This window comes from Heloderma suspectum, chromosome 6 (assembly GCF_057233095.1).
Source record: "Heloderma suspectum isolate Gila_16-S chromosome 6, 16-S_ref, whole genome shotgun sequence".
Taxonomy (NCBI): domain Eukaryota; kingdom Metazoa; phylum Chordata; class Lepidosauria; order Squamata; family Helodermatidae; genus Heloderma; species Heloderma suspectum.
In genome coordinates this window covers 91,469,530-91,613,708 of record NC_139463.1, presented here as the reverse complement: position 1 = coordinate 91,613,708, position 144,179 = coordinate 91,469,530, and the positions used below count along the sequence as shown (strand labels likewise).

Here is a 144,179-nt window from a genome sequence, read left to right as displayed (position 1 = left end):
AAAAAATAAAAAATAATAATATCTAAATCTGGATGTAACCCAATATTTTTAAAGTCCTTAAAGCTGTGGAATGAGTTTCCAAACTACTTGCAGTCATACCTTACCTGGTTAAAAACGTTGTGCCATGTGATGGCATCATCATTAATGGTGAATGATTTTGCCTGTGGTTCCAGCCTTCCAACCTTCACTCTTTGAAAGGACTGGTTTGGGAAAGTGACCCAGTTTATAATATCAAATCCAGCTATCAATTCCCTGTTCAAGTCAAAAGAAATCTCATCCCCAGCACTGTTGTTAAATGATAAGCGCTTTAGAAAGTGATGGAGCTAGAAGCACAAAGAAATGAGCACCCTTCAAGAAAACATGAAGGGATAACCTATTCAACTATGTTATACTGAGGTAGGACATCCATTAAATTAACCTAGTCCCAACTATGCCTCTTGGCAACAGTTGTCCAGTTTCTTCTTTCATTTAATTGGGGTTTTTTTTGGGGGGAGGAGACTGTGACAGAAGGAAAGGAGCAAAATGTTTTTAGGGCACTGGACTTACAACCTTGATGTAGGTGTTCTTACCTTTATTCTATCTTCTGTTCTTTAAAATGGAAGGAGCTATTTAGGACCAAGTTACACACTGATGCAAAGTAATGCAGGGCTCTTGATCTGGACTTGGACACGTGTGTGTGTGTGTGTGTGTGTGTGTGTAGGTATTGAGGGGATCTATTATTTTTTGCCATCTACTGTGGTCCCAGTCCATATTCACTTCTCCATAGCTGTAATTACTATAGCCAAAAAGTGACCCTGTTGTTTTAGTGAACCAGTTTCTGGCAATGAAAATTACAGGTGTGAGAGCCCTAACATGAACTGGAGCTGTAGCATGCTCATGCACATGCGCCCACATGCATGTGTGTGTGTGGGGGAAGAGTTGAAGACCCCCTACCCTCATGCTAGGATTCCAATCTAGACTCGGCCTCACACACTCACTTTAGAATAAGAAGGAAACATGTAGTTACAAAAGTAATATATAACTTGGGTCCCTTGGAACATGGGAGACTGAGGAGGAGAAGACTAGAGACCAAGAGACATGAAGGACACCTGTCATCAATTTTAAGCTTTCTTTTGTCAGACATTTCTTTTGAATGCAGCATACTAAAGACCTTGGGTAATGTAAAGAAAGATGCAGCACAGATGTGTATTCTCACATTTGGGAACATGCCAATTGCTTGTTGGAAACAATCACTCATTTGGCCCATTCCAGAAATACCACCCCAAATCAGGGCTTCAAGCACTGAAGCTTATTGAGACTGAATTTTACTCCATCTCTGATTAGGGTATTTATAACAATCCCATCATGTCTGGCAGAACTGGTACTGACTGCTGCTGTTCAGGATTCAAAAAATTTTACATCTCAGGACCAAAACAGACATTATTATTAATGTGTTTCTAGTAGCTATACCTTCTTGTCATTTGTACTATAGAGCTGGTGCATGGGGCAAGAGCCAGATCTGATGTGCCTCCTACCCACCACGCTATCATCTTGATCTTGATTGGGGTTGCTGCATCTACTCTAGAGTAAAAATGGGGGAAAGACCTATCTACTTGACACATACAGTATTTAAAATAATGTCTGTTTTGGCCCTCAAACATGTCATTTTACCCAGTGTCTCTTTCCTCATTCTTTAGTCAAAGAAAGGATCTAGAGGGATACACAGGGAATGGTGGATCCTCTTACTACCCCAATAAGTATGTTGATCTCCTATATTTCCCTGCCAAGGCCATTACCTGCCATGGCTGCTGATCCTGAAGGTTCACCATTCCTCTCTGTTTGGGGCTGTTTGACTGCATGGCATGTAAAGCATGGGCCACAGAATAGACACCATTGTAGACGTTGTAGCTGTGGCCAATCATGGTCATTTCAAAATAAGCCCCAGGAAGGCTCCCAAGCTTCTCCTCCCCAGTACAGGTTCTCTCAGCCGTTGTGCCCATCAGTTGATTTGGAATGTAACAGTCAAATGTCTGTTCCCAGAAGACCCTGATAAAGCCATCTTCTTTTATCCCCAGATAGTTTCTGGTCTGAAGAAAATGTTGGAATCCTAACACTTCTTTGGAGTGAGTGGTGAAGGCAAGAGCACCATGCATAGGTTGTATATCCCAATCCTTTTGATAATGGAATGATATGAGCTCCAGCTGTACTGTCAGGATCCACACTTTCCCTTCAGGCTTCATTATGTCCACTCCAATTTCTAGTAGATTCAGCAAGAATCTGAAGTATATTATGTCTTTTTCATAGACAATCACTGCATTGGCATTGCTCTGCATTGAAACTTTATGAATTCCCAACAACCAACCCATCGCTTCAGAAAGCTCATCGAAGTAAATTTCCTGAATTCTTTCTATGAAGGCAAAACAGATGCGACTCTGGGAAAACAGTGCACTCATTGACTTCACAAAGCTATCTCCGTTCTCATCATTTTTGGCAATGACCCCAACCCATGTCCATTTGAAGTGCAATAGTAGGTGGAGAATCCCTGCATATTCATAGGCTTCTTTTGGCATCATTTGGTAGATGGAAGAAGTTTCAGTTTTATAATTCATTAGTGGAACAGAACCATATGTAAACTACAGAGAGAGGAAATGGAGGCTTGGAGTGAAGGGAGGGAAACAAGTAAATATTGTCAAAATGAAATATGTATACCTTTGCTTTGGCTAATATTATGGGAGGTACAAATAGGGAAGTTGCAGGAGTCTGAGGGAGGGCTGGACTCCGCTTGCCCAGCCGTCGTGCTGACCAGATCTGCTGACTGAGCTGGTACAGTGTCCACGAGTGCCCAGCTGCTGGCTATTCCCTCAGTGAGCCACGACTTTGGTGGCAAAAAATGGTGGCTCGGGCTGTTCTGTAAATGTAATGTTACATATATGGCGAACGCAAAGGGGCGATTTGTGCAACATTAAAGTCACAATGGTCCATGTTGCTGTAATGCTTATTGTCGCCATTCATGCAACGTTGAAACCCCAGCTGCCATTTTCCCTTGCTTAGGGAATGGGCACTTTGTGTGCTCCCACAAAGTGTGCAGCAGCCCGCAGAGTGCAAGGAGCCACAAGTGTGCAGTGGACAGGTGGTGGTGCAGAAGGAAATGAGTCCATCCTTTGCTGGGAGGGAGGAGGATCAATTAACCACTAAATATTGTGGTTAAATCCAGGATAATCTATCTATCGTTGCCCTTATTTTCGCCGTAGTCTACGTAAACATTTACGTAGACTACAGCCACCAAATAAGGAACGGGAATGGCGGCTCCCTATGGGGGCTGCCATTCGTGTACGCGCTTTTTTTTTTTTTTAAGTCACCCGTGATAGGCTACGTGACGATTCACGTAGCCTATCACGGCTGACTTTGCAGATCTAGCCGTGATAGGCTACGTGAATCATCATGTAGCCTATCAGGGGAAGTTTTTTTTTTTTTTTTACTTTCGCGTTCGCGGCCGGGCGAGGCGAGGCGCCTCCTCCCCGGCCTGAATTTCGGCCGGGCGAGGCGGGAAGCCTCCCCCCCCAGCCTGAACTTCACAGGGGGAGCAGCGAAGCGCTCCCCCCCACCGCGAACGGCCTTCGACGACAGGTAAGTGACTTTCGTCCACCCCTAGTTTCAGTCTCCAATGAAGTTGAGGAGGATGGAATTCCTGGGGTCAGCAATGGTACTTGTCTAACTTTTCCATTCTCTGATTTGTGCAGGAAAAGGGCTAAGCATCATGACTGCTGATGGAGCAGTAGTATTTTCTCACTAGTTTAGTGTTTAACATACTCCAGAGAGGAACAGGGACAAGCCATTTTTTATTACTTAGCTTAGATTTCATTGATTATTTTCCATGTATGCTTCCAGATAGGTAACTGGCTAAGGCTACAATCCTATGCCAACTTCTTGGGGCAACTCTCATTTGAATGTTTGGGATTTATTCCTGAGAAGACATCCATAGGAGTCAGGGGTACAGCTAAGCAGTTTTAGACTCTAGAACAAATGGTCTTATGGGGTCCACTGATGGATGGCCATGGTATTTCTACATTTGTGAAGCAGACAAGTAACATCGCCCCCATTCCATATTTTACAATGTCTTTTATAGTTCTCATATATTAGTACAACAACGACAATAAAATGGCGGTCCTATTGAAAAAATACTCTGAGCATGGGCATTTTGCATTTTGAACTCACTTAAATCATAGCACCAGCATGGCTACCAGAATGAAATGCTTCTGCCGTCCTGATGCCCTCATCACCTGCCATTCTCCACATGGCCACTTCGGAGGTTCCTAGGCAGCAGTGTCCTGGACTTTGTCCCCAAGATCGAGCCATAGCTGCACCACTATTGCAATGTAAATCTGTGTTATCTGTGCTAATCTACTTGACCAAAAATGGGAATGCAATTTATTTCCCTATATACCTCTTTTAAGACATATAGGGATGTACGAAATTGGCCTTACCTGGCTCCGCCGGGTTCTTCTGGGGGGGAGGCACTCTGTCCCTCCCCCAGGATCCTGGCCGGCCAGCTCCTCTCCGCGGGGATTCCGCGGAGCCGCCGGCCAGCTCCGCCAGCAGCCAGACATCCAGGCACTGGCTAGCAGGGACGCAAATGGCGGCGTCCGTAGCCGCCGCCGTTTGCATCCCTGTATTCAGCCATGATAGGCTACGTAAATCTTTATGTAGCCTATCACGTCTGACTTTAAAAAACAACAACAACGTGCGTACGCAAATGGCGGTGGCTACGGCCGCCGCCATTTGCGTTCCTTATTTTGGCCCATCTTAGTCACGTAAATATTTACGTAGTCTAAGACAGCAAAAATAAGGAACACAAATGGCGGCGGCCGTAGCCACCGCCATTTGCGTACGTGCGTTTTTGTTTTTTTAAGTCAGACATGACAGACTACGTAAAGATTTACGTAGCCTATCACTTTTTTTTTACGCTGGAAATGGCGGCGGCGGCCACCGGTCGGAAGACCGGCGGCCGCCACCGTGCTGCCGCACCGGCACCGCAGCGGCGCGGCACCGGCGCCGCGCCGCTGCCACATGGCCGCCGCACCGCCGCACCGCCGCCGCTGCACCGCTGCCGGGAGCCGCTGCCGCCAGGGACATTCGACCAAGGTAAGTCCCATCCCGGGGGGGCGGGGGGGCGGACCATTTCTCCACCAATTTCGGGGGGCCGAATGCGTTGGCATTCGGCCTCCCAGAGATTTGTGGAGAATTTCTCCAAGCCAAAATAAGGAACGCAAATGGCGGCGGCCGTGGCCGCCGCCATTTGCGTACGCGTGTTGTTGTTGTTTTTTAAGTCAGACGTGATAGGCTACGTCAACATTTACGTAGCCTATCATGGCTGACTGCAGGGACGCAAACGGCGGTGGCTATGGCCGCCGCCATTTGCATCCCTGCTAGCCAGTGGCCGGATGTCTGGCTGCTGGCGGAGCTGGCAGCTCCGCAGAATCCCTGCGGAGCGGAGCCAGCCGGCCAGGATTTTGGGGGGGAGAAGCAGAGCACCTCCCCCCCCGGCAAGGATTTTGGGAGGAGGGACGGAACGCCTCCACCCCACCATCAACATAATCCGTGAACAGGTAAGTGACTTTCATACATCCCTACAGTTAAGTGCCTGTTAGTTACCTTACGTGGACAAAAGTCAGGATGGTCAAGGACTCTAACTAACGAATCTGTTTAAAAAATAAATAACAGGGGGGCTACTGTGCAGCATTGTTCATTTAAGAAGGCCTTCTTGTCTTTCCTGCTATTCTCTGGAACTCTGCATTCAGTTGGATATATCTTCCCCTTTCTCCCTTGCTTTTCGCTTCCCTTCTTTCCTCAGCTACTTGGAAAGCCTCATCTGATAGCCACTTTGCTTTCTTTGCATTTCTTTTTCTTTGGGATGGATTGAGTTGCTTCCTCCTGAACAATGTTACGGACCTCCATCCATAGTTCCTCAGGCACTCTGTCTATCAGGTCTCATCCCTTAAATCTATTCCTCACCTCCACTGTATATTCATAAGGGATATGATTTAGGTCATACCTGAATGGTTTTCCCTACGTTCTTCAATTTAAGCTGAAATTTTTCAATAAGACTCTCATGATCTGATCCACAGTCAGCTCCAGGTCTTGTTTTTACTGACTGTATAGAGCTTCTCCATCTTTGGCTGCAGAGTACATAATCAATCTGATTTCGATATTGACCAACTGGTGATGTCCATGTGTAGAGTCGCCTATTGTGCTGTTGGAAAAGAGTGTTTGCTATGATCAGCGTGTTCTCTTGGCAAAACTCTATTAGCCTTTGTGCTGCTTCATTTTGTACACCAAGGCCATGCTTGCCTGTTATCCTGGTTATTTCTTGACTTCCTACTTTGGCATTCCAATCCCCTATGATGAAGTAGACATCATTTTTTGGTGTTAGTTCTAGAAGGTGTTGTAGGTCTTCATAGAACCGATCAACCTCCGCTTCTTTGGCCTCAGTGGTTGGGGCATAGACTTGAATTACTGTGATGTTGAATGGTTTGTCTTGGATTCGTACTGAGATCATTCTGTCGTTTTTGCGATTGTACCCCAGTACTGCTTTTCCCACCCTTCGATTAACTATGAGTGCTACTCCATTTCTTCTAAGGGATTCTTGCCCACAGTAGTAGATATAATGGTCACCTGAATTAAATTTGTCCTTGCTTGTCCATTTTAGTTTGCTGATTCCCAAGATGTCGATGTTCAGTCTTGCCATCTCATGTTTGACCACCTCCAGCTTACCTTGATTCATTGATCTGACATTCCAGGAACCTAAACAATATTGTTCTTTACAGCATCCGATTTTCTTTTCACCACCAGACACATCCACAGCTGAGTGTCTTTTCGTCTTTGGCCCAGCCGCTTCACTCTTTCTGGTGCTACTTGGAAATTCCCTCTGCTCTTCCCCAGTAGTATATTGGACACCTTCTGACCTGAGGATCTCATCTTCTGGTGTCATATGTTTTAGCCTTGTGATACGTTCCATGGGGTTTTCTTGGCAAGAATACTGGAGTGGGTTGCCATTTCCTTCTCCAGTGGACCAGATTTTGTCAGAACTCTCTGCCATGACCTGTCCATCTTGGGTGGCCCTGCACAGTATAGCTTATGGCTTCACTGAGTTATGCAAGCCCCTTCGCCACAACAAGGCAGTGATCCATGAAGGGACTATAGTACTGTGCCCCCCCCAAAAGTAACTTTGTTTATGCCTCATTTGCACATCTGCATATTAGTCTCAAAATGCCCTTCTCTGTATCAGTTGCACAAAATCACATCTCTTGGGAAAGGAGAAGTAAGTTTAAATCACTGAACACAACTCATGTTCACTCACACACATCCTACCTGTGGAACTTTGTAGGTGCCCAAGATGTTTGCCATGTGGAGGGAGGTTGCAGAGTAAAGAGCCCCAATGACAGCCATCAGTTTGTCCTGGATGCCACACTTATAGTTTGGGATAAATCTGCTGTGTGTTGATAGAAGTTCCATTGTGATATGGTAGGTCCACTGTCCAGAACTGTAGCTATCATAAATGTGGAAGCCCAAGGTGATGTTGGGCAAGATATGATGGTTTTCATTGATCTCTTTCACAGCATATACCAAAGCTAATGCATGCTGGTAGTTCTTAGCAAGTACACTGCAATGAGATGTGTCTGTTACATCAAAGTAAGACTTTGCTCTTAGTAAAACTGTTTCTAGAGAGTAGTGCTCCATCAAGACCATCTGTTACAGAGTTGTGCACAAAAGGGTTCTATTTCAGAAGATGGCACTCACCACGCTATCTTAGTTAATGTATGTAGAAAAATATGTACCAAAAACACGTATGTCTGCTTATGGACACAAATTATTAAGGGTGGTTAAAAGAAGAAAAAGCTCCTTTTGGGGCTATTGCGAATTGCTCCAAGGACCTCACCAAACTGGGAGAATGGGCAACCAATTGGGAAAAGTGGCTCAACATAAGCAAGTGTAAAGAGACAAATATCTCTACAGTTGTGCCCCAAATCCCAACTTCACATATCAGCTGATGGGAACAGAGCTAGGGGTGACTGACCAAGAAAGAGATCTTGGGGTTGTGGTGGACAGCTTGATGATGATTTTCATCTAGTGTGCACCTGCTGTGAATAAGGCAAATTCTATGTTTGACATAATTAGGAAAGGAATCTAAAATAAAGCTGCCAGTATTGTACTGCCTTATGGAAATCTATGATGCAGCCACATGTTGAATATAATCTGAAGTTCAGGTCAGAACTTCAGAAAGGTGAAAATAACATGATCAAGTGGCTGCAGCAAGTTCCCTTTGATGACAGGTTACATTTGGCCAGTTCTCATCATCACCATGCGTTAAACAAGCCACTGTGCTTTCTATAAGCTGCAGTGTGTTCCAGGAACCATTTGCCTAAACACCCACCTGGGTGTGATCTGTCATCTCATTGAGCCCAGATGGCTTGGCTTTTTTTTGAAGGAGAAACTATCCTCAAATATCCCATGTACTGTTATTGGGTTAACAACAACAAATATAACCTTGTCTTGGACTGTTTAGCTTAGAGAAAAGGCCAGTAAATGGAGACAGATAGAGGTGTACAAGTTATGCATGGTATGGAGGATGTAGACATTTTTCTCCCTCTTCCATAATACTAGAACCCAGGCTCATGGCATGAACGTCAGGTGGGAGATTCAGAACTGATAATGAGAAGTACTTCTCCAGACAGCACATAGTTAAACTATGGAATTCTCTGCCACAAGATGTGGTTATGGCCACTAATTTGGATGGCTTTAAAGGGGAATTTGACAGATTCATGGAGGATAAGGCTCTCAATGGCTACTAGTCCTGATGGCTACATGCTACCTCCAGTATGTCATGTCCAGGTCAATTGGTGGAGGAGAGAACAATGACAATGGCAAAACAAATAAATTTAGGGCAAAGCTGATGGTTTAGGTGCTATCTGACACACACATACACACACACACACACAATCTGGGAGTACATCCCATTGAACTCAGTGGGGTTTACCTTGGAATAGACATGGTCAGGAGTGTGCTGTTGAGCTTTAACACTTCATGTCTCTATAGTGCACAACAGTCAATAATATAAGTTTTCCTTCCAAGTAAAACACATTTTTTGTCATATTGTTCTCTCGGTTATTATACATAAGGTTTCTTTGAACATTGCAGCTCTTACAGCAAAATCAAAGAATACTAATTCATTTTTTTTAAGACAGTAAATCCTAATATTTATCACTCTGGTCCCAGCAAAATCTCCATCCGTCATGCTTGAAAAATTAGGTACTGCTGGTTACATTCTTTTGTGGTCATGGATGACAACAGAAGCAGTTGCTTCTGCCCTTTTCAGAAGCACAGTAAAGAAAAGGAATAAGGATGAATATGTGTGCACTCATTTAAACTCTTCCTGGAAAAAAATCAGTTCATGTGCTGCTGTAGCTAAAGTTAATCTATAGGCCTGGCCAATGTAGACAGATATTCATTATGGAAAGGGGAAAAATTCTTACAGACTGTCTCCAATCAGGTGTTCACGAGGGTGTTGTTCAAAGTCATACAGTTCCTCTGGCATTAAGATCTGAGAAGTAATCCCGCCAATGATGAAATCACCGGGTTGAAAATACCTGTGAAGAATAGTGAGAGGATCACCAGCGCGACATTTCATTGTATGAAATATGTGTGCCGTACAAACCTGCAGCATCTGCAGCAAACTCAGTAATATCACCATCCTAAATGCAAATCTTCTTTTGATGTCTCCCTTCTTAATGTTTCCCTACTACTCTTAGAACTTCAAATACTACACCAGACTAGCGATCCATTCTACACATATTCTTCTCCTCAGCCTGGAATATAAACCCAAAATGATCAGAAACCAGGGTGATGGAACCTTGCCTCTCACTAGTCCCTGTACCCAGGTAGGAACAGTCAGGTGAATAGATTCAACATCTTTTCTTCACTCTTAGTTTACCTGAAAATGTCCTACAATTTTCCTGCAGTGCAGTGACAGGGTCCTCAAGAAGGAATATGACTAATCATAGTCATTGTTATAATTACAGATTGGCAGGAAAAAAAGGTACCTGCTCAAAGTATGTGTTCTCTGTGAAATGTTGAAGAAAACTTATTTGTCACCTGGAAGACTTTAATGGAATAGTCATTAATAAAACAGGAAGAGACATGTAGGGTTACATTCACACATAGCAAGAAAGTAACAACAGCAAATTGGAGGAAGGCAACTTTATTCAGAGATTTTAAAACAGACAAACAAACAAAAACCTGGGGCCCATCTAAACGGAAACACTTTGTGAAGTGATTTGGGCAAAATCCGCATTTTCACAGAATCAAATTAGCTCTTCCAATGGTACACACAGTGCCGTATTCCTCCGCTTTTGTGGTGTATAGGGGAACTGAAGCCACAGTAGTTGTGGTGGGATGGGGTGGGGTGGGTGAGTCCCACCACAAGTAGAAATAAACATCAGCAACTGCATAGGTGTGAGGCAGCCAATGAGCGGAGGCTTGCTCCCCTTCCCTCGCATGTTCAAGCAAGGGCAGTGGATGACTTGCTTATGAGGAGATGTTCAGGCAAACCCACATCCCCCACATAGACACACATATATGAGGTCGGTCAACAAGCAGGTAACCACCACTGCCCCAAGACTGAGCAGAATGAGCAGGAGTGCAAGAGGTGCTGAGAGCAGAGAGTGCAGAGCCAGCTAGGAGAGAGAGCAACTAGCACATTGACTTTGATGTATATTAACTACCCAATTAAAACCCCCACCCCCAACAAACACAGGCTCAGTGAAGTGCTTCTGGGTACATGTTAAGGAAAATCATCCACCCTGGCAATCACCCTTTCTTAGCTGTACAGTGTCAGGGTGGACACTGAGCCCATAGAATCCCAGAGTAGTTCTGATTCTGAGGAAGAGCAGTCGCTCCTGGGAGGGGAGCGCGCTCCTCTTTCCCAGGGCCAACAGCTGACGGAGATTCCTCCCACCAACATTCCTAGCTTAGATAGCAGTCCAGGGAGTAACAGAGAGTGGATAGCAAACTTGGTGGATGCGCGACGCTGACACAGAGAGCGGCACCAGATGGAGGGCGTGGAAAGGAGGCGGAGTGCCGGGTTGGTGCGCAAACAACGGCTGCGCCCAGAGGATCCAAGGGAAAAGGGGAGGGACTCTCCCTAGTCCTTAAGTTCAGGGGTCTGCCAGTAATTCCCTTTCAAATGGGGACCAACTGTTCCAACTTAGGGCATAGGTTCGGTGCTGCTCAGATCTAGTTGCAAACGGTATAGTTGTTAAGTTGTAAAAGAAGAATAAAGCTTTGAAAGGAATCCCTTCGTCTGTGTCTGGACTTGGCTACTGGATTAGACTGAGAGAGGCCTCCAAGGAGCCCTTGACATACAGCTTCAAATCAACAGGCATCCAGCGTTTCTCAGCTGTGCTCCTTCATAGCTGCAGAGTTTTAAAGCAGCAGGGCTGGCAAAGTGGAACTGAAGGCAAGGAGTTACTTCTGGGTAGACATATTCACTCCTCTGCTGTCCTCATGCCCCTGCCTTGAGGGCAAGAACTCTGGGCTACAGAGAGCAGTGTGCACCTGACACTATCAATTTAGAAGTGGAGTAGAACCAGAGTAAAAGCCCCATGTAGATGTGGCCCTGCTAGCTGAAGACCAGACTTAAGGCTATCTCAGGTTGGCTCATGCTCCACAAAGCCAGGAACCACAAAGGGTAGACTTTCCAATCATAGATATATTCATATATTCAGCCTCATTATGGGCTGCAGAGAGAGACTGGGTGAGGGGATCAGGGCGGTGGTGAACGCCTCCCTTGGGGAGGGAGTGATGCTAACAGCCCTCCAAGGAGGCAGTGATAAGACCGCTCTTAAAGAAGCCCTCCTTGGATCCTCAAGTTCTGAACAACTTTCGCTCAGTCTCAGATCTGCCATTTTTGGGCAAGGTGATTGAGTGGGTGGTGGCGGTGCAGTTAAAGGCACACTTGGAAGAAACTGATTATCTAGATCCATTTCAGTTGGGCTTCAGGCTTGGGCATGGGACAGAAACGGCCTTGGTAGATGATATGAGGAGGGCTCTGGATAGGGGTGAATGCTCCTTCCTTGTTCTCATCGACCTCTCAGCAGCTTTTGATACCGTTGACCACGGTATCCTCCTGGACCGCCTGGAGTGGTTGGGCATTGGAGATACCGTATTGCGGTGGTTACAGTCCTTCCTCTTCGGCAGGTACCAGAGGGTAGCACAGGGACAGGAGGTTTTGGACCCGTGGCCACTTATTTGTGGGGTGCCATAGGGTTACATCCTCTCCCTGATGCTATTTAACATCTATGTGAAGCCGCTGGGGGCTATCATCAGGAGGTTTGGGGTGCAGTGTCATCAATATGCGGATGACACGCAGCTCTACCTCTCATTCAAATCTTCACCAAGGTTGGCCGTAGAACCCCTGTCCAAATGTCTGGAGATGGTGAGTGGCTGGATGGGGAGGAATAAGCTGAAGCTGAACCCTGACAAGACCGAGGTACTTTTGGTGGGAGACAACAGGAGGCTGGGGGATGCTGACCTGGTGTTGAATGGGGTACGGCTACCCTTGAAAGACCAGCTCCACAGCCTGGGGGTCATTTTGGACTCCCAGCTGTCCATGGAGGCTCAGGTGTCAGCTGTAAGCTGGACAGCACTCTATCAACTCCATCTGATACGGCGGCTACGCCCCTTCCTTCCTGACCATCTGCTTCCATTGGTAGTACATGCCCTGGTCTCCTCTCGTTTAGACTACTGTAATGTGCTCTACGTGGGGTTACCCTTGAAGACAGTTCTGAAACTGCAGCTGGTACAGAATGCAGTGGATCGCCTGATTGAAGGCACCTTGCGGCGAGATCACATCACTCCAGTGCTGAAGGAGTTGCACTGGTTACCAGTTGTTTTCCGGGCCAAATTCAAGGTGTTGGTTTTGACCTTTAAAACCCTATATGGTTCCGGCCCAGCCTATCTTAAGGAGCACCTCCAGCAGCACCAGACAGGCCGCTTAAGAAGATCAGCCACGGATGGCCTTCTCTCTGTCCCATCAGCCAGGACAGCTAGACTGGTGGGGACGAGGGAGAGGGCCTTTTCTGTGGTGGCCCCCAATTTGTGGAACTCCCTCCCTATTGAACTCCGTCATGCCTCCTCTTTAATGAGCTTCCGTCGTGCATTAAAAACGTGGTTGTTCAGGCAGGCATTTGGGGTGGATTAGGGTATTTTAGAAAATGATTTTATTGTAGAATTTTATTGTTTTAAACTGTTTTATTGTATGTTGTACATGGGTGACCAGCCAGATGGGCGATTAATAAATTTAATTATATATATATATATATATATATATATATATATATATATATATATCCCCTTTATGGATCACTGCCTTGTTGTGGTGAAGGGGCTTGCGTAACTCAGTGAAGCCATAAGCTATGCCGTGCAGGGCCACCCAAGATGGACAGGTCATGGCAGAGAGTTCTGACAAAATGTGGTCCACTGGAGAAGGAAATGGCAACCCACTCCTGTATTCTTGCCAGGAAAACCACATGGAACGTATCACAAGGCTAAAAGAGATGATGCCAGAAGATGAGCCCCTCAGGTCGGAAGGTGTCCAATATACTACTGTGGAAAAGCACAGGGTATTTCCAAGTAGCACCAGAAAGAGTGAAGCGGCTGGGCCAAAGCCAAAGGACACTCAGCTGTGGATATGTCTGGTGGTGAAAAGAAAATCTGATGCTGTAAAGAATAATATTGTTTAGGAACCTGGAATGTCAGATCAATGAATCAAGGTAAGCTGGAGGTGGTCAAACATGAGATGGCAAGACTGAACATCGACATCTTGGGAATCAGCGAACTAAACTGGACAAGCATGGGCAAATTTAATTCAGGTGACCATCATATCTACTACTGTGGGCAAGAATCCCTTAGAAGAAATGGAGTAGCACTCATAGTCAACAAAAGGGTGGGAAAGGCAGTACTGGGGTACAATCTTAAAAACGACAGAATGATCTCAGTACGAATCCAAGACAAACCATTCAACATCACAGTAATTCAAGTCTATGCCCCAACCACTGAGGCTGAAGAAGCTAAGGTTGATTGGTTCCGTGAAGACCTACAACACCTTCTAAAACTAACACCCCAAAAATATTTCCTCTTCATCATAGGGGATTGGAATGCTAAAGTAGGAAGTCAAGAAATCACCGGGATAAGAGGCAGGCATGGCCTTGGTGTACAAAATGAAGCAGGACAAAGGCTAATAGAGTTTTGCCAAGAGAACACACTGATCATAGCAAACACTCTTTTCCAACAGCACAAGAGGCGACTCTAGACATGGACATCACCAGATGGTCAATATCGAAATCAGATTGATTATGTACTTTGCAGCCAAAGATGGAGAAGCTCCATACAGTCAGTAAAAACTAGGGGTGCACGAAAGCCACTTACCTGGTCTCGCAGCTTTTCGCTGTGGGGGGGGAGGCGCTTCGCTGCTCTCCCCCCGAAGTTCAGGCCGGGGGGGAGGCTTCCCACCTCGCCCGGCCGAAATTCAGGCTGGGGAGGAGGCGCCTCGCGTCGCCCGGCCGCAAAATAAAAAGTTTAAAAAAAAAACGCTCCCGTGATAGGCTACGTGACGATTAACGTAGCCTATCATGGCTAGATCTGCAAAGTCAGCCGTGATAGGCTACGTAAATCGTCACGTAGCCAATCACGGGTGACTTAAAAAAAAAAAAAAAAGCACATACGCAAATGACGGCCCCCATAGGGAGCCGCCATTCGCGTTCCTTATTTGGTCGCTGTAGTGTACGTAAAGATTTATGTAGACTACGGCGAAAATAAGGGCAACGCTATTTACGTAGACTACAGGGACCAAATAAAGAACGCAAATGGCAGCGCCCTATGGGGGCCGCCATTTGCGTACGCTCTTTTTTTTTTTTTTCAAAGTCACCCGTAATAGGCTACATAACGATTTACGTAGCCTATCATGGCTGACTTTGGAAATCTAGCCATGATAGGCTACATAAATCGTTACGTAGCCTATCACGGGGGTGTGTTTTTTTTTACTTTTTTTTTCGCGGTCGGGTAGACGGGGCACTTCTACCCAGCCTGAATTTCGCCGGTGAGGGATGGGGCACCTCCCCCCCAGCCTGAATTTCGGCCGGGCGAGGCGGGGCGCCTCCCCCCCTCGCATGAACTTCGGGGTGAGAACCGTAGCGCCTCCCCCCCACCGCGAAGCAAGCTTCGAGGACAGGTAAGGGACTTTTGTCCATCCCTATGATGCAATGAATATGGACTTGAGCATGCTCCGGGAGAGAGTGCAGGATAGGAAGGCCTGGCGTGCTATGGTCCATGGGGTCATGAAGAATCGGACACGACTGAATGACTGAACAACAACAACAACAACAACAACAACAACAATATTTATATATATATATATATATATATATATATACAGAGAGAGAGAGAGAGAGAGAGAGTATGTATGTATGTATGTATGTGTGTATATATGTATGTATGTATGGCAAAAGCAACAACAAGAATGAAGGAAAAAAGAAGGGGGTTAATCATATCATAAAAAATATCAATAGAAATCATTAACATTTCCCTCAGTGTAGGGAAGAAGAAAAGAACAGAAAGAGAGGCAAAAAAGGATTTAACACTTCCATTTCAAACATATATCCTATATAAGCTGTACGGATGGACGAAAGTCCCTTACCTGGTCCCTCAGGGTTTTTTTTGGGGGGGAGGCGCTCCGTTTCTCACCCTGAAATTCTTGACAGGTGGGGAGGAGCCCTGCCCCCCCGCCAGAATTCTGGCCGGGGGGAAGCGCCCCATCCCTCCCCACCAAAATTCTGGCCAGGGGGGAGCGCCCCGCCTCTCTGGCCGCGAAAGAAAAAAGTAAAGAAAAAACAAAAACGTGATAGGCTATGTAAAGATTTACGTAGCCTATCATGGCTAGATTTTCAAAGTCAGCCATGATAGGCTACGTAAACATTTACGTAGCCTATCATGGCTGACTTTGAAAAATAAAAAGTGCGTACGCAAATGGTGGCGCCCATGGGCGCCGCCATTTGCATTCCTTATTTGGTCACGGGTTGTCTACCTAAAGATTTATGTAGACTACGGCAAAAATAAGGGCAACGCTATTTGCATTGCCCTTATTTTCGCCATACTCTATGTAAATCTTTACGTAGAGTACCCGTGCCCAAATAAGGAACCCAAATGGCAGCGCCCATGGGCGCCGCCATTTGTGTACGCACTTTTTTTTTTTCAAAGTCAGCCATGATAGGCTATGTAAAGTTTTATGTAGCTTATCACGGCTGACTTTGAAAATCTAGTCGTGATAGGCTACGCAATTCTTTACGTAGCCTATCACTTTTTTTTTTTTTTTACTTTACTTGGAAATGGTGACGGCGGCAGCTGGTCGGAAGACCGTCCACCACCGCCGCCAGGACCCGCCGCTGCGAGGGACATTGCACGAGGTAAGTCCCATCCTGGGGGGGGGGCGGGGGGGTGTCGGAAAATTTCCCCACCAATTTCAGGGGGCCAAATGCGTTGGCATTTGGCCTCCCGGAGATTCGTGGAGAAATTCTCCGACATCCCTAAAGCAGTCATATATCTTAACAGGCATCCATACAACTTTGATGATTGTATGAGATACACTCGAATGTAGCAAGAGCAGTGAGTAATAGATGATGGCTGGTTTTCCTTCCAAGCTTGAATTGTCTTTGCGAGCAGAAAGTTCTCTCAGTCTCCACATTTGCTGCCCATCTCTTAATCCCCAGATCCATCTTTTCTTTCCCAGATCACATGCACATAATATAAAAGTTTGCTTACATTTGCTATCATCACAGCTTTTCCAGGAACAATTTTTTTTGACCAATAACTTCCAACCAAAAAGAAGCCACTACAGGATATGCCCACATCATATGCCTCAGTGAGCCATTGTCCTCATCACATAACCACCATCTAGCACAGCTAGCCAGCTTCTTCTCAACAAGCCTCGAATCTATACAAAACATATTTTTCTTGAATCAGGCTGAGTTTTAAGTCTACAGAAATAATACATATGGAAGCTAAGACAACCTTCCGAACATTTACTTTACTACATCCCAGCAAACTTGTATAAATAGCTATTGTAGGCTTAGCTTTCTGTAAAGAACCAGTTAATTCCTGCAACAGTTGATTCCTACATTCCTATTGCCAATGTATATTGGTAGATGGCAAATGATATCTAAACTGCAATACTGAAAAGGGTAGAAACTCATCATCTGATTCTATTAACTGATTGCTTAATTTAAGTACTTGGGGTAAAATTAACATACTTAAGATTAATGGCTTGCCATGGGGAATTTATGTATTACATAGTAGTAACTTATAATTTATTATGGTCAATTGACCAGCAAAATAGATTTACAACATTATACAAAATCCATAGAAAATAACAATTATGAAACTGAGGAAGAGCACATAGCACAAGTTATATGTAATAAAACCTCAAATTAAGGCCTGGCATATTTTAATCGCTGCTGCACAGTGTTACGAGGTACCCCAAAATTTTGCTGATCTGGGAAAATGTGGCCTGTATCTGGATGGGGACTAAAGTTTTTTGGTCTTGGAGAAGGGCAGAAAAACAGGTCCCATAAGATGTTAAGGCCTTGCACGACTCACGAGGAAATGCAGACTTCTGACATAAACTTTCTGGCCAGCCACTGTGCTTTTATCGCCTTAATTTCTCAGTTAACACTTGCAAATTTCAGATTTTGCCTCAGGACAACAACTACAGAAGCCCCCACCATGAAAATATTTTATGCTGATTTCTAACCTTCCTGTTTAAGACAAATAGAAAGAAAAAAACAGAATTCAATGCCTTTTAAAGCTGTACGAAACCCAATATGGTGTAAGCAAGCATGCCTACATGACTCTTTTGTCACCTTTGCTTAAGACCATGACCAAATTCCCCCAGGCTATCTTGCTCACCTGGACCTGTGAAAGCCAGAAATATGCACCCATCAACTCCCATCCTTTCCTCATATCAGGAAAGAAAGAGAGCCCCATTGTCTTCTTTCTAACCTTAATGTATGACACCTAAAAATCCATTTTACAACATCCTTGAGTAATCTTGGCAGAAAGACTTGTTTTGTTTTATTTTGATTATTACATCCTGAGAGAAAAAGGATAAAAACAGCAACCCAAATTCATAGAACAAGCAGTGAGGAAAAGAAGGAAAGAGGACTCCTTCCATCCTTTCTGCTCAGAAGAGCAACCCCCCTTTTCTCCCCTTCTTTCTCCCCTTCTTTCCCAGAAAAGGAACTCAACAGAGCTTCCCATCACTTCACAAGCCAGATAAGGAGAGGTAACTCCTTGCATCATCTTTTCTTCCCCTTCTCTTTTTCCTTCCCTTTTCCTAATATTCCACTCAATACCAAACTCCAAAATTCCTAGGCTTTGGCTGTTTCTTCATCCACTTTCTCCCCAAACCCTGCAATTCCTCTAAAACTCTCAGTCCCACCAAACAGTCTGTCACTCCCCCATTCAAACAATCCCAAGCTGAAAGTTCCTCCCCCCTTTCTCCCCCTTTCCACACATACACACACACACACACACACACACACGAGTTCCTATGCATCCTAGTGTACTTCACTATTGACTTTAAATGCTTGTCTTTAACCTTCTGGGTGTTCATGTATGATTCTAATTCCCCAAATAGTTCTAATTCCCCTGAAGTGTGATTTGAATTCATTTTAAATTCCTCTTTAAAATAAAGAATTGCTTTCAAAGATCTTGTTGTGGTCTCTGACTCTGTTAACTTTTTTTTGAGGGGGGGTATCAGGTTTTCCTAAGCACCCAGAGTTCAATGCCAAAAGATCCCTCAGGTATGTGTTTGGTTTACATGTATGTGATATGCATGTCTATGTAAATTACAGCATACTTCGTAACAACAGAATTTGGTAACATTAAGAGTGAAATGTGCTTTTACATCAGAAAGAAGCAAATAAACATGAAAAGTGTCTGGATGTCCTGGTGATTTAACTAAAAATGGTTCAATAAAACTTCTACATGCATCCCGATAAAAAGAATAATATAGGAGAACATGGGACACTGTTTCGATCTCCCCTGATCCACATGGGCAGTTACGTTCATGATAAGGGACTTTTCTATATCTGCCCTCAAGGACGGCTGAGGGAAGTGAGTTACCTCGGGCGAATGTGAAGGCTCTACAATATCTTTGAACTGAGAGTGTAACAAGATATTTTGCCAGATTAGAAGGCCAGAGCATTCTCATAAAGGCCGGGATTGGGGATTGATCCTAAATCCTGCTGATGGTCTATGTTGGTGAGACGTTGTCTAAGTAGCCCCCTGGCTGCCTCGTATCCCATCAGGATGAGGTTGTCAGGGGAAAAGCTGTAGAACTGTAGCTTTTGATATCGTTTATTGGACCATGAGGATTGAAAACCATCAGTATTGCCCCAGCTGTAGGCTTCAAACTCTTAATTTAGAGGTGCCAAGATAGTGATAAATCAGACTCAAAGATTTACTTAGAAGGAGTACTTTATTGGGTAACTTACAGCACACAGGTGTACTCAATGGTTGGATCAGACAGCTTCTCTGAACCACGAGCCATTGGGTCAAATGAGTTTTATGTAATACATGTTAGCCATGAGGCAGCATAGCAGCAGCACCTGCCCCTAGCATTTGTTCTCAGCATAAACTAACAGCACTTGGTTTTCAAGCATAGCCATCTACAGCTTTAAGGTAAACAAACTCTGCTTCTCAGGCACATCACTGAGGAGAAGACATTCTCCTCATTAGCAAGGAATGTTCTGAGAAGGCTGTTATTGGCCTTTTGACTCATCTGCACATGTTCAGAGGCTTGCTAGCATGGGAATTGAACCAATAATGAACTTAAGCATTATGAAACTCTAGGCACCTCTAATTCTATAAATGCCTTGGCTATGCTCCTTGGGCCAATACACTATCATAAAGAATTAGTTGGGCTACGCCAACTGGGGGAAAAATAAGCTTCAGACAGATGTTAAAAATTGTGAGCCAGGCCCTGGTTTCAACCTTTTCAAGTCCAGCCTCCGGAATGTAGAATTGTACTGGAAAGGCACCATGGCACTTGAAGGATGGCCCTCAAAAATTTGGATTGAGCTACTTCAAGGGTAGAAAAAATAGAGTCTGGTCCAGAGGTTGGCTTATCACTCTGGCCTTAAAAAGCTTTAATGCCGCTGGAATGTAGTGGCCACCTCTGGTGAGAAAAAACTTTAATTTAGCACAAACACTCCTGTGGGCTGATGGGCTGACAAAGTCCACATGTGTCTTCCATCCTCCATTGCCTTGGAAGACAACTCCTAGATATTTAAAGAACTCAACCTGCTCTATTTTGTGATTGTTGACAGACCACTTGTATAGCTTTGGTCTTTTGGCAGACATCATTACTTTTGTTTATTGATAATTGATATGATGTTCATCATAGCAGTGTTGGGCCAAAGCCCGTAATGCTCTCTTCAGGCCAAGAGGTGACTGTGAGAGAATGACTGTGTCATCTGCATATAATAACACAGTTAAGTAGGGATGTCAGAGAATTCCACCACGGATCTCGGGGAGGCCGAATGTCAGTGCATTCTGCCCCCTGAAATCGGTGGTGGAACGGCCTGCCCCCCCCCCCGGGACAAGACTTACCTGGGGCGGATCTTCCAGGCGGTGGCGGCGGCTCTGGCGGCGGCTCCGGTGGCACCTCCGGCGGCGGTTCGGCTGTGGCGGCTGCAGCGGCTGGTCTTCCGATTGGCTGCCGCTGCTGCCATTTCCAGTTAAAAAAAAAGAAAAAAGACGTGATAGGCTACATAAAGGTTTACATAGCCTATCATGGCTAGGTTAAAAAAAAAAAAGCGTGATAGGCTATGTAAATCTGTACGTAGCGTATCACTTTTTCTTTTCTTTTTTTAACTGGAAATGGCGGCGGCGGCAGCCGGTCGGAAGACCGGCCGCCACAGCCGCCGCCGCCAGGAAGATCCGCCCAAGGGAAGTCTCATCCCGGGTGGGGGGGGTGGGGGGGCAGGCCATTCTGCCACCGATTTCAGGCAGCCGAATGCACTGGCATTTGGCCTCCCCGAGATCCGTGGTGGAATTTTTGTACATCCCTACATATATATATATATATATATATATATATATGAAATTGAATGTGACATCTTTCTTTGCCCTCTATTTCCCTTTTTTATACATCAAAGGAGATGTTAACCATTAACCAGTATGTATTGATATTTTGTATGGATATAGTCTCCCTAAACCTTTTAGCTCTAAACTATTAAATTTTTGATTGAAACTGGTGACTATATACACACCCCAACACACATACAAACTCATACATATGCACAAATACATACAAGATCTAATCCCGTAATATCCAAAATCCAAGCTAAATACAAAAATGGAGGGCATTTAGTTGCTTCACAACCTGTCTCTCAGCATCTCACTTTTTGACAGATGGTTGCTTTTGAACAGGTCTTCTGCAGCCCTGCTGAACACTTTTAGATTTGTATGTAAGAATTCCTACATACAGTTCTGGGCCCAGTTGTCTTCAACATTTTTATTAATGACTTGGATGAGGAGGTGCAGGGAATGCTGATCAAATTTGCAGATGACACATCATTGGGTGGGATAGCTAATACCCTGGAAGACAGAAACAGAATTCAAAGTGATTTTGATAGCTGCAGTGCTGGGCAGAAAACAACGGACTGACACTGAATAGGGATAAATGCCAGGTTCTGCACCTAGGAAAAAGAAACCAAATGCACAGTTACAAGATGGGTGATACTTGGCTCAACAAGACTACAAGCGAGAATGATCTTGGCATTGTTGTAGATCACAAGCTAAATATGAGCCAACAATGTGATGCAGCTGCAAAAAAGGCAAATCCTATCTATGGCTGCATTAATAGAAGTATAGCTTCCAAATCCTGTGAAATACTAGTTCCCTTCTACTCAGCACTGGTTAGGCCTCATCTTGAGTACTATGTCCAGTTCTGGGCACCACACTTGAAGAAGGATGCAAACTGGGCATGTTTAGCCTCGAGAAGAGAAGACTGAGGGGAGATATGGCCATGATCTCTTCTCAATCATTCCAGAATGCAGGACACGGAAGAATGGGCTCAAGTGACAGGAAGCCAGATTCTGGCTGAACATCAGGAGAAACTTCCTGACTGTTAGAGCAGTATGACAATGGAACCAATTCCCTAAGGAGGTAGTGGGCTCTCCCACACTGGAGGCATCCAAGATGAAGCTGGATAACCATCTGTCAGGGCTGCTCTGACTTGGATTCTTGCATTGAGCAGGGTGTTGGACTCAATGGTCTTATACGCCCCTCCCAACCCTACTATTCTGTGATTCTATGAATTCCTCATCTGCAATATTTTGTATTCTACATGCAAGTTATGTAAGCTATCAAAATAATGGATAATAGTATATAAATGGCTCCAACCCCCTGAGCCACTGTTTTACATCTGGTTGGTGGACTTTGGGAAATGAGGGGGGGGGAAATAAACTATATCCCAGATGCCTGAAGTCTGACCACTCCAACTATATGGTATTGTTCTGAGAATATATCTATAGTAAATTATAAGAATAGGTCTGGGGTACACTGATATTGTCATTGATGGCCCTGTCCTGATCCAGGATGGCTCCTCTTCAGATGTGGCCACCAAACACCCAGAACCAGGAGAATCGGGGAGGCAGACTGAGCTTTCCACTTCAGCACAGAGCAGGAACTTCCCTGTATGCAAGGAGAGACTTTACCGGGCTGCCTCCACAGGATACTGTGGAAGGAACATCTGGCAGATTCTCGTTCACCTAGAGATGTACGAAAGTCACTTACCTTTTCGCGGATTCTGTTCGTGGTGGTGGGGGGAGGCGCTCTGTCCTTCCCACCAGAATGCTCAATGGGGGGGGAAGGCGATCCGGTCCTCTCCCCTGGAATCCTCGATGGGGGGAGGGGAAGGTGATCCGGTCCTCTCCCCAGGAATCCTCAATGGCTGGCACTGCTCTGCGGTGGCTCCTTAGAGCAGCCAGCCAGGGCTGTCCACAGCTGGATTTCCGGCCATGGAATGGCTGGTGCAGATGCAAATGGTCGCCACCATAGTGGCCGCCATTTGCGTCCAGCCAGGCAGCTGTGATAGGCTATGTAAGTCTTTACATAGCCTATCACGACTGGGGAAAAAAATACCCAGCGTAAGCAAATGGCGGCGGCTATTGGGGCCGCCATTTGCATTCCGTATTTTTCTCCGATTTATCTTACATAAATATTTACATATCATAAAATGGCAAAAAAAGGGGAACGCAAATAGCATAGTGGACGCTATTTGCATTCCTTTATTTTTCGCCATTCTAGCCTACGTAAATATTTATGTAAGATAAATCGGTTAAAAATACGGAATGCAAATGGCGGCCGCCGTAGCCACTGCCATTTGCATACGCTGGGTTGTTGTTTCCCCCCCCCAGCCATGATAGGCTACATAAAGACTTACATAGCCTATCACGGCTGCAAGGACAGCAATGGCGGCAGCAGCAGCCCGGCCGTGGCCGGCCAGGAGACCAGCCACCACCAGAGCCACCACTGCCACCACCACAACTGCCGCCAAATCCTCTGCTGAATCTGCTGCATCCACCCCAGGTAAGTGCCGTCCCAGGGGGATTCTGCAGGGGGGGAGGTGAGGGCAGGAGGCCATTCCCCAACGGATTCTGGGGGGGGGTGGATTCTTTAGAATCCATGGCAGAATTCTCTGCCATCACTTTAGAATCCATGGTGGAATTCTCTGCCATCCCTATGTTTACCTATACCAGAACACTCCCACAGAGTCAGAGGGGGAGGCCAAATGATATAAGCTACCAATTGAGATCTAGCAGATGCAAAAACAGCATGCATCTCTCATCACACAAATTCTTGAACTGACACTGCTCTACTTGTTGACTGATTTTTTTTTTAAAAAAAGTCAGGTTTTTTTTCATCCTATATATGAAGAAATTTGGAAATCTTGTTAATTTATGATCAAGAAGTAAAACCGAATGAATTCTAATTTATCTCACAAGTTTCTTTTTCACAGATGAAGGAAAAATCCATCATCCCCCACCACACATGGAATTCCAAGCTGCAAAAGTGAGACTACGATAAAATGTGATGAAAGGAAACTATGAAACCTTAAAATCAATCACAATTTCTTTTCTATTTTGGTCCAATTGGTAGACCAAGGACACATTTTTTAAAGGCTGTGGGTGACTCATACAACAGCCAGAATTTCACTGGTGTCTTCACTGTTTCACCCTTACTATTTCCCTATTGTTCAGCTCAGGCCTCAACAGAATAATGTAACATTTGGGAGAAAAGATGCAACCAAGCAACCCAGCACTGGATGATAAGATGGAGAAGATCTCCACAGCTACCATGTATTTCCCCTTGGTGCTCAAGTAAGTGGGAACAAAAGATAGCCAAACACTGCAAAACACCAACATGCTGAAAGTGATAAACTTGGCCTCATTGAAACTGTTGGGTAACTTCCTGGCAAGAAAAGCCACAGTGAAGCTGATAATTGCCAGGAAACCCATATAACCCAAGACACAGTAAAACATAGTCACGGAGCCCTCATTACATTCCAGTACAATTTCTTCAGTCAATGAGTGCATGTCAACATCAGGGAATGGGGGAGAGGTTGCCAACCACACAGCACAAATGCCTGCTTGGATAAGGGAGCAGCCAAGGACTATGGAGATGGCCAGTCTTTTCCCCACCCATTTCCTCATCCTGCTTCCTGGCTTGGTGGCCATGAAAGCCAGAACCACAGTGATGGTTTTGGCCAACACGGAAGATACGGCCACAGAGAAGATGATGCCAAAAGCAGTTTGTCGGAGGACACAAGTCCCTTTCTCAGGATGGTTGATAAATAGCAATGCAGAAAGGAAGCAGAGCAGGAGGGAGATGAGGAGAGTGTAAGTGAGGTTCCGGTTATTGGCTTTGACTATAGGAGTGTTGTGGTGCTTCATAAAGATTCCCAACACTAGAGCTGTGATCAAAGAAAGGGAAAGACCACTGAAGACTAGACTGAGCCCCAAAGGTTCTTCATAAGCTAAATATGTTATAATCTTCGGAATGCAGATGTCATGGTCCTTGTTTGGATACTGATCATCTGGACAGGTAATACAGTCATCCATGTCTGAAAAAGAAAAGGTTAGTCTTAGTTTACTCAAACTTCCTTTGATGGACCAGCCTTCTCACACAAATTAAAGAAGAGTGTTTAAAAAGAGAGAATAGCAGAAACTTTATATGGGAAAGAGGCAGAGACACAGAGACACAGAGACACAGAGCGAGATGATTGCTTGTTCCTTGTTTTCTTCTTTAGCTTTGAATCAAAGCTGAGTGAAGTCTATTTTACAGCCCCTTCCCATTGTCCATAGAGATGTATTGGCTGGGATTAGGGATGGACCAAATTGATCAGTGTTGCTTTCTCCTGAGTTTATTTATATATTTATTTATTATTAACTCCAGTTCTTTTTCTCCTTCATATAATTTTAGCCATTTGGGGCAATTTCCTATGAAAACTGAACTTAAATAAAGTTGTCGCCCATCTCTACCTAGGATATGAGCTGTAGGATGCAATCCTTTACAATCCTAGAATTTAATGAGAGTGACACATGGAATGTAATGGGATCTGCTGCTGAGGAGAAATACATAGGATTCACTATAAATCTTGCCAGCATTTGAATTCAACTTCGTTTCTTTTCATAGGATCTTCTTAATCTGCACCACAAAGTACTTTCAAAATGATTAAATTTACAGGTCTGTGGATTATAATGAGTTCTGTGGAGTATATGAGGAGGAGGAGAAAGTGGTGGTGGTGGAGGAGGACTATGATGATGATGATGTTGTTGATGATGATGATGATCAACCAGCACCACCAGCACCTTTGTTTTTGGCATTAAAGGCCTGCTTATTGAGACCTCCTTTTTATGGTGAACATACTTTTTGCGTTGGATCCATGCTTTGTCTTCCATAGATTGAAGGGCTCCATTGACAGAAGGTGCTCCCAACAATTTTCAGGTTCCCCACTGCCACCACATCTCAGCTCATTCAATAGGGCCGCCCACCCTCTGTGCTGGATTTTGAGGTTCTGGAGGAGTTGCTTTCCCCTACACCTCGATGAATTTCATTTTATTCATTGCCATCTTTCCTTTTCTTTCTGCTAAAGGGTTGTTATTCTTCTGATCATTATAGTACATGATATGAAAGGGCACCAGAGTATTTTTTAGTAGAGGTGATTTTTAAAAGGTTCTGCTTTCTATACGCCTCAAAATTGTACTGCCTATAAAAATGATACCCTTGAGCCATTAAGTGGAAACTTGATATCCCTAACCTACTTGATGGGTTCTCCAATGGTGCAATATTTTAAATTCATCTGATATAAATTGCCAGACATACCACAAGTTAAATACTCCCGAAAATAGACACCTTTGCCTCTTTTATTCCACACTGTGGCTTGTCATATCATACATTGCTTTCAATTTTTGGTGAAAATTACTGCTGAGCATTGCATTGGTTGGTGAATTTCTGACCAGTGTTCGCATGTGCGTGGTCCCCCCCCCCCCGCCCCAATGAAAGCCTACAGCAGCAACTGCTGGCAAAGTTATGTTGGGCATGCTCAGTTTCACTCTGATGCAGCAAATCATCCAAGGTTTTCAGATGAATTACAGAGGGCTACTTTGTGCAATGGCTCTTCCTTTAGTTATGGAATGTGACCTCACAAGGTGAGACTACGTGTTGCTGCACAGACTGGGAACCTAACATAAGGGACTGGGAGACTTAAGCTTTGCATCCCTGTGCTGAAGTCAATCTGTATCAAGCTCATAATCCCTCCAGTTTACACTGTCAAGCAGAAATCCAGGTGTCATGTAAATTGTAGGCACAGGGTAAAGGGTTAAAGCCCCCTCCGCCTTCCCCATCCCTACCAAGCACTGCAGGGTCCTGATCAATACTGGATCCCATGAGCTTATCTTTGAGTTAAAAACAAAAACAAAACAAGACACGAACAAAAACTAGCTATATCTTTTAAGTAACATACACTTTGACCCTCAGAGCATCTGGAAGCAGTGGGGATGGAATGCACAGTAGGGTAGCGATGGCAGAGAATTCTGCCACGGATCTCCCCCGAACTCCGTGGCAGAACAGCCTGCCACTCCCCCGCCACCCTGCGGATCTCCCCCGGGATGAGACTTACCTGGGGCGGATCTTCCGGGTGGTGGTGGCTGTGGCGGAGGCTGCGGCGGCGGCAGCTGCAGCAGCCGGTCTTCTGACCGGCTGCCACCGCCACCATTTCCAGTGTTAAAAAAAAAGGACGTGATAGGCTACGTAAACATTTACATAGCCTATCATGGCTAGGTTAAAAAAAAACAACGACATGATAGGCTCCGTAAATCTTTACGAAGCCTATCACGTCTGACTTTTAAAAAACAACAACGTGCATATGCATATGGTGGCGGCTACGGCCGCCGACATTTGCGTTCGTTATTTTGGCCCATCTTAGTCTACGTAAATATTTATGTAGACTAAGATGGGCCAAAATAAGGAACGCAAATGGCGGCAGCCGTAGCCGCTGCCATTTGCGTATGCGCTTTTTTGTTTTAAAGTCAGACGTGATAGGCTACGTGAAGTTTTACGTAGCCTATCACGGCTGACTACAGGGAGACAAACAGCAGCGGCTATGGCTGGCGCCATTTGCATCCCTGCTAGCCAGCGGCCGGATGTCCGGCTGCTGGTGGAGCCAGCCGGCGGCTCCACGGAATCCCCGTGGAGCGGAGCCAGCCGGCGAGGATTCCAGGGGGAGGGACGGAGCACATCCCCCCTCCAGCAGAACCCGGTGGAGCCAGGTAAGGCCAATTTTGTACATCCCTACAGTAGGGAAAGCAGAAGTCTAAGGGCCTCACCTCACCTTTCTGAAAGCAGAACTGTAGCACAAGGAGCCTGATCTTTGCTCTAACTTTCTGGGTGGTGAGCAAAGGACATGCCAGGATCCTGTCTCACACTCGGGGTGTATATTCACATGTTACACTGAATGTGTGGTCTCACTGTATGCACACTCGTCTAGCAGTATTCAGTGATTCTCATCATGTGTAAGGATGAGACAAAAAGAAAGCAGGGATGAGCTCGCTAGCTCCCCCTCCCTCACCATTGTCCTCGAATTCTGCAGGTGGAGGGTCACTCTCTGCAGAGCACAGGCTCTTCTATCTGTGGACTTTTCCCCAAGACTTTAGAATCCTGTTCCTTAAAATGAAATCATGATTACCATTAGCTAAATAATTACAATCCTATTTATCATATAGGTAAAGTTGAAAGAAGACAGATACATATGGATTGGGAGTAGGGTAGGATTTCCAACAGTGTGATGATGCTTTGCTTTTTCAACAACCAGGGAAATTCAGTAATCAAAAACCCTATCAGTTTGAGACCAAGGTTAAGGCTATTTCATTTTGGCTGTAACTCCTCAAAGCCAGGAAACTGGAAGCTAATGCTGATACCTAACATGTGCCCTGTGATCAGTGATGATGACGAGTGATGTCACAAGTTGTGCTTGTGTAACCCACTGGTATATTTTTCTTTAAGACTTCGGAGGGAATAGTCTGCACATTCTCAGTAAAAGAGTGAGTTAGGGAGTAGCCACCATTTTAGGCAATTAACAAAACTGCAGCATAGAAGAAGTTTGTTTTCTCCTTCCTCTAGAGACCCTGAGGAAAAGTGTTACAAAACTGGCACCCAAACAACGGGGACTTGAAGGCTTTACAGAGGCAAATATTTTTAATGTTTTAGTCATCGTATGAAATATGCCTGTATGAAATATGGCTTGGATCCTCTTAAAACTGTGTTTGTTCATGGAATTTATCCTGTTGAAATTACAGGAGAAATCAGAAGAGCCATTAGGGCCTATGGTTAAATAACTGATCTGCAGAGGGTGAGGGGGGTGGGACAATAAGATATAATTCTGTGTGAGTTTGAGGATTTTCCTTCTGTTATAAGTATAGGGGAAGAATGTGTTCTGCAAAAGCTGCAGCAGAAATGGGAGGTCATACCGGTTCATGATTATCCTGTACAGCAAATAATAGTTTGGAGTCTGGGATTAGAAGCCCAAAGCAGGCATGAGGATTTTGCAAATATTGATGGAGTTCAATTCATTTTACTGAATAGAACTAGGGATGTATGAAAGTCACTAACCTTTTTGCAGCTTTGATCCATGGTGGGGGGAGGCGTTCCATCCCTTCCCCTGGAATCCTCCCTGGCCGGCTCCGCTCCGCGGCGGCTCCACAGAGCCGCCGGCCAGGGCCATCTGCAACTGGAGTTCTGGCCATGGCCGGCTGCTGCAGCCGCAAATGGCAGCCACCGTAGCGGCTGCCATTTGCATCCTGCCAGGCTGCTGTGATAGGCTACGTAAGTATTTACGTAGCCTATCACGGCAAAAAGCAGGGGCTCAAATGGCGGCCGCTACGCCATTTGCGCCGCTGCTCCTTCTGTGATAGGCTACGTAAGTATTTACGTAGCCTATCACGGTAAAGGCAGCTATGCAAATACTTACGTAGCTTATCATGGCAGCCTGGCAGGATGCAAATGGTGGCTGCTACGGCGGCTGCCATTTGTGGCCGCAGCAGCCGGCCAAGAGACCAGCTGCTGCCGCCACCACCACCGGAGCCACTGCCGCTGGAACATCTGCCCCAGGTAAGCTTCATCCTGGGGGGATTCTACGGGGTGGTGAGGGGTGGGAGGCCATTCCGCCATGGGTTTTGGGAGCCGAATGCCAGTGCATTCGGCCTCACTGAAATCTGTGGTGGAATTCTCTAACAACCTACCTAGAACTCCAGCAGTGAAAAACCCTGAAAATAAGAGACAAGAGTATGCAGACAGTGGCTAGCACTCCTTTTTGCAGGCAGAGGCCTAGTGGAAACCTCCACTCCTTCTGCAGGACTCTCCTTAGAGATGCAACACCATTTAGTGGAACAGGTACTTAAAGTAGCTAGTGGAACTGAATCTGCAAAAGAGATGAAGGTTAAATTAAAATGCTTTTGGGGCAATCTACCTAAACCTACTGGGGAAGTTGATTTTTCCACCTGGCAAGTACAGGTTAGAGAATTGCTGGAAGATGATGCAGTATCAGCAGGGCTAAAAGGAGAAAGATGAAAGAAAATTTGTTACCCCCAGCATTGCACATAGCAATGTATTCTGCTTATTTCTGAATAAGATCTTATCAGAAGTGTGGGCAGGTGCTTGTAGTAACCTTTTATGGAGTCAAAGAGCACGCCAAAAGACAGAAGATGAAACTAAGGTGATCCTGCAAGGAAGAAAATCAGTGAACCTGCCCCCAGGAAAAGTGACAACTGTGTCAGGAATGTTACACACAGCGTCTGTGGAAAAGGAAGGTTCCATATTGCTGGAAGACCCAGGGGTTATACCTGGACCAGGTGGACTTGCCATTTTTACTCAGTTTGCAAAGATTCCAGTATGAGAATAGGAGTATGGATCAAACTTTTGACTGAAAGGAATATAGTCTTGAAGGGTTGCACTGTTATTGCTAAAGGACAAGCAGTAGAGTGGGTAAAATCTGTTTCCATTCCAACATCCATGATAGAAGAGAGAAAAGGTGTCTATAAACTACGCCTTGATTTTGAAGGTTCTCCCTTAACTATGGCTGAAAGAGAAGTTATAGCAGAGACCATTAATAAAGAAGCACCCAACACCTTTACTATGCATGATATTGATTTTGAAAGAGTCTCAGGAGTGACACACAAAACTGAGCTCACAAGTGATATGCCTTTTATAGAACAAACCAGAAGGGTATCACCTTAGGATTCTGAAGATCTGTGTCAACATTTGAGAGAATTAGTAGCATTGGTTGTGATCAAGGAAACCTGCAGTCCTTACACCTCACCAGAGGTGTTGGAGTGTAAGAAAACTGGAGTGCTTAGAATGGTGATAGATGACAGAAATCTTAACAGCATGTCTCAAAAAGATGCTTATCCGTTGCCTTGAATTGAAGAAACATTTGCATTATTGGCAGGAGCAAAGTGGTTCCCCATATTGGACTTCAAAAGTGGATATTATCAGATACCAGTCAAGCCAAGTGATTGCCTGAAAATGGCCTTCACCACACCATTTGGAAATTGGCAGTTCAAGAAGGGATGGCGGAGAATTTCTCCCCTAATCTTCGGGAGGCCAAATGCCAACGCATTCAGCCCCCTGAAATTGGTGGGGAAATTCTCTGCCGGCCCCCCGCCCCGCCCCGATATGGGACTTACCATGGCCGAATGTCCCTCTTGGCGGCGGGTCCCGGCGGCGGTTCGGCGGTGGTTCGGCGGGGGCGGGGGCGGTGGCCGGTCTCCCAACCGGCTGCCGCCGCCACCATTGCAAAAAAAAAAAGTGCGGTAAAAAAACAACAACCCCGTGATAGGCTACGTAACTATTTATGTAGCCTATCATGGCTAGATTTCCAAAGTCAGCCGTGATAGGCTACGTGACGATTTACATAGCCTATCTAGGGGTGGACGAAAGTCACTTACCTTTTCTCGCAGCTTGTTCGCGGTGGGGGGGAGCTCTTCGCTGCTCCCCCCGCGAAGTTCAGGCCAGGGGGAGAGGCTTCCTGCCTCGCCTGGCCGAAATTCAGGCCGGGGAGGAGGCTTCCCACCTCGCCCGGCCGCGAACACGAAAGTAAAAAAAAAAAAAAAAAACGTCCCCTGATAGGCTACGTGACGATTCACATAGCCTATCACGGCTAGATCTGGAAAGTCAGCCATGATAGGCTACATAAATCGTCACATAGCCTATCACGGGTAACTTTAAAAAAAAAAAAAAGCGCGTACGCGAATGGCGGCCCCCATAGGGAGCCGCCATTCGCGTTCCTTATTTAGTTGCTGTAGTCTACGTAAATGTTTACGTAGACTACGGCGACCAAATAAGGAAGGGGAATGGCGGCTCCCTATGGGGGCCGCCATTATCCGTACACACTTTTTTTTTTTTTTTTAAAGTCACCCGTGATAGGCTACGTGACGATTCACGTAGCCTATCACGGCTGACTTTGCAAATCTTGCCGTGATAGGCTACGTGAATCGTCACGTAGCCTATCAGGGGACGTGTGTGTTTTTTTTTTCTTTCATTGCAATGGCGGGGGTGGCAGCCGGTCGAAAGACCGGCTGCCGCTCCCGCCCTGCTCGAACACCGGACGAACCGCCCGCCGGACCCGCCGCCGGGAGGGACATTCAGGGAAGGTAAGTCCCATCCCGGGGGGGTGCGGGGGGCGGGGGGGGTGCGGAGGATTTCTCCCCGAAACTTGTTCGGGGGGCCGAACACGTTGGCGCTCGGCCCCCCGAAGTTTCGGGGAGAAATTCTCCGCCATCCCTAAGCCTATCACGGCTGACTTTGGAAATCTAGCCATGATAGGCTATGTAAATCGTTACGTAGCCTATCACGGGTGTGTGTGTGTGTTTTTACTTTTTTTTTTTCGCGGCCGGGTAGACGGGGCGCTTCTACCCGGCCTGAATTTCGCCGGCGAGGGATGGGGCACCTCCCCCCCAGCCTAAATTTCAGGCGGGCGAGGCAGGGCGCCTCCCCCCCCTCACCTGAACTTCGGGGGGGAGAACCGAAGCGCCTCCCCCCCACCGCAAAGCAAGCTTCGAGGACAGTTAAGGGACTTTCGCCCATCCCTAAGTTCAAGCAGATGCCACAAGTACTAACAAGTGTCCCAGCTACTTTCCAGAGAATGACAGAATGTGTCATGCATGGCATGCATCTAAATGAGATAGAAGAATTTTTAGATGATCTGATTATTTTCTCAGCCACTCATGAAGAACATGAGGAGTGTCTCTTGAAAGTTCTGAAACGACTACAAGAATATGGATTGAAGTTGGCCCCTCAGAGTGTAAACTGTTTCAAACTTCTGTAAAATGTTTGGGACATGTGATTTCTCAAGATGGAATTCACCCAGATAAAGAGAGAACCAATGCTATTACAACATGCCAACTACTATAAAAAGAATTACGCAGATTTTTAGATTTGCTGGATATTACTGGAGATTCGTACATAGACATTCTGTTATTGCAAAATCTCTGAATTCCCTTCTTGCTGGGAGTGGAAAAGGGAAAAAATGGGATGGAAGACAAACCCTTGCTGGTACAGGAGATGAAAATTGTCAAAATGCTTTTGGGTCTTAAAAATTGAAACTCACCATCGCACCAGTTCTTGGATTTGCTGATTGGAAACTTCCATATATTCTTCATACTGGTGCAAGTTTCACACTTTCACTGGACTAGGAGCTGTACCAGGTACAGAATGGAAAACCTCAGGTCATTGCTTATGTTAGCAGAAGACTGAGTTCTAGTTAACACAATTATCCAGTTCATAAATTAGAATTTCTTGCCTTAAAGTGGGCCGTTTGTGATAAATTTCATGGTTTTTTTATATGGTGCAGAATTTAGAGTGATGACAGACAACAATCTGATGACATATGTGCTGAAGACTGCAAGACTGGATGCAGCTGGTCACAGGGAGGTGGCAGCTTTGTCACTGTACAACTTTGATATTGTCTATACATCTGGAACAGCAAATGTAGATGCAGAGGCACTATCAAGAAGGCCACATTAAGTTATACTAGATAACAAGGAAAATTTGAAACAACAAAGTCATGTTGTTAGAATGCTTTCTCAAGCTCAGCCTAACCCTGAAGGGTGGAGTATTTGGAACAATGAGGTATGTAAGGCAATTATGCAAACTCATGACAGTAGGCACTGAAGCAGATAATTCTGGGGTGGAAGTACTAACCTACAAGCCCAGGGTTTGTAGAGACACTGCTGTGTGATGAAAACATTATACCAACATCATTTGAGAATCCAAATCTTTGGCCTGAAAGACCAGATCCCTCCAATGTTTGCCTTTAGATACAGAGACATGGCAGATATATTGTTTGTGTGATTCATTTCTTAGAAACTGGATGTAAGCCTATTCTAGAAGAAGAAAAAGGAGAAGAATATGAGACAAGTCTGTACTGAAATGAGTGGCTCGAACTGTTCCTTGCTCAGGGAGTCCTGTGCAGGAAGGTACTGTGGAGAGAAAAGGCAATTGAACAGATGGCAATCCCTTATACTCATCACTCTAGAGCACTAGAAGGAATTCATGACGAAATGGGCCATATGGGATTTGAAAGAACTATAGATATGGCTCAAGACCGATTCTATTAGCCTAGGATGACTAGAAAGGTAGAGAAGAAGTGTCAGACTTGTGAGCGCAGATTAAAAGGAAGGCTAAAATAGAAAAGCAGCTCTGCTGGTAAATATTCAGACTTTTCTCCACTAGAGTTAGTTTGTATTGACTTTTGAACTTTAGAGCCAGACTCTGCAGGAGTAAGAAATGTGCTAGTGTTAACTGATCATTTTACCAAATATGCACAAGCTTATCCAACTTAAGATCAGACAGCCAAAACAGCTGCTAATGTGTTGTGGGACAACTTTATCAGTCACTACGGGTTTCCTAGAAGGATACATAGTGGTCAAGGTGCCACTTTTGAATCTGAGTTGATTAAAGAATTGAGACAAATCACTGGAGTGAAGTCACGCAAAACACCCTATCACCCCAGAGGAAATTTGGTGGAACAGTTCAATCGTATCCTATCAAACATGTTGGGAACTCCAGAAGATCAGAAGAAAATTAACTGGAGAAAATATGTGAAGCCTCTGGTGCATGCTTATAATTGTAGTAGACATGACACAACTGGAGAGTCCCCATATTATTTGATGTTTGGTAGATAACCCTTATTGCCTATTGATTTGTGTTTTGGAGTTAAAGAAAAAGGACCTGGTGTGGTAACATAAACAGTATGTAAAAGATTTAAGACAAGGGCTGTGGTATGACTATGATCTTGCTACTAAAGAAGCTGCAAAACATCAAATGGCTAATAAACAAAAATGGGATGCCAAAGTGATTACAACAGTTTTGGAGCCTGGGGACCAAGTATTAATGTGCAACCTTAGTCTTAGAAGGATACAAAAGCTTGCTGATCAATTGGAACCAGTGGTGCATATAATATTGGAACAATTAGGAGGAGATCTACCTGTTTATAAATTACTAGGGATGTACGACACTCACTTACCTTTTAGTGAAATCTTTCATGGTGGGTGGGGATGGGGGGAGGTGATCTGGTCCTCCCCCCAGGAATCCTTGATGGCCAGCTCTGTTCCACAGCCAGGCTGTGGAGCAGAAGGCCAGGGCCGTCCGCAGCTGGAATTCCGGCCGCGGATGGGCTGCTGCGGATGCAAATGGCGGCCGCCGTAGTGACCACCATTTGCGTCCAGCCAGGCAGCTGTGATAGGCTACGTAAGAATTTACGTAGCCTATCATGGCTAACGCCCCCCAAAAAACCCAGCGTACACAAATGGCAGTGGCTATGGCGGCTGCCATTTGCGTTCCCTATCTTTCACCAATTTATCTTGCATAAATATTTACGTAAAACGGCAAAAAAAAGGGAACGCAAATAGGATAGTGGGCGCTACTTACATCCCTTTATTTTTCGCCGTTCAAGGCTACGTAAATATTTACATAGGCTAGAACAGCGAAAAATAAAGGGACGCAAATAGTGCCCACTGTGCTATTTGCGTTCCCCTTTTTTTTGCCGTTTTATCTTACGTAAATATTTACGTAAGATAAATCGGTGAAAAATAGGGAACACAAATGGTGGCTGCTGTAGCCGCTGCCATTTGCGTACGCTGGGGTTTTTTGGAGGGGGGTAGCTGTGATAGGCTACGTAAATTCTTACATAGCCTGTCATGGCTGCAAGGACAGCAATGACGGTGGCGGCAGCCCGGCAGTGGCTGGCCAGGAGACAAGCCACCAGAGCCGCCGCTGCTGGAGCTGCCGCCAGAACCACCGCATCCACCTCAGGTAAGTGCTGTCCCGGGGGGAATCCATGGAGGGGCAGGGGGGCAAGCCGTTCTGCCATGGATTTCAGGGGGATGAATGCCAGTGCATTCGGCCTCACTGAAATTCATGGTGGAATTCTCCGCCACCCCTATAAATTACAAGCAGAAACTGGAGAGGATCCTATAAGAACACTTCACAGAGATATGTTGAGGACCTGCAGTTTTATTACTGCTCCTAAGTCTTCAGAAATCATACCCAAGGACTCAAGTCCAGTTAGCAGCAGAACCAGCAGAGGGAAGCTGATGAAGTAGTGATTCAAGAAAAGGATGAAGAAGAATCACAGACTGGACCTATATTTCACTTACAACTAAACCCCTTGGCAGGAGAGTTTGAACCTAGGAGATATTTGCTTTCTCCAGAAAGCCAATTGCAGAATGAATCAGATGATTTATCAAAGCTCACCAATGGAAGAAACTTCAGCTATGTCCGAGACACCTACAGAAGTGTCTTTAGAACCTCATAGGAAGTTCTAAATGGGAGTGGCCACCATTTTAGGGAGTTACCAAAATTGCAGTGTAGAAGACGCTTGCTTTCTCCTCACTTTAGAGACCCGGAAGAAAAGTGTTACACTTGTTCAGGTCCTCTGGGCACCATCCAAATCGCTGTCTCAGCTTGCACACGCCCGGACCCGCATTCAAGCTCCCAGACCCATGCTCGAGCTCCCTCCTGCTCACTGAGCCGTCCACACTCACCCATCAGGGAGCACCATGAGCACCACTTTTCTAAAGAAAATGAAGATCATGAAAATGCGCACATCTAGTCTTACACAAAATGGTGCCATGAATGGCCAATACACGCAAGATGACACATATCAATGGCCCATTTAGGGCTATAATCCTGCACGTCTCGGCCATTCACAGTGCCTTTTTGCTAGGGATGTACGAAAGTCACTTACCTTTTAGCAAAATTGATTCAAGGTGGGGGGGAGGCACTCCGTCCCTCCCCCTGAAATTCTGGCCGGGGGGGGAGGCGCTCTGTCCCTCCCCCCCGAAATTCTGGCCGGCCGGCTCCACTCCGCAGGGATTCTGCGGAGCCGCCGGCCGGCTCCGTCAGCAGCCGGACATCCGGCCGCTGGCTAGCAGGGACGCAAATGGCAGTGGCCGTAGGCGCTGCCGTTTGCGTCCCTGAAGTCAGCTGTGATAGGCTACGTAAATGTTTACGTAGCCTATCACGGCTGATTTAAAAGAAAACAAACGCGCGTACGCAAATGGGCGCCTACGCTATTTGCGTTCCCCTTATTTTCGCCGTCTTAGTCTACATAAATGTTTATGTAGACTAAGATGTGCCAAAATAAGGAATGCAAATGGCGGCGTCCATGGGCGCCACCATTTGCGTACGCGCGTTGTTGTTTTTTTTTTAAATCAGCCGTGATAGGCTCCGTAAAGATTTACGTAGCCTATCCCGGTGTTTTTTAAAAATCTAGCCGTGATAGGCTACGTAAATCTTTATGTAGCCTATCACTTTTTTTGTTTCTTTTTGTTTTTAACTGGAAATGGCGGTGGTGGCAGCCGGTCGGAAGACCGGCCACCACCGCAGCCGCCGCACCACCGCCGCACCGCCGCCAGAGCCGCCGCTGCCAGGAAGATCCGCCCAAGGTAAGTCCTGTCCTTAGACCATTCCACCACCAATTTCAGGGGGCCAAATGCACTTGCATTCGGCCTCCCCGAGATTCATGGCGAAATTCTCTGTCATCCCTACTTTTTGCATAAAACTAGATGTGTGCATGTTTGCGATTACCATTTTCTTTTGCAAAATGGCATTCACGATGTTTGCAGATGAATCCAGGGCAGTTGTGTGTGGCTCAGCAAGCAGGGGGGGGACTCGAGTGGGGGCAGGGGCTTGGCGACCATGGCTCAGAGGTGCAGGCAAGGGGAAGCCGCTGGACTCCAGACACATTCAGGCATCAGTTCCATCTCTTGCCCCAAAGATGCACCATGTTGTCCTGGTCCTGTATTGCCTCATGAAGCATATAGCACTACTGCGAGTAGTAGGAACACTATATGCTCTCTCTCACTTTTTAAACCATTATAAAAGCTACTGATGTAAGTAAAAACTGACATCGATAAACTCAAAGGAGAATTACTCTAGAAAACATAAGACTCACATGCTAGAGCCTTCAGTAGCTCTCTGTGACATCTTTAATGAGTTTTTCATGGATAAAATCTCTCGGATACGAGCCAGCTTGGACACTGTCGTGGGGACAGAAATCAACAGTGGGGTGCCCAGAAACTCTACTCGCATGATTAAACTGGATCATTTTCCACTTGTGACTCCTGATGATGTGGGCAAGCTGCTTGGTTTGGTCAAAAAGACAACTTGCCCTCTCGATCCCTACACATCCTGGCTTGTAGTCAAGCAATTTTTGTTGAATGTTATTAATGCCTCCCTAAGGGAAGGTAATTTTCCATCATGTCTAAAAGAAGCAAATGTTAGACCCCTTCTGAAGAAGCCTTCCCTTGACCCCCTAGGCTTCAATAATTATAGGCCTGTAAGTAATCTATTGTTCTGGGGCAAGGTAATCGAGAAGGCAGTGTCTATTCAACTCCAAGCAGTCTTGGATGGGCAGGATATGGAGTTGATACTGCCATGGTCATCTTGGTGGATCATCTTCACCTGGGGATTGATAGGAGCAGTGCATCCCTGTTGATTCTTTTGGATCTGTCAGCAGCTTTCGATACCATCGACCATGGTAACCTTTTGGATCACCTGAGGGAGTTGGGGGTTGGGGGCACTGCTCTGCAGTGCTTCCACTCCTTTCTCTCAGGATGGTTCCAGATGGTGTAACTCGGGGATAGCTGTTCCTCAAAAAAGGTACTACTATGTGTAGTCCCTCAGGGCTCCATTCTATCCCTGATGCTGTTCAATATCTATATGAAACCACTGGGAGAGATCATCAGGAAGTTTGGGGCTGAGTGTTGTCAGTATGCTGATGACACTAGGGTTGGCGGAGAATTTCTCCCCGAAACTTCAGGGGGCCGAGCGCCAACATGTTCGGCCCCCTGAAGAAGTTTCGGGGAGAAATTCTCCACCACCCCCCCGCACCCCCCCCCGGGATGGGACTTACCTTTCCCGAATGTCCGTCCCGGTGGCGGGTCCCAGCGGCGGTTCGTCGGGTCTTCATCAGGGGCGGGGGAGGCAGCCGATCTTTCGACCGGCTGCCACCGCCGCCATTCCAATGAAACTAAAAAAAAAAAAAAGCCCCTGTGATAGGCTACGTGATGATTAACATAGCCTATCATGGCTAGATTTGCAAAGTCAGCCATGATAGGCTATGTAAATTGTCACGTAGCCTATCACAGGTGACTTAAAAAAAAAAAAAGCGCGTACGCAAATGGTGGCCCCCATAGGGAGCCGCCATTCGCGTTCCTTATTTGGTCGCTGTAGTCTACGTAAATCTTTACACAGACTACGGCGAAAATAAGGGCAAAGCTATTTGCATTGCCCTTATTTTCGCCGTAGTCTACGTAATCTTTACGTAGACTACAGTGACCAAATAAGGAACGTGAATGGCAGCTCCCTATGGGGGCCGCCATTAGCCGTACATGCTTTTTTTTGTTTTTTTAAGTCACCCGTGATAGGCTACGTGACGATTTACGTAGCCTATCACGGCTGACTTTGCAAATCTAGCCGTGGTAGGCTACATTGATCGTCCCGTATCCTATCATGGGGGCATTTTTTAAAAAAACTTTTTATTTCGCGGCCGGGCGAGGCGAGGCGCCTCCTCCCCGGCCTGAATTTCGGCCGGGTGAGGTGGGAAGCCTCCCCCCCCAGCCTGAATTTCGGCTGGGCGAGGCAGGAAGCCTCCCCCCCCGGGCCTGAACTTTGGGGGGAGAGCAGCGAAGCGCCTCCCCCCCACCACGAAAAGCTGCGAGACCAGGTAAGTGACTTTCGTGCACCCCTAGATGACACCCAAATCTATTTCTCTGTAACATCTTTATCCAAGGAAGGTAGGACTCCTCTGAATGACTGCCTGAAGTCGGTAATGGGCTGGATGAGGGAGAACAAGCTAAAATTGAATCCAGACAAGACAGAGGTGCCCATCATGAAGGGTCCTAATTCAGGTATTGAGGTATGTCAACCAGTTCTGGATGGGGTTGCACTCCCCTTGAAGGAGCAAGTTTATAGCTTTGGTGTGCTTCTTGACCCAACCCTGCTCCTGGCATACCAGGTGGAGGCAACGGTGAAAAGCGCCTGTTATCAGCTTCAGCTGATACGTCAGCTACGCCCATTCCTGGAACATATGGACCTGCTAACGGTGCACACACTGGTAACCTCTAGGCTTGATTTCTGCAATGCGCTGTACTTGGGGCTGCTGTTATATTTAGTTCAGAAACTTCAACTGGTACAAAATATGGCAGCCAGATTGGTCTCTGGGACATCCCATGGAGACCATATTACACAGGTTTTAAAATCTTTACATTTGTTTCTGAGCAAAATATAAAGTTCTGGTTCTTGCCTTTAAAGCGCTACATGGTCTAGGTCCAAGGTGCCTTAGGGAGCACCTTCTCCCCTATGTCCCAGTCTGCCACCTAAGGTCTTCTGAGGGCTCTCTGCTGTGCCTGCCTAATGTGAGGCTTGCAGCCACAGGCAAGAGGACCATCTCCTTTGCTGCCCCTCAGTTGTGGAATGACCTGCCAGTTGAAATGTGCCTGCTGACCTCCTTGAAGGTTTTTAAGTAGGCATTAATGACACTGTTATTCCGACAAGCCTTCCTTTTTTAGAATTTCTGTTCCTTTTGCTGACTTCTATATATTATTTTTAAGCAGTGCTATTTTAAGCTGTGCTTTATTGTTGGGTTTTTAAAACAAATTGTTTTCAGTTCAAAGTTGTTTTTAGTTATATGTTGTTTGTCTGTATGTTTTCTGTAAATGGTTTTTAACTGTTGTATATTGTACTTTAATGTTTTATCTTTTGTAAGCCAAAAGAGCTTTGGCTATGGGGTGGTATAGAAATAACGATGATGATGATGACGATGATGCTTTATAAGGCAATACAAGACCAGGGCAATCTTTGCTGATGCCAGATTTAGGCCTGAAAGACTAAGAAGTGTAGATGCATGGAGGGTAAGTTATAAGCAATCAGATATCTCTGCAGGCAGATATATAATAAATCTTCTCCCCCTAAGAAGGTCCATATTCAGCGCCAAAATGTGTAGGGCACTTTCTCCAAATTAAACCACATATTCACTTTCTATGATGTTTATATAGTTTGTTTTGCAACTTAAATGCACACTTCAAGGAATGTTAGTATTTCTCCATCTTGATGTGCAAACTAGAAAGAACTTTCATTCTGTTGTTTGTCTGTTTTTTAAAGGGCAGGAAAACCTGACTCCTGCACTCATCTTCTGCAATCTGATTCATCCCATGTCTACATGAAACGATAGTGTAAGTTCCTTAGGATCATAAGGTAACTCTGTGGATCTCTCACCCATTTGGCTTGAAATCTTCCCTTCTGGACATCGGCTACAATCATAACAGCAAAATGGCTCCCCCTCCTTCATTTTCTTGCTATAACCAGGGTGGCAGTTGTCATTACATGTGGAAAAAGGCAATGTCTGTGCCATGAAAAGGAGAAAAAATAAAGAGTATTACCAAACACATTTGCGGCCTTGGTAGGTTGTTGATGGTTTTGCAGTTAAATAAATGGGATGTTGTCACAGAATATTGTGTCCTCAAGATTCTGTAGAAAACATGCCATGCAAATGACTAAATATGCTTTCCTATGCAAGGTATGTGACATCACTGCAGTGTTTGGCTTATGAAAATAAAGAATTATCTGAACTGATGTGGTTGTTACATGCTCCATTTATGTTCCATGCCCACTCCATGCATGCATCTTTCCTTATTGGGTGAAAGGGAAGGAGGGGATAAAGAGATTAGATGCAAATAGTTGGTATAAAATATGGGCCACATTTTTTGAAATTGATCAGATCTGCAAAGGGCAACCTAAGCAGGCAACTTCTCTAAGCCGGAGTAGCCTGGCATTGTATCAGGAGAGACATTCCATGCCTGTAGAGTGGTGTCTTTTGCTCACCACCCCTGCGGATTGCCCAATGTATGGGAGACCTTTCCCTGTCACCCCCTTCTGCCAACCTATTTCTCTGTATCTAAGTTCACCATCATGAGGCTTTTATTGTGCACTCATGGTGGGTCACTCACAGAAGTTTGTGGGTCCTTTTCATGATGTCATCAACCTCCAGGGCACATGCAGAAGTATTTCCTGGTTATTCCATCTTAAGAAGATCTGGAGATAATGAGGTATTAAAAAGCTTGGATTGTTGTGCTATTAAAAAAGCCACTTGATGGTGCTGTTTCATTGAGTTCTTTGAAACCTAGACATTTAAAAACTTTCCCTCTCAGCAATCATGTGGTCGCCATCTGTGAGCCCAGTGTAAATGCGGAAAAGCTCCACAATGGTAGGCCTGTGGGTTTTTTTCTATAATGTAGAGATGCCCTAAATCTTGATCCAGGCCAATATTTTTAAAGTTCTTAAAGCTGTGGAATGAGTTCTCATTCACTCTTTTCAGCAGCAATGTGGTTCAGCATTCACTCTGGATTGCAACACTTTCCAAGCTACGTGCTGTCATAACCTACCTGGTTAAAAATGTTGTGCCATGTGATGGCATCGTCATTAATGGTGAATGATTTTGCCTGTGGAGCCACCCTTCCAACTTTCACTCTTTGAAACGACTGATTTGGGAAAGTGACCCAGTTTGTAATATCAAATCCAGCTATCAATTCCCTGTTCAAGTCAAAAGAAATCTCATCCCCAGCACTGTTGTTAAATGATAAGCACTTTAAAAAGTGATGGAGCTAGAAGCACAAAGAAATGAGCACCATTCAAGAAAACATGAAGGGATAACCTATTCAACTATGTTATAACGAGGAGGGACATTGATTTAATTGGCCCAGGCCCATCTACATCTCCTGGCAACAGTTCTCCAGGTTCTTCTTTCATATCCCCACAGAGTAGCTCTCTTAATGGGTTTCTTGGGCGGTGGGGTGACTCTAGGTCAAAGCCCTGAAATGTGACAGAATGAAAGGAGCAAAATGTTTTTAGGGGACTGGACTTACAATTTTGATGTGTGTATTCTTACCTTTATTCAATTTTCATTTTACTTCTTTAAAATGTAAGGAGCCATTGCAATAGATTATCCAAGCCAGTATTTTGTATTCCTCCCAGCAGCAGCTTCTACTCTAAAACATGTTGGCAAAGAGCAACTATTCTCTTAGAACAAAATTCATGAATTTATTGTGTAGTCAACTCTGGTCATTCACGGAGAGACTTTGCCCATGATTCAAAATATAACTGATATCAGGACCAAGTTACACATTGATGAAAGGTAGTGCAAGGCTCTTGATCTGGATTTGGACCTTTGTGTGTGGAATGGGTATTGAGGAGCTCTATTATTTTTTGCCAGGTATCGTGGCCCCAGTCCATATTTAGGGATGTCAGAGAAATCTGCTGCAGATTCAAATGAGGCCGGATTCCAAAGAATCAGGGATCTGCAGTGGATCGGGACCACTTACTTCTGCTCCAGGAGGACTGGAAGCAGAATGGCACTAGGCTGCTTCTTGCCAGCCAGAGCCATGCACCTCCTCCCTGCCTATCGCCATGTCCCATAGACTTAGACACAAATAGAGCCATGAATCTTGCATCTAAGTTTATGGGCACATCCTGCCGATCGCCATTTTGTTTTTTTTTTAAGACATGGCGATCAGCAGGGAGGAGGCAAAGGGATCTGGCAGGCAGGAGGGAAGGTAAGTGGCCCCAAAGCCAGTTCCACCCCCCTGGAATCCTCACAGAACAGAGCCACTCCGGACGATCCTGTGGGGAGGAACGGATCACCTCCCCACCCATGGATTCCCCACTGGAATGGACGGTGGGGAATCCATACACCCCTATCCGTATTTGCTTCTCGATACCTGTCATTACTATAGCCAAAAAGTGCTTTGTTGTTTTAGTGAACCCCTTTTGGCAATGAAAATTATAGGTGTGAGAACCCTAGCCTGTACTGAAGCCGTAGTGTGTGTGTGTGTGTGCACGCGTGCAGGGGAAAGAGTTAAAGCCCCCTTACCTTCATGCTACACTTCCAATCTGGATTGGTTCCCATGCACTTACTTTAGAATAAGAAAGAAATATCTAGTTGTGTCTCAAAAGCAACACATAGTTTGGTTCCCTTGGAACATGGGTGACTGAGGACTAGAAGAAGAGGCATGAAGGACACCCATCGGCCATTCTAAGCTTTCTCTTGTCTGATCAGACATTTCCTGCTGATGCAGCATACCAACGACTTTGGGTTACATAAAGAAAGATGCAGCACAGATGTGTAGTCTTACATGTTGGAATGTGCCAGTTACTTGTTGGAAACTATCACTCATTTGGCCCATTCCAGAAATGGCCACCAAAATCAGTGCTTCAAACACTGAAGCTGGTTCAGGCTGAACTTTACTCCATCTCTGACTAGGGTATTTCAGATATGTTCACCATGTTGGGCAGTAACGGTACTGATTGCTGCTGCTTCGGTTTCAAAAAATGTTACAGTTCAGGACCAAGACAGACATTACTTTAAAATAGTAGCTATGCCTTCTTGTCATTTTTACTGTAGAGTGGGAGCATGGGGCACGATCCAGATTTTAAATGCCCCCAGCTCACCACACTAGGGTCCTGATCTTGACTGGAGACCCCACACTTACTGTAGAGTAAAAAAAAAAAAAAACGGGGGGGGGGAGGAGAGACATAACTCCTAGACATATATTTAAAGTAATGACTGTTTTGGCCCTCAAAAATGACATTTTTTGGAAGTTGAATTACAATGGATTTAACTAGCCCAGCCCGGTCTACTCCACCTGGCAACAGTACTCATAAGAACAACATCAGAACATAAAAAGAGCCATACTGGATCAGACCAAGGGTCCATCTCATCCAGCTTTCTACTCAAACAGTGACCAACCAGCTCCACACAGGAAACCCACAAGCAAGTTCCCCATGTTCTTCTTTATTTTAATTAGTTCCCCAGCAAATGGGGATTGGGTTATATTTCAGGCTTCTCTATCTACTCTAGAGTAAAAATAGGGGGAAAGACTCAGCTGCTAGACATATATAATGTATATTTTGGATTCAAAGATGACATTTTATCCAGGATCTCTTTCCTTATTCCTTAGTAAAGAAAGGATCTAGAAGGATATACAGGAAATGGTAGATCCTGTTACTACCCCAATAAATATGCTGATCTTGCATATTTGCCTGCTGAGGCCATTACCTGCCATGGCTGCTGATCCTGAAGGTTCACCATTCCTCTCTGTTTGGGTCTGCTTGACTGCATGGCATGTAAAGCATGGGCCACAGCATGGACAGCATTGTAGATGTTGTAGCTGTAGCCAGTCATGCTCATTTCAAAAAAAGCCCCAGGAAGGCTCCCAAGCTTCTCCTCCCCAGTACAGGTTCTCTCAGCCGTTGTGCCCATCAGTTGATTTGGAATGTCACAGTCGAATGTCTGTTCCCAGAAGGCCCTGATGAAACCATCTTCTTTGGTCCCCAGATGGTTTCTGGTCTGAAGAAAATGTTGGAATCCTGACACTTCTTTTGAGTGACTGGTGAAGGCCAGAGCACCATGCATGGTTTGTATATCCCAATCCTTTTGATAATGGAATGATATGAGCTCCAGCTGTACTGTCAGGATCCATACTTTCCCTTCAGGCTTCATTATATCCAATCCCATTTCTGGTAGATAAAGCAACCATCTGAAATTTGATATATCTTCTTCATAGACAATCACTGCATTGGCATTGCTTTGCATCGAAACATTATGAATTTCTTTCAGCGAAACCCACACTTGATCAAGCTCATTGATGTAAATTTCCTGAATTCTTTCTATGAAGGCAAAACAGATGTGACTCTGGAGGAACATTGCACTTACAGACTTCACAAAGTTATCTCCATTCTCATCATTTTTGGCAATGACCCCAACCCAGGTCCATCCGAAGTGCAATAGTAGGTGGAGAATCCCTGTATGTTCAAAGGCTTCATTTGGGATCATTTGGTAGATGGAAGAACTTTCAGTTTTATCATTCATTAGTGGAACACAGCCATATGTAAACTATGGAGAGAGGAAATGGGTGGCTTGGAGTGAAAGGAGGGAATGAGAAGTAAATATTTTCAAAATGAAATATTTATACTTTTGATCCTCCTGATCTTTAGGGCAGTGAAAACTTTCTGTTCACCACTCCAAAATTTCAAGTCGTTACAGCCAGGATTTTTTTTAAAAAAAATTGTATGTATCAATGATTCAAACAAACAAACAAACAAACAAAATAAGACTCGCTGTTTGAAAAGACTGGAGTTAGGGATGTATGAAACACTTACCTGGTTTCATCCAGGGACATCCGCGGTGGGAGGGAGGTGCTCTGTCCCTTACAGAGCCTATCACAGCTAACGTAGGGATGCCATATGCATCCCTGCAGAGGCTGTGATAGGCTACGTAAATATTTACATAGCCTATCATGGCGAAAAAGGGAACGCAAATGGCAGCCGCCATAGTCACCGCCATTTGCGTTCCTGTTTTTTTGCCGTGATAGGCTACGTAAATATTTACGTAGCCTATCACGGTGAAAGACAGGGGCGCAAATGGCGTAGCGGCTGCCGCTTGTGCCCCTGTGTTTTGCAGTGATAGGCTACATAAATATTTACATAGCCTATCACGGCAAAAAAATAGGAACGCAAATGGCGGTGACTATGGCGGCTGCCATTTGCGTTCCCTTTTTCTCCATGATAGGCTATGTAAATATTTACGTAGCCTGTCACAGCCTCTGCAGGGATGCATATGGCATCCCTACATTAGCTGTGATAGGCTCTGTAAGTATTCACATAGCCTATCACGGCAATAATGACGAAGTGAATGGCGGCCGCAGATGCGGCCGCCATTCGCAAAGCAGCGCAAACAGCACCAGGTAAGTGGTTCGTTTAACGCACCTTTCATGGGGTGGTGGGGCGGGGGGCTTCATTCCGCCACGGATTTCAGGGGGCTGAATGCACTGGCATTCAGCCTCACTGAGATCCATGGTGGAATTCTCCAACATCCCTAACTGGAGTTAAGGGTATCTCATGTTGGCTCAAGCTCAACAAATACAGGAAATTTGAAGTTAATGTTGCTGTCTTAAGGGATGTGTCCTGTGATCAGTGATGATGCTATGCAATGTCACAAAACAGGCTTCCTTACAACTCCCTACCCATGCACCCACACTTTCCCTATGTCTTTCAGTCTTAACTACAGTTTGGGAAGATGGAGTTCTTGGGACCAGCAGTAGGGACGGCAGACTGTCCTCCAGAGCTGTAATCACCATTTTGTGAAAAAAAATTGGCAATTGTGAATATGCACACATCAAGCTTTACGCAAAATCATGCCATGAATCACCCATCATGTGTATCTGGGTGATTCACGGCACAGCTAGATGTGCGTATATTTGCGATCCTCATGTTTTTTGGCAAAATGGCAGTCACAGTGCTGGAGAACAGGTCCCAGGTGAGTTTGGGTGGCTCAGCAAGCAACTGGGAGCTCAAACATGTGTCCGGCGGTGTACAATCAGGGTCTGGGTCTGGACTGGGACCTGGATAACCTGGATGGGGGGTGCCTGTCCATCCCTACCTGGAGTTGTTGGGGATCAAACCTGAGACTTTGTGCATGCGAAGCATGTGCTCTGTCACAATGAGCCATGGGCCCTCCTAAATTTGGTCCTCCAGTTCCGCAACAGTTTCATTCTCCCATGAAAGAGGTTTCCATTTTTCTGCTTTATTCTCAGAGTGCTTAATAAGATCATTTGAATTTATTTTGGCTGTGTTTTTTAGCTTACCTTACTACTGAGTGTTGGCTGGGGGTGCGGGTTTTTGGTTGGGATGTTTTTTGTTTGTTTGTTTTCTGAGCTGTCCATCACCTTGTCACGAAGCCCGAATAATGAGGTGAAGTGGGCTTATTCGGAGCAAAATCTTTGTGATACGAGGTGGGTCAGAGCAGTACCAAGGTGCCCTGGGGTGAAGTGCCCCCCCCCCGAAGCACCTCCTCCATCTCGTATATTCGGAGCTCTACTTAATGCTTGAGCAGCCCAGACAGGCTGTCTCCAAAATGTTATCAACTTCTGAAAGCTCACATGGAGGGGAAGGAGGAGGAGGAAGGAGGGAAGATGGAGGAGGAAGGGGGAAGGTGAGGAGATGTGGGGAGGCAGGGGGAGGTGGGGAGGCAAGTGCAGGAGGAGGAGGGGGTGTGCTTTAGCAAATAGGAACTCTTGGCCAGAACTGATGCCAGGAGTCTCCAATCAGAGAGAGTGGTGGAGGAAGGGGATATATATACTTCGGGAACAGATTGCATTTGGTTATTGCACTAACTATGTCTTCGGGAGAAGGCTGGTGTATGGATAGACGATCGTGTGCATGTGCATGCACACGTGCATTCTTTGGAGTTGTTCCTTCTATTTCTTTGTCTTTGATTGTCATTAAGCTTTCCCCAGTATTTAAATTAAAAGGAAACAGCTTGGTTTCCAAGTACCAGCAGTGGGATACTTCCCTTGCTCCTTGCTCATCCATCCCCTTTGGGACTGTGTCTTTGCAACACCCTTTCCAGCTGCCTTCTCCTATTTCTTTCTACCTCCGACTCATTTCTTATTTGATTAGATATATTCATCTCTGCTTTCCATATTTTTTCAAATAAACATAGTTTTTCCTTGTGTGTTGCTGCTACACTCCCCCACCCCAACCATTCTTGTGTTTGTTTATGTCTCTTGGACTCCAGAAAAGGCTATGTTTGTTGTTTAAGGTCGACCCTCACTTCTGCTTTCTTCACTCCATTTCCTTGTTGGTTTTGTCTGTCAACTCTGTCTCTTTTAGATTTTTAAAAACCCAGTCTTATTTTGATTTTTAAAAGCAAACATTGACTTCTGGGCATGTCCCCCCCCTTTAAGTCATATTCAAGCATTTAGTGTGTTTTTTTTATGCTTTCTGAATTCTTACGGAAAGGCATATTATAGCAGCCTATGTGTGTAGTGCTTGGTTCAACTGCCCCCCATGCTGAAGTTAACTGTCTGTGTCTTCTCTGTGTTGATCCTCCCCAAACAGAAATTAAAGAAGGTTTTTTTAAAAAAAATATTGTTCACTTTCTCTTGGCTTTTATCTTATTGCCTGAGCTGTCATCCTGTACTTCTTGAAGTTACCCTGCCTTCCATAAAAGAATATGACATATAAAACAATACATTAAAGACACCCATCATTTGATTAGGTAGTTCTGCTTTTCTTTAGCTCTTGTGTGTCTGTGTCCGTGTGTGTGTGTGTGTGTGTGTGTGTGCTTTAAGAATGTGTGCGCACATCCTAGGTTGTTGTTCCACCAACACTATACATCCAAATTTCAAGACTGTGTTGAAATAGAATGAGACACATAGTATTTATATTAATTACCTTCTTATTCCAATCACACTCCACTGTGTGGCAAAGAAATCCAGTGCAATATGAGGCATCTTTGGGGTGTTGGCAGAGGTGGGCTAGGTGCTGCTGTCAGTAGCAGCACCATTAGGCAAGTTGTCTGTCCAGATAGTGCGTCCTGATGCAGTAGGGCAGCAGAGCGCGGAGGCCAGTTGCAGTGCTCAGAGGTCACTGTTCAAGGAGATGGGCATGGGCAGGTACAATAGTCACACTCTTGCCCAAGGCAGAGCAGCATCTCCTTCTCTCATGGAAGATGGGAGCCTGCTGATGGACATTAGCTCAGAGGTGTCTGATGTCCTCAGCGTGGTGGAGGGCGAAGAGGAGGAGATCTTCCAGGGTGTGTTGGAAGCATTTTCTCCTTGCCCAAAACATCAGGGCAGCATCGTGTGGGACCACTTTGAGTTGGGAGCCGATCCCAGAACTACTGTGTGCTGCCCCTGCAAGGCATCTCTGAGCAGGGGAAACAGCCAGGGCACTGCAGCACCAGCGGCCTGCTCCTGCACTTCAGGGGGCAGCACCAATCAGTCTTGCTCAGGGAAGACGCCCACACGTCCCAGTGAGCCGGCAGCAGGGGCAAGCATAAGGCTGGTAGGGCTGCCGGAACTCCTGCAAGCTCTCTGTCTCTCACTCTCAAGAGACTTAGGCAGGCCACCATGGAGGAGATGGGGTGGGGGAAGAATGGGTCCACCAGGAGGAGGTTTCCAGCATGCAAGAATCAGTGGCCGTTCTGGGTAGGCAGTGACCGCTTTCAAAACTCAGTGGCTCTTCTGGACGCTGGCCATGTTAATTCAAGATACATTCAAAATACTCATTTAGTATGTGTTAGAAATAAACCAAAGCAGATTAAAACAAAAACAAAAACCTTCTTCCAGCCTGCCTGGAGGTAATGTGTGTATTCAGCCATAGAGAGGCTGAGCCAGTGGTTCTTCTGAATGAGGGTTGTTTTGCATGTCAAAGAAACCTGCAGCAGAGATTAGGGATAGTGACCTCTGCTTCAACACACTTTCCTTTCTGAGTTTGGTCTGAGTTTCTGGAGATATCAAATTCAACCTGAGTCTAGCACACAAGCCAGTGGGCCAACTGCCTGGTCTTTAGGGGGTACAATGCCCTCAAGGGGGGCTGGGAGATGCCAAGTCATCATGTGCATGTGTGGAAACAGGGAGAAGTTACAGCCCTTTGCTTTGAGAGTTTCTGTAGAAAACATTAGAGTTTAACTCCACGTGGCACAAACACACTGGGCCAAAGTGTCTGAAATGTTGCAGGTGGCCTTCTCTCCAGGGGTGGGGGGTGGAGAGGTCCCCAGATGTCATGCCTGTATCATGAAAACTAAAAAACGTTATGACCGTTTGTGTTTTCCCATGCAAGTCAATGGGAAAACACCAAAAACAGGAGATCCAGAGATCCGAATCTCACTTCGGATTCAGATCCAAGTCAAAGCAGAGGTGGTCCAAATTGATCCGAGGAGGATAGGGGTCACTTCAGAGGATCCAAAGTGGCATGTGAAGCAGATTGGGGGGTCTGTGCACAGCCCTGTTTTTTTTGTTTTCCTGTTATATGTCTCAGAATCGCTCTGCAGCTCCCTTCTGCCCTGTAACTAGAGTAAGTGAAGAAATCATGCACCTAACCCAAGGACATTTTAATACGATGTTCAATCTCCTTGGATTCTTTTTTCCCCCAAAGCAATTTCTTTTCCATCAAATTAAACGAAAACTGTAAAACAATGTAGATGAAATCTGTGGCAAAGCACAAGATTAAGGGGAGTATCCAATGTTAATCCTTCATAGAGTAGACCAATTGAAATGAATGGGACTTCAGTTATTCATGATTAACTCAAGTCTCATTTATTTCAATGGGTCTACTTTATGTAGGACTAACTTTGCATAATATCACAATTCACTCCTCGTAAATAGCCCCTGGTAAAAGAAGAGTTGTTGACTTAGCTCTTTTCCAACCCAAAATGAGTAATCATGGAGGCAATCTCATGCATTCTAACTTCAGCATAACACCCACTGAACCTACTACATTGATTGATGGATGGATGGATTATTGGGAGTATTTACATGCCACTTTTCTGCACAGCAGGGCCCTTAAAGCAATGTCTAATACAATACAATGAAAAACAAACAAACATAAAAAACAACAAGCCAGAATATTCTTTAAAACCCTGAGCTCTACTTGAACTACTCTCCAAAATGAAAACAAACAAAAACTTGGGATAAATAAAGAGGGGTTATACATGAAAATAGAATAACTATATATGAATGCAGGAGACACCCATAACCTGCAAAATAGACATGTTCATGGAAATTAGGCCTGTCAACTAGGCATTAGCTGCTTAAACTTTGTTTATCCAGTGAGCTATTGCATCAGGGTATGCATATAAGCCTGAACTGTCTAGCTTTCAGCGATTTGCCCTTTTCTGATTTATAAGAGGATAACTAAGCATCAAAACTCTCCTATGGGCAACTGACTGCTTCTCACTAGTCTAAAGTCTGAGAAGTCATTCATGTAGTTTTAGCTATTTGACAGCATTCTGGGGAAGGAGACACATCATACCTGACTGTTTTACTAGTAATTCGCATACTACTAATTTCTGCGTTTGTAACTACGCTAGGCCTATTTTAACTATTCAAATGTAATTTGCACTAACATGGAATGCAATTGCCCTAAACATATTGAAAAAGAAATATGTTTGAGCCACTCATACGCATCATACTTTTTGTCATAAACCTCTGCTAAATTCTCTAGAGAAGTAACTTTGCTTATGCCTCATGTGCATGTCTGCATATTTATCTCAAAAATGCCCTTTTCTGTGTCAATAGCAGAAAGTCACACCTGTCAGGAAAGAAACAGTAAGTCCAAATCACTTAGCACTGCCCATGCTCACACCCACACATCCTACCTGTGGAACTTTGTAGGTGCCCAAGATGTTTGCCATGTGGAGGGAGGTTGCAGAGTAAAGAGACCCAATGACAGCCATCAGTTTGTTCTGGATGCCACACTTATAGTTTGGGATAAATCTGCTGTGTGTTGAGAGAAGTTCCATTGTGCTATGGTAGGTCCAGTGTGCAACAGAATAGCTTTCATAAATGTGGAAGCCCAAGGTGGCGTTGGGTAAGATCTGGTGGTTTTCATTGATCTCTTTCACAGCATATACCAAAGCTAAGGCATGCTGGTAGTTCTTAGCCATTACACTACAATGAGATTTGTATGTTATATTAGAGTAAAACTTTGCTCTTAGCAAAACCATCTCTACAGAGCTGTGCTCCACCAGGAGCATCTGTTACAGAGTTGTGATCCACCCAAAGCTTCTGGTTCAGAAGGTGCCACTCACCACACTATCTTAGTTAATGTGTTTAGAAATGTATGTACCAAAATAAATACATCTGCTTATGGAAACCAACTTATTAAGGGTATTTAAAACAAAAATATCCTAATGAATCTGTTGTGAATAGCTCCAAAAAGATCAGGCAACCAATTGGCAAAAGTGATTCAATGTAAGGAAGTATAAAGTGACGCACAACGATGCAAAAAAATCTCAACCTGACCTATAAGCTGATAGGATCAGAGCTAGCAGTGGCTGACCAAGAAAGAGATCTTGGGGTCATGGTGGGCAGCTTAATGGAAATGTTGATCCAGTGTGTGGCTGCTATGAAAAAAGGCAAATTCCATGTTTGGCAGAATTAGGAATGTAATGTAAAATAAAACAGCCAATATCATACTGCCTTTATACATATTATGATACAACCACACATTGAATACAATGTACAGCCCTGGTCACCGCATCTAAAAAGGGGATTGCCAAATTAGAAAAACAAACTGCAAAAAGGAGCAACCGAAATGATCAGGTGCTGCAGCAACTCCCCTATGATGAAAGGTTAGCTCGCATGATCACTGTGGTTCAGACAAGACTCTGTGGTGTCTTTAAGCCAGGAAGCATTTGCCTATTTACCCACCCAGGGGTGGCTTGTCATGTCATTGATCATAAGAACATAAAAAGAGCCATACTGGATCAGAACAAGGGTCCATCTAGTCCAGCATTCTGTTCACACAGTGACCAACCAACTGTTGATTGGGAACCCACAAGCAGGATATGAGTGCATCAGCACACTGCCGCCCATGTTCCCCAGCAACTGGTGCACATGAGCATACTGCCTCTGATACCAGGGGTAGTACATAGCCATCAGGATTAGTAGCCATTGATAGACATATCCTCCATGAATTTATCTAAGCCCCTTTTAAAGCCACTCATATTGGTGGCCATCACTACATTTTGTGGTAGCAAATTCCATAGTATAACTATGCGCTGTGTGAAGAAGTACTTCCTTTTATCTGTCCTGAATCTCTCACCAATCAGCTTCATGGGATGACCCTGGGTTCTAGTATGATGAGGGAGGGAGAAAAATGTTTCCTTATCCACATTCCCCACACCATGCATACTTTTGTACACCTCTATCGTGTCTCCTGTTACTCACCTTTTTCCAGCTAAACAATCCCAGCTGTTGTAACTTTCCTTCATAGGGGAGTTGCTCCAACCCCTTGATCATTTTAGTTACCCTCCTCTGCACCTGGGTGGCTTGGCTTAATGGAGGGGGAAAGAACCCTCAAATCACCCATGGGCTGTTACTGGGTTAACCCACAGTGATGGTGTGAATAGGATTTGGGGACTGTTTGGCTTAGAGAAAAGACCAGTAAATGGAAACATGATAGAGGTGTTCAAATTATGCATGGTATGGAGCATGTAAATATGGAGATGCTTTTCTTCCACTCATAATAGTAGAACATCGGGTCATCCCATTAAGACGATTGGTGGAAGATTCAGGACAGATAAAAATAAGTATTTCTTCACACAGCACATAGTTAGAGTATTGAATTCACCACCACAAGGTATGGTTATGGCCACCAATTTGGATGGCTTTAAGAGGGGATTTATGGAGGATAAGGAGGATATGGAGGATAAGGCTATCAATGGCTACTGGTCCTGATGGCTATATGCTACCTCCAGTATCATAGATGGTATATATAGGTATACCAGTTGCTAGGAGGAGAAGTTGGAAGGAGTTGTTGCACTACTTTCCTCCTTGTGCTTTTCTCAAAGGGAAGTGGTTGGCCACTGTATGAACAGAATGATGGACAAGATGAACCTTTGGTCTGATCCAGCATAGCTTTGTTTATATTTTTATGTGGTGTTTGGTGTGGTGTTAATTCATATGACAGAATGTTAAGGGCACACACATCTCTACTGATTTTGTTTATGTTACTTTTGCTGTATTATTTTATTGTGGTTTAAAATCAAATTTGTAACAGGACTTTCCTTCTGACAATGAGCAGTAGCTTTTGATGGCCAAATTGTAAGGTATGCAAACGTTCTTAATATATCAAAAAGGGAACTATAATGAGGATATTACAATATAGAAATGTATTTCTGTGTAAGATCAATTTCAAGATCAGTTGCATCAATAACATTTCATTAATCTCTTGCTTCATTCCTAGGGAAAAAAACATACATCTGGCATGTCGAGGGCAACTGGTGACGGAGAGAACAGTGGCAATGACAAAATATTCTAAATTTAGGGTTAAATTGAAGGTTTAGCTGCTGACACAAACTGGGAGTATGTCCCATTGAAATCAGGTGGTTTTACTGCCAAATAGACATGGTTAGGATTGTGCTGTTAACTTTAAAAAATGCACCTCTCTATAGTGCATAATAGTGAATAATAGAAAGCTTTTCCTCAGTAAAATGAAATGTTGTAATAATGTTTCTTCCTTTATTATAGAAAAGGTTTCTTTGAATGTTAAATTCTTACAACCAAATCGAACAGGACTAATTCTTCTTTTTTTTAGAAAGCAGATCCTAATTTTTATCACTCTGATCCCAACAAAATCATATAGAAGTATTCATCCTTCATATTTGCAAAAGTGTATTGTTGGTTATATTCACAGGTGAGGAGAGAAACAGTTGCCTCTGCTCCTTGTCAGACGTACAGTAAAGAAAAAGAGTAAGGGTGAATAAGTGTGGCCTCCTGTACACTCTACAGGGAGAAATCAGTTCACCTGCTGCTATAGCTCAGCTTAATCAGTAGCCCTATCTGGACAGATATTCATTATTGAAAGGGGAAAAAAAAATTCTTACATAGTGTCTCCAAGAAGTTGCTCATGAGGGTGTTGACTGAAGACATTAATGTCATCTGGCATTAAGATCTGAGAAGTAATACTACCAATGATGTAATCACCAGGCTGCAAATACCTGTGAAGAACAGTGAGAGGATCACCAGTGCGGCATTTTGCAGTATGAGATATGTGTGCCACACGAACCAGCAGCATTTGCAGCAAAATAAGTAATATCACCATCCTAAATGCAAATCTGCCCTCAGTGTGACCCCACTATCCTTAGAGGCAAAAATGGTACTGAGTCTGGCCATCCATTCTACAGAGATTCTGCTCTTAAGCCTGGAACACAAATCCCAAAGTATCAGAAATCAGGGTGATGCAACCTTGCCTCTTCCTAATCCTTGTCCCCAGGTAGGAACAGTAGAGGGAATAGATTCAGCCTACTCTCTTCATTCTTAATTTTGCTGTAGGCCGCAGGGCAATGAAAGGGTCCTCAAGAAGGAATAGGACTAATCATAGTCATTGTCATAATTATAGGGTGGCAGGGAAGAATGTGCCTGCTCAAAACAGGAGTGCCTGTTTACTCTGTGAAATGTTGAAGAAAGTATATCTGTCGTTTTGAAGACTTTAGTGAAGACTACTCATTAATGAAGGAAGCTTTATTCATTGATTAAACAACAACAACGACAACTGCAAGTTAAAGACCAGACTTAAGCTTTCTCAGGTTGGCTCATGCTCCACAAAACCAGGAACCGCAAAGGGAAGACTTTCCAATCCTCTAAAAAAGAATTTTTACTTGCAACCCATGAAAAACAACAACAAAAGCAAAACAAACCAGCTAACCAACAAACACAAACTGGAGGGGCGAGCGTGGGATCAATTTTATATTGACAGAAATAGCACATGTGGTAGTTAAGGCAACTTTCCTTTGAATAGACTGTATAGACCATTCTAGGGATGGCAGAGAAATCCACCACAGACTCCAATGAGGCCGGATTCTAAAAAGTCCATGGTGGAACGGACTATCCCCCTGCCACCCCCCGAAATCCCCCTGGGACAGATCCTACCTGGCAGCGGCTGCTCTGGGTAGTCATCTTTGTTCCGCAGCCATCTGCTGCCGGGCTGCGGAACAAAATAATACAAAATATAAATATTTATGTAGCCAATCATGGCCAAGGGCAGGGACACAAATGGCATCCCCTACGCCAGACGCCATTTGCAGCCGCAGCCCAGTAGTGGACGGAAGACTGACTGCGTGTGGGCCTGGCCGGCGGCTCCACGGACTCATTGCGGAGCGGAGCCGGCCAGGGAGGATTCCGGTGGGAGGGAAGGATCACCTTCCCCCCACAGCGGATGCCCCAAATGGATGGGTGAGTGTGTTTCCTAGACCATTCAAAATGACATTATGAACATCAACTTTCCTTCATGCCAAAAGGATTGTATAAATAGCTATTGTAAGCTTAGCTGGCTGTAAAGAACCAATTAATTCCTTCAGCAGTGTACAAAGTACAGAAGCACTCATATGATGGCTCATATATACATTCCCAGAAATGTTGAAGCTGATATCCGTCTTGCACATTTCTCCCTCATAGGACACACAATTACATTTGCTGTGGTATTTCAGATAACGTGGAATAAAAAGCAGGAAATAACACTACAATAGCAGTATTAAGGTTGTCAGAGAATTCCGCCATGGATTCCAGTGAGGCCAGATACTTTAGGGATGTATGAAAGGTACTTACCTTTCGCGGATTATGTTTATGGTTGGGGGGGAGGCGTTCCGTCCCTCCCCCTGGAATCCTCGCCGGGGGGGAGGCACTCCATTCCTCCCCCCCCCCGGAATCCTGGCTGGCTGGCTGTGCTCCACAGGGATTCTGCAGAGCCGCCGGCCGGCTCCGCCAGCAGCCGGACATCTGGCCGCTGGCTAGCAGGGACGCAAATGGCGCCGGCCGTAACTGCCGCCGTTTGCATCCCTGCAGTCAGCCGTGATAGGCTACGTAAATGTTTACGTAAATGTTTACGTAGCCTATCACGGCTGACTAAAACAAAAAAACACGTGCGTATGCAAATGGCGGCGGCCATGGCCACTGCCATTTTCGTTCCTTATTTTGGCACGTCTTAGTCTATGTAAACATTTACGTAGACTAAGACGGCGAAAATAAGGGGAACGCAAATAGCGTAGTGTCTATGTTTACGTAGACTAAGACGTGCCAAAATAAGGAATGCAAATGGTGGCGGCCATGGCCGCCGCCATTTGCGTACGCGCATTGTTGTTTTGTTTTTTTAAAGTCAGCCGTGATAGGCTACGTAAAGATCTACGTAGCCTATCACTTTTTTAAAAAAAACCTAGCCCTGATAGGCTACGTAAACCGCTGAACCGCTGCCGCAGCTGCCACCGCAGCCACTGCTGCCAGGAAGATCCACCCAAGGTAAGTCTCATCCCAGGGGGGTGGGGGGGCAGGCTGTTCCACCACCAATTTCAGGGGACTGAATGCGCTGTCATTCGGCCTCCCCGAGATCCGTGGCGGTATTTTCATACATCCCTAGGATTCTTTAGAATCTGCCTCCTTGGAATCCATGGCAGAATGGCCTCCCACCCCCCGCCACCCTGCAGAATCCCCCGGGACAGAACTTAACTGGGGCGGATGCGGCAGCTGCTCCGGCTGGTCTCCCAGCCAGCTGCGGCCGGGCTGCTGTGGCCGCCATTTGCGTTCTTGCAGCTGTGATAGGCTATGTAAGTATTTACGTAGCCTATCAAGGCATAGAGAAGGGACACAAATGGTGGCCACTATGCCATTTGCGCCCCTGCTCTTTGCCGTGATAGGCTACGTAAGTATTTACATAGCCTATCACGGTAAAGGCAGCCACACCAATGGCATAGAGGCTGCCATTTGCGTCCCTGCTCTTTGCTGTGATAGGCTATGTAAATATTTACATAGCCTATCACGGCTGCTTGCAAGGACACAAATGGTGGCCGCTATGATGGCTGCCATTTGCGGCTGCAGCAGCCCAGCTGTGGCCTGAAGTCTGGCTGTGGCTGGCCCCGGCTGGTGGCTCCATGGAGGCGCCACAGAGCGGAGCTGGCTGGGGAGGATTTTGGGGGGAGGGACGAAGCGCCTCGCCCCCACCGCGGATGCCCCAGTGCGGAGCCAGGTGCGTATTTCATACATCCCTACCCAGTATATAGAATGTGTGATGTGCCCCAACAGTTATCAGTGCTCTTCAATACCACTATAGAGCAGTAGTGCAGATCTAGCCATACTTAAGATGAATGTCTTGCCATGGGGAATTTATGAATTACATAATATTCCTTTATATGTTCCCCAAATACATTTTCAAAAATTGTATGCAGCATTTCAGAAGGTTATTGGTTGGGTGGTGGTCTCCTCCATGTTTCTCACTGAAGATGATGCAATTGTCAGTTAAGGAGAGAGGATTCAATCTTCCAGATTTTAGTCTATATCATATTGCCTATTGTTGAATTGGCACTAATGACTGGAAAACAACCCTTTCTTTTAACACTCCTCCTTGGGCTCAGATTAGGGATAGTTGTCATTGGGAAATCCTGTTTACTTTTGGCTGTACAGATCCCCACGATGCCCCCGACCTGGTGCATATTTGCCAGGTCAGTTCTCAAAACTCGGGAACATTTCCACTTAAAAATAATAATAAAAATAATAATTACGTGAGTGTGATTAATACAAAATTGTGGGTCTAACTATTTACGGAATTCACCATTTGCTGTAAATAGAGCAATTTGTGTAGAATTGTGGCCTTAAATGGTTCAATTTAACCGTTCATGCTCACAATTTCGCCCAATTTGCACTATGTACAGCTGCAATTATGCACAAGTTGCAATTTCCAAGAATAGTTATACCTGAAATTTTGCGCAAATCATGGCTTGCACATATTCTGACTGTACCATCAGCCCCTGCCCGGACCCAATGACATTGCTAACCAGAATTCTTGGTGTTTTGTTTACAGTTTTCATGAAAAGAGGAAATGGGATATTAGAGTGTAAGATGACAATGAACTTGAACGTGTAATTGTGACTTAAAGGGACCTCTCCCGTACCATGATGAAGTACATAGTTTACATAGTTGTATATGAAACAGAGTATACTAACTGGAGGCATAACCAGGCTGCAGAATAAAATATATCCTTGGGAGGCTGGAAGGGAGGGGCTTGTTTATTAGCTAGGCCTGAAGCCCGACTGTAAGGGAGTCTACCCATCATGGTTAGGGATGGACAGACTCACCTGCACCAAGTTTTTCCAGGAATTCACTGAGCCACCACCTTCCTCTAGCTGTGCCACATGAACCCCTGGACAGCTTGGTAGGTACCTGGCAAGCACCACAGGGCTGCCCATCCTTAGTGAGCTGCCATTGTGGCAAAAAAAAAAAAAAAAATTGGCAGCCCAGAGTTTTACAGAAAAGTAATATTGTGTAAATGCTAACTTTACAGCTCCCACTATGTAATATTACTTTTCTGTAAAACCCTGAGCCACCATTTTCCACAAAATGGTGGCTGCCTGAGTCCCCATAGTCACCCAGGAACACCTCATTCTCTTCTGCTTGCAAGGAGAGAACGAATGGTTGGCTGGTGGCGACGGGACTCCTGCCCATGCCACCTGTCAACCCCTTGTGGTCTCCTTCTTTGCAAGAAGACTGCAAGGGATGGACAGGTGTCAGAGGCAGGAGTCACCTGCCAACCACTCATTCTCTCCTTGCAAGCAGGAGAGAATGACAGGTTGGAGGGTGGAGACAGGTACTGTGGCAGCCACCGTTTCATGGAAAATGGCCGCTCAGGGTTTTACAGAAAAGTAATGTTATGTAAATGGCAGCCATAAAGGCACCATGTACGCACCATTACTTTTGTGTAAAACCCTGAGCTGCCATTTCCTGCAAAATGGCAGCTTGCTAAGGGGACAGGCAGCTGCTGAATGCTCATGGTCTGCATGAGATTCCAGTCTCTTAAAGTGGCAGCAGCTGCGCGAGTGGGGTCCAGGGGTCTGAGTGCAGGAAGGGGGGAGACCACTGGATTCCACCCTCCTCTTGGACTCCCGTGACATCTCTAATCATGGTACAGTAAAATCTGACTTTATGTCTGGGCAGCAAGTGAGATAGATTGGTCAGGCAGGCCAAGTAGCCTTGGTTGCAAAGTTTGATGCAAGGAAAGAAGGAACAAGGAAGGCATTCAGGAGAGATTCTGTGGCAGAACAGGCAACTTCTTCTGGTCAAGGAAGAACTCCAGGCCTGCCAGGAGTTCAAGGAGTGAGTGAGTGAGTGAGTAAACACCACCTCAGATTTCCAGGCAACGTGCCACTGGAGAGTACTTTTCTGTTGCCATTACCAAAGGGCAAAGCATAGGAACAGTGTGAGTCCAGGTCTGAAGGGAGGAATCCTTGCTGAGTGAGTAGTGGAGAAGACCAGCCACAGGCCACAACCTGAAGACCTGTGAGAATGAGCCCCAGGAAGCAGAAAGAAGCTCTGGCAGAAGGGGTATGGAATTTGGAGGAGGTACTTGGGAGAAGCACCTCCCCCCTTATTCCCTTATATCCCCATGTATGCAAAAATGAAGCACATCTATCAATCTGCTTGATCCCAGGGCAAGAAGGAGCTGCAGGCAAGAATTCTCAAATATAGTCCATACATATAAGAATTCTTGCATATGGCCCCCGGCTTTGTACATATGTGTTGGTCCTTGTAGGAGCAGCACAGGACCCCCAATATCACACATGTACCAGGTCCCATAAACCCTCTGGGTGGTGCTTCAAAGGTGACCACTGGGGGGGGGGGCACCAAAGGCATTGTCCCTGCCGATTGCCATGCCTTTTCTTTAAAAAAAAAAAAGTGATGGGCAGGATGTGACCATAGACTTAGACACAAATAGAACTGTGAATCTTGCATATAAGCCTATGGACACATAGACTTAGATGCAAGATTCATGACTTATTTGCATTTAAGTCTATGGGCACATCCAGCTGATCATCTTTTTTTTTTAAAAAAAGAAAAGGCATGGCAATCGGCAGGGACAAGGAGGAGGCGAACGGCTCTGGCTGGCAGGGGGGAAGGTAAGCAGCCCCCAAGCTGGTTCCCCCCTCCCTGGAATCCTTGTGGAGCAGAGCCACTCTGGAGGATTCTGGGGGGGGGAGGAACAGATTGCCTCCATCCCCCCACAGATTCGCCCCCGGAACAGACGGTGGGGAACACATACACCCCTACCCCCATGCTATTTAATATCTACATGAAATGGCTGGAAGAGTTTGTCTGGAGTTTTGGAGTTTGGTGCCACCAATATGCTGATGATACCCAGCTCTACTACTCCTTTCCAAGAGATTCCAAGGAAGCTTTTTCTGTCCTGAACCAGTGTTTGACATAACAGACTGGATGAGGGAGAACAAATTGAAACTTAATCCAGACAAGACAGAGGTGCTTCTGGTCAGTCAAAAGGCAGATCAGGGAATAGGATTCTGCCTGTGTTGGATGGAGTTACACTCCCCCTGAAGACTCAGGTTCGCAGTTTGGGGGTGCTCCTGGATTCAGCCCTAAGCCTGGTTTCTCAGGTTTCAACACTGACCAGGAGTGCTTTTGCACAGTTAAAACTAGTGCACCAACTGTGCCTATTCCTGGAGATGTCTGATCTGGCTACGGTGATGCATGCCTTAGTTACATCCCATTTGGATTACTGCAACACGCTCTACATGGGGCTACTTATGAAAAGTGTTCAGAAACTGCTGTTGGTTCAAAGACCTGCTGCCAGACTGTTGACTGGGGCTGGTTACAGGGAGCATACAACTCCCTTGTTAAAATGGCTTCACTGGCTTCCAGTCTGTTTCCAGGCACAATTCAAGTGCTGGCTATGACCTATAAAGCCTTATATGGCTCCAGTCCAGATTATCTGAAAGACCATGTCCTCCCTTATGAACCTGCCCATGTTCTGAGATCTTCTGGGGAGGCCCTTCTCTCAGTCCCACCACTGTTACTGGCATGTTTGGTGGGAACCAGGGAGAGGGCCTTCTCAGTGGCTGCCCCTTCCCAGGGAGGCTAGAATAGCTACCTCCTTGATGTGTTTCTGGAGGCCGGCTAAAACATTCTTGTTCCAGCAGACCTTTGGGACATAGTTGGAACACGGGGGGTAAGCTGCTAAAATGCTGTTTTAAAATACTGTTTTAATGTTTTAATATAATTTCAATTGTATGGTGGTTTAATTTATATTTTAACTTGTGTATATTTTCATATGTTTTAATTGTATATGTTTTAATTTTTGTAAGCCACCTTGTGTCCCAGTACTGATAAAAAGGCAGGGTATAATTGACAGTAGCAGTAGTAGTAGTAGTAGTAGTAGTAGTAATATCAAGTTCTTTCTTTCCTTCATGTGATCTTACCAGTTTGGGGCAAATCCCTATGAAAAGTGAACTTAAATGAATTTGTCACCCATCCCTAGCTAAGATATGAGCTGTAGGCTGCAATCCTGTACAACCCTAGAATTTAATGGGTGTGACACATTAAATTCAATGTGATTTACTGAGAATAGAAATGTATACGATTCACTAAAAGTGTTGCAAGCCTTTGAATTCAGCTTTGTTTCTTTTCATAGTAACTTCTTAAGGTGTATCACAAAGTGTGATCACAAGAGCAGTGATCAAATAAAAGGAAAGACCAAAGAAGATTGAAATGTGCCCCAAACGTTCTTCACAGGATAAGTATGTTATTATCTTCGGAATGCAGAAGTCATTGTCCTTGTTTGGGGACTTGTCGTTTGCAGTCATCCATGTCTAAGAAGGAAATGCTTAGACTTATTTTTCTCAAACTTCACATGATGAACCAGTCTTCTCACAAATATAAAAGAATATTGCGTGAAAAGAAAGATTATCATAAACTTTATTCATGGTACAGTGAATGTGTGTTCACACTCTATGTGCTCTCATTAAGATGTCTGTGAGAATCTAGCAATATTCAGTGATTCTCATCATCTGTAAACTCCACTCAGGATGAAAGGAAGCAGGGATGAGCTTGCTGGCACCCCCTCCCCCCCATTCGCCTTGATTTCTACGTGTGGAGGGTGACTCTCTGCAGAAGACCATCTTCACTATCTGTGGAACTTCTCCCCGAGATGTTAGAATCCTGATTCTTGAAATAAAATCGCAATTACCATTAGTTAAATATTTATAATCCCATTATCATACAAATAAACTTGAACTAAAACAGATTCATACACACTGTCTGGAGGGTAGGATAGCCAACACTGCAATGATACATTTCTTTTACAAAAACCAGGGAAATTCAATGATCAAAAAGCCTACTGGTTTAAGATAGGTTAAGCCTATCTCATGTTGGGTGAAACTCCACAAAGCCAGGAAATTGGAAGCTAAGGCTAATAATACCAAACTATGGTGCCCCATGATCAGCGATGATGTTGTGCAATGTCACAAGTTGTGCTGCTTGCTTGCAATGAACCTACACTTTGGTCAACAAAGATGCCCCATTTTTTTCCTGCTCCTGCATTGCCCCATGAAGCATCTAGTCTTGATTCTCAAAGAGGGCATACTTTTATTGCGCCCTGCCAGCTACAGGTATAAGCAACATAGTGATGTGGACCAACTCACAGGAGGATTCTCTAGGAAAATAGTAAAGCTCACATGCCTCATGAGGCAATGGAACATGAGGGCAACATGGAATGTTTTTACTGGTCCCAGACATTCCATCTGGATTTAGGCCTGAAAGCCTATGGGTAAGTGTAGGTGCATGGAGAGTAACTTGTAAGCAATCAAATATCTCTGCAGGCATTTATATATTAAATCTGACCCCAAAGGAGGACCAGATTCAGGACTAAAATGTGTAGGGTTTTTTCTTGGAATAAACCCACATCTGTATTTATATATAGCAGTTATATAGTTGTTTCACGCACATTTTCTCCGTGATACTTAAATGCACATTTTTAGGAACATCAGTATTTGTCTTTCTTGTTGAGCAAAACAGAAATATATCTCATTTTTTTTTAAAGGGCAGGAATACCTGGTCCCTGCACTTGTCCCCTGCTGTCTGACTCATCTCATGTCTACATGGATCTATCCTGTAAGTTCCTTAGGATCATATGATAACTCTGTGGATCTCTCACCCATTTGGCTTGAAATCTTCCCTTCTGGACATCGGCTGCAAGTATAACAGCAAAATGGCTCCCCCTCCTTCATTTTCTTGCTATAACCAGGATAGCAGTTTATATTACATGCTGAAACAGGCAATGTCTGTGCCATGAAAAGGAGACAAAAATAAAGAATATTATGTTTGGTATGTCATTTGTGGTTCCACAGTTAAAGAAAAAAGATATTGCTACAAACAAATAGTGTCCTCAAGATTCTGGAGAAAACATGCTATGCGAAGGACTGACGGTGCTTTCCTGTGTATCACTGCAGGGTTTTGCTTCACTGCAGGGTTTTGCTTATGTAATAAAGAACTGAGACAATGATGTTCCATTCTATGCATTACGACCTGAACCTGTGTGCCCCGTTTCTGTTCTATGACCACTCCATGCATGCATCTTTCTCTAATATAAACAAATTTAAGATCGCCTAAATTTCTGCTTCTGTCACATTGTTCAGAATGAATATGATTTTTGTCTCTTCTTTGGATCCTTTCCAGTGGTTAATTTCAACACAAATGAACCCAGGATCTTAGCAAAGATTTTAACAGTGCAAATGAAACTTCCCAAATTATCTTTTCTCTAAACCTAAACTATATCTTTGGTTGTTCGGGAGCTTGCAATTAACTTTCTAAAATGTTATTCCATTTCATTGCTCTGATTGCCCCTAAATTACCTAGGAAATGCAATCAAGTCCCAATAATAATCCCCTTCATGGATCACTGCCTTGTTGTGGCGAAGGGGCTTGCGTAACTCAGTGAAGCCATAAGCTATGCCGTGCAGGGCCACCCAAGACGGACAGGTCATGGCAGAGAGTTCTGACAAAATGTGGTCCACTGGAGAAGGAAATGGCAACCCACTCCAGTATTCTTGCCAAGAAAACCCCATGGAACGTATCACAAGGCTAAAAGATATGACGCCGGAAGATGAGCCCCTCAGGTCGGAAGGTGTCCAATATGCTACTGGGGAAGAGCAGAGGGTATTTCCAAGTAGCGCCAGAAAGAGTGAAGCGGCTGGGCCAAACCCGAAAGGACACTCAGCTGTGGATGTGTCTGGCGGTGAAAAGAAAATCTGATGCTGTAAAGTACAATATTGTTTAGGAACCTGGAATGTCAGATCAATGAATCAAGGTAAGCTGGAGGTGGTCAAACATGAGATGGCAAGATTGAACATCGACATCTTGGGAATCAGCGAACTAAAATGGACAGGCATGGGTGAATTTAATTCAGGTGACCATCATATCTACTATTGTGGGCAAGAATCCCTTAGAAGAAATGGAGTAGCACTCATAGTCAACAAAAGGGTGGGAAAAGCAGTACTGGGGTAGAATCTTAAAAATGATAGAATGATCTCAGTACGAATCCAAGGCAAACCATTCAACATCACAGTAATTCAAGTCTATGCCCCAACCACTGAGGCCGAAGAAGCTGCGGTTGATCGGTTCTATGAAGACCTACAACACCTTCTAGAACTAACACCAAAAAAAGATGTCCTCTTTATCATAGGGGATTGGAATGCTAAAGTAGGAAGTCAAGAAATCACCGGGATAACAGGCAGGCATGGCCTTGGTGTACAAAATGAAGCAGGACAAAAGCTAATAGAGTTTTGCCAAGAGAACATGCTGATCATAGCAAACACTCTTTTCCAACAGCACAAGAGGCGACTCTACACATGGACGTCACCAGATGGTCAATATCGAAATCAGATTGATTATGTCCTTTGCAGCCAAAGATGGAGAAGCTCCATACAGTCAGTAAAAACAAGACCTGGAGCTGACTGTGGCTCAGATCATGAGCTGCTTCTTGCAAAATTTCGGCTTAAATTGAAGAACGTCGGGAAAACCACTAAACCGTTCAGGTATGACCTAAATCATATCCCTGATGAATATACAGTGGAGGTGAGGAATAGATTTCAGGGATTAGACCTGATAGACAGAGTGCCTGAGGAACTATGGACAGAGGTCCGTAACATTGTTCAGGAGGCAGCAACGAAATCCGTCCCAAAGAAAAAGAAATGCAAGAAAGCCAAGTGGCTGTCTGATGAGGCTTTACAAGTAGCTCACGAAAGAAGGGAAGCGAAAAGCAAGGGAGAAAGGGGAAGATATACCCAACTGAATGCAGAGTTCCAGAGAATAGCAAGGAGAGACAAGAAGGCCTTCTTAAATGAACAATGCAAAGAAATCGAGGAAAACAACAGAATGGGAAAGACTAGAGATCTCTTCAAGAAAATTGGAGATCTCAAGGGAACGTTTTGTGCAAAGACGGGCATGATAAAGGACAAAGAAGGCAGGGACCTAACAGAAGCAGATGAGATTCAGAAGAGGTGGCAAGAATACACAGAAGAACTATACAGGAAAGATCTGAATGTCCCTGATAGCCATGATAGTGCGGTCCCTGAACTTGAGCCGGACATCCTAGAGCGTGAAGTCAAGTGGGCCTTAGGAAGCATTAGTAACAACAAAGCTAGCGGAGATGACAATATTCCTGCCGAGCTATTTAAAATCCTAAAAGATGATGCTGTTAAAGTGCTGAATTCAATGTGCCAACAAATCTGGAACACTCAACAGTGGCCACAAGACTGGAAAAGGTCAGTTTACACTCCAATTCCAAAGAAGGGCAACGCCAAAGAGTGTTCAAACTACCGCACAATTGCGCTCATTTCACATGCCAGCAAGGTGATGCTCAAAATCCTACAAGCTAGGCTTCAGCAGTATGCGAACCGAGAACTACCGGAAGTACAAGCGGGGTTTAGAAGAGGCAGAGGAACTAGAGATCAAATCGCCAACATTCACTACATCATGGAGAAAGCAAGAGAATTCCAGAAAAACGTCTATTTCTGCTTCATTGACTACGCTAAAGCCTTTGATTGTGTGGATCACAACAAACTGTGTCAAATTCTTAAAGTGATGGGAGTACCAGACCACCTTACCTGTCTCCTGAGAAACCTGTACAAGGGTCAAGAAGCAACAGTAAGAACCAGAGATGGAACAACCGATTGGTTCAAAATTGGGAAAGGAGTACGACAAGGCTGCATATTGTCACCCTGCTTATTTAACTTATATGCAGAGTACATCATGAGAAATGCCGGGTTGGATGAATCAGAGGTCGGAATTAAGATTGCCGGGAGAATTATCAACAACCTCCGATATGCAGACGATACCACCCTAATGGCAGAAAGCGAAGAGGATCTCAAGAGCCTCTTGTTGAGGGTGAAAGAGGAGAGTGCAAAAGCTGGTTTGAAACTCAACATTAAAAAACTAAGATCATGTCATCTGGCCCTATCACTTCCTGGCATATAGAAGGGGAAGAAATGGAAGCAGTGACAGATTTTACTTTCTTGGGCTCCAAGATCACCGCAGACGGTGACTGTAGCCATGAAATTAAAAGACGCTTGCTCCTTGGGAGGAAAGCTATGGCCAACCTAGACAGCATAGTAAGAAGCAGAGACATCACCTTGCCGACAAAGGTCCATCTAATCAAAGCTATGGTTTTCCCAGTAGAAATGTATGGCTGTGAGAGCTGGACTATAAGGAAGGCTGAGCGCCGAAGAATTGATGCTTTCGAACTGTGGTGCTGGAGAAGACTCTTACGAGTCCCCTGGACTGGAAGGAGGTCAAATCAGTCCATCCTAAAGGAAATCAACCCTGAGTGCTCATTGGAAGGACAGATAATGAAGCTGAAGCTCCAATATTTTGGCCACCTAATGCGAAGAGAAAACTCCCTGGAAAAGACCCTGATGCTGGGAAAGACTGAAGGCAAAAGGAGAAGGGGACGGCAGAGGATGAGATGGCTAGATAGCATCACCGATGCAATGAATATGAACTTGAGCACGCTCCGGGAGAGAACGCAGGACAGGAAGGCCTGGCATGCTATGGTCCATGGGGTCACGAAGAGTTGGACACGACTGAATGACTGAACAACAACAACAACCCAATAATAATAATAGCAATAAGAATAATTTTAAAAATCCACACATAGTCAATGGTTTGGGTCCATTGTTCTACCAGGACTGGAGGAAATGGCTCCCTCCTCTCCATGACTGTTCCCCTAGCCCTGTACAGATGCTTCACTGAATGTTGGTGGACCATACTGAATGGCGTTGGCTCTGGTATAGTTAGGGATGTGCGAAAGTCACTTACCTTTTCGAAGGGGTGATTCATGTTGGGGCAGAGGCGCTCCGCACCTCCCCCTGAAATCCTAACCTGGCTGGCTCCGCTCCATGGCAAATCCTCAGAGCTGCCAGCTGGGTGCATTTTCTGGCATGTGGGGCCTGCAGACACAAATGGCGGCTACGGCGGCCAGCATTTACGTTCCTGTTTTTTTTAGGGTTGGCGGAGAATTTCTCCCCGAAACTTCGGGGGGCCGAGTGCCAACGTGTTCGGCCCCCCGAAGAAGTTTTGGGGAGAAATTCTCCACACACACCCCGCACCCCCCCCAGGACGTGACTTACCTTTCCCGAATGTCCCTCCTGGTGGCGGGTCCCGGCAGCGGTTCGTCAGGTCTTCGTCAGGGGCAGGGGCGGCAGCTGATCTTTCGACCGGCTGCCGCCGCCGCCATTCCAATAAAAGTAAAAAACAAAACAAAACGCCCCCGTGATAGGCTACGTGACGATTAATGTAGCCTATCACGGCTAGATCTGCAAAGTCAGCCGTGATAGGCTACATAAATCATCACGTAGCCTATCACGGGTGACTTTAAAAAAAAAAAAGCGTGTACGGCTAATGGCGGCCCCCATAGGGAGCCGCCATTCATGTTCCTTATTTGGTCACTGTAGTCTACGTAAAGATTACGTACACTATGGTGAAAATAAGGGCAATGCTATTTGCGTTGCCCTTATTTTCGCCGTAGTCTACGTAATCACCCATGATAGGCTACGTGACGATTTACGTAGCCTATCACGGCTGACTTTGCAGATCTAGCCATGATAGGCTACGTTAATCGTCATGTAGCCTATCATGGGGGCGTTGTTTTTTTTTTAAAAAACTTTTTAGTTCGCGGCCGGGCGATGCAAGGCGCCTCCTCCCCGGCCTGAATTTCGGCCGGGCAAGGCAGGAAGGCTCCCCCCCTGGCCTGAACTTCAGGGGGAGAGCAGTGAAGTGCCTCCCCCCCACCGCAAAAAGCTGCAAGACCGGGTAAGTGACTTTTGTGCACCCCTAGTTTTTTTGCCGTGATAGGCTATGTAAATATTTATGTAGCCTATCACTGCAAAAAAAGAGGGGCGCACATGGTGGGAGCTATGGCAGCCACCATTTGCCTTCCCTTTTGTGCCGTGATAGGCTACATAAGTATTTACATAGCCTATCACGGCAAAAATGGGGAAGTGAATGGTGGCCGCAGATGCGGCCGCCATTCGCATAGCAGCACAAATGGCACCAGGTAAGTGCTCCATTTCACGTGCTTTTCATGTGATGGTGGAGCGGGGGGGCTTTTTTCTGCCATGGATTTCAGCGGCTGAATGCACTGGCATTTGGCCTCACTGAGATCCATGGCAGAATCCTCTGACATCCCTAGGTATAGTGGGGTTGGGGGAAGGCAGCAGCCTTCCCCAACAAAATTGGGCAGGGGATTGGCTTTTGTGAAGTGCCTCTACCTGATGTTGGAGAATCCCCCTTCCTCCCACAGAACTCCTACCCCGTACAGCCCTATCCCTTACACATCTGTGTTAGAGAGGTGGGCTGTAGAGTAGGGATGTCAGGGAAATCTGCAACAGAGCCAAATGAGGTCAGATTCTCCTAAAGATGACTGGTGGATTCTGCAGATTTATGGACCACATTTTCATGTTTCCCGAATTTTGCACAAAATTGGCCAGAGAAATACTTCATTTAAACAACAACAACAACAACAACAGCCCAAAATGTGTATTCCCCCTATATGCTAAAATATGAAACTGCACATCTTGGGGGAATTTGTGCATTTCTGCATGTGCATATTTGCACAGTTTGTGCACTTGTACATCTTGAGGGAATTTGTGCATTTTCACATGTGCAAATTTGTGCAATTTGTGCATTTGCCCAAATGCAAATTTGTGCAAATTCAGAAACAGAAGAATCTGATACTGTAGATGGGTGGACGATGGAGTGAAAGGCACCTGACAATCTGTGAAAGACAGACATAATGGATTTTACACAATCCGTACATCCGAGCATAGGGGTGGCTAAATCTGCTTCTGCCAAACAATTTGTATGTCTTTAAATTTGGATCCAAATGAGTGTTTTTAAAGGTCTTAAAGGTGTAGAATGAATTTTCTTCCACTGTTTTCAGCAGGAATGTGGCTTGGTATTCATCTCTGGATTGGAAAACTTTCCACACTACCTGCACTGACAGCCTACCTGGTTAAAACTGTTGTGCCATGTGACAGCATCCTCATTAATGGTGAATGATTTCGCCTGTGGATCCACCCTTCCAACTTTCACTCTTTGAAAGGACTGGTTTGGGAAAGTGACCCAGTTTATAATATCAAATCCAGCTATCAATTCCCTGTTCAAGTCAAAAGAAATCCCATCCCCAGCACTGTTGTTAAATGAGAAGTGTTTTAGAAAGAGATGGAGCTAGAAACATTAAAAAAAAACACATTGTTCAAGAAAATGTGGAGAGATAACATATGCAACTATATTTTACAGATGAGATGGGGAAAGTTGAATTAACATTGATGTAACTTGTTGAGTCCAGTCTACTGGCAACAGTACTCATAAGAACATCATAAGAACTTAACAAGAGCCATACTGGATCAGACCAAGGGTCCATCTCATCCAGCATTGTCTTCACACAGTGGCCAACCAGCTGCACACAGGAGACCTACAGGCGTGTTCTCCATTTTCTTCTTCCATTTAATTGGTTTCTTTCCCACCAAAAGGGGATTGGGTTATTTCAGGCCGCTGCACTTACTCTAGAGTAAAGAGGGGAGAAAGATGTAGCTGCTAGACACATATTCAAAGTAACGTCAGTTTTGGCCCAGTACTGTTTTATCCAGTATCTCTTTCCCCATTCTTAGAGGATCTCAAAGAATATACAGGAAATGGTGTATCTTGTTACTACACCGGTAAATATGCTGATCTCACCAATTTGCCTGCTGAGGCCATTACCTGCCATGGCTGTTGATCCTGAAGGTTTACCATTCCTCTTTGTTTTGGTCTGTTCAACTTCATGGCATGTAAAGTATGGGCTACGGCATAGACAGCATTGTAGATGCTGTAGCTGTGGCCAGTCATGCTCATTTCAAAGAAAGCCCCAGGAAGGCTCCCAAGCTTCTCCTCCCCTGTGCAGGTTCTCTCAGCCATTGTGCCCATCAGTTGATTTGGAACTTCACAGTTGAACATCTGTTCCCAGAAGGCCCTGATAAAACCATCTTCCTTGGTCCCCAGATGGTTTCTGGTCTGAAGAAAAAATCGGAATCTTAAAACCTCCTTTGAGTGACTGGTAAAGGCCAGAGCACCATGCATGGTTTGTATATCCCAATTTCTTTGGTAACTGAATGATATGAGCTCCAGCTGTACCGTCAAAATCCACACTTTCCCTTCAGGCTTCATTACATCCAGATCCATTTCTGGTAGATACAGCAAGAATCTGAAAATTATTATGTCTTTTTCATAGACAATCACTGCATTGGTATTGCTCTGCATTGAAACATTATAAATTCCCATCAACCAAGCTATCGCATCAGAAAGTTCATTGACATAAATTTGCTTGATTCTTTCTATGAAGGAAAAACAGATGCGACCCAGGGGAAACATTGCACTTATTGACCTCATAAAGTTATCTCCATTCTCATCATTTTTGGCAATGACCCCAACCCAGGTCCATCTGAAGTGCAATAGTAGGCACAGAATCCCTGTATGTTCATAGGCTTCATTTGGGATCATTTGATAGAAGAAACAAGTTTCCGTTTTATCATTCAGCAGTGGAACAGAGCCATATGTAAACTATGGAGAGAAGAAATGGAGGCTTGGAGTGAAGGGAGGGAAAGAGTAGTAAATCTTTTCAAAATGAAACATGTATACTTTTTCTCCCCCTAATATTTAAAATTCTGTGTCTAGCTAAAAATGCAGGGCAGCTGGAGCATGGAGGAGAGGACCCCTCCATGCTCCAGCTGACCTGCATAGGATAGTCCCCAGCCCCCGAGTTTGGAGGTGGTGAATGCATTCATAGGATTGCGCCAAAAGCATCAAAACTCTCCCGTGGGCAACTGATTGCTTCTCCTCAGTCTTAGTTTGAAAAGTCACTCATACAGGTTTATCTATTTGACTCTGTTCTGGGGAATGAGACACATTGTACCTGACTGGTTTTACTACTCATTCTCATAGTACTATGTCTCTGCCTATGTAAATGGCTAGGTCCTTGTTAACTATATGAATGTAATTTGCAATAACACTGAATGGAAGTACCCTAAACAGACTGAAAAGGAAAGCTGTGTCCCCAACTCACATATCAAACCTCTTGTGTTAAACCACTGCTTAATTCTTTAAAAAGGTGACTTTGGTTATGCCCCATATGCATGCGTGCTTATTTGTCTCAAAAATGCCCTTCTCTGTATTGATAACACAAAGTCACAGCTGGTGGGAAAGGAGAAGTAAGTGCAAATAACTGAACACAATCAAAGCTCGCACCCGCATATCCTACCTGTGGAACTTTGTAGGTGCCCAAGATGTTTGCTATGTGGAGGGAGGTTGCAGAATAAAGAGCCCCAATGACAGACATCAGTTTGTCATGAATGCCACACTTATAGTTTGGAATAAATCTCTTCTGTGTTGAGAGAAGTTCCATTATGATGTGGTAGCTCCAGTGTCCAAGAGAATAGCTTTCATAAATGTGGAAGCCCAAGGTGATGTTGGGTAAGATCTGGTGGTTTTCATTGATCTTTTTCACAGCATATACCAGAGCTAAGGCATGCTGGTAGTTCTTAGCAATAACACTACAATGAGATTTGTTATTTGTATGTTATATCAGAGAAAAACTTTGTTCTTATTAAAGTATTGCTACAGAGTTGTGCTCCACCAAGAGCACCTGTTTTAGAGTTGTGCTCCACAAAAAGGTTATGTTTCAGGAGATGATACTCACCACACTATCTTAGTTAATTTATTTAGAAAAAGTGTGTACCAAAACACTTATGACAGCTTATGGACACTTATTATTCAGGGTGGTTAGGAGAAGAAGAAGAAGAAGAAGAAGAAGAAGAAGAAGAAGAAGAAGAAGAAGAAGAAGAAGAACCACCATCACCTTCTGGGGGTATTGTGAATAGCTCCAAAGGGATCTGTCTAAACTGGAAGAATGGGCCAACAAGTGGCAAAAGTGGTTCAATGTAAGCAAGTGTAAAGAACCAAAAATCCCAACTTCACATATCAGCTGATGGGATCAGAGCTAGGGGTGACTGACCAAGAAAGAGATCTTGGGGTTGTGGTGGACAGTTTGATGACAACGTTCCTCCAGCATGTACCTGCTGTGAATAAGGCAAAGTCCATGTTCAGCAGGAAAGGAATGTCAAATAAGACTGCCAATATCGTACCACCTTGTAAAAATCTATGATGAAGCCACATGTTGAATAGAGTGTACAGTTCTTGTCACTGCACCTTAAAAAAAAGATATTGCCAAATGATAGACAGTGCAGAAAGGAGAAACTGAAATGATTGTGTGGCTGCAGTAAATTCCCTATGATGAAAGGTTACATTTGACTGGTCTCATGATCACTGTGTGTTAACAAGGCACTGCGGTTACTTTAAGCTGTGGTGTGTGTCAGGAACTATTTGCCTAATTACCCATCTGGATGCAGTTTGTCATCTCATTGAACCCAGGTGTCATGGCTTGCTGGAAGGAGAAACAACCCTCAAATAACCAATGGGCTGTTGTTAGGTTAACCCATGGTGATTGTGCGAACAGGACTGTGTCTGGGACTGTTTAGCTAAGAGAAGAAGTTGAGTAAGAGGAGACATGATAGAGGTCTTCAAATTATGCATGGTATGGGAAATGCAGATATTTTTCTCCATTTCTCATAGTACCCAGGCTCATGGCATGAACTTGATGTGGAAAATTCAGAACTGATAAAAAGAAGTACTTCTCCATACAGCACATAGTTAAACTATGGAATTCACTGCCACAGGATGTGGTTATGGCCACCAATATGGATGGTCTTAAAAGGGGATTAGACACATTCATGGAGGATAAGGCTATCAATGGCTACTAGTCCTGATGGCTATATGCTACCTCCAGTATCATAGCTGCTATATATAGGTATACCAGTTGCTGGGTAGCACAAGTTGGAGGATATTTTTGCACTACTGTACTACTTGTGCTTTTCTCACAAGCTGCTGTTTTGCCACTGTATGAACAGAAAGATCAACCAAATGCACCCGGGAATCTAGCATGGCATTGATTATGTTCTTATGTGGGGGCTTGGTGTGTGTTTGGGTGATATTAAGGATGCACAGATCTCTACCAGTTTAGATTACATCAGTTTTGCTGTATTATTTCATCATGGTTTAAAAGCCAATGTCTAACAGGCTTTTCCTTCTGACAATGAGCACTAGCTTTTGATGATGAAATCGTAAGGCACAGAAACTTCCTTAATATCTCCAATAGGAAAATATGGTTGAGACTGTTATAATACAGACATGTATTTCAGCTTAAGATCAATTTCCGTATCAGTTTCACCAATAACAATTCAGTAATTGCAATTCAGTAATCTGTTGCTAGATTCCTCGGAAAAGGCTTGTGCATCTGGCAAGGCCAGGGCGATTCGTGGAACAATGGCAAAATGTACCACATTTAGGGCTAAGTTGAGGGCTTAGCTGCTATCTGACACACATGCACACACATGACCTGGGAGTATGTCCCATTGAACTCAATGGGGTTTACCTCTGAGTAGACCTGGTTAGGAGTGTGCTGTTAAGGTTTAAAAATGCACCTCCCTGTAGTGCATAATAGTGAATAATAGAATTTTTTTCCTTCCAGTAAAATGAAATGTTGTATTACTCTTCTCTCTTTATTATACATAAATTTTCTTTGAAAATTGCAGCTCTCACAGCAAAATCCAAGACTATTTCTCCCCCGCCCTTTTTTTTTTAGACAGTAGATCCTAATATTTATCACTCTGGTCCCAGCAAAATCATGCACCAGTATCCATCCTTCATGCTTGAAAAATTAGGTACTGTTGGTTACATTCCTTTGGGGTCACAGATGACAACAGAAGCAGTTGCTTCAGCCCTTTTCAGAAGCAAAGTAAGGAAAAGAAATACGGATGAATAAGTGTGAGCTCATATAAACTCTTTTGGAAAATCAGTTCATGTGCTGCTGTAGCTAATCTATAGGCCAGGCCAATATAGGCAGATATTTATTATGGAAAGGGGAAAAATTCTTACAAACTGTCTTCATTCACTTGTTCATGAAGGTGTTGTTCAAAGTCATACAGGTTCTCCGGCATTAAGATCTGAGAAGTAACACCACCAACGGATGAAATCACCAGGCTGCAAATACCTGTGAAGAATAGCGAGAGGATCACCAGTGCGGCATTTTGCAGTATGAGATATGTGTGCCATACAAACCAGCAGCATCTGCAGCAAAATCAGTAATGTCACCATCCTAAATGCAAATCTGCCCTCAGCATGACCTCATTATGCTTAGTGGCAAGAATGGTACTGAGTCTGGCTACCCATTCTACAGAGATTCTTTTCTTCAGCCTGGGACCCAAATACTAAAGTATCAGAAATCAGGGTGATGCAACCTTGCCTCTCCCTAGTCCTTGTCCCCAGGTAGGAACAGTAGAGGGAATAGATTCAGCCTACTCTCTTCGTTCTTAATTTTGCTGCAGGCCACAGGGCAAGGAAAGGGTCCTCAAGAAAGAATAGGACTAATCACAGTCATTGTTATAATTATAGGGTGGCAGGGAAAAAGGTGCCTGCTCAAAGTATGTTTTCTCCTTGAAATGTTGAAGAAAACATATTTGTCATCTTGGAGACTTTAGTGGAATACTCATTAATGAGATAGGAAGAGACATGTGGGCTTACAGTAACCAATAGCAAGAAAGTGGCATCAGCAAATTGGAGGAAGTTACCTTTTGTTTAGTGATTATTATTTTTTTAACTGGTTGTTGAAGACCAAACTTAAGGCTATCTCAGGTTGGCTCATGCTCCACAAAGCCAGAAACAACAAATGGTAGACTTTCCAATCATTCATCTGTCTGTCTGTCTATCTATCTATCTATCTATCTATCTATCTATCTATCTATCTATCTATCTATCCCTCAACAGAACTACAGCAAAAACAACAACAGCAAGAAGAAGAAGAAGAAGAAGAAGAAGAAGAAGAAGAAGAAGAAGAAGAAGAAAGTAAGAAAAAGGGGGAATCACATCATAAATCATATGTTTATATTATCTATTGTTAAATTGTTGATAATACTTGGTCCAATTATTTGTTTCTATACTTTAATATAGTTTTGTCAGCAGTGTAAAAAAAGAAAAGAAAAAAATATATCAATTCACAGAAATCATTAACATCTCCCTTGGTATAGGAAAAGAAGAAAACAACACAAAGAGGGGCAAAAAAGGATTTAACATTTCAATTTCAAATGTATATATCCAATATAGGCAGTCATATATCTAAACAGGCATCCATTCAATTGGTTGCATGAGATTCACTCAAATGTAGCAACAGCAGTGATACCTTCAGTCCATGGAATGATAGATGATGGGTGTTCTGTTCTTCCAAGCTTGACGTGTAAAAGTCTCTTTGCAGATGGAAAGGCTCTCAGTCTCCACATTTGCTGTCCATGTCTTAATCCCAAGATCACATGGATGTAATTTAAAAGTGTGCTTATATTTTCTATCATCACAGCTGGTTCAGGAAAAAAAATTATACAAGCAATGACTTCCAAACCAAAAGGAGCGATTACAGGATATGCCCACATCATATCCCTCAATGAGGCCTTGTCCTCATTACGTAACCACCATCTAGCAGAGCTAGCCAGCTTCTTCTCAACAAGCCTCTGTGGTTTCCACTATATGCAATAAAGTTGTTGTTGTTGTTGTTGTTGAATCAGTCTGAGTTTTAGGTCTACAGAAAGAGTACATACGGAAGCTAAGGCAACCTTCAATCGATTTGACTATACAGAATACTCCAGTTCTTCATTCCATTCCGATCTAACCTTCTGAACATCGACTTTACTACATTCCAACAGACTTTTATAAATAGCTATTATAAGCTTAGCTTTCTGTAGAGAAGCCTGTAAAGAACCAGTTAATTTCTCCAACAGTGTAGGAAGTGCTGAAGCACTCATTGCAGTTGGCCTACATAGAGACTCCCATGAATGCTGTAGTTGAATATGCCCAATTTTGTGGGATCAGTTTCAGTTGTTGCAGCTTGATGACATAGACAAGGTTCTTGCGGCAATGCTACCAACCACGTGCCTTCTCGATCCTTGCCCCTCCTGGCTAATAAAAGCTAGCCAAGGGGGGTATGACTGGGTGGGTCCAGGGTGTGGTTAATGCTTCCCTGCAGGATGGGGTGGTCCCTGATGTCCTTAAGGAGGCAATAGTGCGACCACTCCTGAAGAAGCCCACTCTGGACCCAGTGGTATTAGACAACTACTGCCCAGTTGCAAATACCCCTTTCTTAATTGAGATTCTGGAGAGGGCTGTGGCAGAACAACTGCAGGCACTCTTGCAGGGTACTGATTATCTAGACCCATTCCAATCTGGGTTTCATCCTGGTTATGGGACTGAATCAGCCATGGTTGCCCTGATGGTCACCTTTATCAAGAGTGGGACAGTGGCAGTGGGACCCTGTTAATTCTGCTCAATCTCTCATCATCTTTTGATACCATAGGCCATGGTACCTTCCTGGATCAACTCCGTGGGATGGGTATCAGAGGCACAGTGATTCCGGTCCTACCTGCGGGGCCAATTTCAGACAGTAACTTTGGATGACCATTCCTCAACTCCTTGGCAATTGAGCAATGGGGTTTGGCAGGGTACCATCTTGTCCCCAGTGTTATTTAACATCTATATGAAGCCTCTGGGAGCAGCCATTATTAGGGGATTTGGAGCCAAGTGCTATCAGTATGCTGAAGACACATAGTTCTATCTCCCTGTGACAACTGAATCAGGTGAGGCTGTGCAGGTCCTGGACCAGTGCCTGAACTCAGTAATGGGTAGTGATGGCGCAGGTGCCTGATTCTGTCCAGGAATCTAGTGGAACCACCCCTGCCTGCACCCCTGACCCCGCTTTCCGAGACCATGCCCCTGCTTGCCCCCTGCCCACACTTGGCAAATGGCCTGCACTCCCCCCAGTGGCCTCATCAAACTTCATGGTCACAATCTTTTGAGAAATAAAATGGCTATCATTAAAATGCACATATTTTCGTATGTGCAAAAATGCACATTTTTGTGAATGCACATATATGCATATGTGCTCATTGCCTGTTCTGGATGGGGCTCCACTCCCTCTGAAAGATCAGGTCCAGGGGACTCCTAGATTCATCACTGTCACTGGTAGCCCAAGTGGCCCTGACAGCTTGTAGTGCTTTTTACTAGGTTTGACTGGTTTGTCAACTATGGCCCCTCCTTGACAGGGATAGCTTGGCCACAGTGATACAGGCACTAGTAACCTCAAGACTGGATTACTGCATTGCATTCTATGTGGGGCTGCCCTTAAGGCTGCTCTGGAAGGTGGACCTAGTGCAGAATGCAGCAGCTCAGCTGTTGTCGGGAGCTGCCCCTTTTCAGCATGTAACTCATTTCCTGAGGGAACTACACGGGCTGCCTATTTGCTCCTGGGCCAGGTTTAAGATTTTAGTACTAGTGTACAAAGCTCTAAACAACTTGAGAACAGGACAACTGAGAGAGCACCTTCTCCTTTAGTAACCTGCCTGGTCACTGAGGTCATTGGAGGACATGTTCCTCATGGTTCCACATGGACCTATGGCCCGATTGGAGTCCACTAGGAGAAGAGCTTTCAGTGTGGTGGCCCCCTTTCTCTGAAATTCCCTGCCCCTGGAGGTCAGGCAGGCACCAGCACTGTGCTGTTTCAGGTGCCTCATGAAAACAGCACTGTTCCAGGAAGCATTCTTTAATTGACCAATCACAGTTTCTATTAGTATTCTGTTTTATAGCTTAATTTTAATCTGCTGCTTTTATCTTTTTATCATGTTACTATTTTATTGTAAGGATTGTCTTGGGCCCTGCGATTTACATTGGGGTACAATATGGGAGCAGGGGAGCTAATGTGCCATGGGAGAAGTAGGGGAGTAAGATCCACTATATTAGAATAGGGGTGCAAGAAAGCCACTTACCTGGTCTTGCAGCTTGCTTTGCGGTGGGGGGGAGGCGCTTCGCTGCTCCCCCCGAAGTTCAGGCCGGGGGGGGCCTGGCCGAAACTCAGGCCAGGGGGAAGGCTTCCCGCCTCGCCCGGCCAAAATTCAGGCCGGGGAGGAGGCGCCTCGCCTTGCCCGGCCGCGAAATAAAAAGAAAAAAAAACGCCCCTGTGATAGGCTACGTGACGATTAACGTAGCCTATCATGGCTAGATCTGCAAAGTCAGCCATGATAGGCTACATTAATCATCATGTAGCCTATCACAGGTGACTTAACAAAAAAAAAGCGCATACGCAAATCGCGGCCCCCATAGGGAGCCGCCATTCGTGTTCCTTATTTGGTCACTGTAGTCTACGTAAATCTTTACGTAGACTATGGCGAAAATAAGGGCAACGCAAATAGCATTGCCCTTATTTTCACCGTAGTCTATGTAAATCTTTACATAGACTACAGCGACCAAATAAGGAACGTGAATGGCGGCTCCCTATGGGGGCTGCCATTAGCCGTATGCGCTTTTTAATTTTTTTTTTAAAGTCACCCGTGATAGGCTACGTGACGATTTACGTAGCCTATCATGGCTGACTTTGCAAATCTAGCCGTGATAGGCTACGTTAATCGTCACGTAGCCTATTATGGGGGTGTTTTGTTTTTTTTTACTTTTATTGGAATGGCGGCGGCGGCAGCCGGTCGAAAGACCAGCTGCCGCCTCTGCCCCTGTCGAAGTCCTGACGAACCGCCGCCAGGACCCGCCGCCGGGAGGGACATTCGGGAAAGGTAAGTCCCGTCCCGGGGGGGTGCGGGGGGCAGATAATTTCTCCCCGAAACTACTTCAGGGGCCGAACACGTTGGCACTCGGCCCCCCGAAGTTTCGGGGAGAAATTCTCCCCCATCCCTATAAATTAGAAGCTTGCTAGATGCTGATGCTGAGAAGAGATGTTTTTATAACCTTCTAACCTTATCAACTGTGTCTTCCTTATAAGTCAACTGGGTAAAAAGTAAGGGGTCATAGATAAGAACACATTGTGGTTTGGAATTCCCCTGTCTGGAAATAAAGGGAAGAAAAATGGAGCTGTTGACCACATAAAATGAGAACTTAGACCCATTTTGTAGGAAACCTGCTACACTGTGGTCTATGTTACAGGTCATGGTTGAAGCCAGGGTTTGGAGTATGAGAGAGTCCCTTCATGGCAAAGTTATGCTTTGTGAGTATATCTTATATTTGCTTTTTTGCTGCGTGGAAGGTTTGTGTGCTTGTTAAAACTTTATCCTTTATCTTACTTTAGTAAATTCTTTTAGCTTATGTCATTGTTTTAGTCCTTATTTATAGAATTTAAGTAAATCTGGGTGAATACAAACACACTAGTCTTAGTCCCCAAAGGAACCTTGCCTACCAAATCAGGGCCAAACTGAAGCTGTTTAAAGTGGCCACCATTTGCATCCGTAGCAGCCCGTCCATGGCTGGAACTCCGGCTGCGGACTGCCCTGGCCGGCAGCTCTGCTCTGCAGAGCCGCCGCGGAGCGGAGCCGGCCAGGCAGGATTCCGGAGGGGAGGACCGGATCACCTCCCCCCCATCGGGGATTCCGGGGGGAGGAACGGAGCACCTCCCTCCCACCGCGAATCACATCCGCAAAAAGTTAAGTGACTTTCGTACATCCCTAGTTCAACGGGTGATTCTTGACACTGAGGGGTGTTTTGATCCTGGTTGGGAAGTATATGGAGAAATTAATTGCTATGATCAATGTATATCGGGTTAATATTGATTCTACTGTTATGTTTCATGATTGTTTTGCTAAACTGGTTGATACTGCATATGATTATTTGATTGTTGGTGGGGATTTTAATGAGATCTTAGATCCTTTGCTAGATAGGAGTACACCTCCCCCTAAGACCCAATCTGCTGTGAGACTGGCACTCTAGGCTTACCTGATGGAATACAGTTTAACTGCTCCTTACATCCTGAGAATTTTACATCCTGCTGGCAGAGAGTATACTTTTATTTAGGGATGGCGGAGAATTTCTCCACGAATCTCTGGGAGGCTGAATGCCAATGCATTTGGCCCCCCAAAATTGGTGGGGACATTCTCCACCGGCCCCCCGCCCCCCCCCGGGATGGGACTTACCGTGGCCGAATGTCCCTCTTGGCAGCGGGTCCTGGCGGCGTTTTGGCAGCATTTCGGAGGGGCTGGGGGCGGCGGCTGGTCTCCCGACCGGCTGCCGCCAGCACCATTGCAAAAAAAAAAAAGTAAAGTAAAAAAAAACAACCCCACACCCATGATAGGCTACGTAACGATTTACGTAGCCTATCACGGCTAGATTTCCAAAGTCAGCCATGATAGGCTATGTAAATCATCACGTAGCCTATCACGGGTGACTTTGAAAAAAAAAAGCGCGTACGCAAATGGCGGTGCCCATAGGGTGCCGCCATTTGTGTTCCTTAGTTTGGCACATCTAGTCTACGTAAAGAGTTACGTAGACTACAGTGAAAATAAGGGTAACGCAAATAGCGTTCCCTTATTTTCGCCGTAGTCTACGTAATTCTTTACGTAGACTAGACGTGCCAAAATAAGGAACGCAAATGGCGGCACCCCATGGGCGCCGCCATTTGCGTACGCACTTTTTTTTTTCAAAGTCACCTGTGATAGGCTACGTGACGATTTACGTAGCCTATCACAGCTGACTTTGGAAATTTAGCCGTGATAGTCTACGTAAATCGTTACGTAGCCTATCACGGGTGTGTGTGGTTTTTTTGTACTTTACTTTTTTTTTTCACGGCCGGGGAGACGGGGCGCTCCTCCCCGGCCTGAAATTCAGCGGCGAGGAATGGGGCGCCTCCCCCCCGGCCTGAATTTCGGCTGGGCGAGGCGGGGCGCCTCCCCCCCTCACCTGAACTTCGGGGGGAGAAGCGCCTCCCCCCCACCGCGAAGCAAGCTGCGGGACCAGGTGAGTCCCTTTTGTCCATCCCTACTTTTATTTCACCAGTTCACCATAATTGCTTTAGATCAGATTATTTTTTTTGGTCCTTACATATTTGGTATGTCAAATAAAAGACTGCAAGGCTGACACATTGGTAGTCTCAGATCAAGTTTCACATATGTTTAGTACTGCAATTTTCTGACACCTCCTAGGTTCCCTGGTCTTTGGTGCCTTAACGTTTCTCTTTTTAATTATGAGAATTTTAAAACTCAGATGTCAGCTGAACTGACAGAGTATTTTAATACTAATGTGGTGTGTTGGGTTTGTGCACCACTGAGTGGGAGGCCAGTAAAGCTCTTATAAGGAGCCGATTTATTGTTTATGCTTCTTAACAAGTTAAAAAAACAAACAAAACCTAAACAGATGTTTTTAAATAAGAAGTTGAAAGTTGAAATCTCATATAACTCAGTTTGCCATTTTCTGTATTGCTGCAAATACTGCAGCAAGAGCTGCAAAATGGTAAGCATGAGTTGAATAATATTCTTTCACAACAGGCGGAATTTGCTCTGACTTGTTTATCACAGGTATAGTGGGAAAATGTTGAACGTTCTTGTAAGAACCTTGCACACAGTCTTAAACAGCATCAACATCAACTGTCATTTCAGCTATTAAAGAAGACAGTGACAAAGTATAGACTTCTCCTCTAGATATACACCCACAATTTTTAAGGTTTTATTCTGATATTTACAGCACTGGTAGCAAGATATCAGAGCAAGATATGGAAGCTTTTTTCTCCCTTCTCAATCTCATATTGATCTTCCATGCTTCGATTCTTCACAATGACAGCTTCTTTTGGCTCCTTTGCATTTGGAGGAAATTATGAATGCAATTATGAATATGGAGACTGGGAAATCACCCCATCCTGAGGGATTCCCAACTGAGTGGCATAAAACATTATCCAGCCCATTCTTTATCTCCAAAGCTGTACTATCTCTATCACCATATTTTTGAGATGGGCTCCCTTTCTTCACCATTAAATGATGCTTATATTACCATGATTCTTATCCTGGCAAGGATCGTGCCTATTGTGCTATCAACGTATAGCATTAATAAATGTAGATATCAAAATATTAACAGCAATTTTGACCGATAGACTGCAAGCAGTTATTGCCACATTGTTAGAACAGACCAGGTGAGACTTTTTAAAAATAGACAGGGAGGAGATAATCTTAGATTCATTGTCCATCTAATCACTTTAAACTAGGGATGTCAGAGAATTCTGCCACGGATTCCAGTGAGGCTGGATTCTTTAGAATCCGGGCCCCCATAATCTGTGGTGGAATGGCCTCCTGCCCCCCCCACAGAATCCCCCCGGGACGGAACTTACCTGGGGTGGATGGGGCAGCGGCAGAGGCTCTGGTGGCAGCGGCTCTGGCTGGTCTCCCGGCTGGCCAAGGCCAGGCTGCTGTGGCCGCCATTTGCATTCTTGCAGCCATGACAGGCTACGTAAGTATTTATCATACATAGTATTTATCATACGTAGACTATCACGGCAAAGAGCAGGGATGCAAATGGCAGCCGCTACCCCTTTTGTGCCCCTGCTCTTTGCCGTCATGGGCTATGCAAGTATTTACGTAGCCTATCATGGTAAAGGCAGCCACGCAAATGGAGTAGCGGCCGCCATTTGCGTGGCTGCCTTTACTGTGATAGGCTACGTAAATATTTACGTAACCTATCACGGCAAAGAGCATAGCGGCCGCCATTTGCACCCCTGCTCTTTGCCGTGATAGGCTATGTAAATACTTACATAGCCTATCACAGCTGCTTGCAAGGACACAAATGGTGGCCGCTACGACAGAGCCGCCGCAGAGCGGAGCTGGCAGGGGAGGATTCTGGGGGGAGGGACGGAGCGCCTCCCCCCCACCGCAGATGCCCTGGCACGAAGCCAGGTAAGGGATTCATACATCCCTACTTTAAACTCTGAAAGAACTGACCAGGTGGCCATAATTTCCTTGGATTCAGAGAAGGCCTTTGACAAAATTCATTGGAAATTTATTCTTACCACATTGGCTAATTTCAGTTTTCCTATAGAATTCTTGAAATGGATTAAAATTTATGCTCAACTCCAAGAGTGAGAGTAATGACTAACGGTTTATTTTCAGCTATTAGTTCACTTGGGTGGGGCACCAGGCAAGGTTGTCCACTTTCCTCATTGATATTCGACTTTTGCTGGCATGTGCTATTTAGGGATGTCAGAGAATTCCGCGATGGATCTGGGTGAGGCCAAATGCCAGTGCATTCGGCCCCCCAAAATCTGTTGCAGAATGAAGCCTCCGCCCCCCAACCCATGAAAGGTGCGCGAAATGGAGCACTTACCTGCTGCCATCCATGCTGACTTGCAAATGGTGGCCATTTGCTTCCTCATCATAGCCATGATAGGCTACGTAAATACTTACATAGCCTATCACAGCTAACGCAGGGATGCCTTTTGCGTCCCTGCAGAGGCCGTGATAGGCTACGTAAGTATTTACGTAGCCTATCACGGCAAGCCAAAAAAAACCCCAGCATATGCAAATGATGGTGGCTACGGCGGCTGCCATTTGTGTTCCCTATTTTTAGCCATTTTAGGTTACGTAAATATTTATGTAGGCCATTACGGAGAAATAAAGGGTAATGCAAATAGCGTAGTGGGTGCTATTTGCGTTCCTTTTTTTCCACCGTAATAGCCTACATAAATATTTATGTAGGCTAAAACGGGGGGGGGGGAGGAATGCAAATGGCGCCCACTACGCTATTTGCGTTCCCCTTTTTTTCACCGTAATAGCCTATGTAAATATTTACATAGGCTAAAATTTTCCTTTTTGTGTGTGTGTATTTTTTTTTAAATGTTCTGTGGAAACTGACAGTAAAAATGATTTCAAAAAAGATAAATATAGAGATAATGTTCACCCATATTCATTGTTTTCCCTGATTTGATTTTTGTTGTTGCTGAAAGATATGTACACGTGCATGGGGTGAGTCTTTATGTTAATTTTAAAATTGTATTCTATATGATAAAATAAAGATTAAAAACAGCTGTTGCAAGGAAGCCTTTACTCCAACATTTGAAGGAAAAACATCCACCACCTATCACTCAATAGGTTGAATATCTCATTTCTCTTGCTACATTTGAGCATGTCTAGTACAACAGTCAAAGTCATTTACATGCTTATTTAGATATGTGGCCTGCTTACGTTAACATATATATTTGAAATGGAATGTTAAATCTTTCTCTCCCCGGCTTCTGTTATTTTCTTTTTTTATATATTTCAAGGGAGATGTTAATGATTATTCTGTATGGATGTGTTGTATGATATGATTTTCTCCCCCCTCTTTTTTTTTGCTTTGTTTTTGCTTCTGTTGTTCATATCGACTTTTTTTTTGTAATTTTTTTTTGAAGTCTGAATGTGTAGCTGAGACATAAGCCCCTGCATCCAACATTCACAAATAATTTTTCTGTGACACCTATTTGTTCTTTAAACTTGCTAGTGAGCTCTCCTGTGTTAGGTATTACAACCTTACAAGGAGGGATGTGAGAACGAGCAATGTTCAAACTTCTTGAGTTTCTCTGTTTTCTCTGCCATGATATTGAGTTCACCTAATTATCTCTCTTGAATGCCAGTGCAGGGGGCAGAGGTTTCTAATATGGGAAATGCACATTTTTGAAGAGGAAAAATGTAGATTTCTCAAAGCAAGCACTCAAATTCACACTTTTCCACCATTAATTACAGTGTGAAAATATTAAAACATTTTAAAGTGCACTTTTTATTAAAAGGACTCCTTTTGCAAATGTGATCACAAGCTTGAGAAAATGCTGTCATGATTGCATCAGGGTTATGAACAGGGCATTTTGGGTTATTCTTGAAGTGCAACAACATTCTCAACTCTGACTTTGGAAATCTAGCCATGATAGGCTACGTAAATCGTTACATAGCCTATCACATGTGTGGGTGTGGTTTTTTTTACTTTTTTTCGCAGCCGGGTAGACGGGGCGCTCCTACCCGGCCTGAATTTTGGCGGTGAGGGATGGGGCGCCTCCCCCCCCTCGCCTGAACTTTGGGGGCAGAAGCGAAGCGCCTCCCCGCCACTGCGAAGCAAGCTGCGGGACGAGGTAAGTCCCGTTCGTCCATCCTTAAACATTTGGAGGAAAAGATGCAACCGAGCAACCCAGCACTCAATGATAAGATGGAGAAGATCTCCACAGCTACCATGTATTTCCCCTTCATGCTCAAGTAAGTGGGAACAAAAGATAGCCAAACGCTGCAAAACACCAACATACTGAACGTGATAAACTTGGCCTCATTGAAACTGTTGGGTAACTTCCTGGCAGGAAAAGCCACAATGAAGCTGATTGTTGCCAGAAAACCCATATAACCCAAGACACAATAAAACATAGTCACGGAGCCCTCGTTACATTCCAGTACAATTTCTTCAAACACTGAGTATAGATCAACATCAGGGAATAGGGGAGAGGTTGCCAACCACACAGCACAAATGCCTGCTTGGATAAGGGAGCAGCCAAGGACTATGGTCATGGCCAGTCTTTTCCCCACCCATTTCCTCATCCTGGTTCCCGGCTTGGTGGCCATGAAAGACAGAACCACAGTGATGGTTTTGGCCAACATGGAAGATATGGCCACAGAGAAGATGATGCCAAAAGCAGTTTGTCAGAGGACACATGTCACTTTCTCAGGATGGCTGATGAATAGCAATGAGGAAAGGAAGCAGAGCAGGAGGGAGATGAGGAGAGTGTAAGTGAGGTTCCGGTTATTGGCTTTGACTATAGGAGTGTTGTGGTGCTTCATAAAGATTCCCAACACCAGAGTTGTGATCAAAGAAAGGGAAAGAGCAAAGAAGAATAAACTGAGCCCCAAAGGTTCTTCATAAGCTAAATATGTTATAATCTTCGGAATGCAGAAGTCATGGTCCTTGTTTGGATACTGATGATTTGGACATTTAAAACAGTCTTCCATGTCTGAAAGGTAAAGTTTAGCTTCAGTTTTCCCAAACCTTCCTTGATGGACCAGCCTTCTCACACAAATAAAGGAATATTGTGTGAATTGCATACATTTATATGAAGTGTGTGTGTTTGCAACAAGGAAGCTCTGGGTCCACTGTGGATACAGTTAGTCTCAATTAAGATGTATAAGAAAGCTGTTCAGCTTAAAATAAATATTGTTAATACTCTGTTGTTAGTCTTTCTATAACACACACACACACACACACACACACACACACTGCCTTGCAGAAGTAGCATTATGCAGTAAGACCACAACATTCAGTGTTGGTCTTATCAAACCAAAGAACCTTTTCCCATATGTTTGCTGTGTCTCCCACAAGCCTTTTGGCAAAATCCAAATGTGATTTTTATATGTCCCCCCGCCCACAACAGCTTTTGTCTCACCACTCTTCCATAAAGCTCATCTTTGTGGAGAGTATGGGTAATAATTGTCCCATGGGCAGTTTCTCCCATGTCAGCTGTGGATCTCTCCAGCTCCTTTAGAGTTACCATTGGCCTCTTCATTGCTTGTCTGACTAACACCCTCCTTACCTGATCACTGAGTTTTGGTGGATGGCCTTCTCTAGGCAGGGCTGCAGTTGTGCCATATTCTTTCCATTTTTAGAATAATGGATTTAACATTGCCCCGGGGGATGTTTATAGTTTAGGATTGGGATATTTTTTATAACCCAACCCTGATTGGTGCTTCTCCAGAACTTTATTCCAGAATTGTTTTGAAACATCTTTGGTCATCAGGATGCTGTTTGTAAAGATATGCTCTCCAACAAACTAGGTCCTTCTAGAAAGAGGGATATTTAATCAGAGATCAGGTGACACTTGAATTGCACACAGGCAGATTCCATTCAACTAATTATGTGACTTCTGAAGACAGTTGGTTGCACCAGAGCTTATTTAGGGGATACACAGCAAAGGGGGTAAATACTTTTGCAATCCAGACTCTTCAGTGTTTTATGTGTACATCATTTAGTAAAATATGCAGATTTTCCCCACTTTGACATTACAGACTTTTTTGTAGGGATGTACGAAAGTGACTTAACTTTTGCAGATTATGTTGATGGTGGGGGGGAGGCGTTCTGTCCCTCCCCCCGGAATCCTCAACAAGGGGGAGGCGATCCATTCCTCCCCCCCGGGATCCTTGATGGCCGGCTGTGCTACACAGCAGCTCTGCGCAGCAGCTGGCCAGGCCCAACCCAGCCCAGAGCTGTCCGCAGCCGGATTTCTGGCTGCGGAGGGCTCTGGGGAAAAAAACAAAACAAAAACTGCATACGCAAATGGCGGTGGCTATGGCCGCCGCCATTTGCGTTCCTTATTTTTGGCCGTCTTAGTCTACATAAATACTTACGTAGACTATGATGGCGAAAATAAAGGGGAACGCAAATAGTGTAGCGGGCACTATTTGCGTCCCTTTTTGATTCACCGTTTTAGCCTGCGTAAATCTTTACATAGGATAAAACGGCAAATCAAAAAGGGACGCAAACAGTGCCTGCTATGCTATTTGCATTCCCCTTTATTTTTGCCATCAAAGTCTACGTAAATATTTACATAGATTAAGACAGCAAAAATAAGGAACGCAAATGGCGGTGGCCATAGCCGCCGCCATTTGCGAACGCGGGTTGTTGTTGTTTTTTTAACTCAGCCATGATAGGCTACGTAAATCTTTATGTAACCTATCACATCGTTTTTTGTTTTTTTTTTAAACCCAGCCATGATAGGCTACGTAAATCTTTACGTAGCCTATCACGTCGTTTTGTTTGTTTGTTTGTTTTTTACAAGACAAATGGCAGCGGTGGCAGCTGGTCGGAAGACCAGCTGCCGCAACTGCTGCTGCCGGAGGTGCCGCCACCTGGAAGATCCGACCCAGATAAGTCTCGTCCTGGGGGGGATCCGCGGGGGGGGCAGGGGGGCAGTAGGGATGTCAGAGAATTTCACCACGAATCTCGGGGAGGCTGAATGCCAGCACATTCGGCCCCACAAAATCGGTGGCAGAACGGTCTGCCACCCCCCCGCCCCCCCGGGACGGGACTTACCTTGGGCGGATCTTCCTGGCAGCGGCAGCTGCTGCAGCGGTTCAGCGGCGGTTTGGCGGTGGCGGCCGTGGGAGCTGGTCTTCCGACCGGCTGCCGCCACCGCCATTCCAGTTAAAATAAAGGAAAAAGTGATAGGCTACGTAAAGATTTACGTAGCCTATCATGGCTAGATTTAAAAAAAACCCGTGATAGGCTACATAAATGTTTACATAGCCTATCACGGCTGATTTAAAAGAAAAAAAAACACGCGCATGCAAATTTGCGTTCCTTATTTTGGCACGTCTTAGTCTACGTGAACATTAACGTAGACTAAGATGGCGAAAATAAGGGGAACGCAAATAGCGTAGCATCTACGCTATTTGCGTTCCCCTTATTTTCGCCGTCTTAGTCTACGTAAATGTTTACATAGACTAAGACATGCCAAAATAAGGAACGCAAATGGCGGCGCCCGTGGACGCTGCCATTTGCGTATGCGCGTTTTTTTCTTTTAAATCAGCCGTGATAGGCTACGTAAACATTTACGTAGCCTATCATGGCTGACTGCAGGGACGCAAATGGCGGCGGCTACGGGTGCCGCCATTTGCGTCCCTGCTAGCCAGCGGCTGGATGTCCGGTCGCTGGCGGAGCCGGCCTTCGGCTTCGCAGAATCCCTGCGGAGCGGAGCCAGCCGGCCAGATTTTTGGGGGGGAGGGATGGAGCACCTCCCCCCTGGCAAGAATTTCGGGGGGAGGGACAGAGCAGCTCCCCCCCACCTCGAATCATTTTCGCTAAAAAGTAAGTGACTTTTGTACATCCCTAGGTGGCAGGCTGTTCCGCCACAGATTTCGGGGGGCCGAATGCACTGGCATTCTTCCTCACCGAGATCCGTGGTGGAATTCTCTGCCATCTCTACTTTTTTGTGTAGAACAGTGACAAGAAATCCTAATTAAATCCATTTTCATTGCAGGGTGTAATATAAGAAAATGTAGACAAGTCAAAGGGGTCTGAATACTTATGGAAGGCACTGTGTATGACAGCCTGTTCCTTGATATCTCCTAAAGCTTGGAATAAAAGGTGAGTGGAGCCTATTTTAGAGCCCCTTGCCATTGTCCATAGAGCTTTATTGGCTGGCATTAGGGATGGACCAAACTGATCAGTGTTTGTTTCTCTCTCTTATTCTTTTCTTTTCTTTTAATTCAAGTTCTTTCTTTCTTTTCTATGATCTTAGCAATTTTGGGCATATCCATATGAATACTGGACTTAAATGAAATTGTCATCAATCTATAGCTAGGATATTAACTATAGGATGAAATAGTATAGAATCCTAAAATTTAATGTGTGTGACGCATTAAAGGCAATGGCATCTACCACTGAGTAGAAATGAATAGATTCCCTATAAATGTTGCAAGCTTTTGAATTCAACTTTGTTTCTTTTCATAATAGCTTCTTAAGCTGAATCACACAGTGCTTTCAAAACCTGATTAAATTTACTGGGCTGTGGATCATAATGAGTAGTAGTGTTAGTAGCAGTGGTGCTAATATGTTGCTGTTGTTGTTATTAACCACCACCTCCTTTGTTTTTGGCTTTCTAGGTGAGGTATAAAAACCTGCTTATTTAGACACCTGTTCATGATTAACATCTTTATTGGATTGGATCCATGCTTTGCATTCCATAGATCGAAGGGCTTCATTGTCAGATGGTGTCTCTGAAAATGTTCATGTTCAAGAGCATCTCACCACTACCACATCTCACCCCATTCAACAGGGTTGCCCAGCCTCTGCATAGGATTTTGGGGGTCTGGAGCAGTAGCATGCTCCTAAAACTGAATCAATTTCATATTATTCATTGCCATCTTCCCTTTACTTTCTGCTGCTTATTTAACTTATATGCAGAGTACATCATGAGAAACTCTGGGTTGGATGAATCAGAGGTCGGAATTAAGATTGCTGGGAGAATTATCAACAACCTCCGATATGCAGACGATACCACCCTAATGGCAGAAAGCGAAGAGGATCTCCAGATCCTCTTGTTGAGGGTGAAAGAGGAGAGTGCAAAAGCTGGTTTGAAACTCAACATTAAAAAAACTAAGATCATGGCATCTGGCCCCATCACTTCCTGGCATATAGAAGGGGAAGAAATGGAAGCAGTGACAGATTTTACTTTCTTGGGCTCCGAGATCACCGCAGATGGAGACTGTAGCCATGAAATTAAAAGATGCTTGCTCCTTGGGAGAAAGCTATGGCAAACCTAGACAGCATAGTCAGAAGCAGAGACATCACCTTGCCAACAATGGTCCATCTAATCAAAGCTATGGTTTTCCCAGTAGTAATGTATGGCTGTGAGAGCTGGACTATAAGGAAGGCTGAGCGCCAAAGAATTGATGCTTTTGAACTGTGGTGCTGGAGAAGACTCTTACGAGTCCCCTGGACTGCAAGGAGGTCAAATCAGTCAATCCTTCCCACTGTATGTACACTCATTAAGATGTCTGTGAGAATCTAGCCTATTCAGTGATTCTTGTCATGTGTAAACTCTACTCATGATGAAAGGAAGCAGGGATGAGCTCACTATCTCCCTCTCCATCACCATTTTCCTTGATTTCTACATGTGGAGGGTCACTCTCTGTGGAGGACGGGCTTCCCTATTTGTGGAACTTCTTCCTGAGAATTTATAATCTGTATTCTTGAAAGGGAATCATGATTTCCATTAGTTAAACATTTATAATCCCATTTATCATTTAGGTGTAACTTTAAGTAAACAGATACATGTTCTCTGGGGGGAGAGGAGGACTGCCAATAGTTTAATGATACAGTTCCTAGGGATGTACAAAACTCTTACCTGGCTTCATGCCAGGCAATCCGGCAGGGGGAGGTGCTCCGTTCTCCCCCCAGAATCCTCTCTGGCCGGCTCCGCTCCGCGGCAACTCTACAGAGCCGCCGGCCGGGGCTGCCCGCAGCCAGACATCCAGCTGCTGGGCTGTGCAGGGACGCAAATGGCAGCTGCCGTAGCTGCCACCATTTGCAGCCCTGTCTTTTGCCATGATAGGCTACGTAAATACTTATGTAGCCTATCATGGCAGACATGGCCACCATTCGAGGAGCACCAGAGCGGCCGACAAACATAGGCTCCATTCCAGGCCCATTTCACACGGTGGTGGGGCGGGTGGCTTCGTTCCACCATGGATTCCAGGGGGCCGAATGCGCTGGCATTCGGCCTCCCTGGAATCTGTGGCAAAATTTTCCAACATCCCTAACAGTTCCCTTTTAGAAAAATAGGGAAATTCAATTAAGAAAAAGCCTGTCAATTTACATCCATAGTTAAGGCTATCTCGTGTTGGCTGAAACTTGACACAAAGAATGCCAGAAAAGCCCAAAGAAGAAGGGTAGACAAAAGTGATGTCTAATTCAATGAATACAATTCTAGTGCCTTTTGGAACCCCCAGGTCCTTCTTCAGGTCAATTTGATATAATTTAATGGGTGTTGTTGTGGTCTCCTCAAACTCCAGTCCCCTATGCGAGCATTTCACTATACCAAATTGGCCTGAAGAAGGACCTGAGGGAGAGGGACCAAAGGGCATTGGAATTGTTTCCACTGAAATAAACATCCTCTTTGTGTAGCCCTCTGCTTTGGGCTTTTCTGGCATTCCTTGTGGGGTTCCCAGTTTGTTGGCTATGTAACTCAAGTAAGCCAGAACACTGGAATCTATGGTTGATGCCAAACTGATGTCCTCTGTGATCACTGATGATGTTCTACAATGTCACAAGGTGTGTCTGCTTACAACATACCCCATCATGCACCTACACATTGTTCAGTGAAGACGCCTCATGTTCTCTTGGTCCTGCACTGCCTCATGAAGCATCTAGTCTTACTGCTCTCACTTTTCAACCCACCCTGCCAGCTGCAGCCTCTGATCGCTTAGAAGGAACACACTGTCATGTTCACAGGAGGATTGCTCTAGCAACAAAGTAAGGTTCATATGCTTCATAAGGCAACAAAGGACAAGGACAATGTGGAGGCAACTTTGCTGGTCCCTGGTCCCAGGGACTCCATATATCCGATTTAGGAAATTTAGGCCTAAAAGACTAGGGAAACATTCAGGTGTACGGAGGATAAGTTGTAAGCAATCAGATATCTCTGCAGGCAGTTATATATTAAATCTGACCCCCCCACGAGTACCATATCCAGGGCTGAAATGTGTAGGGTTACTTCTTGGAATAAAACCTCATATATATCTGCATATAGCACTTATATAGTTAATTTCACAAAAAAATTTTCAGTGGTACTTAAATGCATACTTTTAGGAATGTCACTATTTCTCTTTCTTGTTGGGCAAAATAGAAAGACATCTCATTTTTTTCTTTTTTTAAGGGGAAGAAAACCTGATCCCTGCACTTGTCCTCTGCAGTCTGACTCATCTTATGTCTACATGGATCTATCCTATATGTTCCTTAGGATCGTAAGATAACTCTGTCTATCTCTCACCCATTTGGCTTGAAATCTTCCCTTCTGGACATCGGCTGCAATCATAACAGGAAAAAGGGCTCCCCCTCCTTCATTTTCTTTCTATAACCAGGGTGGCAGTTGTCATTACACACTGAAAAAGACAAAACCTGGGCCATGAGAAGGAGACAAAAATAAAGAATATTACCAAACATATTTGGGGAATTGGCATGCCATTTGTAGTTCAACAGTTAAAGAAAGAGGATGTTGTAGAAAAAAGTGTCCTCAAGATTCTGGAGAAAATACGCCATGTGAAGCATAGCTTTCCTATGCATGGCATGTTATATCACTGCAGTGCTTGGCTTCGGTAATAAAGATTGAGACAATGATGTTCTATTCTATGAGTTTCTATCTGAACGTGTGTAGTTGTTACATACGCCATTATGTTCCGTATCCACTCCATGTATGCATCTTTCCCTAATCTAAATAAATTAAAAACCTCCTAAATGTCTACTTCTATCTTGTTGTTCAGGATGTATATGACTTCTTTCCCTTCTTTCGATTCTGTCCAGCTTCTTCATTCAATTCTCAAGGTGAAGTGGTTACTTTCAACATAACTGAACCATAGATCCCAGCAAAGCATATTCCAGGGCAAATGAAACATCCTTACTTATCTTTTATCTAAATGTAAACTGTATCCTTGGTTGTTCAGGAGCTTGCAATTAAATTTCTAAAATGTTATTCCAGTAGGTTGTCCCCATACTAAGTATCAAATGCAATCAAGTTCCACAATTAAAAACATCCATACATAATCAGGGAGTCAATGGGTTGGGTTGAAAGTTGTACCTGGGCTGGAGGAAGTGGAGTTTCCCCTGCCCCTCTCCTTGACTGTCCCTCTACCCCATGCAATTGCTACACAGAGGGTTGATGGACCATACTGAATGGGTTTTGCTCTGGTGTGGTAGGTCTGGGAGGGAAAATTCCATCAAAATTGGAGAGAACTGCCTTCTTTGAGTTGAGATTGTCTCATGCAAGGTGTCTCTACCTGATGTTGGAGAATCCCCCTTCCTCCCACACTCAATTGTACCCCATTCATCAGTATTCCCTGACCCTCTATGTAACAGAGGTGGAGCATAGGGTTGGGATGTTGGACAATTCCACAATGGAACCAAATGAGTTAACATTGTCATGAATTCAACCTGTGGTTTCCACAGTGAACTGGCTTTTCCTCTTTTGGGTGGTTTTGCAGTCTTGTGGACCAGTTTTGTTTTGTTTTGTTTTAACTTTCCTCAATTTTGCATAAATTTCATCTAGAGAAATACTCAAATTATAAAAAAGGCCAATAATGCACAGTTCTTCTATAGCCTAAAGTGTGAAAATAAACATCTTGGGGGAATTTGCACACTTTTGCACATGCAAATTTGTTCAGTTGTACATTCACACAAATAAGAATTTGTGCGAATTTGGAAACAACAACAAAAAAAGCTCATTCTATAGATGGGCTGACAATGGAACTGAAGACAAAACACAGACAGAATGGATTTCACACAATCCGTACATCCCTAGCATAGGTGTGGCTAAATCTGCTTTTGCCAACCTATCTGTATGGATCTAAATCTGTATCTAACCCAGTATTTTTAAAGATCTTAAAGTTGTAGAATGAATTTTCCTTCACAATTTCCAGGAGGAATGTGGTTCAGTTAGGGATGTCATGGACACCCAACTGGGTCCGGGAGTCTGTTGGGCTCCCCCCCACCCACACGCCAGACCATGCCCACTAAGACCCTGGCTTCGCTCACCCCTTCTTGTGCCCACCCAGATGCTCCCTGCGCTCATCTGGACCTGTCTGGCAAGCACCCATCATTTTGCTGACTTTTTTTTTTTTTAACAAAAAAAAGGGTACTCAGAAAAAAATGCACATCTTTAAATATGCACACATTTGGGCTGGGAAATGTTCATCTACACAATATTAGAGGCATTATGAGAGGGTTCCAGTGTTGGTCCAGGGGGACTCAAGCAATCCTGGACAGGGGTGGATTCATACATCCCTAGGTTCAGTATTTGCTCTGGATTGGAACATTTTTGAAACTACTTGCAGTGATACCCTACCTGGTTAAAACTCTTGTGCCATGTGATGGCATCTTCATTAATAGTGAATAATTTTGCCTGTGGACCCACATTTCCAACATTCACTCTTTGAAAGGACTGGTTTGGGAAAGTGACCCAGTTTATAATATCAAATCCAGCTACCAATTCTCTGCTCAAGTCAAAAGAAAACTCATCCCCAACACTGTTGTTAAATGATAAGTATTTTAGAAAGTGGTGGATCTAGAATCATAAAGAAAAGATAATTTTTTCAAGAACATGTCAAGAGATTGCATATACAACTATCCCATATTGAGGTGGAAAGTTGAATTAAAATCAGTTTAACTAGCCCAGCCCTGTCTACTCCACCTGGCAACAGTATTCATAAGAACAACATCAGAACATAAAAAGAGCCATACTGGATCAGACCAAGGGTCCATTTCATTCAGCATTTTGCTCACACAGTGACCAACCAGGTCCACATAGGAAACCCACAAGCAAATTCCCCATATTCGTCTTTATTTTAATGAGCGACTTTCTCAACAAATTGCATTGGGCTATATTTCAGGCTTTTGTATCTACGCTAGAATAAAAATGGGGGAAAGACTTAGCTGCTAGACATTTATTTAAAGTAATGTCTGTTTTGGCCCTTAAAGGTGCCATTTTATTTGGTATCTCTTTCCTCATTCCTTAGTCAAAGAAAGGATCTAGAAGGATGTACAGGAAATGATGGATCCTGTTACAGCAATAAATATGCTGCTCTCTCATATTTGCCTGCTGAGGCCATTACCTGCCATGGCTGTTGATCCTGAATGTTCACCATTCCTGTCTGTCTGGGGCTGTTTGCCTGCATGGCATGTAAAGCATGGGCCACAGCATAGACAGCATTGTAGATGTTGTAGCTGTGGCCAGTCATGCTCATTTCAAAAAAAGCTCCTGAAAGGCTCCCAAGCTTCTCCTCCCCAGTGCAGGTGTTCTCAGCTGTTGTGCCCGTCAGTTGATTTGGAATGCCGCAGTTGAATGTCTGTTCCCAGAACACCCTGATAAATCCATCTTCTTTGGTCCCCAGATGGTTTCTGGTCTGAAGAAAACTTTGGAATCCTAACACTTCCTCTGAGTGACTGGTGAAGGCCAGAGCACCATGCATGGTTTTCATATCCCAACTCTTTTGATAAGGCTCCAGTTGGACTGTCAGAATCCACAATTTCCCTTCAGGTGTCATGATATTCTCTTCCAATTCTGGCAGATACAACAACCATCTGAAATTTATTATATCTTCTTCATAGACAGTCACTGCATTGGCATTGCTTTTCATCGAAACAATGTAAATCCCCATCAACCAACTCATTGCTTCAGAAAGTTCATTGATGTAAATTTTCTTGATTCTTTCTATGAAGGCAAAACAGATGTGGCTTTGGGGAAACATTCCACTCATTGACCTCACAAAGCTATCTCCATTCTCGTCATTTTTGGCAATAACCCCAACCCATGTCCATCTGAAGTACAATAGCAGGTGGAGAATCCCTGTAATTTCATAGGCTTCATTTGGGATCATTTGGTAGAGGGAAGAAGTTTCCGTTTTATCATTCATCAGTGGAACAGAGCCATATGTAAACTATGGAGAGAGGAAATGGATGGCTTGGAGTAAAGGGAGGGAAAGAGAAGCAAATAGTTTCAAAAGGAAATATGTTTACTTTTGCTCCCCGTAATATTTAGGGAAGAGGGAAAATTGTAATGTCTACTCCTAATTATCAAGTTGCTCAATGTAGGATTTTTTAAAAACATAGTTTTATAATTCAACACTAATAAAAATAATCTGAGCATGTGCAGTTTTGCATTTTGAACTCACTTAAATCATAGCGCCACCATGACTATGGGAATATAATGGAGTCTGCTTCTGCTGCCCAGATGTCCTCATCACCTGCCACTCTTTTGGTGGTCATTTGGGTAGTCCATGGGCTGCAGTGCCCTCGACTTTGGCCCCAAGTTCCAGCCATTGCTGCACCACTCATTGCAGTGTCAGTCATGGTTATCTATGATAATATGATTTACTGTATTTTAGAGTGGTTCCACTCCTACCTGCAGGGACAATTCCAGATAGTGGTAGTGGGGGATTCCTGTTCTACCCCATAGCTATTAAGCTGTGAGGTGCCATAGGGTTCTATTCTATTCCCCATGCTGTTCAACATCTATAAGTATGAAGCCGTTGGGAAAGGTCATTAGGAGTTTGGGGGTGGGGTGCCACCAGTACGCTGATAATGCTCAGGTCTACTTCTCCTTGTCACTGGAGTCAGTGGTAAAGGTACTGGACCAGTGCCTGGAGGCTGTAATGGGCTGGATGAGGGCCAATAAACTGACGCTAAGTCCTGACAAGATGGAAGCTGTGTGGTTTGATGGTTCCTGTGTCTGGGAATTGGGTACATGACCTGTTCTGGATGAGGTTGCACTCCCCCTGAAGGAGCAGGTGCATAGCTTGAGTGTACTCCCAGATCCATCCCTGTCACTGGAGCCCCAGGTGGACTCTGTGGCTTGGAGTACTTGGGGCCAGCTTCAGCTGATCCACCAGCTCTGGCCTTTCCTGGACAGGGATAACCTAGCCTCAGTAGTACATGTGCTGGTAACTTCCCAATTAGACCACTGCAATGCATTTTAAGTGGGACTTCCCTTGAAGACAACTCAGAAGTTGCAGCTAGTATAAAATGCAGTCATTAGACCACTGACTGGAACATCTCATAAAATCATATAACACCAGTTTTGAAGGAATTGCATTAGCTGTCAATATGCTTCTGGTCGGAATTTTAGGTTTTGGTGATGACAGTTAAAGCCCTAAGCAGCTTGGGACCTTGATATTTGAGGGTGCACCTCTCCCTATATGTGCCTGCCTGAAGACTGGGATCTGTTGGAGGGGTCCTTCTCTGAGTCCCACCAGTGTGAGACATACACTATGATTGGACGTGGGAGACGTCCTTCTCTCCAGTAGCACACCGGTTGTGGAATGCCCTCCCCTTGGAGGCCTGATTGGCGCAGACACTGGTTTCATTTCGGCGCAAAGTGCACTTCTTTGGGAATGCATTTAGCCCTTAAAGGCTTTTACAAAAGCCTTTAAGGGCTAAATGCATTCCCAAAGAAGTGCACTGTTTTAACTGCTTTATCATTTTAGATTGTAATTGGTATTAGCTTGTTTAATGGTTTAATGTGTTTTTAGGTGTTTAAATTCTTTATTGTTTTATACTGCTTAAATTGATTTTATCTGTACGCCGCTCTGAGATCTTAATGATATAGGGTGGGATACAAATGATTTAAATAAATAATATAAATAAAATAAATGTGAATGCAAATTATTTCCTATTTACCTTTTAAAAATGTATTAGAACAACCAGCATGTTCTGTATTTCTTGTGATAAGGCACTGCTCAGAGATAGAAAATAAATCTCTTTCTCAAGTCTGCATTGGAAGAAAATCATAGGTTAGTAAACAGTTTGATAGAGGTAGAAATTCCATAGGAGCAGCGAGTGCTGCTACCCTCTGGGGTAGTTCCGGCCCTGTGGACAGAGAGGCAGGTAGATAACGTAGATGTGTATAGACTTGGTTGTTTGTTCTGTATGCCTTCTGCACACCAACCCAGAAGGAACCGTCCCAGTAAGTACCAATGTTCCCTTCTCCAGGGAGGTGAGAGGAAAGCATCCAACAATGGATATGCTCATGCTATTGTCCAATTCAGGTAGGAAAGCAATTGAACACACAGTCTATTGCTGTACAACTATCTTCCCAAGGACTCTTCTTTCAAGGAGACATCCATCATATGCATCGATTTTATGGTGTCTGGTAAAAGAATGTGGGTTTTGCCATGTCTCCACCATAGTTATCTCAGCTAAGGATGTGTTGGTGCTTAAGGCTGCTGGAGTGGCTGCTGATCTTCTTGAGTGTGCTTTGATCTTAAGAGGTTTAGTATGGCATGAAGCCTCGTACACTAAAAATATGCATTCTTTTAACCACCTAGCTAGGGTGGGTCTAGATATGTTCTTCCCCAATGGAGGTGGGGTGGTAAGAAAAGAATAGTGATCCTGATAGTCTGAAGGACTTTGTGCATTGATATTCAATGTCTTGCAAAAGTTTCCCCTGCCCCCTTTTCCACATTTTGTTGTGTTAAAACCTGGAATGAAAATGGATTTAATTAGGATTTCTTGTCACTGCTCTACACAAAATAGTCCATAAATGTGGAAATATCAACATATTTTACAAAGTTATTTACAAATAAAAAACTGAAAAGTCTGGATTGTATAAGTCTTCACCCCCTTTGCTGTGACACCCCTAAATAAGCTCTGGTGCAACTGATTGCCTTCACATAATTACATAATTAGTCACATAATTAGTTGACTGGAGTTGAACTGCATGGAACTCAAGTGTCACGTGATCTCAGATTAAATACACCTGTTTCTGGAAGACGCCAGAGTTTGTTGGAGCTTAACAAACAGCATCCTGAAGACCAAGGAGCTATCAAAACAAATATGGGATGAAGTTCAGGAGAAGCACCAATCAGGGTTGGGTTATAAAAAATATCCCAGACAATGAACATCCCCTGGGGCACTGTTAAATCCATTTTTGGAAAATGGAAATATGGCACAACCACAGTTCTGCCTAGAGAAGGCCATCCAGCAAAACTTGGTGACTGGGTAAGGAAAGCATTAGTCAGATAAGCAATCAAAAAGCCAATGGTAACTCTGAAGGAGCTGGAGAGATCCACAGCTGAGACAGGAGAAACCTTCCATGAGACAACTTTCACCAAGATGCTCCCCAAAGCTGTGCTTTATGGAAGAGTGGCAAGAAGAAAAACCCCATATCAAATCACATTTGGATTTTGCCAAAAGCATGTTGGAGACACAGCAAATATGTGGGAAAAGGTTCTCTGGTCTGAACTTTTCGGCCTTACCAAGATCAACATGCACTAACCTGGTGCTCATCGCCCTCAGAACACCACCCCCATGGTGAAGCTCTTTCTTTGAGTGCAGATTGTGTCATGTAAAGTGCATCTACCTATTGTTGGAGAACCCCCCTTCCTCCCAAACCAAATCCTGCTGCATACAGCAGGATCTCCAGATCCTCCATGTAACAGAGGTGGGGCATATGGTAGGGATGTCAGAGAATTCCACAATGAAACCAAATGAGTTCAGATTTTCATGAATCCAACCTGCAAATTTCACAGCACACTGGCTTTCCCCCTTTTTTTCGGGGGGGGGGGGATTTTAACAGGAGGTGTAGTCCATAGATGCAACACCCCAGTTCTGAGCCTTGATCAGATCCCATGTGCTCAGGGTTCAATTTTCTCCCAGGAGAGGACAATGTGCTCCATAGTGGCAATGCCCAGACTCCCTCAGCCTCGATCAGATCCCATACAGTTGAGCTCTGATTCCTCCTCTCTCCATCAGTGATCATGATCAGGTGGTTGAGACCTGCAAACTGTTGCTCACTGGGTTGCTCCTTTCAATTGCAGGATACAAAATTGCACCTCAAGAGGAAGGTGAGGACTTGTCTTTGGAAGGATTCCTGACAAAACTGAGATAGCTTGCTGCTTCCTCCCTCCCACCCCCGAGAAGAGCCAGGAGGAGGAAATCACAGTAAAAAAGTAAGGGAGGAAAAAGAAGGAAGGTTTGTTTTCGGTGTGGGTTTTTTGGTAAAGAAAAGGCTTTCAGGATTGAAGTTGTGGAAAAGAGAGGTAATAGTTCAGTATTGTATCAGTAAAAGTAGAATCTTGAATAGATGAGGAGATGAGAGATAACTCTTATCATGGGAAAAAAGGAGAGATGAATTGGGACAAGGAAGAACCTGGGACCGGTATATCATTCAGAAATTTGTCACATGGTCCCTGGTTTTCCTGAGTGATAGCGGAAGTTAAACTATTGTGGGATGCCTTCCTCACTCCAACCTGGGAAAGAGGCTCCCATTTTCCTGTTGTATTCTAAGGGTGGCTTAGAAAGTTGTTTGCATTTATTTTGGTGGTGTGTTTGAGCTTACCTTGTCATTGAGAGGGTGCTGTATCTGGTGGTGGGTTTTGGGTTTGGGTGTGCTTTTTGTGTGTCTGTGTTACACAACTTGACATCACTGTGCAGCTCCCTCCACCCTCTGTAACTAGAGTTAGTACAAGAGCCCTGCACCCAACCCAAGCGAATATCTAAGAACATGTTCATTCTCTTCTGAGTTTTCTTTTTCCAAAAGCAATTCCTTTTTCATCAAATGAAATGAGAGTGGTGAAATATGGAGAAGAAAATTCTGTCAGAGCACTAAGGTAGTTCACTCCTAGAAAATAGCCCCTGGTGAAACAAGAGTTGTTGTCTCACCTCTCTTCCACTCCAAGATAAGTAATCATAGAGGCCTTACTTCAGAGTAAGTCTGACTGAACTTAGTTCAGTTGTTTTAAAATAATTTATTATCACTGTATTATTATGAAGATCATTTTATTATTAATAACAGTTTATTTATTATTTATTATAAGTATGTATATATCACTTTTCTGCACACCAGGGCCCTCAATGAAATGTATAATGAAATCCAATAAAAGCACAACACTAGAAATAAAACAAACAAACAAAAAACATCAAGAGAACATTCTTTAAGAACCTGAACTCTACTTGAACTTCCCTCCAAAATGAAAACAAATATAGAATTGGGATAAAATAGAGACAGGATTTATATATTAAAATATGTGCTTTTAGTTCATGGATGAGTTATCTTTTTCAAATGTGTGTATTATTGTACATAGTTCTGAGGTGAATCCATCCTTCTTTTTATGTAAGCCATAATAACTATACGCCATAACAAAAAACATAAACTGAACATACACAGTGCTTCAGATTGATGCCCTGGATTGTGCTTATACAGAAGTGCAATAGACACCCATAACCTGCAAAATATTGTGCATAGAAATCAGATCTGCCAATTAGACAGATCTAATTGTCTAATTGGCAGCTCCTTGAACTTTGTTTTCTTATCCAGAAAGCTACTGCATAAGGGTGTTTACACAAACCCAAAGTGTCTAGCTTTCAGAGGCTTGCCCTTTCTGAATTATATGGGAAAATCACTGAGCATCAAAACTCTTCAGTGGGAAACTGATTGCTTCTCCCTAGTCTAACATTTACAAAGTCACTCATGCAGTTTTAGTTACTTGACTGTATTCTGAAAAATGAGACATATCATACCTGCCTTACTTTACTACTAATTCACATGCTACTGATTCTCAGTCTATTATATGGCTAGATCTTTGTTATCTATACAAATCCAATTTGCTATTATACTGAATGTAAAGACTCTAAACTTATTGAAAAAGGAAGCTGTTCAACAAACACAGATATCATACCGCATGTCTTAAAACCCTGCTTTGTTCTCAAAAAGAGTAACTTTGCTGATACCTCATGTGCATGGCTGTATATTTGTCTCAAAACATGCCCTATTCTATATCAATTGCACAAAATCACATCTGGTTGGATAGAAAAGGAAGTTCAAATCACTGAATGCTTCCCAGGCTGACACCCACACATCCTACCTGTGGAATTTTGTAGGTGCTCAAGATGTTTGCCATGTGGAGGGAGGTTGCCGAGTTAAGAGCCGCAATGACAGCCATCAGTTTGTTCTGGATGCTGCACTTATAGTTTGGGATGAATCTCTTGTGTGTTGAGAGAAGTTCCATTGTGCTATGATAGGTCCAGTGTGCAATGGAGTAGCTTTCATACATGTGGAAGCCCAAGGTGACGTTGGGTAAGATCTGGTGGTTTTCATTGATCTCTTTCACAGCATATACCAGAGCTAGGGCATGTTGGTAGTTCTTAGGCAACATGCTACAATGAGAGTTGCCTGTCATACAGCATCTATTTCAGAAGATACTACTCACCATACTATCTCAGTTAATTTATTTAGAAAAAGCTATGTACCAAAACATGTATGTCTGCTTACAGGCACCAAATTATTAAGGGTAGTTAAAACAAAAAGGGATTGTGAAGAGCTCCAAAAGGTTTTCTCCAAAGTGGGAGAAAGAGCAACAAATTGGAAAAAAAAACCCACAATGGTGCGAAAAATCCCAACTTCACATATAAGCTGATGGGATTGGAGCTAACAGTGACTGACCAAGAAAGAGATCTTGGGGTTGTGGTGGTCATATTCATGAAAATGTTGACCCAGTGTGTGGCTGAGTTGAAAAAGTCAAATCCATATTAGGCATAAGTAGGAAAGTAATGTAAAATAACACTACCAATATCGTATTGCCCTTATAACAATCTATGATGCAGCCACAGTTTGAATATTGTGTATTGTTCTGGTCACCACACCTAGAAAGGATACTTTAAAGTTGGAATGATGCAGAAAAGGGCAACTATAATATCAAGAAGATGGAATGACCTATGTTGAAATGTTACATTGGGCTGGTTTGCACGGCCACCATGGGTTAAACAGGATACTGCACCTTCTTTAAGTCATGGTGTGTGCTGGTGCCATTTACCAAAACATCCACCGGGGGGGGAGGGGGCTTGTTGTCTTGTCCAAACCCAGGTGGTTTGACTTATTGGAGAGGTAACAACTCTCACATAACCCTGGGCTAGCTCAGAGTTATTGTGCGAACCAGGTCATTGACTGGAACTGTTGAGCATAGAGAAAATTGGAGTGAGGGGTGATATGATAGAGAATTACAAATTTTGCATGTTATGGAGAATGTAGATCATGAGGATTTTTCTCTCTCTTTCATAATAGTAGAACCCAGGGTCATCTCATTAAGCTGATTGGTGGGAAATTCAGAAGAGATATGAGGAAGTACTTCTTCACACAGCACACAGTTACATTAAGGATAAACAATCACAGGAAGTTGTGATGGCCACCAATTTGTATGGCTTTAGAAGCAGATTAGAGAAATTCATGGACAATAAGGGAGTGAGCAGCTACAAGCCTGGTGGGCTACATCGTACCACCAGTATCAGTGCCACTATGTCTGTATGTAACAGTTGCTGGAGAGTGCAAGTGGGTTGGTGCTATTGTACTCACGTCCTACTTTGGGGTTTGTCACTGGCACCTGATTGGCCACTTCATGTACAGAATTATGAGCTGGCTGGACCCTTATTTGGATCCTGCCTGGTTCATTTTATGGTATTAGGTTGTGGTGGTGGTGGTGTGTGTGTGTGTGTGAATTCATATGGCAGACAGTTAAAGGCACACACATTTCTACTGGTTTAGTTTATGTCCTTTTAGCTGTATTATATTAGGATTGTTTAAAAGCAAATATTTAAGAGGGTGTTTCCTTCTAATGACCAAAATGTAAGGTATACAAACATCCTTAATATCTCAAAAAGGAAATTATTTTGAGACTGTTAAAACTTGAAAATGTATTTCAATGAAAGAACAAGTTCCAGATCAGTTGTCAGAATAACAATTCATTAATCACTGAATACATTCCTAGCCGAAATCCTAATATATCTGGTATGGTCAGGCAATTGATGGAGTTAATAACAATGGCAATGGGAAAAGATTCTAAATTTAGGTGTAAATTGAGTGTTTAGCTGCTATCTGACACACAGACAGTGCAATGTACCTGTGGTACTGTCCAGTGGGGTTTGCATCTGAGTAGACACAGATAGCGTTGCACTCTTAAACATTAAAACTGCACATCTCTGCACATAAGAGAATTAGAGAAATTTTCCTTCCAGTAAAATGGAATGTTGCAATACTGTTGCAATACTGTTTCCTCCTTTATTATAGATACATTTTCTTGGAACATTACAGATGGAAAAATCAGTTCATGCAATGCTGTAGTTAAACCTAATCTATACACCTGGCCTATCCAGACAGATATTCATTATGAAAAGTGGGTTTGTGTGTGTGTGTGGGGGGGAAACTTACAGAGTGTCTCCAATCAGTTCTGTGAAGGTGTTTCTGTGTTCTGTGAAGTCATTCAGGTCATCCGGCATTAAGATCTGAGAAGTAATACCACCAATGATCAAATCACCAGGTTGCAAATACCTGTGAAGAATAGTGAGAGGATCACCAGTGTGGCATTTTTCTGTATGAGATATGGATGCCACACAAAGCAGTAGCATCTGTTGCAAAATCAGTAATAACACCATCCTAAATGCAAATCTTCTTTCAATATTTCCCCTCTTAATGTTTTCCCACTACCCTTAGAGCTTCAAATAGTACACCAGACTAGCCATTCATCCTACACTTAATCTGTTCTGCAGCCTGGAGTATAAATAAAGTATCATAAATCAGGATGAAGTAAAGGAGGAAAGAGTATTGCAATTTGCCTCTGCCTTGTCTCCCTCACCAGGTAGGAACAGTACAGGGAATACATTCCCCATGAACTCCTTGTTTATTTTTTCCCCCTGAAGCCAGTAGGGCATAGAAAGGGTTCCCGAGAAGGAATAGGACTAATCACAGGTGTTGTTTTTTTTTAATAAATATACAGTAGGAGGGAAAACAGGTACCTGCTCAAAGTATGTTTTCTCTGTGAAATGTTGAAGAAAACATATTTATTACTTCCAAGTCTTTGCTGGAATACTCATGAATCATATGTGAAAAAATGTATGGGCTTATGCTTACACTAACCACAGTGAGAAAATGACATCAGTAAAGTAGAGGAAGAAATTATATTCATTGTTGTTGTTGTGTTTTGTTTTTAAGTGATTATTATTATTATTATTATTATTATTATTATATTCCCCAGTACTGGGACACAAGGCAGCTTACAAAAATTAAAACATAGGCTTAAAACCAGACTGAAAGCTTTCTTGGGTTAACTCATTCTCCACAAAGCCAAGAACAATAAAGGGAAAACTTCCAAATCCATATACTGTGTGTGTGTGTGTGTGTGTGTATAGATATATATGTATATTTGCAGCACAACAGTAACAACAATAACAAAAAGAAATCAAAAACAGAAAAAGTTATCATAAAACATGTCAATACAAAGAAGTCATTGACATCTCCCTTGATATAAGGGAAAGAATACAAGGGGGGGGGGATTTAACACTTCAATTTCAAATATATACATTAATATACATTAATATTTGTCATAGTCATGGAGCCCTCATTACATTCCAGTACAATTTCTTCAGTCACTGAGTAAATGTCAACATCAGGGAATGGGGGAGAAGTTGCCAACCACACAGTACAAATGCCTGCTTGGATAAGGGAGCAGCCAAGGACTATGGACATGGCCAGTCTTTTCCCCACCCATTTCCTCATCCTGCTTCCCAGCTTGGTGGCCATGAAAGACAGAACTACAGTGATGGTTTTGGCCAACACAGAAGATATGGCCATAGAGAAGATAATGCCAAAAGCAGTTTGTTGGAGGACACATGTCCCTTTCTCAGGATGGTTGATGAATAGCAATGTGGAAAGGAAGCAGAGCAGGAGGGAGATGAGGAGAGTGTAAGTGAGGTTCCGGTTATTGGCTTTGACTATAGGAGCGTTGTGGTGCTTCATAAAGATTCCCAACACTAGAGCTGTGATCAAAGAAAGGGAAAGAACAATGAAGACTAAACTGTGCCCCAAAGGTTCTTCATAAGCTAAATATGTTATAATCTTCGGAATGCAGAAGTCATGGTCCTTGTTTGGATACTGATCATTTGGACATTTAAAACAGTCTTCCGTGTGTGAAAAGTGAAAGCTTAGTCTCTGTTTTCTCAAGGTTCCCTTGATGGATCATGCTTTTCACAAACAAAACCATATTGTGTGGAGAAAAAATGATTACCATAAACATTTTATGGGAGTAGATAGATAGACAGACAGACAGACAGATAGGACAGAGAGACAGAGAGAGAGAAAGACAGAGAGACAGAGACAGATGGAGACAGAGAGAGAGGGAGAGAAATACAGAGGGAGAGACAGAGAAGGGAGAGATGTTGGTGTAAATGGGTCCCCCACCCTTGCAGGAGGGAAGTAATGTTGTGAGTTCAAAGCTAACCAGGACATGATCTGACCATGACAATGGGGTTACTCCCCCTCATTTTCAGATTAGTCATCTCACAGCTTGGAGCAAGAACCAAGGGTATGTCCTACTTCATGTGTTGGGCCGATGACAAACTGAGACAGCTCCATGCTCCAGACAGCTGGGGCTCCAGAGACAGACTCAGCATGGAAGTTGAAGTCACCCAGAATTACTGTCCTGGGTTCCTCCAACACCACACTTGAGACTGCTGATCCTGGGGGGAATCTGCCTGCAGGGAGAGGTGATCCATCCATCTCTCCCCCCAAAATCCTCTTTGGCCAGCTCCACTCTGTGGCGATTCCATGGAGCCGGCCACTGGCTCTCTATCACCAGCGATACGGCCGATCGTCATTGCCGTACCATATCACTAGGTTAAGGGCTGACTCCGGACACAAATGGCATCCACTGCATCATTTGTGCCCATAAAGCTCTTAGATTAACCTAAATGCTGCCATAAATGCCTGCATTTAGCTTAAACTAAGAGTTTTACGGCCATAAATGGTGTGTTGGATGCCATTTGCATCCGGAGTCAGCCTTTAACCTAGAAATGCGGCATGGCAATGGCAGCCGTATCGCTGGCGTTCCAGAGCTGGCCAGTGGCTCCACAGGATCGCTGCAAGGAGGATCTGGTCGAAGAGGATTCCAGAGGGAGGCGGAGGTAAGTGCTTTGTTCCGCCATGGACTCCAGGGTCCTGGATTCTTTAGAATCCAGCCTCATTGGGGTCCATGGTGGAATTCCTCGCCATCCCTAGCACTTGTATTAGATCATATTGGGTAAGATTGACCAGTGGTGTGACTCAGATGAGGTACCTTCATATTGTAAGCCAGAATTGTTCTGAAGAAGTTTTATTCTACAACTGCCCCCATAGAACCCATAATGAAAACCATAAATGTAACTTTCATAGCATCCAGTTTCAAAAGGAAAGGAAAGGAAAGGAAAGGAAAGGAAAGGAAAGGAAAGGAAAGGAAAGGAAAGGAAAGGAAAGGAAAGGAAAGGGGGGGAATGGCCCAGAAGCTGAAACATAAATTATTTTTTGTTTAATTATTGAAATGTGTTGAAATATTAGTAGCAATTCCATTAAGTCAGTCATTAACTCATCTCCCAAGTAGTTTTATTTTGCAATTGTTTTCTGCTTATTAGCTCTCCCCTGGTGTTTAACTCAGGTCTCAGGACAATGAGGGAACATTTTGGGGAAAATATGCAACCAAGCAATCCAGCAGTAGAAACTAAGATGGAAAATATCTCCACAGCTACCATATATTTCCCCTTGGTGCTCAGGTAGGTGGGAACAAAGGATAACCAAACACTGCAAAAAACCAACATGCTGAACATGATAAACTTGGCCTCATTGAAGATATCAGGCAACTTCCTGGCAAAGAAAGCCACAGTGAAACTGAGAAGTGCCAGAAAGCCCATATAGCCCAGAACACAGTAAAACATATTGGCAGACCCTTCATTACATCCCAGTACAATTTCTTCAACCACTGAGTGCATGTCAGCATCTGGGACTGGAGGAGAGATTGCCAGCCATACAATGCAAAGGCATGCTTGAATAACGGAGCAGGAAAGAACAATGGAGTTGGCCAGTCTTTTCCCCACCCATTTCCTGACCTTGGAGCCTGGCCTTGTGGCCATGAAAGCCAGAACCACAGTGACGGTTTTTGCCAGCACACAAGACACAGCCACTGAGAAAATGATACCAAAACAAATTTGTCGGAGGAGACAAATTATCTTCCCAGGTGGAACAATGAAGAGAAATGTGCAAAGGAAACATAGCAGGAGGGAGATGAGGAGAGTGTAGGTGAGGTCCCGGTTGCTGGCTTTGACAATGGGAGTGTTGTGGTGTTTCAAAAATGTCCCGAGCACCAAAACTGTGAAGAAAGAAAAGGAAAGAGCCAAAATAGCTAAACTGATCCCTAAAGGTTCTTCATAGGACAGGAAGGTTGCTATTTTGGAAACACATGAATCCTGGTCTTTGTTTGGATATTGATCTTCTGGACATTGATCACAGTCATCCATATCTGAAAATGAAAAGAGTTATTTTCAGTTTCCCAAGCTTATTTTTATTTTTCTTCTCATACAGATTGCCCAGTTACTGAACACCTGAATGATTTTAGGGGATCATGAAGGCAGTACAACCCTAATGGGTTTCAAATCTCAACTTTAAGTCCTGTTGTCTATAGGGATGGCGTGGGTGCCTGTTTCAGTCTGGGAGTCTGGCGGACTGCCTGCACCCCTCAAACCTTTCCCACCAAGACCCTGCCCCTACTTGACCCCCCCCCCCCGCACTTACTGAGCCACCAACGCTCACCTGGACTCCATCCCCTCGTGCCATGATCATCAAGTTGCCAAAAAAAATAAATGGCAATCGCAAAAATGCACGCATAGACTTATATGGAAAATGGTGCCATGAATCCCCCACATATGCAAAATTACAGGCATAAATAGACCATTTATGCAACACAGCAACATGTCAATCACCAGGCAGTTGGACGGGGACTGGGTAACTGTGGGAAACTTGGTGAGTGGGTGTGGGGCTCAAGCACAGGTCTGGGAGTGTGTGAGTGGCAGCAGGGGCTGGGTGGGTTGCCTGGAGAACACAGACCGGGGGGGGGGGGGCATCCATATCTGAAATAGATAGGGATTGTCTACTATGGTAGTATTAATTCATTTTTATTTTATTGCTTTTATTGCTTCTAGTTAGTAACATTGATTTGTGTGTGTGTATATACACATACACACGTATATGCATATGTCTGTGTGTGTGCGTGTGTGTGTGTGTGTCTATGTATACCACTGGATGTCTGCATCCCTACTGGGAGTCTGCACCCCTTGCTTTCCAGAAGAACATCAAGCCAAGGGGGAGACCAACCCAACTAACAGTATTTTGAGGGCTGCAGGCTTCCCACACCTGCCTTAGACTCACATAGAGTTTGTTAACTTGAATAAATGGCGAAAAGAAGGAAATGGCATTTTAGGTTCCTCAGATGTTTATATTCTCAGAATATTCTGTCAGGATGTCACTAATGCCTGTTTATTATTTAAGGATTTATTGTTAAAATAATTGTTTACAAGTTATTTGATAACTTTTATCCCTGTCCCATGTTTCCAAAATAGAGTTTGACCCTGACCCATCTGCCTAGATCTTGATACTAATAGATGGCAGTTTTAGACTGACTGTACTTGTGTAATCTCGAGTTTTGTTCATCTAAGTCTGTGGACAGATGCTATTCATCACCACTGAAAAATCTAAAGTGCTACAGATAGGGTCATTCTGTGGGGTGAGGGGGGCAAAATCTGGCTCCTGCATACAAACCCTGTAGTCTATCTTCCACTTGGATGGCTACACAGATCTAGCATGCATATTCCTCAGGTTCATTATTTATTTATTTATTATTATTAAATTATTATTTATTATTATTAAATTTATTATTATTAAATCACCCATCTGGATGGTCACCCATAAGGTTCATAAGGTAATTCTTCACATTACATCTCTTACCGTTCTGGCTTGACATTTTTCCTTTGGGACATGGGAGGCAATCGTAACAGCAAATCTGCTTCCCTTCCTGCTTTTGCCTGAAGTAACCAGGGTGGCAGCTTTCTGTGCAGACAGACAGAGGCAATGCCTAGTTCATAAACAGAAAATAAATAGACTATGAGCATTGAGAACATATGTACGGAAAATTGTAGGAATGGTGGCTCAACAGTTAAGAAAATTGGCAGCTGACACTGCAAACCATGAAGTAACACAGCTCTCCAGCAAATAATTCTACATTTATAATGAAACCTCTCATATACATGTCTGCTCAGAAATAAGCCCTATTTATTTATTACATTGATATCCCACCTTCCTTTCCTCTTGCAAGGAACCCAGGGATGCTTACATGGTCCTCCTCCTCTGCATTTTATCCTCACCATACACGCAGTGACGTAATTTAGGCTGAAAGGCAGTGACTGGTCCAAAGTCACCAGTGGGCTTCATGACCAAGTTAGGAATAGAACCTGGTCCCCAGAGTCCCAGTTGAACACTCTAACCACTACACCACAGTGGCCCTCAATCAGATATACTCTGAGGTAAATTCATTTACAAACCCCAAGAATCAGTCCCATTGAACACTGTGGGCTTTCTTTGAGTAGATATATATCAGACTGCACTGTGACTAACAATAATGTATCTTTAAATTCTATTTATTTCCATAGAATTTTTTGGATTCACATCAACATCCTGTTGGATGCTGAGGGGCATATTGTATAATGGCTCAGCTATCCCTGCTTTGTGAGATTTTACATTGCTATCTTGCTTTCCCACTTGCTTCCATCAGAGTCAGTTAGAGTCTTGGTGGTCAGACAGGTAACTTAATGCAGGCTGAGGCAGAAAGAAAGGATATAGGTTTCCCAGCTGTTTATATTTTCAGACTATACTGTCAGGATGTTGCTAACATTGGTTCATTGATCAATTCTTCAAAATAATTATTTACAACTTATTTGGTAACCTTTCTCCCTCTCCTATGTCTCCATTCCAATGTTATATATAATACCAAAAATGTGGAATTCAGCATGTCAAAGTGCTTAGCACTTTCAGTGGAAACTCACTCTGGACATCAAACCAGAAATTCATTTGAAATTGGAATGATCCCCCAATTACCTGCAGTCAGAATCCTACCTGATGAAAGCCGCCATGCCATGTGATGGCATTATCATTAATGGTCAACATCTTGTCTGCAAACACCTGGGGATCCAGCTTTCCAACTTTCACTTGATGAAAGGATTGGTTTGGGAATGTGACCCAGTTTGTGATATCAAACTCAGCTACCAATTTCCCATGCTGGTCAAAAGAAATCTCATCCCCAGCACTGTTGTTAAACACTACTCTTTTCAGAAAGGGGTGGAGCTGGGTATCAAAGGAAAACACAAGGGTTTGCAAATAGATACCATGGATAATGTATTTAACCATCTTAACCTGAGTGAGACCATGTAGCCCAGTACCTCTTACATAAATGGCAGCAAATCCTGTAGGTCTGATGTGTTGGTCGCTCCCACCCCTGCTAACGTTTAATTTAATGAAATGAATGGATGAACATACCATCCTTCATCAAAATTTGATTCCAGGATGGTCCACAATGCTACAATGAATAAAAAATACTTCCCCAATATAAACATAAAACACAGAGTTTAAAATAGCAAAGAACAAAAGTTAAGATATACCAACTGCACATTACATTAAGCACACAGTGTGCAGCTGACTCATCTCTTTCTTTCTACTCTAATGTAGGTGTGCAGGGCCCAGATTTGGATTGGGAATGCAGTGCAGCCAGAGGGGAGGATTAGACATCTCCAGTTACTGTTTGCTGCCCCCCGATTTAAGAGTTAAATAAACGGGTTAAAATGGGGGTCATGATGGCATGGTCTTCGAAGTGTTTTAAATCATTGTTCCCCATATTGAATTAAGTGTGAATGAATGGACAGGATGGACACTAATGTTGCAGTTGTGACAGTATGTCCTGTGCCCATCTTTTCACGCAACAAATCCTGGCTAGCTAACACAAAACACCAGTAACAATGAGAACTTTGGTTGGTAGCAAATCAGGTTTCATACATGAGCTTCTTAGCTCTCACAGCTATAGATGTCATGGTTGTCGAACTGGGGCTCGAAGCCTGGCAAGAAATCACCAGCTTGACTCACTGAACACCAGTCTGCAAATCCTTTTGCTTGCCTGGCTCATCACACGCTGACCTGGGCAAGGGGGCAGCGGCCCACTTCCTCAATGAGCCACTGTTTTGTGCGGAAATGGCAGCACATCCTTGTTCTAAACAACCATCTGCAGCAATGGCAGCCATAAAGGGGTCTATTGTACAAGGTTACTGATGTAAATGGACCATTTACACCTGTAATTTTGTTTAAATGACTGCTTTACGGCTGCCATTTGTGATGGATGTTTACAAACAAGGACAAACTGCCATTTTTCTGCAAAACAGCTGCTCGGTGAGGAAGTGGGCAGCCGTGCACTGCTCACCAGATGCTTGCAGGCTACCCAGCTCAGCATGTGGTACAGTGAACAGGGGCGGTGGGCCAGTGGGGGGTCGGCAAGCGGTATCTGACCTGAACACCAGTGAGTTTGCCCACCCCAACTCACAGCAAGCGCTTAATGGATGCAGCTCTCCAGAAATCATATAGCTGAAGGCAAATAGGTAGAGGCTCAATGTTTAATTCAAAGAACTATCTAAAGCTAATAACTATACCTGTACATCTTGGTGTCCCCATTGCAATCTCTATGGCTCAGAATACAGGGCAAAGGGCTTGAATGATTCCTGGTGTAAACCAACCCAGGCAACCTAAGACAATGGTTCTAGAATGAAGCCTAGGTTAATCCACACATGCAGATATTTAGTCCAATCTTGAGATCTTGGTTGGTACCTCCATGCTACATGGGTCAAGGCCTATTAAATCCAAAAGTCATAACATAAGTTCAAGAGTATGTCCAAAGTAACACTACACACACACACACACACACACAACCACAGAGAGAGAGAAAGAGAAAGAGAGAGATGTACAGCCATAGTTTCCACTTTGGCATCTCCATGCTACATGGGTCAAGGCACAGAAAAATCAAAGAGTCACGATCAGTCCAAGGCAGCGGGCACTCTGGGCTATCGAAGATAAATAATCCACCGTGGAGAAAAATTCAGGATCTTTGAAAACTATACAAATCCCTTCCATGGCAGGTTCTTAATGCTTCACAGATCAAACAGACAATTCAGATGAAACAGACTAAAGTCCTGGTGGGAAGTATTTATCACAGCCCAGATGGAGGGATGTCACAAACATGAAGGGTTACAGGCAATATACTATGGACAATGAACTGTGGAATTTAAAGTTGACATCCCTAGAAAAGGACCCTAGCCTGGGCATCAGCTGCACAGCAAGGGTGGGGCTGCAATAACACACCTCCTAATGATCTAAGGGACAGGGGAACGTAGCCCACAAATGAAGCCTACACCAAACTGTAGAGCCCACTGGGCCCCAACAAGGAATGACATTGCACATGGAATTGCACAAGATTTCCAATCAGAGAGTGTACCTTCCTTGAATGTCTCAGACCCCCAAAACAGTTAAAAAAAGAAGAAGAAGAAGCAGACATACATTTAACAACAACAACAACACAATTTTGGTGAGCTGCTGTTTCATTCCTCATCATATCTTGAAATGAAGTGTGTTCCTCTCTAAGTTCTAGAGCCTTTTCCTCATGTTTACTGTTTCATCCCCCACTGAAAGTAATGTTATTAGGGAGATCCAGATTACAATGGGAGTTTAGGAAGAGAGAAGTTGTTGTTGTTGTTCAGTCGTGTCCGACTCTTCGTGACCCCATGGACCATAGCACGCCAGGCCTTCCTGTCCTGCACTCTCTCCCAGAGTGTGCTCAAGTTCATATTCATTGCATCGGTGATGCTTTCTAGCCATCTCATCCTCTGTTGTCCCCTTCTCCTTTTGCCTTCAGTCTTTCCCAGCATCAGGAAGAGAGATACTTAGCACTTAAATGTGTAATTGTTAGGAGTCTTTTATATGCATCACCTTACCTAATTCCTTAAAAATGAGGGACTTCTTAGTTAGTGGCCAAGATTTTTTTTCAGTGGCCAATGAAATGAACTAATCATACACGCGCGCGCGCGCACACACACACACACACATATATATATATATATATATATATATATAATTCAAAGTCAGGGGTTAGTTGGTCATCCCTTTTTGACTGCCTTCCCACTGACCACATCTGACATCTGACATCTCATGAAAAAGACTTCTTTGGAATGTTCTTGACATGCAGATTCCATGAATAACAACATTTTTCATTATAATTCAAAGTTGGGAGTTAATGTCCATAAAGCTTTTTTATTTATTTAAGAACTAGGCTATTTTCTATAATAATGTACTTTCAGTTTTATTTTATTACATGTCAAGTAAAAATTAAACAAACATAATTACTTCCAAATTGCAGCAATATGAACTATGAACATCAAAAAAGTCTCTGTACACCTTTACAAACACAGGTGCAGTCTAAAGTACAATGATATGTTAGTAGCATACAACCTGTAAGGAAGGGATTAACAGAAATGTACACTTAAAAGTTGGGGCCACGGTGGCTTAGTGGTTAAGACGCTGAACTGCAGACTGGAAGGTTGGCAGGTCAGCAGTTCGAGACCCGAGTGCTGCGTGACGGAGTGAGCTCCCGTCTTCAGTCCCAGCTTCTGCCAACCTAGCAGTTCGAAAGCAAGAAATTGCACGCAGATAAATAGGTACCGCCTCGGCGGGAAAGGTAACAGCGTTCCGTGCACCTCGGTGTTCAGTCATGCCGGCCACATGACCACGGAAGTGTCTTCAGACAGCGCTGGCTCTTCGGCTTAGAAACGGGGATGAGCACCGCACCCTAGAGTCGGACACGACTGGTTGGGGACACCTTTACCTTTTTTTACACTTAAAAGCAGCCCAGTCAAGGTTTAGTCATTGCTCAGAAAGGATGTCTCTAGCTGTTAAAGTAAACAAAATAACATTCATATAGTCCATACAGTACTAACATGCCTAGAGGTCAAACGCTTACTGGTAACAGTAACCAGCAGGCAAACCACAAGTCTAAGCATGCCTCATGCCACCATGCTAATTCTACCCCTCCTGCCCCAAGAGAAGAAGCTTTGCACCTGCACTTGGATGCTGCCATGCCTGCCTCCAAAAGCCTACATATAGGGATGGTGCAGGCACCCGATTCAGCCCAGGAATCCAGCAGACCGCTTCTGAACATACCCCTGAGCCCCACTCACCGAGGCCCTGCCCCTACTTGCCCCCTGCCTGCGCTCAGCGAATGGCCTGCACACACCCCAGTGCCTTCATCGAGGTTTGCGGTTGCCATTTCTCGAGAAGGATTGCAAAAATGAACAAATTTGTGAACGCATGAAAATGTGCATTTTTGCCAATGTGCATATTTGTGTATGTGCAAAAATGTGCATTTTCTGAAAAACGCACATTTTGGCACACACGCAGTAATGTGTAGGGATGGGCGGATTCCCTACCTACTGCTCTGGGGGGGAATCCGCCCTGGGGTGGGGAGGCGATCTGTCCCTCCTCTCAGAATCCTCCTCAGCTGGCTCCACCCGGCACCGATTCCGCAGAGCCAACTGGTGGGTCCACAGAGTCGATGTGGGTAGGATCCAGACGAGGAGGAATTCTGGAGGAAGGCGGAGGTAAGTGCTCTGTTCCGCCATGGACACCGGATTCACTGGGGTCCGTGGCTGAATTATCCATCATCCCTACTAATGTGTGCCTTTGCAAAAATGTACATTTCATGCATGAGAATATGCACATTAGCAAAAATGCGCATTTTCGCGCATACAAAAACGTGTATGAACCCATCCCTACCTGCATATGAAAGCTTTTGATGACAGCGAAGCTGGGGCAGAACTTGCATTGGCCACCAGTTACTCAAACTAGCCCAGGCATAGGAGGCAGAATGTGTCTGTTGGAATGCATCCTGCAACCAATATTGACAGGTTTAATATTGGCAACCAGGTCAAGGTTTGCAAACACTGTGATGCCTCACTTTTCAATGGCACATTGTCACTTCTTTGCTGCCAGGGCAGGAAGGTTTCACTACCACTACCACTGCTCATGGTTCTGGACTCCACCTGAAACATTGTCACTGATCATTGTCTGATTGTGTACCCTAAAGGTGGGCAGTGCTACAAGGTCTCCTACATGGAGAGTCATGGCGACCCTTTGGTTACCCTTTGTTGCTCTTTCACGATGAGGCTGGATAGGGCCCTGGCATGCTGCATGTGGCAGCCAGGCAAACCAAGTTGGCAACTGTCTACCTTCACCTATCTTCTGCCACGGACAAGTCTACATTGCCATGAATCATGTGTGCTCATTGGCAAACCTCAAGATTCAAGCCATCAGTGGATGAAAACAAGGACGTTACAGTGGCCACCCTGGAGTTTGCACCAAGAACATTGTATTGAAGGATTTTTTGTAAAGATAAAAGATGTAACACTTTGTATGTTTCAATAAACGCAGTTAGTTTAGTTAAACCTTTCACTAGAATTTATTTTTCTCTTTGAACTGTGGAATTAATGGGGGGGGGAGTGCAACCCCGCTGGTTCTTTCAGACCTCTCCTCAGCTTTTGATACCATCAACCATGGTGTCCTTCTGGATCATTTATCTGGATTGGGCTTGGGAGGCACAGTTTCAAAGTGGTTCTGGTCCTTTCTGGGGGAGTGCTCTCAGAAGGTGGTGCTGGGGGACTTCTGTTCTACCCCATGGCTGTTAGGCTGTGGGGTGCCACAAGGTTCTATCTTGTCAGCCATGCTTTTTAACTTCTACATGAAGCCGCTGGAGCAAGTCCTCAGGAGGTTTGGGTTGAAATGTCATCAGTATGAGCCTGATACTCAGCTCTACCTCTCATTTTCATCTGCACACCCCAGGGAATCTGTGGAACCTTTGGACCAGTGTCTGGAGGCTGTTTTGGGATGGATGAGGGTGAACAAGCTGAAGCTTAATCCAGACAAGATGGAGGTAGTGTGGATTGGGAAACCAACTACTTCAGGTGGAGGTTAGGCTGGCACCCCAGCTGCAGCCCTATCTCGAGGGGACAGCCTTGCCTCAGTTATCCACGCACTAGTGATGTCCAGGCTGGACTACAGTAATGTGCTGAACATGGGGCTGCATTGGAAGATGGTTCAGAAACTTCAGCTGGTGCAGAATGCGTCTGCCCCAATATTTGTGGGAGTGAAGTGATCTGATCACATAATGCCTATACTGAGACAGGCGTTTAAGAAGGCATTGAAAACATATTATTTTACCATGGCCTTCTCTTGATACGCTTGTTGTTCTTGCTGTGTTTGCTCTTATTGTTGGCTTGGCTTTATTGTCAGCTTTTATTGATGCTTTTATTGCTATTTTATTGCCCTTATGTTTTTTCACTTTTAATATTTTAACTGTTTCTATGCATTTCATTGCTGTGAGCCACCTTGGGAGGGCTTCTGCCCTGAAAGGCAACCAAGACTTTTTAAAAAACAAAGGAGCAAACAAACAAACAAATAAATTTGCAGGTAACCAACTTGTCCTGCAATGTTATTGAGAACAACTCTTCTCTAAATGCACTATTTACATATGTCTTATAATTTGACTAAGTTTGCATACAGTTATGATGTAATTACATGTCTTTCCCAGGTCTTTTTTTTTTTCATTCTGCACTACGGGTAAATATTAACCAGCTCAACTGTATTTTTGTAGCCCTATATTAATGAAAAGCATACACCCTTACACAGGAAAGGAGGGGAAGCCCCCAAAATACATTGCACATAGGAAATTGCCTAACACTAAGTTAGACCAGTGGTCCATCTAGACCAGTAATGTCAACATTGACTGGCAGCACCTCTCCAGGGTTTCAGGCAGGAATTATTCCAGTGCCACCTGGAGATGCCGAGGACCAAACCTAGGACCTATGCAAAGCATGTGCTCTACCACTGAGCAATGGCCCCTCCTCTTCATGGCCTATCCCATCAGGGCACGTGATGTGGCCACCTTGCTGAAACTAAGCAGGTCTTGTCAGTGTCAGGATGAGAGACCACACTGGAACCCCAAGAATGTAATAAATACTAAAAATACAACAACAACAACAACAACAACAACAATGCTTTTAGAGATGTGAAAAACCAAGAAATGAAGACACCTATTCCTTACCCTTACCTGTCAAGTTGGGTTGTATACACACACACATGCACACACACAAATATTAATAGAAGTTTAGATGCAATTTTGAGAGAAACTCTCATTCAGAAGAAATGGATGTGATGAAAGTGAATAATGATCTACTTCAGGAACAGTTGTATTTGAACATATCGGGAATGACAGATGTGCAATGGACACCAGAAAGAGCTGAGATGTAAATGCTCTCCTAGTCCTACCCTTATGTCATCAGGTTGTCATATGCACTTCCTTATTCCTGCATCCCAGAATTCAGACACAGAAAGAATTCAGGGAATAGTTGCTCCATGACATTGCATAAACACAATATATTAGAAGATGGTGGAGACAGAGAGAAGTATGAGAAAGTGAGGTCCTGAAATATTGGTAAAGAATATATATATATATATATATATATATATATATATATACCACTAAACCGTTCAGGTATGACCTAAATCATATCCCTGATGAATATACAGTGGAGGTGAGGAATAGATTTCAGGGATTAGACCTGATAGACAGAGTGCCTGAGGAACTATGGACGGAGGTCTGTAACATTGTTCAGGAGGCAGCAACGAAATCCATCCCAAAGAAAAAGAAATGCAAGAAAGCAAAGTGGCTGTCTGATGAGGCTTTACAAGTAGCTCACGAAAGAAGGGAAGCGAAAAGGGAGAAAGGGGAAGATATACCCAACTGAATGCAGAGTTCCAGAGAATAGCAAGGAGAGACAAGAAGGCCTTCTTAAATGAACAATGCAAAGAAATCGAGGAAAACAACAGAATGGGAAAGACTAGAGATCTCTTCAAGAAAATTGGAGATCTCAAGGGAACGTTTTGTGCAAAGACGGGCATGATGAAGGACAAAGAAGGCAGGGACCTAACAGAAGCAGATGAGATTAAGAAGAGGTGGCAAGAATACACAGAAGAACTATACAGGAAAGATCTGAATGTCCCTGATAGCCATGATAGTGCGGTCACTGAACTTGAGCCGGACATCCTCGAGAGTGAAGTCAAGTGGGCCTTAGGAAGCATTAGTAACAACAAAGCTAGCGGAGATGACAGTATTCCAGCCGAGCTATTTAAAATCCTAAAAGATGATGCTGTTAAAGTGCTGCATTCAATATGCCAACAAATCTGGAACACTCCACAATGGCCACAAGACTGGAAAAGGTCAGTTTACATTCCAATTCCAAAGAAGTGCAACGCCAAAGAGTGTTCAAACTACCGCACAATTGCGCTCATTTCACATTCCAGCAAGGTGATGCTCAAAATCCTACAAGCTAGGCTTCAGCAGTATGCGAACTGAGAACTACCGGAAGAACAAGCTGGGTTTCGAAGAGGCAGAGGAACTAGAGATCAAATCGCCAACATTCGCTGTATCATGGAGAAGGCAAGAGAATTCCAGAAAAACGTCTATTTCTGCTTCATTGACTACGCTAAAGCCTTTGATTGTGTGGATCACAACAAACTGTGGCAAATTCTGAAAGTGATGGGAGTACCAGACCACCTTACCTGTCTCCTGAGAAACCTGTACGAGGGTCAAGAGGCAACAGTAAGAACCAGACATGAAACAACCGATTGGTTCAAAATTGGGAAAGGAGTACGACAAGGCTGCATATTGTCACCCTGCTTATTTAACTTATATGCAGAGTACATCATGAGAAATGCCGGATTGGATGAATCAGAGGTCGGAATTAAGATTGCTGGGAGAATTATCAACAACCTCCGATATGCAGACGATACCACCCTAATGGCAGAAAGTGAAGAGGATCTAAAGAGCCTCTTGTTGAGGGTGAAAGAGGAAAGTGCAAAAGCTGGTTTGAAAGTCAACATTAAAAAGCTAAGATCATGGCATCTGGCCCCATCACTTCCTGGCATATAGAAGGGGAAGAAATGGAAGCAGTGACAGATTTTACTTTCTTGGGCTCCAAGATCACCGCAGACGGTGACTGTAGCCATGAAATTAAAAGACGCTTGCTCCTTGGGAGGAAAGCTATGGCCAACCTAGACAGCATAGTAAGAAGCAGAGACATCACCTTGCCGACAAAGGTCCGTCTAATCAAAGCTATGGTTTTCCCAGTAGTAATGTATGGCTGTGAGAGCTGGACTATAAGGAAGGCTGAGCGCCGAAGAATTGATGCTTTCAAACTGTGGTGCTGGAGAAGACTCTTACGAGTCCCCTGGACTGCAAGGAGGTCAAATCAGTCCATCCTAAAGGAAATCAACCCTGACTGCTCATTGGAAGGGCAGATAATGAAGCTGAAGCTCCAATATTTTGGCCACCTAATGCGAAGAGAATACTCCCTGGAAAAGACCCTGATGCTGGGAAAGACTGAAGGCAAAAGGAGAAGGAGACGGCAGAGGATGAGATGGCTAGATAGCATCACGGATGCAATGAATATGAACTTGAGCACGCTCCGGGAGAGAGCGCAGGACAGGAAGGCCTGGCGTGCTATGGTCCATGCGGTCACGAAGAGTTGGACACGACTGAACGACTGAACAACAACAAATATATATATATATATATATATATATATATATATATATACATATATATATACACACACACACACACACACACACACACACACACATGGACCCATAACTCAACTTAGCATTTATATAGTCAATCTAGTTAAATCGTCCCATATTTGCCTGCTGAGGGCTTTACCTGCCATGGCTGTTGATCTTGGAGATTCGGTCTCCATCCATTCACTGTTGCTCTGTGTTTGTGTTGGCCTGACTGAATGGCATGTAAAGCATGTGCTACTGCATAAACTGCATTATATATATTGCAGCTATGGCCTGTTATGCTCATTTCAAAGGAAATCACAGGAAGACTCTCCAGCTTCTCCTCCCCCGTACAGGTGCCATCAGCTTTCTCATTATCAAATGGACTTGGAAATACGCAGTCAAATGTCTGTTCCCAGAAGTCCTTGAGAAAACCATCTTCTTTTGCTAAGAAATGTTTTCTAGCTTTAAGAAAAGTTTTGAATCCCGCTACTTCATTTGAGTGAACAGCAAAGGACAGAGCACCATGCATATCTTGAATATCCCAACTCCTTTGATAAAAGACTGATGCAAGCCCCATCTGGGCTATCATGATCCACACTTTACCTTTAGGCTGCATCGACACCATTTCCATTTTGGGCAAATGTAGCAACAACCTCAAATGTAAAATGTAGCTTTCATAGACTATAACTGCATTGGCATTGCTCTTCATACAGACATGATATATTTCACTCAACCAGTTCAGATCATCAACAAGGCTGCTGAGATAAAAGGCCTTGATTCTTTCTAAGAAGGCAACACAGATGTCATGGAGAGGAAACATCGAAATCATCATCCGCAGAAACCTTTCCCCATCTCTTTTGTTAACAAGGATCCCAACCCAAGTCCACCTGAAGTACAGAAGTAGCTGAATAATCCCCTTGTATTGGTAAACTTCATTTGGGACCATTTGGTAGAAGGACAGGGTTTCACTTTGATCATTCATCTCGGGAGGAGAGCCATATGTTAACTGTAGAAATGGAAATGGCATGGGAGTTTGGGGAAGACAAATAAAGAAACATTTGCAAAATGTGCTGCATGTGTGCTGATACATTGTATAAACTATAATGGTTGCTTACAAAAAGGGATGGACATACCACCCCACACCTGCCCCGTTCACCGCTCACCGGAGTGCTGTCACTTACCCTCCCCTGTTTGGCTTCCTGGACAAGCTGCCGGCTGATCCGCAGGGACCAGCGAGTGGTGCGCAGCTGCCTGACCCCTCAGTGAGCCACCATTTTGCATAAATGTCATGGCTCCTTGTTCTTCATAAAAAGCCTTTTATGCCAATCAATGCCCCAAAGCTCCCATTTACACAAGATTATAGGCATGAACAGCGTATTCGCACCGGTAATGTCATGTAGATCACCTTTTATGGCCACAGTCTATACAACATTCACTTCCTGGAAATGACCAAGCCATGATTGTTGTGCAAAATGGTGGCTTGGGGAAGGAGCGGGTCTGTTGCTGGACGTGTGCAGACCATGTGGTGCTTGTGGATGGGTCCATGGAGTGCTGTGTGGTCCATGAATGGGGGTCCAGGGCCAAGTGGGAGGGAGTCCATCAGACTCCACCCCCTGTTTAAGGCACCCACAACTTCCCTACCATTAATCCATGGAAACTGTCTTGCTGTCAGTAATCTAAATTCTGAAATGACACTTACTGCTTCAGGATTTGCATACGGAGAACTTCATATAGGAAGTCCCTGCAGAGGTTTTAACAAACTGACTGCTTTATATATACTTCACTGACAAATGTAAATTAAATATAAATATATCTCAAACATACAATTCTGTGTCTCCATATCATAAAGATCTGAAAAGACAAGTAAACCATGAATGACTTACTTAAAGTTCCATGCCACACTGACCCATCCTACCTGTGGAACTTTGTAGAGGCCAAAGATATCCGCCATGTCAAGGGAGGTTTGAGAGTGAAGAGCTCCGATGACTGAGATCAGGTTGTTCTGAATGCCACACTTGTAGTTCGGGAGAAAAGTGGAGAAAAGTTCCATTGTGGCATGATATGTCCAACTTGCACCATATCTATCATAAATGCTGAAGCCCAGTGTGATGTTAGGTAAGATCTGGGGGGTTTCATTGATCTCCTTCACAGCATATACTAAAGCCAAGACATGCTGGTAGTTGTTCACCATTATACTACCCCCCCCCCAAAAAAAATCATCTGTTGTATTACAGACAAATTCTACACAGAGCAAAATAATTGACAAAGAGTTCTTTCCCACCAACAGCATCTGGTTTAGAAGACAACCCTTGTTACAACCTAGGCATGCCATCTGATTAAATAAATGTTTGACTTTTTAAAGATATACATAAGAGGATATGGTGAGCAGGATGTGCAATGTAATTTGACAGCTAAAAGCCAGGGTTGCAGACTTCATCTGGTTTCATTGGGTAGTGTTTGTGTGTATGGAAGGGTTAGTTTGGTTATAATTAATAAAGGACATACAAAGTTATATATTTAAGGGTGCAATCCTATATACACTTACCTGGGAGTATTGTTTGTTTGTTTATTAGTTGTCCATAGCACAAATGCCTTTATAAATACAAGCTACCATGCAGCTATATTATAGTAAATGATCTCCTTGGCAATTCACAGCAAATGTCATTTAAAAGTTATGGTAGATATTTTGAGCTGCTACTGCAAAAGATGTGACCCTCATTGTAATAAATTTGTGATAGTCTGCCATTAGATCTCAGATGCTTTCCACAGGAGATCTGCCAGCTATCCTTTTGAGGAGGTCCCCCCAAAAGTGGGTACTAGGTTCCTTATACAAGGGGCAATGAAGAAGATAATGTACTATATCCTCAACTTCTCCAGAGCCAGAAATGCAGGTCCACTCAGCCAAAGGAATCCCATTGTACTTCCCTTTCAAATAAGCAGTCAGCATGGTTTACAAATGAAGGGGTTTAAAAGCCTTTCTGAGAGCCACAAAAGTTAAATCCTGGAAATACTTTTGCAAATATTGTCCTCTCTTGAAAAAACCGAACCATGGTGAGAAGGCCTGGCGTTGGCTAGCCAGAATAATTTCATGGCAATCTGCTTTGAAAATTCTGTCTGCTTATCCAAGGTAGTTAGGGAATTGTGGGAGTCCTCAAAATAGGCCTGAGATAGCACTAGCCAATAGTGAGCCCAACCACCCTTGCTGGTTCTTTCAAGGAAGTGTTGTTCTGCCAAATTCACATCAGTGGAGTTGAGTAGCTTTTTGCCATAAAGTATGAGAGTTTTGTCTATTCTTGCTTTGATAGAAATAATTCCAGCTTCCAATCTTAGCAGAGAAGAAGGGACCCTTGGTGGGAGTGCCAGCAGCAATCTCAAAAATTTACCTCCTAAAATTTATCTAAAAGGGAGGAAAATTGTACCCCCAAATATTTGAAGCTGGAACATGGCTCAATTGTTTGCTCATTAAGGCACCATTTATGAAATCATGTCCTTTTAGGAAAAAATCCAAAACCAAAAAGCATAACCTTGGTCTTGGAATAATTTATTACCAACTTCTCCTGTCTGCAGACCAAACTAAGTTTCTTGAAAACTCTCCTTCGACCTACTAGAGTGGTTGAGAGAAGGACCATATCATCTGCATAAAGTAATATTTGTACCTTTTGGGATCCCAAAGATAGAGGAAAGTGATCCAAGGAACTTAAAACTGACACAAACTATTCCCATAAAAATGAACAAAAAGGGAGGCAGTATGCAGCCCTGTCTGACACCTCTTCTGGTGTTGACTTTTCCAGAAAGCACTCAGACCAATAGGAACTTTGAGATCTGTATACGAGAGTGGATTTTCTGCACCAAAACCAGCTGCCGCTTATCAGGGTTTGTATGTCACCATTATTCCCATAAATGCTTTTGTCTATTAGATCAAAAGCAGAAGAAAAACCCACACAGGCTAACATACAGTCCGCCTCCAGGCCTATTGAGATGTTTGCACATCGAATGGGAGAGCACAACGCAGTGGTCAGTTATGCTCCTTCCCCACCAAAAAGCCGCTTGTTCATCAGCAAGAATGTTGTTTTCTTCTGCCCAAGCTTCCAGTTTATTCCACAGGAATCTTCCGTACACTTAGGAATGTCCAAAAGGCTCATTGTCCTATAATTCTTCGGGTCTGATCTTTCACCCTCTGGGGGCAGTTGGACTATAATCTTGGTCCCCCACCTGACAGGGATGATTCCAGTTAATTTACCCATGAGAACACCTTCTCCAGCACTAGAGCCACCAGGCGAGATTGCATTTCAATAATTCTGGTGGGAGCATGTCTTCCCTGGGTGCTTTGCCAGCTATCAGGTTGTGGAGTGAATGCTTGATCTCGAAGACTGAGAAGGGCAGCTAGTCAGGGAGATCCATACAAGCAGGATTAACCTCAACAGGGGCGGGTCCCTGGAAAATAGTTTCAAAATCTTGTTGCCATAATGAAGCAGGGATTTGAGATTCTAATTTGAGCATAAAAAGTATAGCTCTGAATTGACCCAATTCCAAAATTTGACATTTCCTTTTTGTCTCACCACCAATCCCAGCTCCATCCATCTTGTCTAATAGACTCAGCCCTCTTCTTTTTCATTTGGCACATATAAGATGAACAAGTTATAATTGAAGCCTTTTATAATGCTCCTCTGATCAAGCGTGCTACAGGTTTTGTTGTTCAGTCGTTCAGTCGTGTCTGACTCTTTTGTCTGGCAATTTGTCTGGCTATTTGCAAGCCCCTGCTCCCAATCTTTTATTAAACATGCATTTAGTTTTCCTCAGAAACTTCCTCTTGGGCAACCTATTACCAGGATTTTGACTACTCTTTAGAGCCCTGACTGAGTTGTGTTTGGAGTTAATAACACCTGTCTTAGCTGCTTTAGGATCCAACCAGCCTCCTCGACAAGGGCACTCAGATGAGGCAGCACTGGGGCAATCTCCTGCAAACAGGAGGAGAATTTGTCCAACAAGAGCTCTGAAATGGAGCTTTCCTCCTTTGTAGTTCCTCTACAGTTGGTAGTTCCTTGTTCCCCACAGGAAAACCCTGACCAAGCAATTCAACAAACACCTCTAAGTAAGACTTAAAGCCTGACACCATCAACCTAACATTCCAGATTTCCTGGAAAAGTTTAGTAATCACTTTGGAGGTCAGGAGACAGTGTTTACAGGGGGTCTCCAAATCATTGTAATGCAGGAGATTTGGCAAACCAAAGGAAAGTACACTCTTGTTGTTGTTATTCAGTCGTTAAGTTGTGTCCGACTCTTTGTGACCCCATGGACCATAGCACACCAGGCCTTCCTGTCCTCCTCTCTCTCCCAGAGTGTGCTCAAGTTCATATTCATTGCATTGGTGATGCTATCTAGCCATCTCATCCTCTGCTGTCCCCTTCTCCTTTTGCCTTCAATCTTTCCCAGCATCAGGGTCTTTTCCAGAGAGTTTTCTCTTTGCATTAGGTAGCCAAAATATTTGACCTTCAGCTTCAGTATCTGTCCTTCCAATGAGCACTCAGGGTTGATTTCCTTTCGGATGGACTGATTTGCAGTCCAGGGGACTCTTAAGAGTCTTCTCCAGCACCACAGTTCGAAAGCATCAATTCTTCGGCGCTCAACCTTCCTTATCGTCCAGCTCTCACAGCCATACATTACTACTGGGAAAACCATAGCTTTAATTAGATAGACCTTTGTTGGCAAGGTGATGTCTCTGCTTCTTACTATGCTGTCTAGGTTTGCCATAGCTTTCCTCCCAAGGAGCAAGCGTCTTTTAATTTCATGGCTACAGTCGCCGTCTGCCGTGATCTTGGGGCCCAAGAAAATAAAATCTGTCACAGCTTTTTGGCAATTCTCTGATAACTCTCCAAGACCTCCAAATGATCCACTAGAATTTGATTTCTCCGTCCTAATAAAGTCAGGCTATATATCAGTTTAGTCAATTGATATAAGTGAATTATCACTGAACTCGTGGACTCAGACCATTTGAGCTGTCTGTGGCCAGCAGTGACCATTTCAAAAGGATATGTACTTTTATTCTGAGTTGGCTTAACTGCCTATCGAATGACAAGCTTAATAGGAAGATGGTCGCTCTCTGACTGATCTTCAACTGAGAAACTTTCTACATCCAGGATTAGATTCGGAGAAATCAAAAAAATAATAATCTACTACACTGTCACCCCCTTCATGGATCACTGCCCTGTTGTGGCGAAGGGGCTTGCGTAACTCAGTGAAGCCATAATCTCTGCCGTGCAGGGCCACCCAAGAAGGGCACGTCATGGCAGACAAAATGTGGTCCACTGGAGAAGGAAATGGCAACCCATTCCAGTATTCTTGCCAAGAAAACCCCATGGAACATATCACAAGGCCAAAAGATATGACGCCGGAAGATGAGCGCCTCAGGTCGGAAGGTGTCCATTATACTACTGGGGAAGAACAGAGGGTCTTTCCAAGTAGCGCCAGAAAGAGTGAACTGGCTGGCTGGGCCAAAGCCGAAAGGACACTCAGCTGTGGATGTGTCTGGTGGTGAAAAGAAAGTCCGATGCTGTAAAGAAAATATTGTTTAGGAACCTGGAATGTAAGATCAATGAATCAAGGTAAGCTGGAGGTGGTCAAACATGAGATGGCAAGATTGAACATCGACATCTTGGGAATCAGCAAACTAAAATGGACACGCATGGGCGAATTTAATTCAGGTGACCATTATATCTACTACTGTGGGCAAGAATCCCTTAGAAGAAATGGAGGAGCACTCACAGTCAATAAAAGGGTGGGAAAAGCAGTAGTGGGGTACATTCTCAAAAACCACAGAATGATCTCAGTATGAATCCAAGGCAAACCATTCAATATTACAGTAATTCAAGTCTATGCCCCAACCACTGAGGCCGAAGAAGCTGAGGTTGATCGGTTCTATGAAGACCGACAACACCTTCTAGAACTAACACCAAAAAAAGATATCCTTTTCATCATAGGGGATTGGAATGCCAAAGCAGGAAGAGCTAAATAATTGACAAAGAGTTGTTTCCCACCAACAGTATCTGGTTCAGAAGACAACCCTTGTTACAATCTAGGGATGCCATCTGATTAAATAAATGTTTGACTTTTAAAGAGATACGTAAGAGGATACAGTGAGCAGAATATGTGATGTAATTTGACAGCTAAAAGCCAGGGCTGCAGACTTCATCTGATTTCATTGGGCAGTGTTTGGGTGTATGGAAGTGTTAGTTTGGTTATAATTAATAACCAAGCTAACTTTGTGCCTAGCACAAAGATCCTGAAGGCTATTTTTCTGATACTGGGCAGGTATATATTTAAGATAGGAATAATGTCTGGACATCTTAAACTTAATTTAGGGCTGGGGTATATTCTAGGGATGTACGAAGCCCCTACCTGGCTCCATTGAGGGGCATGTGGGGGGGAGGCGCTCCGCCCCTCCCGCTGGAATCCTCCCCATCTTGCTCCGCTCCGCAGTGGCTCCATAGAGCCACCAGCCATGGCCAGCCACAGCCGGAGTACTGCAGTAGCCTATTACCTAGTACTTACGTAGCCTATTATGGCAAAAGGCAGCCACGCAAATTGTGTAGCAGCCACCATTTGCGCCCCTGCCTTCTGCTGTTATAGGCTACGTAAATACTTACATAGCCTATTCCGGCTTACTGCAAGGACAAAAATGGCGGCTGCTACGATGGCTGCCGTTTGCGGCGGCAGCAGCATGGCAGAGTCCAGAACTCCAGCTGCAGCTGGCCTCGGCCTGTGGTTCCATGGAGCTGCCACAGAGCGGAGCCGGCCGAGGAGGATTCCGGGGGGAGGGGAGGAGCGCCTCCCGCCCACCGCAGATGCCCCTCAACGGAGCCAGGTAGGGGTATCGTATATCCCTAGAATATACCCCCACCCCAAATTAAGTTGTAATATGTCCAGACATTATTCCTATCTTAAATATATACCTGCCCAATATCAGAAAAATAGTAGGGATGTACGAAAGTCACTTACATGGTCTCGCAGCTTGCTTCGCGGTGGGGGGGAGGTGCTTTGCTTCTCTCCCCGAAGTTCAGGCCAGGGGGGGAGGCTTCCCGCCTCACCCGGCCGAAATTCAGGCTGGGGGGGAGGCTTCCCGCCTCGCCCGGCTGAAATGCAGGCCGGGGAGAAGCGCCCCGTCTCCCCAGCCACGAACTTCAAAAAAAAAAGTAAAAAAAAAAAAAAAGCCCCGTGATAGGCTACGTAACGATTAACCTAGCCTATCACGGCTAGATCTGCAAAGTCAGCCATGATAGGCTACGTTAATCATCACGTAGCCTACCACGGGTGACTTTGAAAAAAAAAAAAAGCACATACGCAAATGGCGGCCCCCATAGGGAGCCGCCATTCGCGTTCCTTATTTGGTCCCTGTAGTCTACGTAAAGATTTACGTAGACTATGGCAAAAATAAGGGCAACGCAAATAGCGTTGCCCTTATTTTCGCCGTACTCTACATAAATCTTTATGTAGACTACAGGGACGAAATAAGGAACACGAATGGCAGCTCCCTATGGGGGCTGCCATTAGCCGTACGCGCTTTTTTTTTTTAAAGTCACCCGTGATAGGCTACGTAACAATTAACGTAGCCTATCATGGCTGACTTTGCTAATCTAGCCATGATAGGCTACGTTAATCGTTACGAAGCCTATCACAGGGGCGTGTTGTTGTTTTTTTACTTTTCTTGTAATGGCGGTGGTGGCAGCCGGTCGTAAGACTGGCTGCCGCCCCCGCCCCTGACAACGACCTGCCGAACCGCCGCCAGGACCCGCCACCGGGAGGGACATTTGTGAAAGGTAAGTCCCATCCTGGGGGGGGGGGCGGGGGCGGAGAATTTCTCTGCGAACAACCTTCGGAGGACTGAATGCGTTGGCGCTCGGCCCCCCGAAGTTTCGGGGAGAAATTCTCCCCCATCCCTAAGCCATCAGGATCTTTGTGCTAGGCAATTTTATAGCCAAAAACTTTTCTATTTCATTGCAGAACTGGATGAAAATTGCTGGGATAGTTGTTCCTTCTGAGAGAATCACCATGCCAAATTTCAGAATGATAGCTGCAGGGGTTTTACTACAAGAGGACTAAAGGGTCTCCAAAAGAGTATGCACTTATACCACCTTTGTTGTGGATCACTGTCCTGAAAATGGCAGACAGCCAGGAAACCTGCAAAGTTTCAGAAGGATAGGTGTAGTGGTTCCTGTGGAAGGAGTGTTCTCAAATACTCCTTGTGATTTGTTCACCTTTTCCTGCTCCACGTGTTTTTTTTGGGGGGGGTAATTGAAAATGGCACACATCATAGATGTATCTTGAGGAAATAAATTTACAAAGTTTCAGAAGGATCGATGCAGGAGATACAGAATTATGATTCTTAAAAACCATTTTAAAGCTTTTTTGGTAGAGAAGCTCGGTGTCATTAGAAGAATGGCCATCTAATGCTCCCATCCATGCTCTGCCCCATCTCATGTATGTTGGCCAGATGGTTAATGCAACTAACTGTAACATTTTGTCTATCTAGCCTTGTGAGGAGAGACTTCACAACATTCACTACGAGGTGACTTTATGTTCGGTGGTTGAAGGTTCAGCAAGGAAGGTGGGGAGAACCCCACTGGTCTAAAGATGCAGGAAAGCTGAGCATGTCACTGAAGTGGTAAAATGCTGAGCTTGCCCAGCAGAAGAAAAGAACAATCTGGGTTGAGGCTTAAAGAGCAGCCTTTGCAGTGGAACTGAGTAATGTAGATTATGCTCACCAGCGTTGATGGCCCTTTTCAAGGATGAAACCAACCTATCAGAAAGTTCTTCTACTTATTTTTCCTCTACAAAAGCAATCCAGCCTCTGTTCAAGCAAAGACTCGTCTCTTTACAATATGAAAATGTGCCCATGAAGCTTCAGGATTTGTCCTAAACTGTACATCTGTAATACACAATTTTACTGTTTGAGTAGTAGACAACAGGGGCCAGGAAGATATGCCAGCATATTGTTTGAGCCATAAGGCTTGCTTGGATTGTTTTAAGCACAAGACATACTAAGATATCCCTCAGCTACAAAGCTTACCAGGAAATTGAACCACGAGGCACAATTGGATTGAGTTGGAGCCACAAGGCATACTTTGATTGTTTGAGGTTATATGAGTTGCTTCAGTTAGAAGCAATTACAAAACGAGATGAGCTACAAGGCATGCCAGGATTCTGTTGGAGCCCCAAGGCTGACTTGGATTGTTTAACCCACAAGGCATTTTACAGGGGTGCACAACCTCCAACTTGTGGGCCTGAGCTGACACCCCAGTCCAGCCCAAGCATCCCCTTGCGGTTCCGCCAGGGCTCTAAGCCCTGTCCCCTGGAAGAATTCCCTCAGCAGGCATCCCCACTGTTGTCACCAGTCTGAGCTGGAGATAGCAGTGGGGATGAGAGGCAGCAGGACTTACCCATGTGTGGAAGAGCAGCCCCTCCCCCAGCATGGGTGAGTCCCGCTGCTCCTCATACCTGCTGCTATCTCCAATCTGAGACAGCAGTGAGCTTGGGAGGCAATGGGCAGTGGACCTCACCTACAGCAGTGAGAGCACCCGGGAAAGTGGCCACTCTTCCCCATATCAGAGGGTCCCAATGCCCAGTCCACCCCACATCTCTGCTGCTTTCTCTGATCTCAGAGTGGAGATAGCAGTGGGGATGTAGGGTGGCCCAGACTTTCTCATGCTGGGAGGAAGCACAGTCCCATGACTTCTTCCAGCACAAAGAAAAGGGGGAAAAGGAAAAGGATAAAGGAGGTCATATCAAGAGGTGGGTCCATCCCCCTGCTGACATCCAGCCCACAGCGTGTGGGGTGTGGGCAATCTGCCCCCCACCTCAAAACAATTCTTCACCCCTGGTGTAGTGGAAAAGTGTTGGAGCCACAAGGCTTACTGGGATTTAAGCAGTAACAAGACTCAAGGAAGGAAGCTTAGATGTACAGTTGTTGATCAGGAAATAATAACCTGAATTTCATTAAATTAGACTTGGAAAGGAAATAATTTTATGAGAAAAGGTGGGAGTGTGATGATAATGTTGAACAACAACAACAGCAACAACAACAACAACAAATGTACTGAATGAAACCAGGAATGAATGGAGAGTGGAACCCAAATACATTCGGAATTTTTTTTTTAAAAAAAAAAATAATTTTTTTAAAATGAAAATTTTATAACATCACAAAAATACAAAACCTATAAGGAATACATGTCTTCTTAAAAAAAAACACCCAGACATACAATTTGATATTAATGAAAAAAGAGGGAATGGGTGAACATTATCTTGGAATGTATCATTACAGAATGCAACCAATGTTACCCATTCAAAGCAATCTTGTTTTCCAGTTCAATAAATATAAAACCTTTAGGTTTAACATGTTGTGTTAAGGGCTTCTTGACTCAAGCTCCCAAATACTGGGGAATTATGGCTTTAAAGGGCCATGCCCTTAAGAGAGGCAATATGCATAAGGCATCGTTTCCTATGCTGTGGTTAGTTCCAGCTTCACCACTACCTTGGAGCTGGATGGCTGGCAGTGGCAGAGTGGGGGACCCAAGTCCCAGATGCAACAGAAGCTATGATTCCATGATATAAGTACCCAACTTGCTGCAACCAGTAGCATCCACATGGGAAGATAGATTTGGAAGGGACCTTGCAGTTTACCTAGTTCAACCCCATTTGGAACATCTTCCCTTTTATCCCACTGAATCTGCAGTACTATACCCACTTACCAAGGAGTAAGCCACATTAAATTCAATGGGTGTTGCTTCCGAATAGGCAAAGATAGGATTGCACTATAAGTGAGAGAATGGACAGGCAAGGACGACATCATACATGGAGGTAGTGTGATGTATCCCAGGTCTGTAATATGAAAACCAGTAGTAGTAGTTGTGCCTTTGAGCATGTGCAGAATGGAATTGCCTCCTAAATGAGTCATCAGAACACTTTGTGGAGTAGGCGTTCAGATCAGAGAAGTGCAACGTGCTTGCAAGTCTCTGAGCCCCAAAATGTTGTTTTTTAATTTATTTTTAATGACATGTTTTTAAGAATAGAAAATCAATTTTGATGTAGTCCTGGTTCATTATGCATGCCTTGCCACAGAATTTGTTCCTTTCCAAGCTCTGTGGCCCACTCCTCAGTTTCTCACCCCCTAGGCTGACACTGTGATGGAAATCAAGATTACAATGAGAGTTTAGAAAGAAAATTTTACTACTTTGATAAAGTATTGCAATTGTCAGAATGCTTTATATGCATTGCCTGCCTTACCTAATTAGTTCAATACATGGCAAGACTTACTAAACTGAGAATGGCACAGACTAACGCGCTGCGCAATTATGAAGAATAGCTCTGTCTTAACCTCAGTCTCCACATATGGCTTCCATTTGGCTATGTTTGCAAATAATTATACTGTGCAGTTTAGTAACCAATGAAATCCGCAGTTTAGTAACCTATGAAATCCAGAATCCTTCCAGTTTCATAAACTCAAAAAACACTTAAAAGTAAGGCTGTCTCTCTGTCTCTCTGTCTCTGTCAGTTCTTTTGGTCCTTCTGCATTATCAGGAAATATTAACCTACTATGCTGGATTTTGGTTTCAGGATTACAAAAGTAACCAAAAGCCTGTATGGGGAGGGCCAGCCCTACCATTAGACTGATGCAGTTGCCTCAGGTGGCAGTTACTGGGAGGCAGCAGCAAGGTGTTCAAGGAGAGAATGGTGTGACTTGCAGCCTACTCTGCACCTCCTGAGTAAGCTGCCTTCAAGTTTAGTGAAGAACATTGTCCGATCACAAGTTTTGAAGACAGATTTGTCTGACAGTCCTGCCAGCTTTTGTACATGGAATGGGATGGGGCAGCATCTTGTCCTTTGCCTCAGGTAGCAAAATGTCTTGGGCCGGGCCGGTTTATGGGAGATGCACCGGGGGTGTAAGGGGTAATGCCTTTACCTGTGGCTTATCCTGCCTGAGCAGGGGATTGAACTAGATGATCTTCAAAGACCCTATCATTCTGTATGGTTGGTGTTGGTTGTCAGTTGGGCACTAGTGACATGGGTTGGTAGCTTCAGTTGTATGGCAGCTTCCTTTGCATAGACTCCATATGTCTATTCCAGCAATAGACATATCTGGGACTTAGGTCCACCACTCTGCCACTGACAGCCATCCAGCCCCAAGGTAATCGTGAAGCTGTAACAAACTACAGCATGGGATACCATACATATGCATATTACCTAAGTAATGCATTTGTCAAAGGCATGGCACTTAACAGCCATAATTTTCTAGCATCTTGGAGCTTGGGTGAACATGGAAAGCCCTTAACACAACATGCTAACATGGATGTCTTTTTGTTGATTGAATAATATATAATGTAATGCAAATGTACTGAATGGAAACAGGAACCAAAGGACAGTGGCACCCAAATACAGTAGGAATCAAAAATATATGTTTTTGAATTCATAACAGAGGGTACATCTTGTCTGACCAAACCACTTGTCTAGCTTAAGACAAACAAAGCAGGGGGAATTTCAATAAAAAGTGAATGATTAATAAATGAAAATATTATCGAAGTTCTAATAATTAATAAACCTATTTGTGTGATCCAGTTTACTGAATGGAAACTGGAATGAAAGAAAAGAGGCAGCAAAATGATGCGGACAATCCAAGAAGAAAAACACTATTTAAAACTGGAAAAGTAGAACGAAGTATGGTATGGTGCACTGACTAACAAAACAAGAGGCACGGATAGAAATAAGGGGATGATATAACACAGAGATGTACACACAAAGACACACAGGGAGAGACACTGTAAAAACTACATGAGAACAAAATTCAAGTTATTTATTGTTATTTCCCCTAAGGTTGGGAGACAAAAATGGATTTACTACCTAATTCTATTATATATACACAGTCAACATGATGCAGAACAAGTTGAACAACTCACAATGTTTTGCAGGAAAAAGCCTGAGAGAAAGACTTTCACTTTCTATCAAAGTAGAAAGAATGAAATCATGAACCAACAAATGTTGAAGGCAAGACACCCCTCCCCACCCCAACACACCAAAGAAACACATCTGCTCACTTCCTACTCCCACAGAGATACACTGTAGAACTGAGAGAAATGGAAAATGTCAATGATTTTACTGAAACACTCCAAAGAACTCAATCCTCCCCCCTCTCCCAAAGCACAGTGAATGGAGCCCCTGGTAAAATATGTGCTAGAATTAAAACATGTCCAATCCAAGTATAGGACCTCTGTGCTGGCAGAGTTTCCTACCCTTGTACTAAGGAACTGTTATCTGAATTTCTTCCTCAATATAAAGCATTGGCTCCCTTCAGGAGCACATGTAAATGGACTGAGATTAAATAAACACAATCTCATTTATCCTCTACCTAGGAATTTGAAACTAATTGTGGCAACTGATCCAGATGCTATATTTCTTTACATTTTAGTTGGGAATCACTGTAAGTAATTCTATATGTAGAAGTGGTCTACTTAGGGAGCAATCTTATGGCTGCTACACAGTGGCTAGACAGCCATAGGATATGCTGTTTTCCAGGAACTGATCTCAGAGCCCATGCTCCGAGGTCAGTCCCCGGAAAATCAACCTCCCCCCACGTCCGTGCTGCCTGAGGCAGCATGGAGAAGCCCCATACTCTGTGCTTGGAACAGAACCATGGAGTGGCTGAAAAGGGGTTGGGCTGGGGATGTTCTGGGGTAAGGAGAGTGGATCTGCCTGTACGACACATCCTATGTGTCCAAGTGGGAGAGGAGGATGCTGTACGACACATCCTCCTCACATCTCAGCCCTCCCATGGCTAGATGGCCAAAAATGGCTGTCTAGCAGAAAAAGCAGGGCAGGAGAGGCATGGAGGGAATGATCCCCCACACACATGCTTCTCCTCCCTTGCTTTGGATAGGTGGTCACCTCCAAGTTTGGAGGCAGCTGCCTGTCTAGCTAGGATTGCTGTTAAGCATTTGTTCTGGTCTGACATACATTATGGAAAGAAAAAAATAATAATTTCTCACAGAGGTTCACCAAGCTGTGAATGATGGGGGTCTTCGTGGAAGCTATCTAGGTCTTTAGGTAGGAAGGCAAGAGAAGTAATGCCACCAATTATGAGGTCCCCTGGTTGAAAGTACCTGTGAAGAATAGGGAGAGGATCAGTGACAGTGCATTTCGCTATTTGAGTCTTGCATGCCACGAGAGGCAGCATCCGCAGTAAAGGCACCTAATACCACCATGACCATTCTAAGTCTAATTCTCAGTTCAGACCATACACCTGGTTTCTGCGGCATGATTCTGAGGAGCCTTGATGGATATACTAGCCTGATCTGAATGGCCATTCAGTCCTCCCTCTCTGTGCACATTCTGCTCCAGCCTGGAAGATCAATCTGAAAATAGCAGAGATCGCTCTGAAAGAAAAATCCCTAGCCTCTGGCTCCAGATCTGAAGAGTACAGCATATATTTGCACTATCCATTCCCTCTCAGTCCTTAGCTTTGCTAGTGGGAATTGGGTCTCCAGATGGGCTTCAACAACAAGAAGAACTGATAACAGTCATTTTGATAATTATAGGGGGAGAGAAAACCTCAATATTCAAATGTTGTTTTCAGTGGCATGCCAAGTTGAAATGAGCCACTGTGAAATAAGTGAATCCAGCAATGAGAAAAGGATTCAGAGGTGAAGGGAAAGGAGAACAGGGAAATGCCATTATCTGGCAAACATTATTTGCATAAATATATAGATCAGCGTTGAGCTGACTGTTCTCACAGGAAAATTTCACCTCACCATTAGGCAGGGATGCATGCCATTTCAGGGGGAACATTCACTGGAGCACAGACATTCCATTGGAAGCAGTCTGGTGTGTGTGTGTGTGTGTGTGTGAAAAATGTATTTTTCTTCTTTAAAAGCTCCAAGAATGGTGAAGCTCATCTCAGTACTAGTCACTAGCTGACAGTCTCCAATTTCTCCTTCCAGAATGCCACAAATATGGTGTCTCTCCAGGATATTCTTGGGGAGCTGAGGGAATGGAGGCCACCACACATACACACACACACACACACACAGTGACTTAGCCTAGCCACAGGATGCCTTATGCCAATGGCAAGGCCTGCCAATTTATCACAGGTTGGTTTTTTTTTCCCCACCATCCCCTGAACAGTTGCCAATATTTACCCTTCCCCTTTGCCCTTTGCCACCCGCAAATGGGTGAGTGAACTGGGCATTTTAGGGAGGCAGAGGGAATTTCATTCAAGCCTGATATAGACCTTGCTTGTAAAGCATACGTTTCCTACCCACAATCAAATTACAGTGAAGTGGGAGAGTCAGCCTTGTTTGTGGTTTGAAGATTTATGGATCAGCTTGTACATTACAAGAGCACAGGGCTGTAATACATGGTACTGAAAGAAGGTACAATGGATGTGGGAGATTCATGATTGATTCCAGACCCAGCCCAAGAGATTTTGTTGCCTAAGGCCATGGCCAAGATGGCACCCGTCCCACTCCATATCCAGAAGCTGGCCACGCTGTCAGTTGCTGATGGGTCAATGACCTCCAACACATTTAAGGGCAGTAGCTGACTTTCGGGTTGTCAGGGCAGGCTGGGTGGCACATTACCTCCTTGCTGTCTGCTAGCATCTGACCCGGTTCACTCTCTCTACCTAATACTAGGGATAGACTTGCTTGATTTTAATTTGCGAGCAGAGATGGGCCAAAGAAGAAGCAGACAACAAGCTTGGGTTGAAAATTGGGCCACATTTATTGAAATACCTGCAAAGAGGTAACTAGGATGGGCATCTAACTGTGTCAGCGGCTAGCTGGCACTTCATGGGTGAAAACACACCCAGCCTGATGGGTGGTGGTGATCTCTCCATCCCTCCGGACTGCCCCTTCTGGGAGAGGTAGACCTTCCAGTGTCACCCCTGACCCGGTGCCGCACAACACCTGGGTGAGTGAGTAGGGTTGGTCTCCCAGGCAACCCTTATCCCCCCGCTGAGCCGCACAACCCGTTCAGGGGGCCTCAGGCATCACCTGTCACCATAAGGTGCCTCTGCATGCACACCATCCCTACTCCCTTTCCTGTTTTGCCCGTCCTAGCCGCCAAGTGGAATGTGACTGATGATATAGACCGTATTCCCCTACAGGACACACCCAACCCACATAACAGTGTGACGTAGGCAAAAAAGACCCACAGTCCTAGGCCAATCTGGCTGTGAACCAAAAAATTCCTACATGGCTCCCGAAGGGGGAACCGGCAAGAAACCCACACTGCTTAGGAGAGGGTGGGAGGGAGCTGTGTCTAACCAGAGAGCTGAGATAGGGAGGGGGGCCGGGTTTAAGGCAACTCAGCCTGCCCCTCCCTGCCTGGTGGTGCGCCTGGGGTGCACCAATCAGAGGCCCCTACGTCTTGTCACCCCACCCTCCCACAATGCCCCCCCCCTTTCAGCCAGACAAGCTGGTGCCGGGTTAGGGCATATCTCCATCCTGTCCTGTCCCCACATGCACCATGGAAGCTGTGTATCTTCTGGTGCATGTGTACCATGTATGTGACATAGAAAAAGGACTTGATTGGCCTCATCTGTCTGCTACAGATCTTTTACAATTTAATAGCTGAATGATGCTTTCCAGAAATGATTCAACAGCTCTGATTCAATCGAGAAACAAATGTTTGAGTAACAAATTAACAAATCCATCAGCGGCGACAGGAGAGAGGAAAGGAGACATTTCTCTCTGTCCTTCCCCCATCTCCTCTCCTCTCTTATATGGAATCTTGCCCCTGGTTTCCTATCAATACAACCATCTTTAGACAAAATAGACAAGTATTTTTTTTTTCTCATGCTAAGTACTATGTATGGAAGCCAGTGGTATGTGCTGACATCCTCCATGTGCATTTAATTTCAGGTATTATATTCCTATACTGCCCCACAGGAGAAGCTTTCCAGGCAGTTCACAAAAATAAAAAAAAAACAATTAAAATGCATTATATAAAATATAATACCATTAACGTAATAACATAGCACAAAGAACACAAATGACAACAACATAGATCTAAAACAAGAACAATCATCCAAAGACAATCAAGAGATTCATTCTACGCTGCCAAATGCCTGAGAGAAGAGGGCAGTTTTTACCTGGCACCAAAAATGTTGGTGCCAGGCAGGCCTCATCAGGGATATTATTCCATAAATGGGGAACCACCCCCGAGAAGGCCCTCTCCCTTGTTGCCTCCCTCCGAGCTTCCTTCGAGGAGGTTCCCAGAGGAGGGCCTTAGATGCAGAGCATAGTGTGCAGGTCAGTTCATGCCAGGAGAGGTGTTCTGTCAGGTCCTGAGCCATGTAGGTCTCTAAAGGTCAAAAGCAGCACTTTGAATTGGGCTCGGAAGCATACAGGCAGCCTTATCAGTCTTATATGTTCAGACCTTCTGGTCCCTGTTATCAGTCTGGCTGCCACATTTTGCACCAGCTGCAGCTTCTGAACAATCTTCAAAGGCAGCCCCACATAGAGTGCATTGCAGTAAACTATCTTAGGGGTTACCAGGGCATAGACAACTGAAGCCAGGTTATCCTTGTCCAGATATCCTTGTCAAGTAGCTGGCCCACCAACCGAAGAAGGCATTCCATGCCACAGAGGCTACTTGAACCTCAAGTGACAAAGATGGCTCCAGGAGGACCCCCCAAGCTATGACCCTGCTCCTTCAGGGGGAGTGCAACCCCATCCAGAACAGGTTGAGCACCCTCCATCTGGTCAGGAGAACCACCCACTAACAGCATCTCAGTCTTGAGAAAAACAAGTCTAGAGTATGCCCTGCTACATGTGTTGGGCTGATGACAAGTTGAACAGTCCCATGGTTGTCATGGAGACCAGGAAATCCTGAACCACCCCTGACAAGGTGCCCTCAGCATGAATGTTGAGCTGTCCAACAACCAAGAGTCTGGGGGGTCTCAACAACGCAGCCAAGACCACCTCTGTCAGCTCAGCTAGGGACTCTGTTGAGCAGCAGCATGGTCAGTTCACAAACAGGATCCCTGATCTGTTCATTGGCCCAACACAATTGACCACAGCAACCACCCTGCCCCAGCCCTTGAGCTTACCCTGGTGCTGAACCAGGTACCCCAGTGAGCGGGGTCATACGTTACGATGTATCATTTGTTATGTCATATCATTTCCTTCAGGAGTCTCTTCAGGAGTATCTCTCTTAGTCTTTCCTCTCCTTGGTCTATGTCCAGTAAGTTTCTGCATCTGAATTTGTATAAAGCACGGCTACACAACAATTTTGAATCTACAGGCATCTACCCTATGGGATGCTGCATCTCTTGCACCATCTACCCTACAATCTACCCTATGGGATGCTCCATCTCTTGCGCCACGTTTGAAACGTTTAGTACCTTTCTGGAATGGGCCATATGGGATAAGACGGGCTGCGGAGATGTGGTCCACTATTTGGATGACTTCCTGTTTGCTGGACCCGGGGATGGCAGTCAATGCTCTGACCTGATTAAGGCATTCATATCCCTTTCCTCAGATTTAGGTGTCCCTTTGGCATACGAGAAGACAGAGGGCCCAGCTGTTACTTTGACATTCTTGGGGATCGAGCTCGATACCCTCGCACAGTGTTCTCGTCTCCCTCACGATAAATTGCTGGTACTTAAGAATAAGCTCCAGTCCATCTTGCACCTTCATAAAGTCTACCTTAGAGCCCTCCAAGAAGTCGTTGGCCATTTGAACTTCGCTTGTAGGGTGGTGGCCCCCGGCCGCGCATTCCTGCAATGGCTCTGCTGGGCAATGCAGGGTCTTCGACTCCCGCATCATCGCACCAGAGTCACCTCCGCTATGCGCATGGACCTGCTGGTATGGCTTAAATTTCTGAGAGACTTTAACAGCATCTCCTTTTGGAGGCATGAGTTACTTCTACGTGCCGACATGCAGATCCATTCGGACGTGGCTGGCACCTTCAGTTTTGGGCTAATTTGGTGAGACCGGTGGTGCCAGGGCCAGTGGACAGAGAGCTGGGCTGCATGCCAGCAGTATCTGTCATGACCTCACCTTCCTGGAATTCTTCCCCATTTACATGGCTGTACATATATGGGCAGAATTGATGGCCAACTCTGTCGCTCTTTTTTGGTGTGACAATTTGGCTGTAGTGCACGTCATTGATACTTTATCCTCCAGAAACCAAAGGGTTATGGAGTTAGTTAGAGCATTTACCCTTCAATGCCTACGTCACAACATATGGTTCTGCGCCCGCCACGTGCCGGGTGTGGGGAAACCTGTAGCCGATGCTTTGTCACGAAACCAGATCGACCGGTTCCGTGCGTTGGCTCCGTGGGCACGTCCGCTGCCAGACCCCATGCCAGACGAACTGTGGGAGATTGGTGCTCTCAAGTCAAACACGCTATCCTGAATTCTATAGCCCCCAGCACTAGAGCTGCCTACGAGAGAGCAGGTAGGGAGTTTAGCGCCTTCAGGTGTGGACTTCAGTTGCTGGATGTGTGGCCCTTACCTGTGGACCACTTGTTACAATTCTGCGTACATTTGCATAACAAGGGACTGTCCACTAGGACCATTTCAGGGAAGCTCGCCTCTTTGGCCTTCTGGGCCAAAGTGCGAGGGGTGGAGGACTCCACCTCAGATTTCTGAATCAGGAAGGCTGTCCAAGGCTGGGCACGGATGTCTCCCACCCTGCCAGACTCCAGACATCCTTTGTTGCCAGTTATTCTTATAGGGCTTTAAGCATTGTGGCCCTCCATTTGCTCTTCTCCATACGAAGCCTCCCTCTTTCACTCTGCGGCCTTAACAGCCTTTTTTGGGGCTCTTAGGATTTCAGAACTGGTCTGGGCATCCAAATCCGACACCACCGGGAGGGCCTTGAGGTATTCCGATATCCTGATCATTCTAGCCTGATTCACCTCCATATTTGACATTCAAAAACTGATCAGTCAGGCAAGGGAACATTGGTGACCTTTAACCAGGCCCAGGCTGACAAGTTACACCCTGTCAGGGCCTTGCAGGCTTTCATTGAGCATCGCGGGGCAAAGGAGGGTCCCCTATTTTGCTATGCTGACAGTTCACCACTGACAAAGTTCCAATTTTGGGCAGTCACTAAGTTAGCCTTGACCACACTGGGTCTGGGGCATTATCGTTTCGGGACTCACTCATTCCGTATTGGGGCGGCCTCTACGGCAGCTGCCATAGGTTTTTCTTCCAAGCAAGTGAAGACGGTAGGGAGATGGAGCTCCAGGGCCTTCCGTTCTTACATTCGCAAGTTGCCTGATGCTTCATGATGATTCTCTTCGCCTTCCCCAATGTTTTATTTATATGGGATTAGACCGAGGCCGGTACGGGTGCTCATTTGTGGGCACAGTATGGTGTTTTGGGCTGCCCACAGAGCTTCTACGTCGGCCTTCGGATCCCGGCTGCAGTTTCCCCAACGGGTGGCAATACAATGACT

The 144,179-nt window shown here is 44.4% G+C and overlaps 5 protein-coding genes, 1 long non-coding RNA gene and 1 pseudogene across 7 annotated transcripts in view; all 7 read right to left on the bottom strand.

The window, feature by feature from the left end:
* LOC146341820 (vomeronasal type-2 receptor 26-like) overlaps window positions 1-7,725 on the bottom strand; it is a 22,072-nt gene extending 14,347 nt beyond the window's left edge. The window contains exons 1-2 of the mRNA XM_084807703.1: window positions 7,348-7,725; window positions 105-323 (exon numbers count right to left, since the gene is read on the bottom strand). Coding sequence (XP_084663829.1) covers window positions 105-323; window positions 7,348-7,725 — 597 coding nt within the window. The remainder of the gene's footprint in view (window positions 1-104; window positions 324-7,347) is intronic.
* Window positions 7,726-24,317: 16,592 nt separating this feature from the next.
* Window positions 24,318-52,654, bottom strand: LOC146341819 (vomeronasal type-2 receptor 26-like). The gene is made up of 4 exons (XM_084807702.1): window positions 52,367-52,654; window positions 42,594-42,812; window positions 41,428-41,554; window positions 24,318-25,216 (listed from the first exon to the last, which is right to left on the bottom strand). The coding sequence occupies exons 1-4, from the start codon at window positions 52,652-52,654 to the stop codon at window positions 24,318-24,320; spliced, it is 1,533 nt and encodes a 510-aa protein (XP_084663828.1).
* Window positions 52,655-63,435: 10,781 nt separating this feature from the next.
* LOC146341818 (uncharacterized) lies at window positions 63,436-69,427 on the bottom strand. Its single transcript, XR_014784125.1, has 3 exons — window positions 69,166-69,427; window positions 64,696-64,822; window positions 63,436-63,707 (listed from the first exon to the last, which is right to left on the bottom strand). It is a non-coding gene; the product is annotated as an uncharacterized LOC146341818 (long non-coding RNA).
* Window positions 69,428-71,301: 1,874 nt separating this feature from the next.
* Window positions 71,302-85,335, bottom strand: LOC146341817 (vomeronasal type-2 receptor 26-like). Of its 2 annotated transcripts, XM_084808422.1 has the most exons (5): window positions 79,990-80,117; window positions 77,364-77,534; window positions 76,064-76,178; window positions 73,332-73,623; window positions 71,302-72,634 (listed from the first exon to the last, which is right to left on the bottom strand). In XM_084808422.1, the coding sequence occupies exons 2-5, from the start codon at window positions 77,527-77,529 to the stop codon at window positions 71,747-71,749; spliced, it is 1,461 nt and encodes a 486-aa protein (XP_084664548.1). In that variant the 5' UTR covers window positions 77,530-77,534; window positions 79,990-80,117; the 3' UTR covers window positions 71,302-71,746. The 2 variants fall into 2 exon arrangements, 1 of the variants encoding a protein (XP_084664548.1); XR_014784124.1 differs by lacking the exons at window positions 71,302-72,634; window positions 73,332-73,623; window positions 79,990-80,117 and adding an exon at window positions 85,301-85,335 and having other exon boundaries at window positions 75,307-76,178.
* Window positions 85,336-86,466: 1,131 nt separating this feature from the next.
* LOC146341816 (vomeronasal type-2 receptor 26-like) lies at window positions 86,467-108,826 on the bottom strand (annotated as a pseudogene).
* A 738-nt stretch (window positions 108,827-109,564) lies between these two features.
* Window positions 109,565-113,432, bottom strand: LOC146341815 (vomeronasal type-2 receptor 26-like). The gene is made up of 3 exons (XM_084807701.1): window positions 113,142-113,432; window positions 111,978-112,104; window positions 109,565-110,496 (listed from the first exon to the last, which is right to left on the bottom strand). The coding sequence occupies exons 1-3, from the start codon at window positions 113,430-113,432 to the stop codon at window positions 109,565-109,567; spliced, it is 1,350 nt and encodes a 449-aa protein (XP_084663827.1).
* A 2,967-nt stretch (window positions 113,433-116,399) lies between these two features.
* LOC146341814 (vomeronasal type-2 receptor 26-like) lies at window positions 116,400-130,895 on the bottom strand. The gene is made up of 4 exons (XM_084808421.1): window positions 130,725-130,895; window positions 124,645-124,743; window positions 122,887-123,735; window positions 116,400-117,004 (listed from the first exon to the last, which is right to left on the bottom strand). Exons 2-4 carry the CDS (start codon window positions 124,678-124,680, stop codon window positions 116,975-116,977), a joined length of 915 nt encoding a protein of 304 aa, XP_084664547.1. The 5' UTR covers window positions 124,681-124,743; window positions 130,725-130,895; the 3' UTR covers window positions 116,400-116,974.
* Between the last annotated feature and the right edge of the window lie 13,284 nt (window positions 130,896-144,179).

Excerpts from the sequence above, each read along its gene's own strand:
- LOC146341819 (XM_084807702.1), bottom strand. The coding sequence starts at position 52,654 with ATGGCTAAGAACTACCAGCATGCCTTAGCTTTGGTATATGCTGTGAAA. Across the intron at positions 41,555-42,593 it reads GGCACAACATTTTTAACCAG|ACATTGCCTTTTTCCACATG; the intron begins GTAGGTTATGAC and ends TTCATGGCACAG. Across the intron at positions 25,217-41,427 it reads GAAGATTTCAAGCCAAATGG|ACATGGATGACTGTATTACC; the intron begins GTGAGAGATCCA and ends TTTCTTTTTCAG.
- LOC146341817 (XM_084808422.1), bottom strand. The coding sequence starts at position 77,529 with ATGATAGAAAATATAAGCACACTTTTAAATTACATCCATGTGATCTTG. Across the intron at positions 76,179-77,363 it reads TATCATTCCATGGACTGAAG|GTATTTGCAGCCTGGTGATT; the intron begins GTATCACTGCTG and ends TATTCTTCACAG. Across the intron at positions 72,635-73,331 it reads GCACCTACAAAGTTCCACAG|TTTACATATGGCTCTGTTCC; the intron begins GTAGGATATGCG and ends TTCTCTCCATAG.
- LOC146341815 (XM_084807701.1), bottom strand. The coding sequence starts at position 113,432 with ATGGTTAAATACATTATCCATGGTATCTATTTGCAAACCCTTGTGTTT. Across the intron at positions 112,105-113,141 it reads GGCATGGCGGCTTTCATCAG|GCATTGCCTCTGTCTGTCTG; the intron begins GTAGGATTCTGA and ends TTTATGAACTAG. Across the intron at positions 110,497-111,977 it reads AAAAATGTCAAGCCAGAACG|ATATGGATGACTGTGATCAA; the intron begins GTAAGAGATGTA and ends TTTCATTTTCAG.
- LOC146341814 (XM_084808421.1), bottom strand. The coding sequence starts at position 124,680 with ATGGCGGATATCTTTGGCCTCTACAAAGTTCCACAG. Across the intron at positions 123,736-124,644 it reads GCCTCTACAAAGTTCCACAG|TTAACATATGGCTCTCCTCC; the intron begins GTAGGATGGGTC and ends CCATTTCTACAG. Across the intron at positions 117,005-122,886 it reads AAGATCAACAGCCATGGCAG|CTAGAGACATCCTTTCTGAG; the intron begins GTAAAGCCCTCA and ends TTACTTTAACAG.